The sequence below is a fragment of the Lagenorhynchus albirostris genome, chromosome 2 (genome assembly GCF_949774975.1).
Source record: "Lagenorhynchus albirostris chromosome 2, mLagAlb1.1, whole genome shotgun sequence".
NCBI classification, from domain to species: Eukaryota; Metazoa; Chordata; class Mammalia; order Artiodactyla; family Delphinidae; genus Lagenorhynchus; species Lagenorhynchus albirostris.
Window position 1 is genome coordinate 107,867,425 of NC_083096.1, and position 143,691 is coordinate 108,011,115.

The 143,691-nt window shown below is 38.6% G+C and overlaps 8 protein-coding genes and 1 long non-coding RNA gene across 12 annotated transcripts; all 9 read left to right on the forward strand.

Moving 5' to 3' along the window:
• Positions 1-5,163: 5,163 nt before the first annotated feature.
• On the forward strand, positions 5,164-31,570 carry GBP6 (guanylate binding protein family member 6). Its single transcript, XM_060139607.1, has 14 exons — positions 5,164-5,298; positions 16,982-17,198; positions 17,997-18,124; positions 20,377-20,486; positions 20,689-20,885; positions 22,240-22,485; positions 23,220-23,500; positions 24,229-24,441; positions 25,368-25,470; positions 25,807-26,000; positions 26,948-27,139; positions 28,585-28,687; positions 29,024-29,217; positions 30,167-31,570. The coding sequence occupies exons 2-14, from the start codon at positions 17,009-17,011 to the stop codon at positions 30,392-30,394; spliced, it is 2,379 nt and encodes a 792-aa protein (XP_059995590.1). The 5' UTR covers positions 5,164-5,298; positions 16,982-17,008; the 3' UTR covers positions 30,395-31,570.
• LOC132515510 (guanylate-binding protein 6-like) lies at positions 30,976-36,051 on the forward strand. The gene is made up of 7 exons (XM_060141914.1): positions 30,976-31,023; positions 31,804-31,906; positions 32,243-32,436; positions 33,385-33,576; positions 35,022-35,124; positions 35,461-35,654; positions 35,986-36,051. Exons 1-7 carry the CDS (start codon positions 30,976-30,978, stop codon positions 36,049-36,051), a joined length of 900 nt encoding a protein of 299 aa, XP_059997897.1.
• A 2,787-nt stretch (positions 36,052-38,838) lies between these two features.
• Positions 38,839-41,314, forward strand: LOC132514639 (guanylate-binding protein 6-like). Its single transcript, XM_060139606.1, has 2 exons — positions 38,839-38,871; positions 39,884-41,314. Exons 1-2 carry the CDS (start codon positions 38,848-38,850, stop codon positions 40,109-40,111), a joined length of 252 nt encoding a protein of 83 aa, XP_059995589.1. The 5' UTR covers positions 38,839-38,847; the 3' UTR covers positions 40,112-41,314.
• Positions 41,315-41,960: 646 nt separating this feature from the next.
• On the forward strand, positions 41,961-49,048 carry LOC132515511 (guanylate-binding protein 6-like). The gene is made up of 7 exons (XM_060141915.1): positions 41,961-42,152; positions 43,164-44,903; positions 45,240-45,433; positions 46,382-46,573; positions 48,019-48,121; positions 48,458-48,651; positions 48,983-49,048. Exons 3-7 carry the CDS (start codon positions 45,410-45,412, stop codon positions 49,046-49,048), a joined length of 579 nt encoding a protein of 192 aa, XP_059997898.1. The 5' UTR covers positions 41,961-42,152; positions 43,164-44,903; positions 45,240-45,409.
• Positions 49,049-51,835: 2,787 nt separating this feature from the next.
• Positions 51,836-54,311, forward strand: LOC132514641 (guanylate-binding protein 6-like). Its single transcript, XM_060139609.1, has 2 exons — positions 51,836-51,868; positions 52,881-54,311. The coding sequence occupies exons 1-2, from the start codon at positions 51,845-51,847 to the stop codon at positions 53,106-53,108; spliced, it is 252 nt and encodes an 83-aa protein (XP_059995592.1). The 5' UTR covers positions 51,836-51,844; the 3' UTR covers positions 53,109-54,311.
• Positions 53,690-58,184, forward strand: LOC132515512 (guanylate-binding protein 6-like). Its single transcript, XM_060141916.1, has 4 exons — positions 53,690-53,737; positions 54,518-54,620; positions 54,956-55,149; positions 56,161-58,184. The coding sequence occupies exons 1-4, from the start codon at positions 53,690-53,692 to the stop codon at positions 56,386-56,388; spliced, it is 573 nt and encodes a 190-aa protein (XP_059997899.1). The 3' UTR covers positions 56,389-58,184.
• Positions 58,185-58,390: 206 nt separating this feature from the next.
• Positions 58,391-64,152, forward strand: LOC132516087 (guanylate-binding protein 6-like). Of its 2 annotated transcripts, XR_009539251.1 has the most exons (4): positions 58,391-58,429; positions 59,442-61,181; positions 61,517-61,710; positions 62,723-64,152. XR_009539251.1 is itself a non-coding variant. In XM_060142487.1 (2 exons), exons 1-2 carry the CDS (start codon positions 58,406-58,408, stop codon positions 59,667-59,669), a joined length of 252 nt encoding a protein of 83 aa, XP_059998470.1. In that variant the 5' UTR covers positions 58,397-58,405; the 3' UTR covers positions 59,670-61,465. The 2 variants fall into 2 exon arrangements, 1 of the variants encoding a protein (XP_059998470.1); XM_060142487.1 differs by lacking the exons at positions 61,517-61,710; positions 62,723-64,152 and having other exon boundaries at positions 58,397-58,429; positions 59,442-61,465.
• Positions 64,153-64,229: 77 nt separating this feature from the next.
• Positions 64,230-72,654, forward strand: LOC132514642 (uncharacterized). Its single transcript, XR_009538885.1, has 5 exons — positions 64,230-64,462; positions 64,798-64,991; positions 66,003-67,742; positions 68,078-68,271; positions 69,284-72,654. It is a non-coding gene; the product is annotated as an uncharacterized LOC132514642 (long non-coding RNA).
• A 45,722-nt stretch (positions 72,655-118,376) lies between these two features.
• Positions 118,377-133,747, forward strand: LOC132514644 (guanylate-binding protein 5-like). Of its 3 annotated transcripts, none has more exons than XM_060139614.1 (10): positions 118,377-118,580; positions 122,200-122,327; positions 124,469-124,578; positions 125,942-126,138; positions 126,506-126,748; positions 127,792-128,072; positions 128,834-129,046; positions 129,803-129,905; positions 130,203-130,384; positions 131,805-133,747. In XM_060139614.1, exons 2-10 carry the CDS (start codon positions 122,247-122,249, stop codon positions 131,916-131,918), a joined length of 1,524 nt encoding a protein of 507 aa, XP_059995597.1. In that variant the 5' UTR covers positions 118,377-118,580; positions 122,200-122,246; the 3' UTR covers positions 131,919-133,747. The 3 variants fall into 3 exon arrangements, with proteins under 3 accessions (XP_059995597.1, XP_059995598.1, XP_059995596.1); XM_060139613.1 differs by lacking the exon at positions 118,377-118,580 and adding an exon at positions 121,488-121,699; XM_060139615.1 differs by lacking the exons at positions 118,377-118,580; positions 129,803-129,905; positions 131,805-133,747 and adding an exon at positions 121,486-121,699 and having other exon boundaries at positions 130,203-130,345.
• The last annotated feature ends 9,944 nt before the right edge of the window (positions 133,748-143,691 follow it).

Below are 143,691 nucleotides of genomic sequence, written 5' to 3' on the forward strand. Positions count from 1 at the left end.
AGAGCTAACCAATTCTTAGAGATAGAAAGGGACTGACTCCTTTGCAAGTATGCTTTTGACATACAAACCAACCAATCCATAGCCCATATTCCAACCATCTCCTCTATCAGCCCTTGCACTCTGGCCACTATATAACAGTCCTAATCACCTCAGGGTCAGATATCAGATAACTATAGATACCCCCGTAACCTAGAGCCCACTGATATTATTCCAACTAGCCAATCCTAACCCTGTTTGCCATACCTATTCCTTCTTGCAGAAATCACAATAAAGCTCTTGCCCATGTTTCATCTTGCTCCCTGTGTTCCTAACTGACCCTCATGCTTTACTGTGTGGGCATGCATGGCATGGCATATTCTCTCATTATGGGAACTATAAGCAACAAACTGTCTTTTCAATGGCAATCATCTCTGGATGTGTTGGCCTTACCATATTTGAATAATAAAATCTTCTTTTAAAAACAAACCCCAGGCTGCAAATATATGTGATAGCCAGTGATCTTTTTTTCTTTTCTTTTTTCTCTTTTCCATATGTAGCAAATCAACCTTGGACATAAGGCATTGAGAGTGAGGGATGGCAGATTTACTTTTAGTTCACACTTTCTTTGCAGGTTTACTCCAGGTGTTTGCATCCTTGACTGCAATTAGAATCACTTGGGGAAGAGGCCTTAAAAAACACTCATGCTCAGCTCAAAATCCAGACCTTTTAAATCAGAGACTGGTGATAGTCCAGAAGTGAAATATGAGCATTTTTAAGAGAGCATCCCATTGATGTTTATGTGCAGCAAATGTTAAGAATTACTGATTCAGCCTTTTAACATCTAAAAGAGGTCTTCTACGAGACTCTTTTTTGTCCTCCTAACACCCTATACTGACAAAACTTAACTTTGTGCCATTTTGCAAAGGAAAAATGTTTAAAGGGGTCAGCTCTATTTTTTTCAAAATGCAGAATGAAGGGTAGACCTGGAGTTGGGAAGCAATGAATTGATCAACAACACAATCACACTGAGGATCACATGAGGTATATAGTGACCATGCTTAATATGCTAACATTGAACAAGTTTAGCACAGTGCCTGGAATATGGTGAGTGATTAATATATACTAAACTCTTATTATGTTTTCTATGTAATATAATATATAGTATTATACATTATAAAACCCATTCTAATTTTATTATTAAATGAGACTGGGTTTCTAGTTAATGACTCTAAGAGATGTGAAATAATGGATAATGTTCAGAAGGATGAGGCAGTATCTATTCTCTATAAAGCTAAGAAAAAGACAATTATTCATTTGCCTCATATAGATTAAGGAGCATCCTTATCTGAGATTATCTTTTGAAGCAGAAGTGTAAGCATCTAAAGTCGCAGCAGGGATCTAGTATGGGAATTCCAAGCTTAGAATTTTTAATGTCCAAACAAAACATGTTTCCTCATTAATAAAGACACATTTTCGTTGAAGCTTCATCACCTTTTGTGTCGAATGGCACTGTGTTATCATCTCATTAATCTTCAGTGTTCTTGAGAGGCAAGAGTATAGAATTATCCATTCCATTATATTGGCTTTACTTATCATAATTGATTCAATATCATGTTATAAAGCATAAGTTCTTTACCTTTTATTCTTCTTATTGTTAGCCATAGACAGTTTTTGATTCTGAATTATAATATTTTGTCATTTTGGTGCATTTTCATGTTATTTTTAAAATTGAGATACAACTGATATATAATATTATATTACTTTCAGGTGTATAAAATAATAATCTGATATATGCATATATTTGTGAATTGATAATCACAATAAGTCTAGATAACATCCATTGCCACAAATGCTATAATATTTTTTCTTATAGTGAGAACTCTCTTTTTGGATGATAAAGAATTCAACATTTATTAAGTATATATTATGTATCATGGTAAACAACAGTGACTTCAATCTTTGAGGAAATAGTCTAGGAGAGGGGAGAGATAGAAAAAATTATCTATAATATTTCATCAGTGTTATAACATTACAGAAATATTAGATCATTAATGTGATAACCCCCAAGAGATAAATAAAAGAAGTAAGCTTCAAACCCATGTATATGCCCACACTAACAGTATTGGCTTTTTTTTACAATTACAACTACACACATATTGGCTGCTATAAAGTGTCTGTGGAAGTTTGGGCCTGTACTTTTTTTTTTTTTTTTTTTGTAGTGTCTTTGGTTTTAGTATCAGGGTGATGGTGGTTTCATAGAATGACTTTGGGAGTGTTCCCTCCTCTTCAATCTTTAGGAAGAGTTTGAGAAGGATAGGTATAAGTTCTTTGTATGTTTGGTAGAATTCCCCGGTGAAGCCATCTGGTTCTTGCTTTTTGTTTGCTGGGAGGTTTTAAAAATTACAGATTCTATTCACTTGATGAGAACGTTTAAGATCTACTCCCTTACCAACTTTCAAACATACAATACAGTGTTATTAACTATAGTCACCATGTTAACTGTAGTATATTACAGCCTCATATACTCTTTGGGCAAGCTTTGGCTTTTGATCTCTGGCCCCAATCTCATAATGCCTTCAAAACTGATGGTACATTCCCTTGTTTGGCAAACGTTATCAGGAAAAAGCAGCTTTAATGTTCCACCCAACTCTTTGAGTTCCCACTTTCCCATGAAATTTGACCTAATGATGTCATTCATTACTAGTTTGCCAAAAAATTTTATTGCTTTTAAAAAGATACTTTTTAAAATCCAGAATTGTAAATTGTTTCCAGTACAAGACTTTGTCTGAAAACATTATTCAGATTAGGTCACTGTATTTCCCAATTCCTTGGCTTCAGTATTTCCAGTGCTTATTATCTGCTCATTCTGTCTCTTGCCTCTATTCTCAAACCCACTGTAGCAGTGCACTCATGGTACCAGTCAGCATACTTCTATGTCCTACTCCAGTGTCTTTCATCTATTCTCTCTCAGGCTTTTCTTCACAGCTGTAAGTTTAGAGGGGTTAAAGACCTCTATGGTAACTCTCAATCAATGAGTTGTTGGGAAAATCCTCACATTTCCCTTCAAAGGGACACTTCTGAAATGCATTCCATGTAGTTCTTCAGAATATCCATGTTGGGATTGATCTCCAGTTTCCCACAAGGGTAACCAGCTCAATAATTCACCTTTTGACATTTCCATTTCCCTCTTTTACTCTCCCTTTCCCCGCTTCTCCCTTCCTCTGGCTTCTTGTCATCACTTCTCAAATAACGATGTGCATCCTAGTCTCTTTTCTGAGAGGGAAAAGCCAGGTAGAAACATTTTCTCCAAAGGAGCTTAAGACCATACTACTTCTCTCTTCATTTCAATTAACCTTTAGAGAACTTACATTATAGCCAATGTTTACATTAGGAAACATATAAAGGCAAAATTATCATTGCATGCATGTGATACATTTGTATATATGGATTTCTACTTTATTATAATTGAATTTCTATAGATTCTATATTGAATTTATATTGAATTCAGTGAAGTACTTTTCACAGGAACATTCATATGTGACTGGATAGATCATGATTTTGAGTTACCACATGATGGCAGTGTCTGCAAGCCTTTATATCTTAAGTTTGGCCTTGTGCCGCATCCTCGGGAACTGTGTTCTTTAATCTGTTCTTGGAATTGACAGTCTAGCAAATGCAGGCAGAAAAGTCTGTATAACCTTCACCAAGGCACAGCCCACTCAGGCTGAAGTCACCTTGACATGTACCCAGATGTTAGGCTTCCTCACTCATTCACAGAGGCCTGTAGACGTGGCCAGGTGTCCCACAACCAAACCAGCCTCTTAATCACTACCACTGACTGTATTCTATCACCACTTGTTTCTCTTTGGCTTGTTTAGGAGCTACTTGCAGTGATATGTTGTTGGGAGTTGGACAATTATGTAGACATGTGGATGCATGGCTCAGGCACCCAGGTAGGAACTCACCTGGATGATGCTCAGACATATGGACAGCAAACGCACTCCTTTTCCATCTCTCTGCTCCAAAACAATAAGGATAGTTAGATACTGTTTGACCCAAATGGCCGTAGAAGCAGATACTCAGCCTGAGACTTTGGACTTAGACCAAAGTTCACTTGGCCTGTAAAACAATGATACATGAGACAGTGACAACCCCTAGCATGTAGTAGCATCACACTTACCTAAACCAAGGGTGGACAAACTATAGCCCATAGGCCAAATCCGCCCTGTTGCTTACTTTTGTAAATAAAATCTTACTGGAACATAGCCACACCCATTTGTTTACCCATTGTCTATGGATACTTTTGCTGAATAGTTGTGACAGAGATCTGTGGCCTGCAAATCCTAAAGTGTTTACTATCTGGTCTTTTATGGAAAAGTTTCCATAGACAAGGAGAATGGTGAGGAAGGTGGAGAAGAGGAGGAAGGAGGAGGACTCCTTTGTTCTCACAGCCTGACTTCCTTGGGCATCTTCCTACTGCACCTGCATTTTTCTCTTATAAACTGTTCCATTTCCTTCCTCACTAACAAACAGGCACACCCAATCACTTTCTTATCTGACTGAATAAATCCCTTTGAAACTGGTCCAATTGGCTAAACTTCTGTAGAAAAGGAGCTGTACCTGTGTTAGGAGAGGGTCATGTTTTGGGGAAGTACAAGAATGCCAAGCCAGTAGTGAGCATCCCCGGATAATACCATGAAGGGTTATTCATTTTCATCTTTACTTATCTTTATTTTCTAATTATTATAAAAGGTACTTGTTTCATTAAATATTTATATATATTAGGGAACAGGTTAAAATGTTAAGAGCTCTTCACTAAACAAAGCACTCAGGAATCCTCGCTAAGAGAAAAATACTTGAAATATACTTAGTTTATACTGCTTTGCTTACATTTGTGCCATGGATTTTCTAATTTTCTTGTGTGTCAAGGAGACATAAGCCACCATAAGCAATCTTACACCCGGGAGAGAGGTGTATCAAGAAGAGAGGCCAGGGAAGTCTTCATGTGGGGAGGCCCAAAGAAAGCTGGTGGAATGTGTTAGGATGTGACTGTTGGGTGACTGGATTTTTCTAACTTCCTCTCACCTTGCACCCCATCCGCATATTTGTGCTGTAGTCACTAAATCTGGCATGACTCTGCTGTCTCAAAAACAGCGTGAATTACTTTCAATTTCAGTTTTATCCCGTTACTCTACTGGAAGGGGAGACTGGCTTGCTCAGTCTGTTTTAGCTTTGATAAAGGAGGGACAGAAAGGTGCAAGGAGCAAGTGAGCAAGGGGTGAGAGGCAACTGGAACTCTTCTTGGTGTGTGTGGAGCAGGTATGTCTATCTCTTTTATGTGCAGCCCCAAATTGATTTCTGATTCAAAGTGACAGTTGAGAGAGGGCAGGTTGCCTATTGTCTGGGGTGCAGAGGTCTATGGCTGGCTTCAGTTTGGAGGACGCTCAGCTTCTCTGGATCAGTAAGGTCTGCAAAGTGACGGGCACACTCTGTCTCCCTGGATGTGCTGCTCCTCGAAAGAGTCCTCATGGGAGTTTGCCTGTCTTGCTTTATCCAGCTCTGTGGCTGGCATTAGAATTCAGAGAATAAGACAGTCTCTGCGGGGCTTCCCTGGTGGCGCAGTGGTTGAGAGTCCGCCTGCCGATGCAGGGGAAACGGGTTTGTGCCCCGGTCCGAGAAGATCCCACATGCCGCGGAGGGGCTGGGCCCGGGAGCCTGCGCGTCCAGACCCTGTGCTCCGCAATGGGAGAGGCCACAACAGTGAGAGGCTCGCGTACAGCAAAAAAAAAAAAAAAAAAAAAGACAGTCTCTGCCAAGGAGGTTATAGGCAATTATCATCTGAAGAGATTGTTTCTTTTAATCTTTCTATCAGTCATACTTAAGAAAGCTTCGTGGCGAGAGCTCTGAAAATATCTATGTAGAGATAAATTTAGTCCCCACATAGCTGATTTTGTATTAGTTAAAAATTAAAAATCTCTTCAAAACTCTCTCTTTTTCCTTCTCTCTCTCTGGCTCCCCCTCCTCTCTCTCTTCCCTCTCTCTTCTCCCCCACGCCCTTGTGTTTGTTGGTTTGTTTTTCATAGTTACATTGGAGTCTTTTGTAGCATTTAAAAAATCTATACAATCTGGGTTTAACAACCCCTCTGGATGATTCTTCTGTAGATCAAATTTTGAAAACCACTCCTGAGTAGGACTGAACCGTTGTACTTTGTTAATTGAAGTTAAAAATTCTGTAGCCTATTCACAGCTAAGAAATCACAGATCTGTTTTTTTTTTTGTTTTTTTGGAGCAAAGAGAAAAAAGAAGCAGTTTATTGAGGCAAAGGCAAAAGGAAACACTCAGAGGAGAGTGTGGGGCACCCCTGCAGGGTTTTTTGATTCCCCCTTTTATCTTATTTTTAGCCCTTTGAACGGGTGGGGTCTTTTTTTTTTAACGTTTTTATTGGAGTATAATTGCTTTACAGTGGTGTGTTAGTTTCTGCTTTATAACAAAGTGAATCAGTTATACATACACATATATCCCCATATCTCTTCCCTTTTGCGTCTCCCTCCCTCCCATCCTCCCTATCCCACCCTTCTAGCTGGTCACAAAGCACCAAGCTGATTTCCCTGTGCTATGCGACTGCTTCCCACTAGCTAGCTATTTCACATTTGATAGTGTATATATGTCCATATATACACTACCACTCTCTCACTTTGTCCCAGCTTACCCTTCCCCCTCCCTGTGTCCTCAAGTCCATTCTCTAGTAGGTCTGCATCTTTATTCCCATCTTGCCCCTAGGTTCTTCATGACCACTTTTTTTTTTTAAGATTCCATATATAAAGTTGTTTGCAGTTATTCCTCTCACATCTTCCTACAGCTTCCTTTAGTCTTCACTCTAAAGAGGGGACTGGACAACTGCAGAAATTATAATGTAGCTGCTAGAGGCCCATGTTTTCCTTTGTATTCTTTACTCCCCACACTGAAGAATTAGACAAAAGGAGATCGTGCAGGAGCAGTGTTTGAATTTGCTTGCTGCTTTGCTCTGATAAAAAATTTCTCTTTGTAGGCCTTGTTTCTTAGTAACCTAGAGTTCACAGACTGTGTTCAAACGCACCCAATGGACCAACTTGTTCAGTGCAATTATTATGGATAAATCTCCATCTAATTCAACAAACATGTACTGAAATCCTATTTTGTGTCGCATGCTATGCTCAGATATAAGCTTATAGTATTTAATTTCATTATCAAAACATTCTCCAGGCGGGACCTATAATTTTTCTCACATTACCCCTATAATTATCTTTCTTTTTAAATTTAATTTTATTTATTTATTTTTATACAGCAGGTTCTTATTAGTTATCTATTCTATACATATTAGTGTATATATGTCAATCCCAGTCTCCCAGTTCATCCCACCACCACCACCCCCCCCAATCTTTAAAATTGTCTAGGTAAGACTAGGTGAGTCTAGGTGAGACTCCTTGTTTAAGGCCACATGAGTAGTAACAACAATAACTGATAGAGCTGTTTTCTCCGGTTTTTTTTTTTGATAATATTTTGATATTATTTGATAATATTTTGATAATATTAGATGTATCTTGAATACTTGACCTATAAATATAAAACTGAATATTTGAGATATTTGAATATTATATCATGTTTATATATTCTGATAATGAAACATGCATAGATATTATAGGAAACTTTTAATATAATAGCAATCAAAAATATGCTAGGAGACCCATGGTATAATTGTGCTTTTAATACTTAATTTTTCAAATCAAACTTTGCCTTGGAAAACAATGACAAGGAAATCCCATATCCTTTTCACCTAGCTTTACCCAGTGGTGATCTCTTGCTAGATTTGCTTTCTCTCTCTAAATATATGTATATCTCTCTCAATGTAATATAAAATGATATTTGCATTTTTATTCTTATTCTCCTTTCTGGGACTAAGTTGCAAAAAAACCTGACCCTTCTCAGCTAAGTACTTCAGCCTGAATCCCTTAAGATACAAGACATTCTCCTGTCTCCTGCCTTCTCTTTTTGAAAGGGAGGCTGCATCCTTTTTATTGACCTCATTCCCACACAGCTGCTGCTTCTTCTACTTAACACTCTTCTATACCTGCAGGTAAAAGATGAGCACGTAGGATCACACTAAAGTGTTAGCACATTTTGGTGTATGATGGTCACTTGAAAGCTACCACTGGTTATTGATAAAGGAACTTATAGGATAACCGATGTCTTTGCAGAAGATTATTCTGCCAATTAATTGGTTGCAGTAGCATGGCACATAAAAATAGATTGTCTGCTTTTTCTTAAACTTTTTATTGTGAAAAAATATATTTAACATAAAATTTACCATTTTAACCATTTTACTTAGTTCAGTGGTACTAAGTACATTCACATAGTTGTGCAACTATCCCCACTATCCATCTCCAGATATTTTCACCATACCAAATGGGAACTCAGTACCCTTTAAATAAACAATAACTCCTCATTCCCTCTCCCTGCAGCCCATGCTAGACACTATTCTACTTACTGTCTATTCATTTGACTATTTTAGGTAGCTCATATAAGAGGAATCATATTATATTTTTCCTTTTGTGTCTGGCTTATTTCAGTTAGAATAATGTCTCCAAGGTTCATCAATGTAACATATTAGAATTTCATTCTTTTTATAGCTGAATAATATTCCATTGTATGACTTGCCACATTTTGTTTATCCATTCATCCCTTGATGGACATTTGCGTTGTTTCACCTCTTGGCTAATTTAGATACTGCTGCTGTGAACATTAGTGTACAAATATCTGTTCAAGTCCCTGCTATTAATACGTTTGTGTATATACCCTGAAGTGGAATTGCTGGATCAAATAGTAGTTCTATGTTGAATTTTTTGGTGAACCACCATAGTGTTTTCCACAGTGGTTGCATCATTTTACATTCCCACCAGCAATGCACAAGGGTTCCAATTTTTCTACATCCTGGCCAGCACTTGTTTGCCTTTTTTTTTGGTAATAGCCACCGTAATTGGTGTGAGGTGGTATCTCATTGTGCTTTTGATTCATATTCCCCTAATGATTAGTGATGTTAGGCATCCTTTGATGTGTCTATTGGCCATTTGTATATCTTTGGAGAAATGTCTGTTCAGGTCCTTTGCCTATTTATGAATCACTTTTTTTTGCTGTTTTTTTTTTTAATTTATAAATTTTTATTCTGTAGGAGTTGTTCCACATGTAGATGTGGTGTATCTGTGGGGAGGAAGGTGATCTCCGCGTCTTACTCTTCCACCATCGTCCAAGAAGTATCCCACTTTGATATCTGTTTTTAGTAATATGACTTCTCTTTTTTTCTTAGTCAGTCTAGCTCAAGGTTTGTCAATTTTGCTGATCTTTTTTTTTTTTTTAAATTATTTATTTTATTTATTTTTTGGCTGTGTTGGGTCTTCGTTGCTGCGTGTGGGCTTTCTCTAGTTGCGGTGAGTGTGGGCTACTCTTCGTTGCGGTGCACGGGCTTCTCACTGTCGTGGCTTCTCTTGTTGCAGAGCATGGGCTGTAAGCATGCGGGCTTCAGTAGTTGCAGCACACGGGCTCAGTAGATGTGGCTTGCGGGCTCTAGAGCTCAGGCTCAGTAGTTGTGGCGCACGGGCTTAGTTGCTCCACGGCATGTGGGATCTTCCTGGTCCAGGGCTCGAACCCATGTCCCCTGCATTGGCAGGCGGGTTCTTAACCACTGTGCCACCAGGGAAGCCCTGCTGATCTTTTTGAAGAACCAATGCTTGCTTTTTAAAATTTTGTCTATTGCTTTTCTGTTGTTTATTTCTGCTTAATCTTTATTATTTCCTTCATTCTGCTAGCCCTGAACCTTGTTTCTTTCTCTAGTTACTTAAGTAGTAAACTTAGGTTGTTGACTTGAGGTTTTTTCTTTTTTATTGCAATCATTTACAGTTATAACTTTCCATCTTAGTATTGCTTTTGCTACGTATTATAAGTTTTGTTATGTTGTGCTTTCATTCTCATTTGTCTCTAAATATTAACTAATATTTCTTGGAATTTCTTCTTTGACCCGTTGGTTAAGAGTGTGTTGTTTATTTTCCACATGCTTGTGAGGTTTCCAGTTTTACTCTAGCTATTAGTTTCTAGTTTTATTCCACTGTGATCAGAAAAGATACTTTGTATGATTTCAGACTTTTTAAAATTTAAGGTTTGTTTTGTGGCCCAAAATATTGTCTATCCTTGGAAGTATTCCATGCACACCTGGGAAAATGTGTATTCTCCTGTTGTTGAATAGGAGTGTGCCATATATGTCTGTTAGGTCCAACTAATCTGTAGTGTTGTTCAAGTCCTCTATTTTGTTATTGATCTTCTGTCTGGTTTTTCTACCCATTATTGAAAGTAGGGTTTTAAAGTCTCCTGTTATTCTTGAGTGCTCTGTTGCTCAATTCTGTCAATGCTTGCTTCATGTATTTTGGAGCTCTGATGTTTGAGGCATATATATTTAGAATTGTTTTATATTCCAGTGACTTGACTCTTTTACCTATTCATAATGTCCTTCTCTGTCTCTTTTAATAATGTTTGAAGTACATTCATTCTCTCTTGCCTCATGTAGGTATAACCACCCCAGCTCTCTTTTCACTGCGATTTGCATAGAATATCTTCTTCCATTCTTTCACTTTTAACCTGTGTGTGTCCTTAGATCTAAAGCGAGTTAGACAACATGTAGTTGGAGCACTTTTAAAAAAACATCCATTCTGCCAATCTATGCCTTTTCATTGGAGAGTTAATCCATTTACATTTGTTAGGGGGAGTTTTATCTATCTGCATTTAAAGTAAGTACTGATATGGAAGAACTTATTTTTGCCATTTTCTTATTTATTTTCTATATGTCTTATTGCTTTTTGTTTCTCATTTTCTTCATTTCTGCCTTCTTTTATTTTTAGTTGATTTTTTTGTAGTGACATATTTTGATTCCCTTTGTATTTCTTTTTGTGTATATTCTATAGATATTTTCTTTGTGATGGCTGAGGTGATTACAGTAACACTCTTATAATATCTATTTTGAAAAGGTGCCAACTTAAGTTTAAATGCATACAAAAACTCTACTTTTTCATTGCTCTTCCTTCCTTCACTTTATGTTATTAATGACAAAATTACATCTTTATATATTGTCTATCCATTAACATAGATTTATAATTTTTATGTATTTGTTTCTTATACACTGTAGAAAATAGTGTAATTAAACCCCCAATTACAATAATACAGGTTTTTATATTTACTGATAAATTCCCTTTCCCAGAGATCTTTCTATATTCATATAGTTTTCTGGTTACTGTCTAGTGTCCTTTATTTCAACCCTTTAGCATTTCTACCAGGACAGGTCTAGTAGTAATGGCTATCTCAGCTTTTCTTTACCTGGAAATGTCTTAAGCTCTACCTCATTTTTGAGAGCAGTTTTTATGGAAAGAGTTCTTTTTTCTTTAAAAATTTTTTTTAAAAAAAATTGAAGTATAGTTAATTTACAATATTGTGTTAGTTTCAGGCATACAGCATAATGATTCAGTATTTTTGTAGATTATATTTTATTAATGGTTATTATAAGATAATGGGTGTGATTCCCTGTGCTATACAGTATATCCTTGTTGCTTATCTATTTTATACGTAGTACTTTTTATCTGTTAGTCCTATACCCCTAATTTGTTCCTCCCCTCTTTTCTCTCCCCTTTGGTAACCACAGGTTTGTTTTCTACATCTGTGACTTTGTTTCTGTATTTGTTTCTGAATATACATTCATTTGTATTATTTTTTACTTTCCACACATAACTGATATTATTTGTCTTTCTCTGTTTCACTTATTTCACTAAACACAATATTCTCTAGGTCCATCCATGTTGCTGCAAATGGCAGTATTTCATTCTTTTTACTGCCAAATAATATTCTATTGTCTATATACTACAACTTCTTAATCCAGTCATCTGTTGATGGGCACTTGGGTTGCTTCCATGCCTTAACTATTGTAAACAGTGCTGCTATAAACATTGGAGTGTATGTATCTTAGAGTTTTCATTTTTTCTGGATATATACCCAGGCATGGGATTGCTGGATCACATGGTAGTTCTATTTTTTGTTTCTTAAGAAATCTCTATGCTGTTTTCCTTAATGGCTGCATCAATTTACATTCCTACCAACAGTGTATGAGTGTTCCCTTTTCTCCACATCCTCTCCAATATTTGTCATTTGTGATCTTTTTGATGATAGCCATTCTGACTGGTGTAAGGTGATAGCTCATTGTGGTTTTGATTTGCAGTTCTCTAGTAATTAGTGATGTTGGGCATTTCTTCATGTCCCTATTAGCCATCTGTATATCTTCTTTGGAAAAACGTCTACTCAAGTCTTCTGTGCACTTTTTGATTGAATTGTTTGCTTTTTGAGGTTGAGTTTTATGAGTTGTTTGTATATTTTGGATATTAACCCCTTGTTGGTCACATCATTTGCAAATATTTTCTCCCATTCTGTAGGTCTTCTTTTCGTTTTGTTGATGGTTTCCTTTGCTATGCAAAAGCTTTTAAATTTAATTATGTCTTATTTGTTTATTTCTGCTTTGATTTCTTTTGCCTTAGGAGACTGATCTAAGTAAATATTGCTACAATTGATGTCAGAATGTTCCACCTATGTTCTCTTCTAGGAGTTTCAAGGTTTCACGTCTTACATTTAGGTCTTTAAACCATTCTGAATTTATTTAAGTATGTGGTGTGAGGGAATGTTTTAATTTCATTATTTTACATGTGGCTTTCCAGTTTTCGCCGCACCACTTGTTGAAAAGACTGTCTTTTCTGCATTGTATATTCTTTCCTCCTTTGTCACAGATTAATTGACCATATGAGTGTGGGCTTATTTCTGGGGTCTCTGTGCTGTTCCATTGAGCTACGTGTTGTTTTTTGGTGCCAGTACCATGCCGTTTTGATTACTGTAGCTTTATCATGTAGTCTGATGGCTGAGAGGGTTATACCTTCAACTCTGCTCTTTTTTCTCAGGATTGCTTTGGCAATTCAGGATCTTTCATGGTTCCATATAAATTTTCAGATTGTTTGCTCTAGTTCTGTGAAAAATGCTTTGATAGAGATTGCATTAAATTTGTAGATTGCTTTGGTAGTATGGCCATTTTAATAACATTAATTCTTCCAATCCAAGAGCACTGGATGTCTTTCCATTTCTTTGAATCATCTTCATTTCCTACATCAATATTTTATAGTTTTCGGAGTATAGTCTTCAACTCCTTTGTTGTTTATTCCTAGATATTTTATTTTATTTTTGATGTGATTTTAAATGAGATATCTTTATTTTCTCATACTAATATTTCTTTATTAGTGTATAGAAATGCAAGAGATTTCTGTATATTAATCTTGTATCCTGCAACCTTGCTGAATTCATTTATTAGTTCTAATAGTTTTTGGGTGGAGACTCTAGGGTTCTCTATACAGAGAGTATCATGTCATCTGCAAATAGTGACAATTTTACCTCTTCCTTTCCAATTTGGATACATTCTATTTCTTTTTCTTGTCTGAATGCTGTGGCTAGGACTCCCAATACTATGTTGAAGAGAAGTGATGAGAGTAGGCATCCTTGTCTTATTCCTGAATTTAGTGGAAGGCTCTCAAGTTTTCACCATTAAGTATTATGTTGGCTATGGGTTTCTCATAAATGGACTTTATTATGTTGAGATATGCTTCCTCTATACACACTTTGACAAGAGTTTTTATCATGAATGGATATTGAATTTTGTCAAATGCTTTTTCTGCATCTAGTGAATTGATCATGTGATTTTTGTCTTTCCTTTTGTTAATGTGGTGTAACACATTGATTTGCCTGTATTGAACCATACTTGTGACACTGGAATGAATCCAACTTGATCATGGTGTATGATTCTTTTTATGTATTGTTGATTTCAGTTTAAAAATATTTTGTTGAGGATTTTTACATATATATTCATCAAAGATATTGGCCTGTAATTTTCTTTATTTGTGGTGCCTTTGTCTGGTTTGGTATCAGGGAAATGGTGGCCTCATAGAATGAATTTGGGAGTGTTCCCTCTTCAATTTTTGGAATTGTTAGAGAAGGATAGGTATAAGTTCTTCTTTATATGTTTGGTAGCATTCCCCAGTGATGCCATCCAGTCCTGGATTTTTGTTTTATGGTAGATTTTTTGTTTGTTTGCTTGTTTTCACAGATTCTATTTCACTTCTAGTGATCGGTCTGTTCAAATTGTCTGTTTTTCCTTGATTCAGACTTGGCAGTCTCTATGTCTCTAGAAGTTTGTCAGTTTCTTCCAGGTTGTTCAATTTGTTGGCATATAACTATTCATAGTATCCATTTATGTTATTTTGTATTTCTTAGGTTGCAGTTGTTATTTCTGCTCTTTCATTTCTTTTTTGTTTATTTCGGTCCTCTGTTTTTTTCTTGGTGAGCCTGGCTAGAGGTTTGTCAATTTTGTTTATCCTTTCAAAAAGCCAGCTCTTGGTTTTGTTGATCTGTTCTATTGTTTTTTGATCTCTATTTTATTTATTTCCTCTCTGATCTTTATTATTTCCTTCCCTCTGCTGACTTTGGGCTTTGTTTGTTCTTCTCTTTCGAATTCTTTTGGGTGGTGGGTTGTGATGAGTTGCTTCTTTCTTGTTGCTTTCAAGATTCTCTCTTTGTCTTTTGACAGTTTTATTATAATACGTTTCAGCATGGGTCTCTAATTATTTATCCTATTTGAGTTGTTGAACTTCTTGTATTTGTAGATTCATGTTTTTTCATCACATTGGGAATTTTTAGTGATTATTTCCTCAAAGAACCTCTCTGCCCTGCCTCTCCACTTATGCTTCAGTGACTTCCGTAATGCATGTATCTGTCTACTTGACAATATCCCATAAATCTCTTAGGCTATATTACTTTAAAAAATTCTTTCTTCCTTCTGCTCCTGAGACTTTATAACTTCAGATATCTTAGCTTTGAGTTTGCTGATTCTTTCTTTTGACTGCATAAGTCTGATCCCATCTAGAAAATTTCTAAATTCAGTTATTGTATTTTCCAGTTTCAGAATTTCTACTGGGTTCCTTTTTATTATTTTTATCACTTTGTTGATTTTAAAATTTTGTTTACATATTGTTTTTCTTTTCTTTCTTTTTATTTTTAGAAATGTGTGGATGGGATGGAGTTACAGCTTATTTATTTATTTAATGTTTGGCTGTCTCAGGTCTTAGTTGCGGCATGTGGGATCTTTCATTGTGGCATGCAGGCTTCTCTCTAGTTGTAGTGCATGGGCTCCATAGCACATGGGCTCAGTAGTTGCACCACGCAGGCTCTCTAGTTGTGGTGTGCAGGCTCCAGAATGCGTGGGCTCTGTAGTTGAGGCATGAGGGCTCTTTAGTTGTGCCGCATGGGCTCAGTAGTTGAGGCACATGGGCTTAGTTGCCCTGCAGCATGTGAGATCTTAGTTCCACAACCAGGGATTGAACCTGTGTCCCCTACATTGGAAGGCAAATTCTTCACCACTGGGCCATTAGGGAAGTCCCCACATATTGTTTTTCTGGTATTCTTTAGTTCTTTGTGTTTTCATTTAGCTTTCTGAGCATACTTAAGAAAGTTATTTCAAAGTCGTTGCCTAGAACACTTAGTGCATGTATTTCTTCAGGGGTGTTTCATACTACTTTATTTTCTTCCTTTGAAAGGGCCACATTTTCTTTGTATGCCTTGAATGGGCATACATTTCTTTGTATGCCTTGTGATTTTTGTTTTGTTGTTGCTTTTGTTGAAAATTGGGCATTTATAAAAGCAGCTAACTTTCCCATTCTTTGCATACTGGCTTTGTGCCAAGGAATTCTTTCACTAAGCTGGCCCTTGGTTTTGAGGCTTGGGATTAAGGTAAAGAGAAACCATAAAGTCTTTTTAGGCTTTTCTGAGCATGCATCTTCCCTGAACCTGTGTGTGCCTTTTCAGTTTTCCCCTGTATATGCTGCTTTTAAATATCTTAATTTCCCAAAGTTTCTCTCCTTGGGTCTTTTGATCATCTATTGTTTGTCTCCACCCTGAAAAGGAAAAATTCAGTTTCTCCTCTCAACTTTCTATTCTCCATACTTCACTTCTGGTCACCACATATCTGGGCATTTTTTTCACACTAAGCACTTCTGACACTAATTTCCAAGAGTTAGTGCATACCCCACAGGTTAAGGGCTCAGTCCCACAAGACTGCCCCCCAGTTCAAATGCCAATTGCAAGTCTAGGTTGTCACCTGGACTTCTAACTGGCTATACATTGGAGGTTCCCACCATCTCCTCTTCAGTTTCAATAATTTGCTAGGATGGTTTACAGAAATCAGGAAAAACAGTTTACTTACTAGATTACTGGTTTATTAAAAAAGGATACAACCCAGGAACAGCAAGATAGGAGAAATGCATAGAGAAAGGTAAGAAAGGGTTGTGGAGCTTCCATGTCCCCTCTAGACATGCCATCCTTTGACCACCTCCATGGTCATCAAGTCAGAATCTCTCTGAACCCTTTTAATTAGGGTTTTTCAGTTTTTTAAATGAAGTCTTCATTAAATAGGGATGGTTGATTAAACAATTAGTCATTGATGATTACACAACTTTCAGCTCTTCTCTGATCCCCAGAGGTTGGGGGATGAAGCTGAATGTTCCATGTCTCTAATAGCATGGTTGGTTCTTTTAAGTATGCGTTTAGGTGGGTATGTACTTTATGTATCATAGGGCTTGGTATATTCTAGGCCTTCAGTGTGTAGTAACAATAACTTGAATTTTATTATTATTATTGAAGTAAAACTATAGAGAGTGATAATAGCCTGTGTTTCACTACAAACCTCATCAGAGATTTGAGGGAATGATGGAGGGAAGCCTCTGTAGTCTGCTAATTCTAGGTTAGCTTTCGTCTCATGGAAAGTACAGAATTCTTACCAAGTCCAACGTTGACAAGTGCTTGTATGACTCTGAGTTAGGGAATGACTTTATAATCTTATTTCTACTAGGAATCACTTCTAGGTTAGCAGGTTGCCATGGCATCTGGACCCAACATGATGGACCCCATTTGTCTGGTGGAAAATGACAATGAGCTGCTGTCAGTGAACCAGGAAGCTCTACAGATTCTTGAGAAGATTTCACAGCCATTGGTGGTGGTGGCCATTGTAGGACTGTATCGTACAGGCAAATCCTACTTGATGAACCGTCTTAAAGGACAGAACAATGGTGAGTGTTATACTTGGTCAGGATCCATTTGTTTGACTCTAGCTGATATCTCAGCCTCTTAATTTTCTTCCCTGGTCATGTGAAGGGAGAACCAAATTCCTCTCAATAAGCCACCGTTTCACTTCTAATTCTCACCACTAAATCACTACCTTATTGTGATCTGTTATCATATTTTTTGTTTTATTCCTATAAAGCAATATTTCTCCTATGTATGCAAAAAATCCTACCTTCTTCTACCTGCTTAAGTACTGGGCTCTTGCAATTGTGTCTTCTCTCTCTCGAAACACATTTTGCTTTTCTATGGGATATTCTCATCAACATATAAAGATGTTTCATTATGTATTATCTTAAAAACCCTTCCTGGACTTCATATCCTATTGTGGCTAATACCTCTTCCCCTTTTCAAAAATTATTTTGTCTGGCAAAAAATATAATCTCAATTTCTTTTTTCCACTTTTTTACCTGCCCATATTTTACTGCAATCCACTTCTCTCTGTCTCTGAACCTCACCATTCTTTCAAAATACTCTTCTTATGGTTACCTGAGACCTCTGTTTTGTCTGATTCATGGATACCTCTTTGTCTCCTTGTTGATCCCTTGCTTGGCGTCATTCTCACAATTAATATCCCCTCCTCCTTGAAATAGGTGACAGACAAAGTAGGACGTTCTTGAGGAAATAGAGAAAGCACCATGTTGTATGCTGGGGTACTTAAACTCCAGTAAGTCTGACTTTGTAGCCCCTGGGCTGCTTAGATTATCTGCTGTAACTGCATGTTGCTTTCTCCCCTCCCCTTGCAGGTTTCCCTCTGGGCTCTACAGTGCAGTCTAAAACAAAGGGCATCTGGATGTGGTGTGTGCCTCACCCTTCCAAGTCAGACCATACCCTGGTCCTTCTGGACACAGAGGACCTGGGCGATGTGGAAAAGGTAAGGCAGAAAATCACAGATAAATCCTTTTTATTCTGGATTTTCTCCTTATTGCTTGATGATCATAGACATTTAACTGCTGTTGTCTATTTGTAAAGTCTAGAAATCACCTATAGTAAAGGAGGCAGACTATGGTTTGTTTGAATCTCACTTCTAGGTAAGGTATCATGGTATGTTAGATAAAATCTTTTATTTCTTGGCACTGTGTGGATGACTTGATTACATTTAATAAATAATTGTTGAACAACTGAATTCTAGACCTTTGGACTTAGTACTGTAGATATCACTGACCAAAATAAAGGTCCTGTCCTCAAAGAGGCTTTAGTCCAGTTGACAAGGCCGCACATATGCAGTCGGGTTTAATAAAGTATGATTGGTAAAGAAGCAGGTTGGAGAGAGGAAGAAGTGCTGCATTGCAATCTCCAACTTCTGTCAATTCCATGTGAGCTCTAGATTGAAAGGTCCTTTTGAGTTATCCTGAGCTGGGACAAGGGTGCTGATAAATTATTGGAAGCCTGCTCTGGAAGCCTTTCTAATTAAGAGGCCTGACACCTGAAGACTGTCTTTCACCAGCACTCCCAACAGCTGGGGGACTAAGTCCTTCAGTCTTGAAACGTGATCCAGGGAGCACCTCACAGTTTCCATAATTGACAGTTAAGTGTAAGGATGCCTTGGTAAGAAAGTGGAGAAACATCAACCTGGGAGTGAGGAAAGTTTTCTGATTCACCTTCTTAGCTACCAGATGAAGAATGTATTTGAGGGTTAGAGTTAAGGGATGGGTTTATATTTTCTATGATGAAGTTCATCAACTACTCACAGAGCATTGTAGAATGCTGTAAGATACCTCTGAATGTGCTGTTTCTATAAAGGCATGTGTTTGTCCTACAAGAAACATTTTAAGATGGATTTTTGGTGTTTTAGCTTTCTACTAATGGATGAAATAAATTACTTTTTTTCCACTTACTTTGAGACTTATTTGGAAATAGTATCTAAATTTCTATAGCTTTCTATTTCTTCCCAAAGGAGAATTAGAAATTCTGTATTTATTTAAAATCATATATCAAGCAATGATATAGTCTTGTTGTTGAAATAATTTATTGTTTGTCATAAATACCACTTCTTCTTATCCTAATTGATTATTTTTAAAAATTGCATTTTGGGGAAATAAAGTGATGAATAGATTATTTTCCCCCCAAACTCCAATATAGACTGTTCTTGACATGAATCACAGTTTTTGCATTTGTTCTAGGGAATAGCTTCACAACCGTTATAGTAGAAATGATCTCTGGATTTATGCTATTACTTAGACAGTGCTATGATTTATACAAACAAATTAGCCTGGCCTTTAAGGTCCTTCATCAGGCTGCACTAGAGCTCAAATGTACTTCTCCACTCAACCTCTGCTCCAGTCAAATGAAATGACTCTATTTTCATTACAAGACCCCTGTATTCTCCCATGTCTAATTTTGCTTCTGTGAGTGTTTCTATCTATGGGACCACCTTCATTTCTTCAATTCCACATTCAACCAATCCTTTAATACTCAGTTCAAGACTTTGAGGAGGCTTTCATATCATAGATTCTTTCTCCAGCTTTCATAGCTCTATTCTTCCTTGACAAATTTTAATTTAATATTATAGCTATAAGGTCAACTGCTTATATACACTACTAAGATGTAAGCTTTTTATAGGTATTGTCATCTTTGTTACATTTATTGTTATGGATGTTTGTCACTGCTTTGAAATCGGCATCTTGAAAGGAATAATTGTCATTTTTAACATGGCTTTTTGAAATCTAAGAAACAGTAGGGAGCATTCAGTAACTACTTGCAGATATTTACTGATTGGATATAATTTAAATACCCAGTTATGCCAACTGTGGTATATTTTATATGGGCTATGATTAATAAATATTTGTAGAATAAATAAGTGCTAACAGTCATCATTGAATACATAATTACACACCAAGTACTGTACTCGATTTTATGTATATGTTATTTTACTTCATCCAATTGAGGGGAAAAAAAGCACTATGAAGATAAGAAGGATTTTATATATGAAAAAATTGGAAACATAAAAATGTCTTTGTAATTGTCAAAGCTGTTATCTGTATTTATGTTTCTCTTCAAACAATTTCTTTGCATGGTGAGTATGTCAGCTGAAATAATAAATGAAAATATGATAGAATAAGTGTATGAATGAATTTCTAATTTAGGAGTAAACTCCTAAGTCTTGTGTTCAAATTTGCTTTCTAGGGTGACCCTAAGAATGACTCGTGGATCTTTGCCCTGGCTGTGCTTCTATGTAGCAGCTTTGTCTACAACAGCGTGAACACCATCAACCACCAGGCCTTGGAACAACTGCAGTATCCTTCCAGGAACTGAACCACCAAGTTTCATTGAGTTTTTGGGAATGGAGATAGAGTCAGTTTCTCCTTCCCTGTTATTTAGCTGCCTTTAGTGGAGTGGAGGGGACTCACGGCAAAAGAGAGTGATTATAATACTTTTTAATTAGGGAAATGTGGGAATTGTGTGTAGGGGTTTTCTTTTCCTTGACCAAGTTCCTAGTTATGTGACAGAGCTCACAGAACTCATCAGGGCCAAGTCCTCTTCAAGATCTGGTGTACTAGAAGATTCCACAGAGTTTGTGAGTTTCTTTCCAGACTTTATCTGGACTGTACGGGATTTCACCCTAGAACTGATGTTAAACGGTCACCCTATCACAGAAGATGAATACCTGGAGAATGCCTTGAAGCTGATTCCAGGTATCAGAGCATGGTCTGGACAGTGGATGGTCCAATAGAGGGTGGGATCTACTACACACCGTCCACCATCTCTGGGGCTGCATTTGTATTTGAGACTCGATCAAAGTCTGTAGAAACTGTGGCTGGAAAGCGAATTGCAAAGCTCTAGGGACTAGAGTCTAAGTTCTCTTAAGAAAAGTAAAGTGTAAGGTAAAGTGAAATTATTCAAAACCAATTTGTTTTTCATACCATTTTTAACTTAGCATCCAGATTACAATGGGTGCTAATTCTTCTAAAGACCAGACACTTGAGTTCCCTATTTTGGCTTCTGCTTTTTTTGTTGAGGAAAAAAACTGACAAGATACTTGTTAGACATGAAATTAAAATGAAAAGTCAATCTAATGAAAAAAAAAGTGCATTTCACATAGCTAGGTATTATTTTTCTCAAAGAGGGAACTTTCTAATCCTGTATAGTATATCATCTACAAAATGACTTCATGTTCTAAGTAATCCTGAAGAAGTGTGTGTCTTTTCAATCTATGCCTTTTCAATATTTGCAATAATTTTTAGAACATTCATTTTACATTCCATATCACAGCTTTCTCCTAATTCCCATATATTTACCCATGCTTTAATTACAAATTAATAAATTATTTTAATGGGTTACATTTACCGTGGGTATATCTGACGAAATCTTGAAAGATATATCAATTCTGATTTATTCCTTTTTGTTTTCATTTTTCTATTTATGCTTTCTTTAAATATTTATTGAGAAATTGGCTAGGGGGGAGAAGACAACTGTCAGATCAAACATAATCCTTTATGTCAAAGAGGTTATTGATTAGTGGTGACATCTTAAAATTACATTTTAGGTACATTTACCCTTCAGTGTTTTTTACTAAAAATTAGCTAACTCTGTACCAATTATTTTTTAGCATCAAAATCATTTCCCCTAAATAATCTGGTGTCATTCCTAATATTCCTGATATTGTTCAGTATCCCTTTTTTGTGGCTCTTCTTTTTAGTCCCACAGCTCAATTCCTACATGAGATTAAGTAGAGCAAAAAGTTACACTTGACCTTTCATTCTTTTAGCCATTAGTTCAGTAAACATCTAATAGACAACTACTCTACCATGTGCAGGTCTGGGGATACCAGCCATAGGTTTCTTTTACTGGATCAGAAGTCTCCCCAAATTTCTCTCCAGAATTACATCATTGGTATAAGTTTGATATGCATAGAAGTACTGAATGTCTATGTTAAAGGAGTTATAAACATAGAAGACAGCAAAGATACACAAATCCCTGTCATAAAAACCATTAGCTCCCTTGTCCCAAGACTCTTCCCAGTCTAATCTCTGTTTTTCTGTCCCTCAGGCAAGAATCCCAAAGCCCAAACATCAAATCTACCCAGAGAGTGTATCAGGCATTTCTTTCCAACACGGAAATGTTTTGTCTTTGACCGGCCAACAAATGATAAAGAACTTCTAGCTGATATTGAGAATGTGTCTGAAGACCAACTGGATCCTAAATTCCTGGAACAAACAAACAATTTCTGTCCTTACATCTTCACCAATGCAAAAACCAAGACCCTCAGAGAGGGAATCACAGTCACTGGGAACCGTGAGACTCTTTTTCCCATTTCCGTGGGACCACTGAATATTTTATATATGTGTTTTTCAGTAGTTTTGTGTGATTCCGTATAGAATTTAGGTTTTACAGACATTCATACTCCATGAAGAAATGTGTATATTTTATACTTATCTTACTTTCGGAGATTTAAAAATCTTTCCCCCAAATTGCAAGTTTTGTCACTGAAATCTGTGGCTTCCACTGATCTGAAAAATTCCTACACTAAGAAAAAAATTCACTATCTGGGTATAAAAACAAAATTCCATTTTCTCAGGGGAAGTCTTGTATAGTAAGTGTTCTTCACAAGGAGAATACAAAAAATATTTTGGGAGTTTACAGTGGTCCAAAAATAAATATTAGCCCATAAATCACTGAAAAATCCATTCAAAGCCTCAGAATTGGGAATAAATATAATCTGATATAATCTGATATACCCTGTCTCATCTAATACCTCTGTAATCTATCTTGCTTTCAATATTTCAGATATCCCCTAGTATTTTACATACAGGTAAATTTTTAATTTTTTTCAGCCCTGTGGGCTGGAAAACCATAAAAATGAAGAGTCAGTAGGGAAATGAAGGTAGGGATAGTAGAAGGGGGAAGTGGTGTGTGTGTGTGTGTGTGTGTGTGTGTGTGTGTGAGACCTTAGAAATATAGCCTCAGAATCCTGGTGCCTATTGACTGATAACTTAATATTTATCCCTTAAATGTCCTGGCTTATTCAGGTCTGAGGACTCTGGTTGTGACCTATGTGGATACCATCAATACTGGAGCTGTACCTTGTTTGGAGAACGCAGTGACAACTCTGGCCCAGCTGGAGAACTCAGCGGCCGTGCAGAAGGCAGCCGACCACTACAGTGAGCAGATGGCCCAGCAACTGAGGCTCCCCACGGACACGCTCCAGGAGCTTCTGGAGGTGCACGCAGCCTGTGAGAGGGAAGCCATTGCGATCTTCATGGAGTGCTCCTTCAAGGATGAAAATCAGGAATTCCAGAAGAATCTTGTGGTAATTTCTCTTAGTATTTACTATTTGTCCCCTTCTCTTGAAGAAGGGGAGAATATGACAGAATGAAGAGGCATCTGTCAAAAGCCTAGCAGAGCCTTTATTGAACCCATGGCTCATCCCTCTCTCAAGGATAAAGTAGTCTGTGTTCCCATCAGGGATATAGGGCTTCAAAGGACTACATTTCCTTCTTTTTTCTGCCAAGCCTCAGGCAGTTTATCTGGAAATGTCTCTCAACTCTGATGTAAAATCAGTATAGATATCTTCATAAAGTAAATACTTCTGTGGATTCCAAGGCTGTCCAGAGCATCCAAAAGTCATTCTGAAGCTGGTTTCTTTTCCTGTGAACACATTCCCATGACCAGCACCCAAAATTTCTCTTATCAGCCCTTCATTCCAGGCCATTTTCAACTTAGGTTGCTCCTTGTATCATTGAATATAGAATCACTGAATGTTGCAGCTGCAAGGAACCACAGAGATTAGATAATGTGCCTCCAACATTTCAGATGAAGAGCATGAAGGGAGGCTTAGAATCTTTCCTGTGGTCTTACAGAGAGTTTTCAAGATTGTGAGTAGATCAGATCTTGTGATTGCTGTTTTATTCCCTGTACTCCAACAGAATGCTTTTCTCCTGAGGACCACAGTCACACCAGTCCTTCTACCAGATTCCTTGGAAACGTATCTCCTCTGTTCCTTGCTTATGGTGACATCTCTCTACATTTCCCTCGCAGGAAATCATAAAGGATAAGAAGGAGGGTTTCTTGCTGCAGAATGAACAGGCATCTGTCAAATACTGCCAGGCTAAACTTCAGGAGCTTTCCAAGGCCCTAATGGAAAATATTTCAGCAGGCACTTTTTCTGTTCCTGGAGGTCATGAACTCTACAGGAAAGCAAAGGAAATGGTTGAAAGCGAGTATTGCCAAGTGCCCAGGAAAGGAGTGAAGGTGAGGAATAAGGGGAGCATGGGGAGTCTACAGAATAGAGTCAAGAGGGGTTCCTGAAAATCTGAGAGCACAGCACCAGGTGTGGGTAATGAGAGAGCATGGGCATATCATGACAGTTTTAGCTCTTGAGGTCCATACAATGTTCTTTATTCCCGAGGAGAAATGTCCATTCCCCCAAAATGACTATGGATTTCTAAAGTTCACGAGACAGAACAGAAATTGTTCATTTCTTCATCCAACAACATGCTTTTTGATGTGCCAAGTGCAGACGATCTACAAATCAGAGTCTTTGTACTCAAGGCTGATCACAAGAGAGGAAGTCCAATACACAGACAATTGCATACAAAGTTATAGCTCTTGTGAACCTTGAAAATGGGCTACAAAGGTGATAGTAACAAATGTAATAATAAAAAAGTAATAATGATAGTAAGAATGCAGCTGACATATTTTGAACTGTTATTGCCTAGAGCCATAATGCTAAGCTCTTTCGCTAGACTCTTTAATCCTTCAAATAACATTAAGAAGCATCTACGCTTATTGTCAACATTTTAAAGATCTGAACAGAGAGGCTTAGCAAGTTAAACTAACTTGCCTAAAGTTACAGACAGCAAGTAGCAGAGGAAAACAGCAGCACATTTTAGAGGCAGTATTTCACATTGGGAAGAGCAATATAGGAAAGCACCAGACATCCTGGGTTTGTAGAACTGAACACAGTTCTGACTGGAAAGAATCTGGAGTGGGTAGAAGGAAGTAGCACGGGGCTAGATACTGGAGGAAGACAGGTCACTGTAAGGAGCTTAGGCTTGTTGTAGTGAACCACTGTAGAATTTTAAACATGAAGCAAAAATTACATGGACATACTTGTTTTCGCAGCACTAATCTCCTCAATGGAATTTTAAGTTCTGTGCTCCTTCTTGGTTCCTCAGGCAAACGAAGTCCTCCAGAACTTTCTGCTGTCACAGGTGGCAATAGAGAAATCCATCCTGCAGGCAGATAAAGCCCTCAGTGATTGGGAGAAGGCTGTAGTAGGTACGGAGTAGGGCTCTGGCAGTCCCGCAGTTCCCTCTGACAGGTGTGAGAGCAAAACCTTCCTGATAAGGAAGAAGGAGCGTCTTCTCCATCTGTGGGATAGCTCTGCTACATCCAAAAACAGCAAGGGGAGTTGTGGTTGGACATGGTTAGATGTCAGCCAGACAGAGCCTCTCCCATCACATTCTGAAATGTGCTCTTGGTGGTGTGGACACGGGGGGCGGATTTCAGAGATTTTCTGCCTCCCTTTCCAATTTTATTTGGTCTCTGAGGTCAGGAGGGTAGAGATCAGTCCTTACCTTATTTTCATCCCTCTCTAAAACCTTCTTGGGGCAGAGGAGCAGGCCAGGAGGGAGACAGCTGAGAGGGAACAGGAGCTGCTGAAACAGAAACTGCAGGAGCTGGAGCAGCAGACGGAAGCACGACAGAGGAGTCTCCAGGAAAACATAGCCCAGCTGACAGAGAAGCTGGCGAGGAGAAGAGAAAAGCTACTGAGAGAGCACAATATGATGTTGGAGCATAAGCTGAAGGTAGGTCAGGCTGTGGCCTTAGTAGTGCTTGACGGTCATTACCCTTGTACATCAGGAAGGGGTGGGCGAAGGTTACAGCAAGACTAGGGAGGGAAGCACCGCTGCCATTTACTGCTTGTGATATATTAAAACCCTGAAGCCTTTGAATCCTTCCAAAAAGCCTTTGAGTTCTACTGTATAAGTAGACTCTGGAGAGTTCAGCATGATTATGGCCCCTCCAGTCCCCTGGAGAATATAAATAGTGTTTGGATATCCATTTTGAGAATTTTAAAATGATCTCATGAGGCTTCATTAAACAGATATTCCAACCACATATATTTGATATGAGCAGCAACTGGCTTGCTTTACCAGGATCATTGCCGATTACCGGGAACTTGCTACCACCCAGAGACCCTGAGGTAGATCTATGCTGTCATAAAACTATTGGAAATGTCCAGACTTAAAAACATAGAGAGGCAACGGCTTCTAAACTTGCTGCCTTGTCTCCAGGTGTGGATAGATACCCAAGCTATCATGTGACATAGAGGGAATTTTCTCACTGTCCATCTGGATGTGTTTATAACAGATTTCTATGATTTGGGTGACTGCACCATCTTGAGTGGGACTGAGAATTAGTGCAATCAGACCAAGGTTACCTCTCACCTCTCATTTTTTGGCTGGAACATATATTTGTCCTCATGTCAGGCTTCGCTTTTTGGCAAAACCCAATGGTATGTGAATATTAGTAAGGCTGTAAACTATACTTTCTCTTAGTGTTTAGGTCCAAACCAGTAGATATTCCGTGTTACAAAATTCTCCTTTCATGACTGAGTAAGAAAGAACAATTTTAGCAGTGAAACAAAGATAATTTGCAAAGTTTTAAAGTTTGACAAAATGTAATCGTTGAAAAAAAATGGGGATTTAAAAAGTTTTACTTCCCTTCTCTCACTTTTTTTTTTTTTTTTTAGGTCCAGGAAGCTCTGCTTAAAGAAGGATTTAGAAAGAAATCTGAGGAGATGAATGCAGAGATAAATCGTTTGAAAAATATGATTGATAATACTAAAGATGATGATACTCCCTGGCTGGCAGTAGCCTTGGACGAATTTGGCAAAGAGATCTCTTCACTATTGTGCACTCCAGGCAAACTTCTTGGTCATATTGTGAGTGGTGTGAGCTCCCTATTTAAAACGAAGTAGCTCTTCTTTTAAAGAAATTATAGATACACAATATATGTACATGCTCTGGCCTATGTTTGGTGTGAATGCTTTTCACTTGCATTCAGCAAATCTTTAAATATAAAAAGTGGTTACTAGAAAATATCAATGCCTGGCCCACATTAGATAGAATAAATGCACTTTGATATAGCATGTTCACTTTTAGGAAATATATGTGTGCAAAATCATATATATGTATATATACATACATACATACAAGAGGCCCGTTGAGGCATCCCTTTTAATGGCAAAAGATTGGAAACTACTTAAATGTCCATCTATATAAACTGGTAATATACATTTTCCATGTACATATACTGGAATACTATGTAGCCAGTAAAAAAATTGATAGTGGAGGTTTATATGTATAAATATAGAACAACCTTGAAGATATATAGTAGAGTGAAAAAAATGAGGTACAAAACAGTTTGTATAATCTGTTCACCATAAAAAATGCAATTATTATGTGCACTCATATATATGTACACATAGAACGCCTCTGGAAGATTCATTAGAAAGTGGTATCATTGGTTCCTTCTGGGGAGAACAGCTTGGCATTCGTGATGGAAGGGACACACACTTTTCATTATATCCTCTATCTTCTCAATTCTGTAAAGAAAGCTTGTATTATCATTTCTCAAATGACAAAGAAAACATAAAGTATAATACTAAAAATGATAATAAATGGAATGTGAAATTGACTATTAGATGATGAAATTGCTCATTGCTTCTAGAAATGACATCAGTCTGTTCAATGAGTTGGATCAGAATACTAGAAAGCATAAAATTTGCATCCTAATCTTGTTTTCACTTTGGCTGTGTTTTTAATCCCTTATATTTCTTCAAAAAGAAGGTATAAACTTTCCTGTTACCCCTTGAAATCTCAGCTAGAGGAGAATGCAGCTGACATATTTTGAACTGTTATTGCCTATAGCCATAATGCTAAGCTCTTTCGCTAGACTCTTTAATCCTTCAAATAACATTAAGAAGCATCTACGCTTATTGTCAACATTTTAAAGATCTGAACGGAGAGGCTTAGCAAGTTAAACGAACTTGCCTAAAGTTACAGACAGCAAGTAGCAGAGGAAAACAGCAGCACATTTTAGAGGCAGTATTTCACATTGGGAAGAGCAATATAGGAAAGCACCAGACATCCTGGGTTTGTAGAACTGAACATAGTTCTGACTGGCTGGAATCTGGAGTGGGTAGAAGGAAGTAGCACGGGGCTAGATACTGGAGGAAGACAGGTCGCTGTAAGGAGCTTAGGCTTGTTGTAGTGAACCACTGTAGAATTTTAAACATGAAGCAAAAATTACATGGACATACTTGTTTTTGCAGCACTAATCTCCTCAATGGAATTTTAAGTTCTGTGCTCCTTCTTGGTTCCTCAGGCAAACGAAGTCCTCCAGAACTTTCTGCTGTCACAGGTGGCAATAGAGAAATCCATCCTGCAGGCAGATAAAGCCCTCAGTGATGGGGAGAAGGCTGTAGCAGGTACGGAGTAGGGCTCTGGCAGTCCCGCAGTTCCCTCTGACAGGTGTGAGAGCAAAACCTTCCTGATAGGGAAGAAGGAGCGTCTTCTCCATCTGTGGGATAGCTCTGCTACATCCAAAAACAGCAAGGGGAGTTGTGGTTGGACATGGTTAGATGTCAGCCAGACAGAGCCTCTCCCATCACATTCTGAAATGTGCTCTTGGTGGTGTGGACACGGGGGGCGGATTTCAGAGATTTTCTGCCTCCCTTTCCAATTTTATTTGGTCTCTGAGGTCAGGAGGGTAGAGATCAGTCCTTACCTTATTTTCATCCCTCTCTAAAACCTTCTTGGGGCAGAGGAGCAGGCCAGGAGGGAGACAGCTGAGAGGGAACAGGAGCTGCTGAAACAGAAACTGCAGGAGCTGGAGCAGCAGACGGAAGCACGACAGAGGAGTCTCCAGGAAAACATAGCCCAGCTGACAGAGAAGCTGGTGAGGAGAAGAGAAAAGCTACTGAGAGAGCACAATATGACGTTGGAGCATAAGCTGAAGGTAGGTCAGGCTGTAGCCTTAGTAGTGCTTGACGGTCATTACCCTTGTACATCAGGAAGGGGTGGGCGAAGGTTACAGCAGGACTAGGGAGGGAAGCACCGCTGCCATTTACTGCTTGTGATATATTAAAACCCTGAAGCCTTTGAATCCTTCCAAAAAGCCTTTGAGTTCTACTGTATAAGTAGACTCTGGAGAGTTCAGCATGATTATGGCCCCTCCAGTCCCCTGGAGAATATAAATAGTGTTTGGATATCCATTTTGAGAATTTTAAAATGATCTCATGAGGCTTCATTAAACAGATATTCCAACCACATATATTTGATATGAGCAGCAACTGGCTTGCTTTACCAGGATCATTGCCGATTACCGGGAACTTGCTACCACCCAGAGACCCTGAGGTAGATCTATGCTGTCATAAAACTATTGGAAATGTCCAGACTTAAAAACATAGAGAGGCAACGGCTTCTAAACTTGCTGCCTTGTCTCCAGGTGTGGATAGATACCCAAGCTATCATGTGACATAGAGGGAATTTTCTCACTGTCCATCTGGATGTGTTTATAACAGATTTCTATGATTTGGGTGACTGCATCATCTTGAGTGGGACTGAGAATTAGTGCAATCAGACCAAGGTTACCTCTCACCTCTCATTTTTTGGCTGGAACATATATTTGTCCTCATGTCAGGCTTCGCTTTTTGGCAAAACCCAATGGTATGTGAATATTAGTAAGGCTGTAAACTATACTTTCTCTTAGTGTTTAGGTCCAAACCAGTAGATATTCCGTGTTACAAAATTCTCCTTTCATGACTGAGTAAGAAAGAACAATTTTAGCAGTGAAACAAAGATAATTTGCAAAGTTTTAAAGTTTGACAAAATGTAATCGTTGAAAAAAAATGGGGATTTAAAAAGTTTTACTTCCCTTCTCTCACTTTTTTTTTTTTTTTTTTTAGGTCCAGGAAGCTCTGCTTAAAGAAGGATTTAGAAAGAAATCTGAGGAGATGAATGCAGAGATAAATCGTTTGAAAAATATGATTGATAATACTAAAGATGATGATACTCCCTGGCTGGCAGTAGCCTTGGACGAATTTGGCAAAGAGATCTCTTCACTATTGTGCACTCCAGGCAAACTTCTTGGTCATATTGTGAGTGGTGTGAGCTCCCTATTTAAAACGAAGTAGCTCTTCTTTTAAAGAAATTATAGATACACAATATATGTACATGCTCTGGCCTATGTTTGGTGTGAATGCTTTTCACTTGCATTCAGCAAATCTTTAAATATAAAAAGTGGTTACTAGAAAATATCAATGCCTGGCCCACATTAGATAGAATAAATGCACTTTGATATAGCATGTTCACTTTTAGGAAATATATGTGTGCAAAATCATATATATGTATATATACATACATACATACAAGAGGCCCGTTGAGGCATCCCTTTTAATGGCAAAAGATTGGAAACTACTTAAATGTCCATCTATATAAACTGGTAATATACATTTTCCATGTACATATACTGGAATACTATGTAGCCAGTAAAAAAATTGATAGTGGAGGTTTATATGTATAAATATAGAACAACCTTGAAGATATATAGTAGAGTGAAAAAAATGAGGTACAAAACAGTTTGTATAATCTGTTCACCATAAAAAATGCAATTATTATGTGCACTCATATATATGTACACATAGAACGCCTCTGGAAGATTCATTAGAAAGTGGTATCATTGGTTCCTTCTGGGGAGAACAGCTTGGCATTCGTGATGGAAGGGACACACACTTTTCATTATATCCTCTATCTTCTCAATTCTGTAAAGAAAGCTTGTATTATCATTTCTCAAATGACAAAGAAAACATAAAGTATAATACTAAAAATGATAATAAATGGAATGTGAAATTGACTATTAGATGATGAAATTGCTCATTGCTTCTAGAAATGACATCAGTCTGTTCAATGAGTTGGATCAGAATACTAGAAAGCATAAAATTTGCATCCTAATCTTGTTTTCACTTTGGCTGTGTTTTTAATCCCTTATATTTCTTCAAAAAGAAGGTATAAACTTTCCTGTTACCCCTTGAAATCTCAGCTAGAGGAGAATGCAGCTGACATATTTTGAACTGTTATTGCCTATAGCCATAATGCTAAGCTCTTTCGCTAGACTCTTTAATCCTTCAAATAACATTAAGAAGCATCTACGCTTATTGTCAACATTTTAAAGATCTGAACGGAGAGGCTTAGCAAGTTAAACGAACTTGCCTAAAGTTACAGACAGCAAGTAGCAGAGGAAAACAGCAGCACATTTTAGAGGCAGTATTTCACATTGGGAAGAGCAATATAGGAAAGCACCAGACATCCTGGGTTTGTAGAACCGAACATAGTTCTGACTGGCTGGAATCTGGAGTGGGTAGAAGGAAGTAGCACGGGGCTAGATACTGGAGGAAGACAGGTCGCTGTAAGGAGCTTAGGCTTGTTGTAGTGAACCACTGTAGAATTTTAAACATGAAGCAAAAATTACATGGACATACTTGTTTTTGCAGCACTAATCTCCTCAATGGAATTTTAAGTTCTGTGCTCCTTCTTGGTTCCTCAGGCAAACGAAGTCCTCCAGAACTTTCTGCTGTCACAGGTGGCAATAGAGAAATCCATCCTGCAGGCAGATAAAGCCCTCAGTGATGGGGAGAAGGCTGTAGTAGGTACGGAGTAGGGCTCTGGCAGTCCCGCAGTTCCCTCTGACAGGTGTGAGAGCAAAACCTTCCTGATAAGGAAGAAGGAGCGTCTTCTCCATCTGTGGGATAGCTCTGCTACATCCAAAAACAGCAAGGGGAGTTGTGGTTGGACATGGTTAGATGTCAGCCAGACAGAGCCTCTCCCATCACATTCTGAAATGTGCTCTTGGTGGTGTGGACACGGGGGGCGGATTTCAGAGATTTTCTGCCTCCCTTTCCAATTTTATTTGGTCTCTGAGCTCAGGAGGGTAGAGATCAGTCCTTACCTTATTTTCATCCCTCTCTAAAACCTTCTTGGGGCAGAGGAGCAGGCCAGGAGGGAGACAGCTGAGAGGGAACAGAAGCTGCTGAAACAGAAACTGCAGGAGCTGGAGCAGCAGACGGAAGCACGACAGAGGAGTCTCCAGGAAAACATAGCCCAGCTGACAGAGAAGCTGGCGAGGAGAAGAGAAAAGCTACTGAGAGAGCACAATATGACGTTGGAGCATAAGCTGAAGGTAGGTCAGGCTGTAGCCTTAGTAGTGCTTGACGGTCATTACCCTTGTACATCAGGAAGGGGTGGGCGAAGGTTACAGCAGGACTAGGGAGGGAAGCACCGCTGCCATTTACTGCTTGTGATATATTAAAACCCTGAAGCCTTTGAATCCTTCCAAAAAGCCTTTGAGTTCTACTGTATAAGTAGACTCTGGAGAGTTCAGCATGATTATGGCCCCTCCAGTCCCCTGGAGAATATAAATAGTGTTTGGATATCCATTTTGAGAATTTTAAAATGATCTCATGAGGCTTCATTAAACAGATATTCCAACCACATATATTTGATATGAGCAGCAACTGGCTTGCTTTACCAGGATCATTGCCGATTACCGGGAACTTGCTACCACCCAGAGACCCTGAGGTAGATCTATGCTGTCATAAAACTATTGGAAATGTCCAGACTTAAAAACATAGAGAGGCAACGGCTTCTAAACTTGCTGCCTTGTCTCCAGGTGTGGATAGATACCCAAGCTATCATGTGACATAGAGGGAATTTTCTCACTGTCCATCTGGATGTGTTTATAACAGATTTCTATGATTTGGGTGACTGCACCATCTTGAGTGGGACTGAGAATCAGTGCAATCAGACCAAGGTTACCTCTCACCTCTCATTTTTTGGCTGGAACATATATTTGTCCTCATGTCAGGCTTCGCTTTTTGGCAAAACCCAATGGTATGTGAATATTAGTAAGGCTGTAAACTATACTTTCTCTTAGTGTTTAGGTCCAAACCAGTAGATATTCCGTGTTACAAAATTCTCCTTTCATGACTGAGTAAGAAAGAACAATTTTAGCAGTGAAACAAAGATAATTTGCAAAGTTTTAAAGTTTGACAAAATGTAATCGTTGAAAAAAAATGGGGATTTAAAAAGTTTTACTTCCCTTCTCTCACTTTTTTTTTTTTTTTTTTAGGTCCAGGAAGCTCTGCTTAAGGAAGGATTTAGAAAGAAATCTGAGGAGATGAATGCAGAGATAAATCGTTTGAAAAATATGATTGATAATACTAAAGATGATGATACTCCCTGGCTGGCAGTAGCCTTGGACGAATTTGGCAAAGAGATCTCTTCACTATTGTGCACTCCAGGCAAACTTCTTGGTCATATTGTGAGTGGTGTGAGCTCCCTATTTAAAACGAAGTAGCTCTTCTTTTAAAGAAATTATAGATACACAATATATGTACATGCTCTGGCCTATGTTTGGTGTGAATGCTTTTCACTTGCATTCAGCAAATCTTTAAATATAAAAAGTGGTTACTAGAAAATATCAATGCCTGGCCCACATTAGATAGAATAAATGCACTTTGATATAGCATGTTCACTTTTAGGAAATATATGTGTGCAAAATCATATATATGTATATATACATACATACATACAAGAGGCCCGTTGAGGCATCCCTTTTAATGGCAAAAGATTGGAAACTACTTAAATGTCCATCTATATAAACTGGTAATATACATTTTCCATGTACATATACTGGAATACTATGTAGCCAGTAAAAAAATTGATAGTGGAGGTTTATATGTATAAATATAGAACAACCTTGAAGATATATAGTAGAGTGAAAAAAATGAGGTACAAAACAGTTTGTATAATCTGTTCACCATAAAAAATGCAATTATTATGTGCACTCATATATATGTACACATAGAACGCCTCTGGAAGATTCATTAGAAAGTGGTATCATTGGTTCCTTCTGGGGAGAACAGCTTGGCATTCGTGATGGAAGGGACACACACTTTTCATTATATCCTCTATCTTCTCAATTCTGTAAAGAAAGCTTGTATTATCATTTCTCAAATGACAAAGAAAACATAAAGTATAATACTAAAAATGATAATAAATGGAATGTGAAATTGACTATTAGATGATGAAATTGCTCATTGCTTCTAGAAATGACATCAGTCTGTTCAATGAGTTGGATCAGAATACTAGAAAGCATAAAATTTGCATCCTAATCTTGTTTTCACTTTGGCTGTGTTTTTAATCCCTTATATTTCTTCAAAAAGAAGGTATAAACTTTCCTGTTACCCCTTGAAATCTCAGCTAGAGGAGAATGCAGCTGACATATTTTGAACTGTTATTGCCTATAGCCATAATGCTAAGCTCTTTCGCTAGACTCTTTAATCCTTCAAATAACATTAAGAAGCATCTACGCTTATTGTCAACATTTTAAAGATCTGAACGGAGAGGCTTAGCAAGTTAAACGAACTTGCCTAAAGTTACAGACAGCAAGTAGCAGAGGAAAACAGCAGCACATTTTAGAGGCAGTATTTCACATTGGGAAGAGCAATATAGGAAAGCACCAGACATCCTGGGTTTGTAGAACTGAACATAGTTCTGACTGGCTGGAATCTGGAGTGGGTAGAAGGAAGTAGCACGGGGCTAGATACTGGAGGAAGACAGGTCGCTGTAAGGAGCTTAGGCTTGTTGTAGTGAACCACTGTAGAATTTTAAACATGAAGCAAAAATTACATGGACATACTTGTTTTTGCAGCACTAATCTCCTCAATGGAATTTTAAGTTCTGTGCTCCTTCTTGGTTCCTCAGGCAAACGAAGTCCTCCAGAACTTTCTGCTGTCACAGGTGGCAATAGAGAAATCCATCCTGCAGGCAGATAAAGCCCTCAGTGATGGGGAGAAGGCTGTAGCAGGTACGGAGTAGGGCTCTGGCAGTCCCGCAGTTCCCTCTGACAGGTGTGAGAGCAAAACCTTCCTGATAGGGAAGAAGGAGCGTCTTCTCCATCTGTGGGATAGCTCTGCTACATCCAAAAACAGCAAGGGGAGTTGTGGTTGGACATGGTTAGATGTCAGCCAGACAGAGCCTCTCCCATCACATTCTGAAATGTGCTCTTGGTGGTGTGGACACGGGGGGCGGATTTCAGAGATTTTCTGCCTCCCTTTCCAATTTTATTTGGTCTCTGAGGTCAGGAGGGTAGAGATCAGTCCTTACCTTATTTTCATCCCTCTCTAAAACCTTCTTGGGGCAGAGGAGCAGGCCAGGAGGGAGACAGCTGAGAGGGAACAGGAGCTGCTGAAACAGAAACTGCAGGAGCTGGAGCAGCAGACGGAAGCACGACAGAGGAGTCTCCAGGAAAACATAGCCCAGCTGACAGAGAAGCTGGTGAGGAGAAGAGAAAAGCTACTGAGAGAGCACAATATGACGTTGGAGCATAAGCTGAAGGTAGGTCAGGCTGTAGCCTTAGTAGTGCTTGACGGTCATTACCCTTGTACATCAGGAAGGGGTGGGCGAAGGTTACAGCAGGACTAGGGAGGGAAGCACCGCTGCCATTTACTGCTTGTGATATATTAAAACCCTGAAGCCTTTGAATCCTTCCAAAAAGCCTTTGAGTTCTACTGTATAAGTAGACTCTGGAGAGTTCAGCATGATTATGGCCCCTCCAGTCCCCTGGAGAATATAAATAGTGTTTGGATATCCATTTTGAGAATTTTAAAATGATCTCATGAGGCTTCATTAAACAGATATTCCAACCACATATATTTGATATGAGCAGCAACTGGCTTGCTTTACCAGGATCATTGCCGATTACCGGGAACTTGCTACCACCCAGAGACCCTGAGGTAGATCTATGCTGTCATAAAACTATTGGAAATGTCCAGACTTAAAAACATAGAGAGGCAACGGCTTCTAAACTTGCTGCCTTGTCTCCAGGTGTGGATAGATACCCAAGCTATCATGTGACATAGAGGGAATTTTCTCACTGTCCATCTGGATGTGTTTATAACAGATTTCTATGATTTGGGTGACTGCACCATCTTGAGTGGGACTGAGAATTAGCGCAATCAGACCAAGGTTACCTCTCACCTCTCATTTTTTGGCTGGAACATATATTTGTCCTCATGTCAGGCTTCGCTTTTTGGCAAAACCCAATGGTATGTGAATATTAGTAAGGCTGTAAACTATACTTTCTCTTAGTGTTTAGGTCCAAACCAGTAGATATTCCGTGTTACAAAATTCTCCTTTCATGACTGAGTAAGAAAGAACAATTTTAGCAGTGAAACAAAGATAATTTGCAAAGTTTTAAAGTTTGAGAAAATGTAACCCTTGAAAAAAAATGGGGATTTAAAAAGTTTTACTTCCCTTCTCTCACTTTTTTTTTTTTTTTTTTAGGTCCAGGAAGCTCTGCTTAAAGAAGGATTTAGAAAGAAATCTGAGGAGATGAATGCAGAGATAAATCGTTTGAAAAATATGATTGATAATACTAAAGATGATGATACTCCCTGGCTGGCAGTAGCCTTGGACGAATTTGGCAAAGAGATCTCTTCACTATTGTGCACTCCAGGCAAACTTCTTGGTCATATTGTGAGTGGTGTGAGCTCCCTATTTAAAACGAAGTAGCTCTTCTTTTAAAGAAATTATAGATACACAATATATGTACATGCTCTGGCCTATGTTTGGTGTGAATGCTTTTCACTTGCATTCAGCAAATCTTTAAATATAAAAAGTGGTTACTAGAAAATATCAATGCCTGGCCCACATTAGATAGAATAAATGCACTTTGATATAGCATGTTCACTTTTAGGAAATATATGTGTGCAAAATCATATATATGTATATATACATACATACATACAAGAGGCCCGTTGAGGCATCCCTTTTAATGGCAAAAGATTGGAAACTACTTAAATGTCCATCTATATAAACTGGTAATATACATTTTCCATGTACATATACTGGAATACTATGTAGCCAGTAAAAAAATTGATAGTGGAGGTTTATATGTATAAATATAGAACAACCTTGAAGATATATAGTAGAGTGAAAAAAATGAGGTACAAAACAGTTTGTATAATCTGTTCACCATAAAAAATGCAATTATTATGTGCACTCATATATATGTACACATAGAACGCCTCTGGAAGATTCATTAGAAAGTGGTATCATTGGTTCCTTCTGGGGAGAACAGCTTGGCATTCGTGATGGAAGGGACACACACTTTTCATTATATCCTCTATCTTCTCAATTCTGTAAAGAAAGCTTGTATTATCATTTCTCAAATGACAAAGAAAACATAAAGTATAATACTAAAAATGATAATAAATGGAATGTGAAATTGACTATTAGATGATGAAATTGCTCATTGCTTCTAGAAATGACATCAGTCTGTTCAATGAGTTGGATCAGAATACTAGAAAGCATAAAATTTGCATCCTAATCTTGTTTTCACTTTGGCTGTGTTTTTAATCCCTTATATTTCTTCAAAAAGAAGGTATAAACTTTCCTGTTACCCCTTGAAATCTCAGCTAGAGGAGAATGCAGCTGACATATTTTGAACTGTTATTGCCTATAGCCATAATGCTAAGCTCTTTCGCTAGACTCTTTAATCCTTCAAATAACATTAAGAAGCATCTACGCTTATTGTCAACATTTTAAAGATCTGAACGGAGAGGCTTAGCAAGTTAAACGAACTTGCCTAAAGTTACAGACAGCAAGTAGCAGAGGAAAACAGCAGCACATTTTAGAGGCAGTATTTCACATTGGGAAGAGCAATATAGGAAAGCACCAGACATCCTGGGTTTGTAGAACTGAACATAGTTCTGACTGGCTGGAATCTGGAGTGGGTAGAAGGAAGTAGCACGGGGCTAGATACTGGAGGAAGACAGGTCGCTGTAAGGAGCTTAGGCTTGTTGTAGTGAACCACTGTAGAATTTTAAACATGAAGCAAAAATTACATGGACATACTTGTTTTTGCAGCACTAATCTCCTCAATGGAATTTTAAGTTCTGTGCTCCTTCTTGGTTCCTCAGGCAAACGAAGTCCTCCAGAACTTTCTGCTGTCACAGGTGGCAATAGAGAAATCCATCCTGCAGGCAGATAAAGCCCTCAGTGATGGGGAGAAGGCTGTAGCAGGTACGGAGTAGGGCTCTGGCAGTCCCGCAGTTCCCTCTGACAGGTGTGAGAGCAAAACCTTCCTGATAAGGAAGAAGGAGCGTCTTCTCCATCTGTGGGATAGCTCTGCTACATCCAAAAACAGCAAGGGGAGTTGTGGTTGGACATGGTTAGATGTCAGCCAGACAGAGCCTCTCCCATCACATTCTGAAATGTGCTCTTGGTGGTGTGGACACGGGGGGCGGATTTCAGAGATTTTCTACCTCCCTTTCCAATTTTATTTGGTCTCTGAAGTCAGGAGGGTAGAGATCAGTCCTTACCTTATTTTCATCCCTCTCTAAAACCTTCTTGGGCAGAGGAGCAGGCCAGGAGGGAGACAGCTGAGAGGGAACAGGAGCTGCTGAAACACAAACTGCAGGAGCTGGAGCAGCAGACGGAAGCACGACAGAGGAGTCTCCAGGAAAACATAGCCCAGCTGACAGAGAAGCTGGTGAGGAGAAGAGAAAAGCTACTGAGAGAGCACAATATGACGTTGGAGCATAAGCTGAAGGTAGGTCAGGCTGTGGCCTTAGTAGTGCTTGGCGGTCATTACCCTTGTACATCAGGAAGGGGTGGGCGAAGGTTACAGCAAGACTAGGGAGGGAAGCACCGCTGCCATTTACTGTTTGTGATATATTAAAACCCGAAGGTTACAGCAAGACTAGGGAGGGAAGCACCGCTGCCATTTACTGCTTGTGATATATTAAAACCCTGAAGCCTTTGAATCCTTCCAAAAAGCCTTTGAGTTCTACTGTATAAGTAGACTCTGGAGAGTTCAGCATGATTATGGCCCCTCCAGTCCCCTGGAGAATATAAATAGTGTTTGGATATCCATTTTGAGAATTTTTAAATGATCTCATGAGGCTTCATTAAACAGATATTCCAACCACATATATTTGATATGAGCAGCAACTGGCTTGCTTTACCAGGATCATTGCCGATTACCAGGAACCTTGCTACCACCCAGAGACCCTGAGGTACATCTATGCTGTCATAAAACTATTGGAAATGTCCAGACTTAAAAACATAGAGAGGCAACGGCTTCTAAACTTGTTGCCTTGTCTCCAGGTGTGGATAGATACCCAAGCTATCATGTGACATAGAGGGAATTTTCTCACTGTCCATCTGGATGTGTTTATAACAGATTTCTATGATTTGGGTGACTGCACCATCTTGAGTGGGACTGAGAATCAGTGCAATCAGACCAAGGTTACCTCTCGCCTCTCATTTTTTGGCTGGAATGTATATTTGTCCTCATGTCAGGCTTAGCTTTTTGGTAAAACCCAATGGTATGTGAATATTAGTAAGTCTGTAGACTATACTTTCTCTTAGTGTTTAGGTCCAAACCAGTAGATATTCTGTGTTACAAAATTCTCCTTTCATGACTGAGTAAGAAAGAACAATTTTAGCAGTGAAACAAAGATAATTTGCAAAGTTTTAAAGTTTGACAAAATGTAATCCCTGAAAAAAAATGGGGATTTAAAAAGTTTTACTTCCCTTTTCTCACTTTTTCTTTTTTTTAGGTCCAGGAAGCTCTGCTTAAAGAAGGATTTAGAAAGAAATCTGAGGAGATGAATGCAGAGATAAATCGTTTGAAAAATATGATTGATAATACTAAAGATGATGATACTCCCTGGCTGGCAGTAGCCTTGGACAAATTTGGCAAAAAGATCTCTTCACTATTGTGCGCTCCAGTCAAACTTCTTGGTCATATTGTGAGTGGTGTGAGCTCCCTATTTAAAATGAAGTAGCTCTTCTTTTAAAGAAATTATAGATACACAATATATGTACATGCTCTGGCCTATGTTTGGTGTGAATGCTTTTCACTTGCATTCAGCAAATCTTTAAATATAAAAAGTGGTTACTAGAAAATATCAATGCCTGGCCCACATTAGATAGAATAAATGCACTTTGATATAGCATGTTCACTTTTAGGAAATATATGTGTGCAAAATCATATATATGTATATATACATACATACATACAAGAGGCCCGTTGAGGCATCCCTTTTAATGGCAAAAGATTGGAAACTACTTAAATGTCCATCTATATAAACTGGTAATATACATTTTCCATGTACATATACTGGAATACTATGTAGCCAGTAAAAAAATTGATAGTGGAGGTTTATATGTATAAATATAGAACAACCTTGAAGATATATAGTAGAGTGAAAAAAATGAGGTACAAAACAGTTTGTATAATCTGTTCACCATAAAAAATGCAATTATTATGTGCACTCATATATATGTACACATAGAACGCCTCTGGAAGATTCATTAGAAAGTGGTATCATTGGTTCCTTCTGGGGAGAACAGCTTGGCATTCGTGATGGAAGGGACACACACTTTTCATTATATCCTCTATCTTCTCAATTCTGTAAAGAAAGCTTGTATTATCATTTCTCAAATGACAAAGAAAACATAAAGTATAATACTAAAAATGATAATAAATGGAATGTGAAATTGACTATTAGATGATGAAATTGCTCATTGCTTCTAGAAATGACATCAGTCTGTTCAATGAGTTGGATCAGAATACTAGAAAGCATAAAATTTGCATCCTAATCTTGTTTTCACTTTGGCTGTGTTTTTAATCCCTTATATTTCTTCAAAAAGAAGGTATAAACTTTCCTGTTACCCCTTGAAATCTCAGCTAGAGGAGAATGCAGCTGACATATTTTGAACTGTTATTGCCTATAGCCATAATGCTAAGCTCTTTCGCTAGACTCTTTAATCCTTCAAATAACATTAAGAAGCATCTACGCTTATTGTCAACATTTTAAAGATCTGAACGGAGAGGCTTAGCAAGTTAAACGAACTTGCCTAAAGTTACAGACAGCAAGTAGCAGAGGAAAACAGCAGCACATTTTAGAGGCAGTATTTCACATTGGGAAGAGCAATATAGGAAAGCACCAGACATCCTGGGTTTGTAGAACTGAACATAGTTCTGACTGGCTGGAATCTGGAGTGGGTAGAAGGAAGTAGCACAGGGCTAGATACTGGAGGAAGACAGGTCACTGTAAGGAGCTTAGGCTTGTTGTAGTGAACCACTGTAGAATTTTAAACATGAAGCAAAAATTACATGGACATACTTGTTTTTGCAGCACTAATCTCCTCAATGGAATTTTAAGTTCTGTGCTCCTTCTTGGTTCCTCAGGCAAACGAAGTCCTCCAGAACTTTCTGCTGTCACAGGTGGCAATAGAGAAATCCATCCTGCAGGCAGATAAAGCCCTCAGTGATGGGGAGAAGGCTGTAGTAGGTACGGAGTAGGGCTCTGGCAGTCCCGCAGTTCCCTCTGACAGGTGTGAGAGCAAAACCTTCCTGATAAGGAAGAAGGAGCGTCTTCTCCATCTGTGGGATAGCTCTGCTACATCCAAAAACAGCAAGGGGAGTTGTGGTTGGACATGGTTAGATGTCAGCCAGACAGAGCCTCTCCCATCACATTCTGAAATGTGCTCTTGGTGGTGTGGACACGGGGGGCGGATTTCAGAGATTTTCTACCTCCCTTTCCAATTTTATTTGGTCTCTGAAGTCAGGAGGGTAGAGATCAGTCCTTACCTTATTTTCATCCCTCTCTAAAACCTTCTTGGGCAGAGGAGCAGGCCAGGAGGGAGACAGCTGAGAGGGAACAGGAGCTGCTGAAACACAAACTGCAGGAGCTGGAGCAGCAGACGGAAGCACGACAGAGGAGTCTCCAGGAAAACATAGCCCAGCTGACAGAGAAGCTGGCGAGGAGAAGAGAAAAGCTACTGAGAGAGCACAATATGACGTTGGAGCATAAGCTGAAGGTAGGTCAGGCTGTGGCCTTAGTAGTGCTTGACGGTCATTACCCTTGTACATCAGGAAGGGGTGGGCGAAGGTTACAGCAAGACTAGGGAGGGAAGCACCGCTGCCATTTACTGCTTGTGATATATTAAAACCCGAAGGTTACAGCAAGACTAGGGAGGGAAGCACCGCTGCCATTTACTGCTTGTGATATATTAAAACCCTGAAGCCTTTGAATCCTTCCAAAAAGCCTTTGAGTTCTACTGTATAAGTAGACTCTGGAGAGTTCAGCATGATTATGGCCCCTCCAGTCCCCTGGAGAATATAAATAGTGTTTGGATATCCATTTTGAGAATTTTTAAATGATCTCATGAGGCTTCATTAAACAGATATTCCAACCACATATATTTGATATGAGCAGCAACTGGCTTGCTTTACCAGGATCATTGCCGATTACCAGGAACCTTGCTACCACCCAGAGACCCTGAGGTACATCTATGCTGTCATAAAACTATTGGAAATGTCCAGACTTAAAAACATAGAGAGGCAACGGCTTCTAAACTTGTTGCCTTGTCTCCAGGTGTGGATAGATACCCAAGCTATCATGTGACATAGAGGGAATTTTCTCACTGTCCATCTGGATGTGTTTATAACAGATTTCTATGATTTGGGTGACTGCACCATCTTGAGTGGGACTGAGAATCAGTGCAATCAGACCAAGGTTACCTCTCGCCTCTCATTTTTTGGCTGGAACGTATATTTGTCCTCATGTCAGGCTTAGCTTTTTGGCAAAACCCAATGGTATGTGAATATTAGTAAGGCTGTAGACTATACTTCTCTTAGTGTTTAGGTCCAAACCAGTAGATATTCTGTGTTACAAAATTCTCCTTTCATGACTGAGTAAGAAAGAACAATTTTAGCAGTGAAACAAAGATAATTTGCAAAGTTTTAAAGTTTGACAAAATGTAATCCCTGAAAAAAAATGGGGATTTAAAAAGTTTTACTTCCCTTTTCTCACTTTTTCTTTTTTTTAGGTCCAGGAAGCTCTGCTTAAAGAAGGATTTAGAAAGAAATCTGAGGAGATGAATGCAGAGATAAATCGTTTGAAAAATATGATTGATAATACTAAAGATGATGATACTCCCTGGCTGGCAGTAGCCTTGGACAAATTTGGCAAAAAGATCTCTTCACTATTGTGCGCTCCAGTCAAACTTCTTGGTCATATTGTGAGTGGTGTGAGCTCCCTATTTAAAATGAAGTAGCTCTTCTTTTAAAGAAATTATAGATACACAATATATGTACATGCTCTGGCCTATGTTTGGTGTGAATGCTTTTCACTTGCATTCAGCAAATCTTTAAATATAAAAAGTGGTTACTAGAAAATATCAATGCCTGGCCCACATTAGATAGAATAAATGCACTTTGATATAGCATGTTCACTTTTAGGAAATATATGTGTGCAAAATCATATATATGTATATATACATACATACATACAAGAGGCCCGTTGAGGCATCCCTTTTAATGGCAAAAGATTGGAAACTACTTAAATGTCCATCTATATAAACTGGTAATATACATTTTCCATGTACATATACTGGAATACTATGTAGCCAGTAAAAAAATTGATAGTGGAGGTTTATATGTATAAATATAGAACAACCTTGAAGATATATAGTAGAGTGAAAAAAATGAGGTACAAAACAGTTTGTATAATCTGTTCACCATAAAAAATGCAATTATTATGTGCACTCATATATATGTACACATAGAACGCCTCTGGAAGATTCATTAGAAAGTGGTATCATTGGTTCCTTCTGGGGAGAACAGCTTGGCATTCGTGATGGAAGGGACACACACTTTTCATTATATCCTCTATCTTCTCAATTCTGTAAAGAAAGCTTGTATTATCATTTCTCAAATGACAAAGAAAACATAAAGTATAATACTAAAAATGATAATAAATGGAATGTGAAATTGACTATTAGATGATGAAATTGCTCATTGCTTCTAGAAATGACATCAGTCTGTTCAATGAGTTGGATCAGAATACTAGAAAGCATAAAATTTGCATCCTAATCTTGTTTTCACTTTGGCTGTGTTTTTAATCCCTTATATTTCTTCAAAAAGAAGGTATAAACTTTCCTGTTACCCCTTGAAATCTCAGCTAGAGGAGAATGCAGCTGACATATTTTGAACTGTTATTGCCTATAGCCATAATGCTAAGCTCTTTCGCTAGACTCTTTAATCCTTCAAATAACATTAAGAAGCATCTACGCTTATTGTCAACATTTTAAAGATCTGAACGGAGAGGCTTAGCAAGTTAAACGAACTTGCCTAAAGTTACAGACAGCAAGTAGCAGAGGAAAACAGCAGCACATTTTAGAGGCAGTATTTCACATTGGGAAGAGCAATATAGGAAAGCACCAGACATCCTGGGTTTGTAGAACTGAACATAGTTCTGACTGGCTGGAATCTGGAGTGGGTAGAAGGAAGTAGCACGGGGCTAGATACTGGAGGAAGACAGGTCGCTGTAAGGAGCTTAGGCTTGTTGTAGTGAACCACTGTAGAATTTTAAACATGAAGCAAAAATTACATGGACATACTTGTTTTTGCAGCACTAATCTCCTCAATGGAATTTTAAGTTCTGTGCTCCTTCTTGGTTCCTCAGGCAAACGAAGTCCTCCAGAACTTTCTGCTGTCACAGGTGGCAATAGAGAAATCCATCCTGCAGGCAGATAAAGCCCTCAGTGATGGGGAGAAGGCTGTAGCAGGTACGGAGTAGGGCTCTGGCAGTCCCGCAGTTCCCTCTGACAGGTGTGAGAGCAAAACCTTCCTGATAGGGAAGAAGGAGCGTCTTCTCCATCTGTGGGATAGCTCTGCTACATCCAAAAACAGCAAGGGGAGTTGTGGTTGGACATGGTTAGATGTCAGCCAGACAGAGCCTCTCCCATCACATTCTGAAATGTGCTCTTGGTGGTGTGGACACGGGGGGCGGATTTCAGAGATTTTCTGCCTCCCTTTCCAATTTTATTTGGTCTCTGAGCTCAGGAGGGTAGAGATCAGTCCTTACCTTATTTTCATCCCTCTCTAAAACCTTCTTGGGGCAGAGGAGCAGGCCAGGAGGGAGACAGCTGAGAGGGAACAGAAGCTGCTGAAACAGAAACTGCAGGAGCTGGAGCAGCAGACGGAAGCACGACAGAGGAGTCTCCAGGAAAACATAGCCCAGCTGACAGAGAAGCTGGCGAGGAGAAGAGAAAAGCTACTGAGAGAGCACAATATGACGTTGGAGCATAAGCTGAAGGTAGGTCAGGCTGTAGCCTTAGTAGTGCTTGACGGTCATTACCCTTGTACATCAGGAAGGGGTGGGCGAAGGTTACAGCAGGACTAGGGAGGGAAGCACCGCTGCCATTTACTGCTTGTGATATATTAAAACCCTGAAGCCTTTGAATCCTTCCAAAAAGCCTTTGAGTTCTACTGTATAAGTAGACTCTGGAGAGTTCAGCATGATTATGGCCCCTCCAGTCCCCTGGAGAATATAAATAGTGTTTGGATATCCATTTTGAGAATTTTAAAATGATCTCATGAGGCTTCATTAAACAGATATTCCAACCACATATATTTGATATGAGCAGCAACTGGCTTGCTTTACCAGGATCATTGCCGATTACCGGGAACTTGCTACCACCCAGAGACCCTGAGGTAGATCTATGCTGTCATAAAACTATTGGAAATGTCCAGACTTAAAAACATAGAGAGGCAACGGCTTCTAAACTTGCTGCCTTGTCTCCAGGTGTGGATAGATACCCAAGCTATCATGTGACATAGAGGGAATTTTCTCACTGTCCATCTGGATGTGTTTATAACAGATTTCTATGATTTGGGTGACTGCACCATCTTGAGTGGGACTGAGAATCAGTGCAATCAGACCAAGGTTACCTCTCACCTCTCATTTTTTGGCTGGAACATATATTTGTCCTCATGTCAGGCTTCGCTTTTTGGCAAAACCCAATGGTATGTGAATATTAGTAAGGCTGTAAACTATACTTTCTCTTAGTGTTTAGGTCCAAACCAGTAGATATTCCGTGTTACAAAATTCTCCTTTCATGACTGAGTAAGAAAGAACAATTTTAGCAGTGAAACAAAGATAATTTGCAAAGTTTTAAAGTTTGACAAAATGTAATCGTTGAAAAAAAATGGGGATTTAAAAAGTTTTACTTCCCTTCTCTCACTTTTTTTTTTTTTTTTTTAGGTCCAGGAAGCTCTGCTTAAGGAAGGATTTAGAAAGAAATCTGAGGAGATGAATGCAGAGATAAATCGTTTGAAAAATATGATTGATAATACTAAAGATGATGATACTCCCTGGCTGGCAGTAGCCTTGGACGAATTTGGCAAAGAGATCTCTTCACTATTGTGCACTCCAGGCAAACTTCTTGGTCATATTGTGAGTGGTGTGAGCTCCCTATTTAAAACGAAGTAGCTCTTCTTTTAAAGAAATTATAGATACACAATATATGTACATGCTCTGGCCTATGTTTGGTGTGAATGCTTTTCACTTGCATTCAGCAAATCTTTAAATATAAAAAGTGGTTACTAGAAAATATCAATGCCTGGCCCACATTAGATAGAATAAATGCACTTTGATATAGCATGTTCACTTTTAGGAAATATATGTGTGCAAAATCATATATATGTATATATACATACATACATACAAGAGGCCCGTTGAGGCATCCCTTTTAATGGCAAAAGATTGGAAACTACTTAAATGTCCATCTATATAAACTGGTAATATACATTTTCCATGTACATATACTGGAATACTATGTAGCCAGTAAAAAAATTGATAGTGGAGGTTTATATGTATAAATATAGAACAACCTTGAAGATATATAGTAGAGTGAAAAAAATGAGGTACAAAACAGTTTGTATAATCTGTTCACCATAAAAAATGCAATTATTATGTGCACTCATATATATGTACACATAGAACGCCTCTGGAAGATTCATTAGAAAGTGGTATCATTGGTTCCTTCTGGGGAGAACAGCTTGGCATTCGTGATGGAAGGGACACACACTTTTCATTATATCCTCTATCTTCTCAATTCTGTAAAGAAAGCTTGTATTATCATTTCTCAAATGACAAAGAAAACATAAAGTATAATACTAAAAATGATAATAAATGGAATGTGAAATTGACTATTAGATGATGAAATTGCTCATTGCTTCTAGAAATGACATCAGTCTGTTCAATGAGTTGGATCAGAATACTAGAAAGCATAAAATTTGCATCCTAATCTTGTTTTCACTTTGGCTGTGTTTTTAATCCCTTATATTTCTTCAAAAAGAAGGTATAAACTTTCCTGTTACCCCTTGAAATCTCAGCTAGAGGAGAATGCAGCTGACATATTTTGAACTGTTATTGCCTATAGCCATAATGCTAAGCTCTTTCGCTAGACTCTTTAATCCTTCAAATAACATTAAGAAGCATCTACGCTTATTGTCAACATTTTAAAGATCTGAACGGAGAGGCTTAGCAAGTTAAACGAACTTGCCTAAAGTTACAGACAGCAAGTAGCAGAGGAAAACAGCAGCACATTTTAGAGGCAGTATTTCACATTGGGAAGAGCAATATAGGAAAGCACCAGACATCCTGGGTTTGTAGAACTGAACATAGTTCTGACTGGCTGGAATCTGGAGTGGGTAGAAGGAAGTAGCACGGGGCTAGATACTGGAGGAAGACAGGTCGCTGTAAGGAGCTTAGGCTTGTTGTAGTGAACCACTGTAGAATTTTAAACATGAAGCAAAAATTACATGGACATACTTGTTTTTGCAGCACTAATCTCCTCAATGGAATTTTAAGTTCTGTGCTCCTTCTTGGTTCCTCAGGCAAACGAAGTCCTCCAGAACTTTCTGCTGTCACAGGTGGCAATAGAGAAATCCATCCTGCAGGCAGATAAAGCCCTCAGTGATGGGGAGAAGGCTGTAGCAGGTACGGAGTAGGGCTCTGGCAGTCCCGCAGTTCCCTCTGACAGGTGTGAGAGCAAAACCTTCCTGATAGGGAAGAAGGAGCGTCTTCTCCATCTGTGGGATAGCTCTGCTACATCCAAAAACAGCAAGGGGAGTTGTGGTTGGACATGGTTAGATGTCAGCCAGACAGAGCCTCTCCCATCACATTCTGAAATGTGCTCTTGGTGGTGTGGACACGGGGGGCGGATTTCAGAGATTTTCTGCCTCCCTTTCCAATTTTATTTGGTCTCTGAGGTCAGGAGGGTAGAGATCAGTCCTTACCTTATTTTCATCCCTCTCTAAAACCTTCTTGGGGCAGAGGAGCAGGCCAGGAGGGAGACAGCTGAGAGGGAACAGGAGCTGCTGAAACAGAAACTGCAGGAGCTGGAGCAGCAGACGGAAGCACGACAGAGGAGTCTCCAGGAAAACATAGCCCAGCTGACAGAGAAGCTGGTGAGGAGAAGAGAAAAGCTACTGAGAGAGCACAATATGACGTTGGAGCATAAGCTGAAGGTAGGTCAGGCTGTAGCCTTAGTAGTGCTTGACGGTCATTACCCTTGTACATCAGGAAGGGGTGGGCGAAGGTTACAGCAGGACTAGGGAGGGAAGCACCGCTGCCATTTACTGCTTGTGATATATTAAAACCCTGAAGCCTTTGAATCCTTCCAAAAAGCCTTTGAGTTCTACTGTATAAGTAGACTCTGGAGAGTTCAGCATGATTATGGCCCCTCCAGTCCCCTGGAGAATATAAATAGTGTTTGGATATCCATTTTGAGAATTTTAAAATGATCTCATGAGGCTTCATTAAACAGATATTCCAACCACATATATTTGATATGAGCAGCAACTGGCTTGCTTTACCAGGATCATTGCCGATTACCGGGAACTTGCTACCACCCAGAGACCCTGAGGTAGATCTATGCTGTCATAAAACTATTGGAAATGTCCAGACTTAAAAACATAGAGAGGCAACGGCTTCTAAACTTGCTGCCTTGTCTCCAGGTGTGGATAGATACCCAAGCTATCATGTGACATAGAGGGAATTTTCTCACTGTCCATCTGGATGTGTTTATAACAGATTTCTATGATTTGGGTGACTGCACCATCTTGAGTGGGACTGAGAATTAGCGCAATCAGACCAAGGTTACCTCTCACCTCTCATTTTTTGGCTGGAACATATATTTGTCCTCATGTCAGGCTTCGCTTTTTGGCAAAACCCAATGGTATGTGAATATTAGTAAGGCTGTAAACTATACTTTCTCTTAGTGTTTAGGTCCAAACCAGTAGATATTCCGTGTTACAAAATTCTCCTTTCATGACTGAGTAAGAAAGAACAATTTTAGCAGTGAAACAAAGATAATTTGCAAAGTTTTAAAGTTTGAGAAAATGTAACCCTTGAAAAAAAATGGGGATTTAAAAAGTTTTACTTCCCTTCTCTCACTTTTTTTTTTTTTTTTTTAGGTCCAGGAAGCTCTGCTTAAAGAAGGATTTAGAAAGAAATCTGAGGAGATGAATGCAGAGATAAATCGTTTGAAAAATATGATTGATAATACTAAAGATGATGATACTCCCTGGCTGGCAGTAGCCTTGGACGAATTTGGCAAAGAGATCTCTTCACTATTGTGCACTCCAGGCAAACTTCTTGGTCATATTGTGAGTGGTGTGAGCTCCCTATTTAAAACGAAGTAGCTCTTCTTTTAAAGAAATTATAGATACACAATATATGTACATGCTCTGGCCTATGTTTGGTGTGAATGCTTTTCACTTGCATTCAGCAAATCTTTAAATATAAAAAGTGGTTACTAGAAAATATCAATGCCTGGCCCACATTAGATAGAATAAATGCACTTTGATATAGCATGTTCACTTTTAGGAAATATATGTGTGCAAAATCATATATATGTATATATACATACATACATACAAGAGGCCCGTTGAGGCATCCCTTTTAATGGCAAAAGATTGGAAACTACTTAAATGTCCATCTATATAAACTGGTAATATACATTTTCCATGTACATATACTGGAATACTATGTAGCCAGTAAAAAAATTGATAGTGGAGGTTTATATGTATAAATATAGAACAACCTTGAAGATATATAGTAGAGTGAAAAAAATGAGGTACAAAACAGTTTGTATAATCTGTTCACCATAAAAAATGCAATTATTATGTGCACTCATATATATGTACACATAGAACGCCTCTGGAAGATTCATTAGAAAGTGGTATCATTGGTTCCTTCTGGGGAGAACAGCTTGGCATTCGTGATGGAAGGGACACACACTTTTCATTATATCCTCTATCTTCTCAATTCTGTAAAGAAAGCTTGTATTATCATTTCTCAAATGACAAAGAAAACATAAAGTATAATACTAAAAATGATAATAAATGGAATGTGAAATTGACTATTAGATGATGAAATTGCTCATTGCTTCTAGAAATGACATCAGTCTGTTCAATGAGTTGGATCAGAATACTAGAAAGCATAAAATTTGCATCCTAATCTTGTTTTCACTTTGGCTGTGTTTTTAATCCCTTATATTTCTTCAAAAAGAAGGTATAAACTTTCCTGTTACCCCTTGAAATCTCAGCTAGAGGAGAATGCAGCTGACATATTTTGAACTGTTATTGCCTATAGCCATAATGCTAAGCTCTTTCGCTAGACTCTTTAATCCTTCAAATAACATTAAGAAGCATCTACGCTTATTGTCAACATTTTAAAGATCTGAACGGAGAGGCTTAGCAAGTTAAACGAACTTGCCTAAAGTTACAGACAGCAAGTAGCAGAGGAAAACAGCAGCACATTTTAGAGGCAGTATTTCACATTGGGAAGAGCAATATAGGAAAGCACCAGACATCCTGGGTTTGTAGAACTGAACATAGTTCTGACTGGCTGGAATCTGGAGTGGGTAGAAGGAAGTAGCACGGGGCTAGATACTGGAGGAAGACAGGTCGCTGTAAGGAGCTTAGGCTTGTTGTAGTGAACCACTGTAGAATTTTAAACATGAAGCAAAAATTACATGGACATACTTGTTTTTGCAGCACTAATCTCCTCAATGGAATTTTAAGTTCTGTGCTCCTTCTTGGTTCCTCAGGCAAACGAAGTCCTCCAGAACTTTCTGCTGTCACAGGTGGCAATAGAGAAATCCATCCTGCAGGCAGATAAAGCCCTCAGTGATGGGGAGAAGGCTGTAGCAGGTACGGAGTAGGGCTCTGGCAGTCCCGCAGTTCCCTCTGACAGGTGTGAGAGCAAAACCTTCCTGATAAGGAAGAAGGAGCGTCTTCTCCATCTGTGGGATAGCTCTGCTACATCCAAAAACAGCAAGGGGAGTTGTGGTTGGACATGGTTAGATGTCAGCCAGACAGAGCCTCTCCCATCACATTCTGAAATGTGCTCTTGGTGGTGTGGACACGGGGGGCGGATTTCAGAGATTTTCTACCTCCCTTTCCAATTTTATTTGGTCTCTGAAGTCAGGAGGGTAGAGATCAGTCCTTACCTTATTTTCATCCCTCTCTAAAACCTTCTTGGGCAGAGGAGCAGGCCAGGAGGGAGACAGCTGAGAGGGAACAGGAGCTGCTGAAACACAAACTGCAGGAGCTGGAGCAGCAGACGGAAGCACGACAGAGGAGTCTCCAGGAAAACATAGCCCAGCTGACAGAGAAGCTGGTGAGGAGAAGAGAAAAGCTACTGAGAGAGCACAATATGACGTTGGAGCATAAGCTGAAGGTAGGTCAGGCTGTGGCCTTAGTAGTGCTTGGCGGTCATTACCCTTGTACATCAGGAAGGGGTGGGCGAAGGTTACAGCAAGACTAGGGAGGGAAGCACCGCTGCCATTTACTGTTTGTGATATATTAAAACCCGAAGGTTACAGCAAGACTAGGGAGGGAAGCACCGCTGCCATTTACTGCTTGTGATATATTAAAACCCTGAAGCCTTTGAATCCTTCCAAAAAGCCTTTGAGTTCTACTGTATAAGTAGACTCTGGAGAGTTCAGCATGATTATGGCCCCTCCAGTCCCCTGGAGAATATAAATAGTGTTTGGATATCCATTTTGAGAATTTTTAAATGATCTCATGAGGCTTCATTAAACAGATATTCCAACCACATATATTTGATATGAGCAGCAACTGGCTTGCTTTACCAGGATCATTGCCGATTACCAGGAACCTTGCTACCACCCAGAGACCCTGAGGTACATCTATGCTGTCATAAAACTATTGGAAATGTCCAGACTTAAAAACATAGAGAGGCAACGGCTTCTAAACTTGTTGCCTTGTCTCCAGGTGTGGATAGATACCCAAGCTATCATGTGACATAGAGGGAATTTTCTCACTGTCCATCTGGATGTGTTTATAACAGATTTCTATGATTTGGGTGACTGCACCATCTTGAGTGGGACTGAGAATCAGTGCAATCAGACCAAGGTTACCTCTCGCCTCTCATTTTTTGGCTGGAATGTATATTTGTCCTCATGTCAGGCTTAGCTTTTTGGTAAAACCCAATGGTATGTGAATATTAGTAAGTCTGTAGACTATACTTTCTCTTAGTGTTTAGGTCCAAACCAGTAGATATTCTGTGTTACAAAATTCTCCTTTCATGACTGAGTAAGAAAGAACAATTTTAGCAGTGAAACAAAGATAATTTGCAAAGTTTTAAAGTTTGACAAAATGTAATCCCTGAAAAAAAATGGGGATTTAAAAAGTTTTACTTCCCTTTTCTCACTTTTTCTTTTTTTTAGGTCCAGGAAGCTCTGCTTAAAGAAGGATTTAGAAAGAAATCTGAGGAGATGAATGCAGAGATAAATCGTTTGAAAAATATGATTGATAATACTAAAGATGATGATACTCCCTGGCTGGCAGTAGCCTTGGACAAATTTGGCAAAAAGATCTCTTCACTATTGTGCGCTCCAGTCAAACTTCTTGGTCATATTGTGAGTGGTGTGAGCTCCCTATTTAAAATGAAGTAGCTCTTCTTTTAAAGAAATTATAGATACACAATATATGTACATGCTCTGGCCTATGTTTGGTGTGAATGCTTTTCACTTGCATTCAGCAAATCTTTAAATATAAAAAGTGGTTACTAGAAAATATCAATGCCTGGCCCACATTAGATAGAATAAATGCACTTTGATATAGCATGTTCACTTTTAGGAAATATATGTGTGCAAAATCATATATATGTATATATACATACATACATACAAGAGGCCCGTTGAGGCATCCCTTTTAATGGCAAAAGATTGGAAACTACTTAAATGTCCATCTATATAAACTGGTAATATACATTTTCCATGTACATATACTGGAATACTATGTAGCCAGTAAAAAAATTGATAGTGGAGGTTTATATGTATAAATATAGAACAACCTTGAAGATATATAGTAGAGTGAAAAAAATGAGGTACAAAACAGTTTGTATAATCTGTTCACCATAAAAAATGCAATTATTATGTGCACTCATATATATGTACACATAGAACGCCTCTGGAAGATTCATTAGAAAGTGGTATCATTGGTTCCTTCTGGGGAGAACAGCTTGGCATTCGTGATGGAAGGGACACACACTTTTCATTATATCCTCTATCTTCTCAATTCTGTAAAGAAAGCTTGTATTATCATTTCTCAAATGACAAAGAAAACATAAAGTATAATACTAAAAATGATAATAAATGGAATGTGAAATTGACTATTAGATGATGAAATTGCTCATTGCTTCTAGAAATGACATCAGTCTGTTCAATGAGTTGGATCAGAATACTAGAAAGCATAAAATTTGCATCCTAATCTTGTTTTCACTTTGGCTGTGTTTTTAATCCCTTATATTTCTTCAAAAAGAAGGTATAAACTTTCCTGTTACCCCTTGAAATCTCAGCTAGAGGAGAATGCAGCTGACATATTTTGAACTGTTATTGCCTATAGCCATAATGCTAAGCTCTTTCGCTAGACTCTTTAATCCTTCAAATAACATTAAGAAGCATCTACGCTTATTGTCAACATTTTAAAGATCTGAACGGAGAGGCTTAGCAAGTTAAACGAACTTGCCTAAAGTTACAGACAGCAAGTAGCAGAGGAAAACAGCAGCACATTTTAGAGGCAGTATTTCACATTGGGAAGAGCAATATAGGAAAGCACCAGACATCCTGGGTTTGTAGAACTGAACATAGTTCTGACTGGCTGGAATCTGGAGTGGGTAGAAGGAAGTAGCACAGGGCTAGATACTGGAGGAAGACAGGTCACTGTAAGGAGCTTAGGCTTGTTGTAGTGAACCACTGTAGAATTTTAAACATGAAGCAAAAATTACATGGACATACTTGTTTTTGCAGCACTAATCTCCTCAATGGAATTTTAAGTTCTGTGCTCCTTCTTGGTTCCTCAGGCAAACGAAGTCCTCCAGAACTTTCTGCTGTCACAGGTGGCAATAGAGAAATCCATCCTGCAGGCAGATAAAGCCCTCAGTGATGGGGAGAAGGCTGTAGTAGGTACGGAGTAGGGCTCTGGCAGTCCCGCAGTTCCCTCTGACAGGTGTGAGAGCAAAACCTTCCTGATAAGGAAGAAGGAGCGTCTTCTCCATCTGTGGGATAGCTCTGCTACATCCAAAAACAGCAAGGGGAGTTGTGGTTGGACATGGTTAGATGTCAGCCAGACAGAGCCTCTCCCATCACATTCTGAAATGTGCTCTTGGTGGTGTGGACACGGGGGGCGGATTTCAGAGATTTTCTACCTCCCTTTCCAATTTTATTTGGTCTCTGAAGTCAGGAGGGTAGAGATCAGTCCTTACCTTATTTTCATCCCTCTCTAAAACCTTCTTGGGCAGAGGAGCAGGCCAGGAGGGAGACAGCTGAGAGGGAACAGGAGCTGCTGAAACACAAACTGCAGGAGCTGGAGCAGCAGACGGAAGCACGACAGAGGAGTCTCCAGGAAAACATAGCCCAGCTGACAGAGAAGCTGGCGAGGAGAAGAGAAAAGCTACTGAGAGAGCACAATATGACGTTGGAGCATAAGCTGAAGGTAGGTCAGGCTGTGGCCTTAGTAGTGCTTGACGGTCATTACCCTTGTACATCAGGAAGGGGTGGGCGAAGGTTACAGCAAGACTAGGGAGGGAAGCACCGCTGCCATTTACTGCTTGTGATATATTAAAACCCGAAGGTTACAGCAAGACTAGGGAGGGAAGCACCGCTGCCATTTACTGCTTGTGATATATTAAAACCCTGAAGCCTTTGAATCCTTCCAAAAAGCCTTTGAGTTCTACTGTATAAGTAGACTCTGGAGAGTTCAGCATGATTATGGCCCCTCCAGTCCCCTGGAGAATATAAATAGTGTTTGGATATCCATTTTGAGAATTTTTAAATGATCTCATGAGGCTTCATTAAACAGATATTCCAACCACATATATTTGATATGAGCAGCAACTGGCTTGCTTTACCAGGATCATTGCCGATTACCAGGAACCTTGCTACCACCCAGAGACCCTGAGGTACATCTATGCTGTCATAAAACTATTGGAAATGTCCAGACTTAAAAACATAGAGAGGCAACGGCTTCTAAACTTGTTGCCTTGTCTCCAGGTGTGGATAGATACCCAAGCTATCATGTGACATAGAGGGAATTTTCTCACTGTCCATCTGGATGTGTTTATAACAGATTTCTATGATTTGGGTGACTGCACCATCTTGAGTGGGACTGAGAATCAGTGCAATCAGACCAAGGTTACCTCTCGCCTCTCATTTTTTGGCTGGAACGTATATTTGTCCTCATGTCAGGCTTAGCTTTTTGGCAAAACCCAATGGTATGTGAATATTAGTAAGGCTGTAGACTATACTTCTCTTAGTGTTTAGGTCCAAACCAGTAGATATTCTGTGTTACAAAATTCTCCTTTCATGACTGAGTAAGAAAGAACAATTTTAGCAGTGAAACAAAGATAATTTGCAAAGTTTTAAAGTTTGACAAAATGTAATCCCTGAAAAAAAATGGGGATTTAAAAAGTTTTACTTCCCTTTTCTCACTTTTTCTTTTTTTTAGGTCCAGGAAGCTCTGCTTAAAGAAGGATTTAGAAAGAAATCTGAGGAGATGAATGCAGAGATAAATCGTTTGAAAAATATGATTGATAATACTAAAGATGATGATACTCCCTGGCTGGCAGTAGCCTTGGACAAATTTGGCAAAAAGATCTCTTCACTATTGTGCGCTCCAGTCAAACTTCTTGGTCATATTGTGAGTGGTGTGAGCTCCCTATTTAAAATGAAGTAGCTCTTCTTTTAAAGAAATTATAGATACACAATATATGTACATGCTCTGGCCTATGTTTGGTGTGAATGCTTTTCACTTGCATTCAGCAAATCTTTAAATATAAAAAGTGGTTACTAGAAAATATCAATGCCTGGCCCACATTAGATAGAATAAATGCACTTTGATATAGCATGTTCACTTTTAGGAAATATATGTGTGCAAAATCATATATATGTATATATACATACATACATACAAGAGGCCCGTTGAGGCATCCCTTTTAATGGCAAAAGATTGGAAACTACTTAAATGTCCATCTATATAAACTGGTAATATACATTTTCCATGTACATATACTGGAATACTATGTAGCCAGTAAAAAAATTGATAGTGGAGGTTTATATGTATAAATATAGAACAACCTTGAAGATATATAGTAGAGTGAAAAAAATGAGGTACAAAACAGTTTGTATAATCTGTTCACCATAAAAAATGCAATTATTATGTGCACTCATATATATGTACACATAGAACGCCTCTGGAAGATTCATTAGAAAGTGGTATCATTGGTTCCTTCTGGGGAGAACAGCTTGGCATTCGTGATGGAAGGGACACACACTTTTCATTATATCCTCTATCTTCTCAATTCTGTAAAGAAAGCTTGTATTATCATTTCTCAAATGACAAAGAAAACATAAAGTATAATACTAAAAATGATAATAAATGGAATGTGAAATTGACTATTAGATGATGAAATTGCTCATTGCTTCTAGAAATGACATCAGTCTGTTCAATGAGTTGGATCAGAATACTAGAAAGCATAAAATTTGCATCCTAATCTTGTTTTCACTTTGGCTGTGTTTTTAATCCCTTATATTTCTTCAAAAAGAAGGTATAAACTTTCCTGTTACCCCTTGAAATCTCAGCTAGAGGAGAATGCAGCTGACATATTTTGAACTGTTATTGCCTATAGCCATAATGCTAAGCTCTTTCGCTAGACTCTTTAATCCTTCAAATAACATTAAGAAGCATCTACGCTTATTGTCAACATTTTAAAGATCTGAACGGAGAGGCTTAGCAAGTTAAACGAACTTGCCTAAAGTTACAGACAGCAAGTAGCAGAGGAAAACAGCAGCACATTTTAGAGGCAGTATTTCACATTGGGAAGAGCAATATAGGAAAGCACCAGACATCCTGGGTTTGTAGAACTGAACATAGTTCTGACTGGCTGGAATCTGGAGTGGGTAGAAGGAAGTAGCACGGGGCTAGATACTGGAGGAAGACAGGTCGCTGTAAGGAGCTTAGGCTTGTTGTAGTGAACCACTGTAGAATTTTAAACATGAAGCAAAAATTACATGGACATACTTGTTTTTGCAGCACTAATCTCCTCAATGGAATTTTAAGTTCTGTGCTCCTTCTTGGTTCCTCAGGCAAACGAAGTCCTCCAGAACTTTCTGCTGTCACAGGTGGCAATAGAGAAATCCATCCTGCAGGCAGATAAAGCCCTCAGTGATGGGGAGAAGGCTGTAGCAGGTACGGAGTAGGGCTCTGGCAGTCCCGCAGTTCCCTCTGACAGGTGTGAGAGCAAAACCTTCCTGATAAGGAAGAAGGAGCGTCTTCTCCATCTGTGGGATAGCTCTGCTACATCCAAAAACAGCAAGGGGAGTTGTGGTTGGACATGGTTAGATGTCAGCCAGACAGAGCCTCTCCCATCACATTCTGAAATGTGCTCTTGGTGGTGTGGACACGGGGGGCGGATTTCAGAGATTTTCTACCTCCCTTTCCAATTTTATTTGGTCTCTGAAGTCAGGAGGGTAGAGATCAGTCCTTACCTTATTTTCATCCCTCTCTAAAACCTTCTTGGGCAGAGGAGCAGGCCAGGAGGGAGACAGCTGAGAGGGAACAGGAGCTGCTGAAACACAAACTGCAGGAGCTGGAGCAGCAGACGGAAGCACGACAGAGGAGTCTCCAGGAAAACATAGCCCAGCTGACAGAGAAGCTGGTGAGGAGAAGAGAAAAGCTACTGAGAGAGCACAATATGACGTTGGAGCATAAGCTGAAGGTAGGTCAGGCTGTGGCCTTAGTAGTGCTTGGCGGTCATTACCCTTGTACATCAGGAAGGGGTGGGCGAAGGTTACAGCAAGACTAGGGAGGGAAGCACCGCTGCCATTTACTGTTTGTGATATATTAAAACCCGAAGGTTACAGCAAGACTAGGGAGGGAAGCACCGCTGCCATTTACTGCTTGTGATATATTAAAACCCTGAAGCCTTTGAATCCTTCCAAAAAGCCTTTGAGTTCTACTGTATAAGTAGACTCTGGAGAGTTCAGCATGATTATGGCCCCTCCAGTCCCCTGGAGAATATAAATAGTGTTTGGATATCCATTTTGAGAATTTTTAAATGATCTCATGAGGCTTCATTAAACAGATATTCCAACCACATATATTTGATATGAGCAGCAACTGGCTTGCTTTACCAGGATCATTGCCGATTACCAGGAACCTTGCTACCACCCAGAGACCCTGAGGTACATCTATGCTGTCATAAAACTATTGGAAATGTCCAGACTTAAAAACATAGAGAGGCAACGGCTTCTAAACTTGTTGCCTTGTCTCCAGGTGTGGATAGATACCCAAGCTATCATGTGACATAGAGGGAATTTTCTCACTGTCCATCTGGATGTGTTTATAACAGATTTCTATGATTTGGGTGACTGCACCATCTTGAGTGGGACTGAGAATCAGTGCAATCAGACCAAGGTTACCTCTCGCCTCTCATTTTTTGGCTGGAATGTATATTTGTCCTCATGTCAGGCTTAGCTTTTTGGTAAAACCCAATGGTATGTGAATATTAGTAAGTCTGTAGACTATACTTTCTCTTAGTGTTTAGGTCCAAACCAGTAGATATTCTGTGTTACAAAATTCTCCTTTCATGACTGAGTAAGAAAGAACAATTTTAGCAGTGAAACAAAGATAATTTGCAAAGTTTTAAAGTTTGACAAAATGTAATCCCTGAAAAAAAATGGGGATTTAAAAAGTTTTACTTCCCTTTTCTCACTTTTTCTTTTTTTTAGGTCCAGGAAGCTCTGCTTAAAGAAGGATTTAGAAAGAAATCTGAGGAGATGAATGCAGAGATAAATCGTTTGAAAAATATGATTGATAATACTAAAGATGATGATACTCCCTGGCTGGCAGTAGCCTTGGACAAATTTGGCAAAAAGATCTCTTCACTATTGTGCGCTCCAGTCAAACTTCTTGGTCATATTGTGAGTGGTGTGAGCTCCCTATTTAAAATGAAGTAGCTCTTCTTTTAAAGAAATTATAGATACACAATATATGTACATGCTCTGGCCTATGTTTGGTGTGAATGCTTTTCACTTGCATTCAGCAAATCTTTAAATATAAAAAGTGGTTACTAGAAAATATCAATGCCTGGCCCACATTAGATAGAATAAATGCACTTTGATATAGCATGTTCACTTTTAGGAAATATATGTGTGCAAAATCATATATATGTATATATACATACATACATACAAGAGGCCCGTTGAGGCATCCCTTTTAATGGCAAAAGATTGGAAACTACTTAAATGTCCATCTATATAAACTGGTAATATACATTTTCCATGTACATATACTGGAATACTATGTAGCCAGTAAAAAAATTGATAGTGGAGGTTTATATGTATAAATATAGAACAACCTTGAAGATATATAGTAGAGTGAAAAAAATGAGGTACAAAACAGTTTGTATAATCTGTTCACCATAAAAAATGCAATTATTATGTGCACTCATATATATGTACACATAGAACGCCTCTGGAAGATTCATTAGAAAGTGGTATCATTGGTTCCTTCTGGGGAGAACAGCTTGGCATTCGTGATGGAAGGGACACACACTTTTCATTATATCCTCTATCTTCTCAATTCTGTAAAGAAAGCTTGTATTATCATTTCTCAAATGACAAAGAAAACATAAAGTATAATACTAAAAATGATAATAAATGGAATGTGAAATTGACTATTAGATGATGAAATTGCTCATTGCTTCTAGAAATGACATCAGTCTGTTCAATGAGTTGGATCAGAATACTAGAAAGCATAAAATTTGCATCCTAATCTTGTTTTCACTTTGGCTGTGTTTTTAATCCCTTATATTTCTTCAAAAAGAAGGTATAAACTTTCCTGTTACCCCTTGAAATCTCAGCTAGAGGAGAATGCAGCTGACATATTTTGAACTGTTATTGCCTATAGCCATAATGCTAAGCTCTTTCGCTAGACTCTTTAATCCTTCAAATAACATTAAGAAGCATCTACGCTTATTGTCAACATTTTAAAGATCTGAACGGAGAGGCTTAGCAAGTTAAACGAACTTGCCTAAAGTTACAGACAGCAAGTAGCAGAGGAAAACAGCAGCACATTTTAGAGGCAGTATTTCACATTGGGAAGAGCAATATAGGAAAGCACCAGACATCCTGGGTTTGTAGAACTGAACATAGTTCTGACTGGCTGGAATCTGGAGTGGGTAGAAGGAAGTAGCACGGGGCTAGATACTGGAGGAAGACAGGTCGCTGTAAGGAGCTTAGGCTTGTTGTAGTGAACCACTGTAGAATTTTAAACATGAAGCAAAAATTACATGGACATACTTGTTTTTGCAGCACTAATCTCCTCAATGGAATTTTAAGTTCTGTGCTCCTTCTTGGTTCCTCAGGCAAACGAAGTCCTCCAGAACTTTCTGCTGTCACAGGTGGCAATAGAGAAATCCATCCTGCAGGCAGATAAAGCCCTCAGTGATGGGGAGAAGGCTGTAGCAGGTACGGAGTAGGGCTCTGGCAGTCCCGCAGTTCCCTCTGACAGGTGTGAGAGCAAAACCTTCCTGATAAGGAAGAAGGAGCGTCTTCTCCATCTGTGGGATAGCTCTGCTACATCCAAAAACAGCAAGGGGAGTTGTGGTTGGACATGGTTAGATGTCAGCCAGACAGAGCCTCTCCCATCACATTCTGAAATGTGCTCTTGGTGGTGTGGACACGGGGGGCGGATTTCAGAGATTTTCTACCTCCCTTTCCAATTTTATTTGGTCTCTGAAGTCAGGAGGGTAGAGATCAGTCCTTACCTTATTTTCATCCCTCTCTAAAACCTTCTTGGGCAGAGGAGCAGGCCAGGAGGGAGACAGCTGAGAGGGAACAGGAGCTGCTGAAACACAAACTGCAGGAGCTGGAGCAGCAGACGGAAGCACGACAGAGGAGTCTCCAGGAAAACATAGCCCAGCTGACAGAGAAGCTGGCGAGGAGAAGAGAAAAGCTACTGAGAGAGCACAATATGACGTTGGAGCATAAGCTGAAGGTAGGTCAGGCTGTGGCCTTAGTAGTGCTTGGCGGTCATTACCCTTGTACATCAGGAAGGGGTGGGCGAAGGTTACAGCAAGACTAGGGAGGGAAGCACCGCTGCCATTTACTGTTTGTGATATATTAAAACCCGAAGGTTACAGCAAGACTAGGGAGGGAAGCACCGCTGCCATTTACTGCTTGTGATATATTAAAACCCTGAAGCCTTTGAATCCTTCCAAAAAGCCTTTGAGTTCTACTGTATAAGTAGACTCTGGAGAGTTCAGCATGATTATGGCCCCTCCAGTCCCCTGGAGAATATAAATAGTGTTTGGATATCCATTTTGAGAATTTTTAAATGATCTCATGAGGCTTCATTAAACAGATATTCCAACCACATATATTTGATATGAGCAGCAACTGGCTTGCTTTACCAGGATCATTGCCGATTACCAGGAACCTTGCTACCACCCAGAGACCCTGAGGTACATCTATGCTGTCATAAAACTATTGGAAATGTCCAGACTTAAAAACATAGAGAGGCAACGGCTTCTAAACTTGTTGCCTTGTCTCCAGGTGTGGATAGATACCCAAGCTATCATGTGACATAGAGGGAATTTTCTCACTGTCCATCTGGATGTGTTTATAACAGATTTCTATGATTTGGGTGACTGCACCATCTTGAGTGGGACTGAGAATCAGTGCAATCAGACCAAGGTTACCTCTCGCCTCTCATTTTTTGGCTGGAATGTATATTTGTCCTCATGTCAGGCTTAGCTTTTTGGTAAAACCCAATGGTATGTGAATATTAGTAAGTCTGTAGACTATACTTTCTCTTAGTGTTTAGGTCCAAACCAGTAGATATTCTGTGTTACAAAATTCTCCTTTCATGACTGAGTAAGAAAGAACAATTTTAGCAGTGAAACAAAGATAATTTGCAAAGTTTTAAAGTTTGACAAAATGTAATCCCTGAAAAAAAATGGGGATTTAAAAAGTTTTACTTCCCTTTTCTCACTTTTTCTTTTTTTTAGGTCCAGGAAGCTCTGCTTAAAGAAGGATTTAGAAAGAAATCTGAGGAGATGAATGCAGAGATAAATCGTTTGAAAAATATGATTGATAATACTAAAGATGATGATACTCCCTGGCTGGCAGTAGCCTTGGACAAATTTGGCAAAAAGATCTCTTCACTATTGTGCGCTCCAGTCAAACTTCTTGGTCATATTGTGAGTGGTGTGAGCTCCCTATTTAAAATGAAGTAGCTCTTCTTTTAAAGAAATTATAGATACACAATATATGTACATGCTCTGGCCTATGTTTGGTGTGAATGCTTTTCACTTGCATTCAGCAAATCTTTAAATATAAAAAGTGGTTACTAGAAAATATCAATGCCTGGCCCACATTAGATAGAATAAATGCACTTTGATATAGCATGTTCACTTTTAGGAAATATATGTGTGCAAAATCATATATATGTATATATACATACATACATACAAGAGGCCCGTTGAGGCATCCCTTTTAATGGCAAAAGATTGGAAACTACTTAAATGTCCATCTATATAAACTGGTAATATACATTTTCCATGTACATATACTGGAATACTATGTAGCCAGTAAAAAAATTGATAGTGGAGGTTTATATGTATAAATATAGAACAACCTTGAAGATATATAGTAGAGTGAAAAAAATGAGGTACAAAACAGTTTGTATAATCTGTTCACCATAAAAAATGCAATTATTATGTGCACTCATATATATGTACACATAGAACGCCTCTGGAAGATTCATTAGAAAGTGGTATCATTGGTTCCTTCTGGGGAGAACAGCTTGGCATTCGTGATGGAAGGGACACACACTTTTCATTATATCCTCTATCTTCTCAATTCTGTAAAGAAAGCTTGTATTATCATTTCTCAAATGACAAAGAAAACATAAAGTATAATACTAAAAATGATAATAAATGGAATGTGAAATTGACTATTAGATGATGAAATTGCTCATTGCTTCTAGAAATGACATCAGTCTGTTCAATGAGTTGGATCAGAATACTAGAAAGCATAAAATTTGCATCCTAATCTTGTTTTCACTTTGGCTGTGTTTTTAATCCCTTATATTTCTTCAAAAAGAAGGTATAAACTTTCCTGTTACCCCTTGAAATCTCAGCTAGAGGAGAATGCAGCTGACATATTTTGAACTGTTATTGCCTATAGCCATAATGCTAAGCTCTTTCGCTAGACTCTTTAATCCTTCAAATAACATTAAGAAGCATCTACGCTTATTGTCAACATTTTAAAGATCTGAACGGAGAGGCTTAGCAAGTTAAACGAACTTGCCTAAAGTTACAGACAGCAAGTAGCAGAGGAAAACAGCAGCACATTTTAGAGGCAGTATTTCACATTGGGAAGAGCAATATAGGAAAGCACCAGACATCCTGGGTTTGTAGAACTGAACATAGTTCTGACTGGCTGGAATCTGGAGTGGGTAGAAGGAAGTAGCACAGGGCTAGATACTGGAGGAAGACAGGTCACTGTAAGGAGCTTAGGCTTGTTGTAGTGAACCACTGTAGAATTTTAAACATGAAGCAAAAATTACATGGACATACTTGTTTTTGCAGCACTAATCTCCTCAATGGAATTTTAAGTTCTGTGCTCCTTCTTGGTTCCTCAGGCAAACGAAGTCCTCCAGAACTTTCTGCTGTCACAGGTGGCAATAGAGAAATCCATCCTGCAGGCAGATAAAGCCCTCAGTGATGGGGAGAAGGCTGTAGCAGGTACGGAGTAGGGCTCTGGCAGTCCCGCAGTTCCCTCTGACAGGTGTGAGAGCAAAACCTTCCTGATAAGGAAGAAGGAGCGTCTTCTCCATCTGTGGGATAGCTCTGCTACATCCAAAAACAGCAAGGGGAGTTGTGGTTGGACATGGTTAGATGTCAGCCAGACAGAGCCTCTCCCATCACATTCTGAAATGTGCTCTTGGTGGTGTGGACACGGGGGGCGGATTTCAGAGATTTTCTACCTCCCTTTCCAATTTTATTTGGTCTCTGAAGTCAGGAGGGTAGAGATCAGTCCTTACCTTATTTTCATCCCTCTCTAAAACCTTCTTGGGCAGAGGAGCAGGCCAGGAGGGAGACAGCTGAGAGGGAACAGGAGCTGCTGAAACACAAACTGCAGGAGCTGGAGCAGCAGACGGAAGCACGACAGAGGAGTCTCCAGGAAAACATAGCCCAGCTGACAGAGAAGCTGGCGAGGAGAAGAGAAAAGCTACTGAGAGAGCACAATATGACGTTGGAGCATAAGCTGAAGGTAGGTCAGGCTGTGGCCTTAGTAGTGCTTGACGGTCATTACCCTTGTACATCAGGAAGGGGTGGGCGAAGGTTACAGCAAGACTAGGGAGGGAAGCACCGCTGCCATTTACTGCTTGTGATATATTAAAACCCGAAGGTTACAGCAAGACTAGGGAGGGAAGCACCGCTGCCATTTACTGCTTGTGATATATTAAAACCCTGAAGCCTTTGAATCCTTCCAAAAAGCCTTTGAGTTCTACTGTATAAGTAGACTCTGGAGAGTTCAGCATGATTATGGCCCCTCCAGTCCCCTGGAGAATATAAATAGTGTTTGGATATCCATTTTGAGAATTTTTAAATGATCTCATGAGGCTTCATTAAACAGATATTCCAACCACATATATTTGATATGAGCAGCAACTGGCTTGCTTTACCAGGATCATTGCCGATTACCAGGAACCTTGCTACCACCCAGAGACCCTGAGGTACATCTATGCTGTCATAAAACTATTGGAAATGTCCAGACTTAAAAACATAGAGAGGCAACGGCTTCTAAACTTGTTGCCTTGTCTCCAGGTGTGGATAGATACCCAAGCTATCATGTGACATAGAGGGAATTTTCTCACTGTCCATCTGGATGTGTTTATAACAGATTTCTATGATGTGGGTGACTGCACCATCTTGAGTGGGACTGAGAATCAGTGCAATCAGACCAAGGTTACCTCTCGCCTCTCATTTTTTGGCTGGAACGTATATTTGTCCTCATGTCAGGCTTAGCTTTTTGGCAAAACCCAATGGTATGTGAATATTAGTAAGGCTGTAGACTATACTTCTCTTAGTGTTTAGGTCCAAACCAGTAGATATTCTGTGTTACAAAATTCTCCTTTCATGACTGAGTAAGAAAGAACAATTTTAGCAGTGAAACAAAGATAATTTGCAAAGTTTTAAAGTTTGACAAAATGTAATCCCTGAAAAAAAATGGGGATTTAAAAAGTTTTACTTCCCTTTTCTCACTTTTTCTTTTTTTTAGGTCCAGGAAGCTCTGCTTAAAGAAGGATTTAGAAAGAAATCTGAGGAGATGAATGCAGAGATAAATCGTTTGAAAAATATGATTGATAATACTAAAGATGATGATACTCCCTGGCTGGCAGTAGCCTTGGACAAATTTGGCAAAAAGATCTCTTCACTATTGTGCGCTCCAGTCAAACTTCTTGGTCATATTGTGAGTGGTGTGAGCTCCCTATTTAAAATGAAGTAGCTCTTCTTTTAAAGAAATTATAGATACACAATATATGTACATGCTCTGGCCTATGTTTGGTGTGAATGCTTTTCACTTGCATTCAGCAAATCTTTAAATATAAAAAGTGGTTACTAGAAAATATCAATGCCTGGCCCACATTAGATAGAATAAATGCACTTTGATATAGCATGTTCACTTTTAGGAAATATATGTGTGCAAAATCATATATATGTATATATACATACATACATACAAGAGGCCCGTTGAGGCATCCCTTTTAATGGCAAAAGATTGGAAACTACTTAAATGTCCATCTATATAAACTGGTAATATACATTTTCCATGTACATATACTGGAATACTATGTAGCCAGTAAAAAAATTGATAGTGGAGGTTTATATGTATAAATATAGAACAACCTTGAAGATATATAGTAGAGTGAAAAAAATGAGGTACAAAACAGTTTGTATAATCTGTTCACCATAAAAAATGCAATTATTATGTGCACTCATATATATGTACACATAGAACGCCTCTGGAAGATTCATTAGAAAGTGGTATCATTGGTTCCTTCTGGGGAGAACAGCTTGGCATTCGTGATGGAAGGGACACACACTTTTCATTATATCCTCTATCTTCTCAATTCTGTAAAGAAAGCTTGTATTATCATTTCTCAAATGACAAAGAAAACATAAAGTATAATACTAAAAATGATAATAAATGGAATGTGAAATTGACTATTAGATGATGAAATTGCTCATTGCTTCTAGAAATGACATCAGTCTGTTCAATGAGTTGGATCAGAATACTAGAAAGCATAAAATTTGCATCCTAATCTTGTTTTCACTTTGGCTGTGTTTTTAATCCCTTATATTTCTTCAAAAAGAAGGTATAAACTTTCCTGTTACCCCTTGAAATCTCAGCTAGAGGAGAATGCAGCTGACATATTTTGAACTGTTATTGCCTATAGCCATAATGCTAAGCTCTTTCGCTAGACTCTTTAATCCTTCAAATAACATTAAGAAGCATCTACGCTTATTGTCAACATTTTAAAGATCTGAACGGAGAGGCTTAGCAAGTTAAACGAACTTGCCTAAAGTTACAGACAGCAAGTAGCAGAGGAAAACAGCAGCACATTTTAGAGGCAGTATTTCACATTGGGAAGAGCAATATAGGAAAGCACCAGACATCCTGGGTTTGTAGAACTGAACATAGTTCTGACTGGCTGGAATCTGGAGTGGGTAGAAGGAAGTAGCACGGGGCTAGATACTGGAGGAAGACAGGTCGCTGTAAGGAGCTTAGGCTTGTTGTAGTGAACCACTGTAGAATTTTAAACATGAAGCAAAAATTACATGGACATACTTGTTTTTGCAGCACTAATCTCCTCAATGGAATTTTAAGTTCTGTGCTCCTTCTTGGTTCCTCAGGCAAACGAAGTCCTCCAGAACTTTCTGCTGTCACAGGTGGCAATAGAGAAATCCATCCTGCAGGCAGATAAAGCCCTCAGTGATGGGGAGAAGGCTGTAGCAGGTACGGAGTAGGGCTCTGGCAGTCCCGCAGTTCCCTCTGACAGGTGTGAGAGCAAAACCTTCCTGATAAGGAAGAAGGAGCGTCTTCTCCATCTGTGGGATAGCTCTGCTACATCCAAAAACAGCAAGGGGAGTTGTGGTTGGACATGGTTAGATGTCAGCCAGACAGAGCCTCTCCCATCACATTCTGAAATGTGCTCTTGGTGGTGTGGACACGGGGGGCGGATTTCAGAGATTTTCTACCTCCCTTTCCAATTTTATTTGGTCTCTGAAGTCAGGAGGGTAGAGATCAGTCCTTACCTTATTTTCATCCCTCTCTAAAACCTTCTTGGGCAGAGGAGCAGGCCAGGAGGGAGACAGCTGAGAGGGAACAGGAGCTGCTGAAACACAAACTGCAGGAGCTGGAGCAGCAGACGGAAGCACGACAGAGGAGTCTCCAGGAAAACATAGCCCAGCTGACAGAGAAGCTGGCGAGGAGAAGAGAAAAGCTACTGAGAGAGCACAATATGACGTTGGAGCATAAGCTGAAGGTAGGTCAGGCTGTGGCCTTAGTAGTGCTTGACGGTCATTACCCTTGTACATAAGGAAGGGGTGGGCGAAGGTTACAGCAAGACTAGGGAGGGAAGCACCGCTGCCATTTACTGTTTGTGATATATTAAAACCCGAAGGTTACAGCAAGACTAGGGAGGGAAGCACCGCTGCCATTTACTGCTTGTGATATATTAAAACCCTGAAGCCTTTGAATCCTTCCAAAAAGCCTTTGAGTTCTACTGTATAAGTAGACTCTGGAGAGTTCAGCATGATTATGGCCCCTCCAGTCCCCTGGAGAATATAAATAGTGTTTGGATATCCATTTTGAGAATTTTTAAATGATCTCATGAGGCTTCATTAAACAGATATTCCAACCACATATATTTGATATGAGCAGCAACTGGCTTGCTTTACCAGGATCATTGCCGATTACCAGGAACCTTGCTACCACCCAGAGACCCTGAGGTACATCTATGCTGTCATAAAACTATTGGAAATGTCCAGACTTAAAAACATAGAGAGGCAACGGCTTCTAAACTTGTTGCCTTGTCTCCAGGTGTGGATAGATACCCAAGCTATCATGTGACATAGAGGGAATTTTCTCACTGTCCATCTGGATGTGTTTATAACAGATTTCTATGATTTGGGTGACTGCACCATCTTGAGTGGGACTGAGAATCAGTGCAATCAGACCAAGGTTACCTCTCGCCTCTCATTTTTTGGCTGGAACATATATTTGTCCTCATGTCAGGCTTAGCTTTTTGGCAAAACCCAATGGTATGTGAATATTAGTAAGGCTGTAGACTATACTTCTCTTAGTGTTTAGGTCCAAACCAGTAGATATTCTGTGTTACAAAATTCTCCTTTCATGACTGAGTAAGAAAGAACAATTTTAGCAGTGAAACAAAGATAATTTGCAAAGTTTTAAAGTTTGACAAAATGTAATCCCTGAAAAAAAATGGGGATTTAAAAAGTTTTACTTCCCTTTTCTCACTTTTTTTTTTTTTTTAGGTCCAGGAAGCTCTGCTTAAAGAAGGATTTAGAAAGAAATCTGAGGAGATGAATGCAGAGATAAATCGTTTGAAAAATATGATTGATAATACTAAAGATGATGATACTCCCTGGCTGGCAGTAGCCTTGGACAAATTTGGCAAAAAGATCTCTTCACTATTGTGCGCTCCAGTCAAACTTCTTGGTCATATTGTGAGTGGTGTGAGCTCCCTATTTAAAATGAAGTAGCTCTTCTTTTAAAGAAATTATAGATACACAATATATGTACATGCTCTGGCCTATGTTTGGTGTGAATGCTTTTCACTTGCATTCAGCAAATCTTTAAATATAAAAAGTGGTTACTAGAAAATATCAATGCCTGGCCCACATTAGATAGAATAAATGCACTTTGATATAGCATGTTCACTTTTAGGAAATATATGTGTGCAAAATCATATATATGTATATATACATACATACATACAAGAGGCCCGTTGAGGCATCCCTTTTAATGGCAAAAGATTGGAAACTACTTAAATGTCCATCTATATAAACTGGTAATATACATTTTCCATGTACATATACTGGAATACTATGTAGCCAGTAAAAAAATTGATAGTGGAGGTTTATATGTATAAATATAGAACAACCTTGAAGATATATAGTAGAGTGAAAAAAATGAGGTACAAAACAGTTTGTATAATCTGTTCACCATAAAAAATGCAATTATTATGTGCACTCATATATATGTACACATAGAACGCCTCTGGAAGATTCATTAGAAAGTGGTATCATTGGTTCCTTCTGGGGAGAACAGCTTGGCATTCGTGATGGAAGGGACACACACTTTTCATTATATCCTCTATCTTCTCAATTCTGTAAAGAAAGCTTGTATTATCATTTCTCAAATGACAAAGAAAACATAAAGTATAATACTAAAAATGATAATAAATGGAATGTGAAATTGACTATTAGATGATGAAATTGCTCATTGCTTCTAGAAATGACATCAGTCTGTTCAATGAGTTGGATCAGAATACTAGAAAGCATAAAATTTGCATCCTAATCTTGTTTTCACTTTGGCTGTGTTTTTAATCCCTTATATTTCTTCAAAAAGAAGGTATAAACTTTCCTGTTACCCCTTGAAATCTCAGCTAGAGGAGACTTCACTTCCTCTCTTTGAGTTACACTTCTAAGGTATTGGAAGAAAATTACTAAACATTAAGAATATGCACTGGTGAGAGGAATCCCATCATTCTTGAATGTTCATTGATTGACTCTCTGCTGCAGGCAAGGGCCAAAGATGTGATGTATCATTGAAGAACTGGATGCCCTGATAGTACTGGGGATTATAGACCCTGACGCATGGAGGCCACCTGTTAGCATTTAAACATCAGAAGCCCAAGTACATACCATAGTGATGAGAATCATGGTTTGTCTTAGCTGAGGCTGCTATAACAAAATTACCGTAGACTGGGTGGCTAAGACAAGAACGATTATTTTTCCCCGTTTCTGGAAGCTGTAAGTCCAAAAGCACGTGCCAGCACTGTTGTGTTGTTGGTAAGGGTCCTCTGGCAGCTTTACAGATGGCAACTTTCTTACTGTGTCCTCACATTTTTGGAAAAGGGAGGAGGCGGGTAGAGAACCTAATGATTCTTTGTTATAAGGGCACTAATCAGATTCATGAAGTCCCCATACTCATTACCTAATTTCCTCCCCAAAGGCCCACTTCCAAGTACATTGGAACATTGGAAGTTAGGGTTTCCTCAAATGAGTTTTGGAGAACACAAGCACTCAGTCTATAATGTGGTTGGAGTGGCAGCCAGCCAGACCTGAGCAGAGAAACCTCTGAATATGGCAAATAGAACAGGGTGTCTGTAGAGTCAAAAGGGAGGGGAGGAAACAATCAAATGGAGACAAGGATGTTTACCAGGAGGCTGAGAGGTAGCCTCAATAAAAAAGACACAGTCCATAGCCTTGATCTAAACCAATTTCCGATCATGAACCTATCACCTGGAGGAGAGGGCAGGATCCCAAGAGAAAAGACTCTGCAACTCTAGAACAAGGTTAAATGATAATGATTTCCCCAGTCCCCCTCCTAGGGGACCTCTGGAAATTCACTTGTTACCTGTGTGCTGGGAAATGGGAATGGCCAAACGTTTCGGTGACTCTTGGAATCAGGATCCGAGTTTGCAGTGATACTCAGATCCTGAAAAGACTTCACAGTCTCCCTGTTAAAGCAGAGGCACACAGGATCCTGGTAATAAATGCAGGCTTGGCTCAGGTGCCATGCAACTAATTTGGTCTCGTATTTGTTTTCAAATAAAAGTAAAGTTCATCTGAGGACAGAAACCGTTACATATTTTTCTGTACATCTTCATAGAGTATGTTTAGGCACAGAGTGTACTACATAAGAATCTGCTGGAAAAACAAAAGACTGACACATGTGTGACTTATCATGCCAGATTTCTAGGAACACTCTAAGCGTCTTTGGTAATAGATAGTTCGGATTTTACACACTAGATTAAGGTCTCTAAGGTGACCCTTTAAACCTTTAAGGTCTTAAAGGCTAGCAGAGCAAAAGAAACTTTTCTGGTGTAGTCTTCTCAGTGACTTCGTGTATCACAGTCTCTGTGCCTCTGCAAGGATGTTAACACGTCTTCACTGGAGCTTTTCTTTTTTTTTTTTTGCGGTACACGGGCCTCTCACTGTTGTGGCCTCTCCCGTTACGGAGCACAGGCTCCAGACGCGCAGGCTCAGGGGCCATGGCTCACGGGCCCAGCCGCTCCGCGGCATGTGGGATCCTCCTGGACCGGGGCACAAACCCGTGTCCCCTGCATCGGCAGGCAGACTCTCAACCACTGCTCCACCAGGGAAGCCCCTTCACTGGAGCTTTAAATGACTCTATCCAGTTGTGGCTTCAAGTGTTCAGAAGGAAGAATGGCTTTGACTTTTAAGGAAGAAACCATATAGTAATGAATAGGTGGCCAATAAATGGTAGGCTTTAATGAAAAAGCAAACTGTTCTATAGAAATATTGTGTATCTGTTCTCATTGAGAGCTTGAATTAAGCAGATGTTCTAATCCCTTAGACTAGAGACACCCCGAATTGAAGAACAAAAGGAAGTCTTGACTTTTTTAGATTTGACATATAAGGGACATCATACAGTACTTGTCTTTCTCTGTCTGACTTATCTCACTTAGCATAATGGGCTCAAGGTCCATCCATGTTGTCGCAATGGCAGAACATCCTCCTTCCCTGTGGCTGAATAATTTTCCATTGTGTACATGTACCACTTCTTTTTTATCCATTCATCTGTTGATTAGTGTTTAGGTTGTTTTCATATCTCGGCTATTGTGAATAACAGTGCAATAAACATGAGAGTACAGATATCTCTTTGAAATACTGTTTTTATTTCCTTTCAATAAAAAATAATAAAAACAACTTGTATTGATCACTTAAAAAGAGAAAAAGGCTTTCAAAAGTAGTTAACAATTTATTCACACATCTAGTACTCATTAAGGAATACTTAGTTCCAATTATTTACACTGTTTACTAAATTCTCATGCCCTACCTGCCATTGTTCTGGTTTATGCGAAGAGAGCAAAGTAAAGATCTTGTTTTCATGCAGGTTACCCCCTATAGGGAAGTTACATAATATTATGGCAATATTCAGGCAGTAATAAATGTTGCAAATATATATATATCTTGCCTGGATAGTGATTAAGACTCAGAGTAGAAACCAAATAGTCCTTCCTTCTTTAAGTTTGGTTTCAATCTACTCCATCTTGCCTGGGAATATAATTGTGCATTATTGAATCCTAAGGACCAAATATGTTAACGTTAAAGCATAGTAAAACCCAGATGCATGGTGATTGAAAGAATAAATAAATAGATGAATGTTTGGATGAATAAGCAAGTGTAATATTTCTTTATCATTTCAGGGGGTAATAAATATCCCTACCATTACCCATAGTCAAAATAGTAAAGGTGTTTGCTGAGAATATTGTGTTTTTCCATCTGATGGAAACAAAATACAGAAAAGATCTCAAATCTAAGACCCTTGGATTGATGCCAGCATCTTGATAGCTGGACTGGAGGAAGCTGAAAACTGAGCAAACTCTCTCACAGAGCAGAGTTTGAGCTTTATAGCTCTGAACCCGAACTCCAGGGTCCCACAGTGAGGCTAGGACAAGAGGTTTCTGACCTTAGGCAAATACTCAATGTGATTTTCCATCTAAGGTCTGAGTGATGGAACATTTTAACTAGCTAAAATGAGTTTTTTCCAGCCCTTTTTATTTTATTTTATTTTTGCGGTACACGGGCCTCTCACTGTTGTGGCCTCTCCCATTGCGGAGCACAGGCTCTGGATGCGCAGGCTCAGTGGCCATGGCTCACGGGCCCAGCCGCTCTGCGGCATGTGGGATCCTTCCGGACCGGGGCATGAACCCGTGTCCCCTGCAACAGCAGGCGGACTCTCAACCACTGCGCCACCAGGGAAGCCCCTCCAGCCCTTTTTAAAATAGAAAGATCCCTTTGTCTCTCTAATAGTAGTGTCTGGAGTGCTTATCATTGCTGGTCTTTGTCTGTTTGCTCTGAGATCTGTTCTGCTCCTTTCCTGTTGCTCTCCATTGCTGTGGAAATTAAATCTCAGCACCACACATATTCCTCCTTACCCTTGCCTGCCTGCTGGGTTCAGCCAAGATATGAGGCCTTGGATGAAAACTGTGAGTGGGGAGGAAGGGACAATTTGGGGTCTCTGCTTCCTGTGTTCCTCAGGTAGTATCTGGGAGGAGGTACATCTCCTCTGCGGCTCCAACTGCCCCAGCAGAGGCCCTGTGACGCATCAGTTTCTGCTGTGAGGCCCAAGCCTCTGGGCTTCAGTATCAGCACCTTGTCCCTTGTCTCTCCAGCCTTAGACTGTTGCTTCTTCCTGCAGTTACTTAGCCCTGGGGTTACGTCACAGGCCCCTGTCTTTGATCTCTATTCCGCTATCACCTGTACAAATGTATTATGTGTAAACAAACTAAAGTGGCTTCTGTGCTGTACCATGACTGATGTATCAACTCTGGACTCTGTACCCCTTTCCATGGAAGTGTGGCTTCCTTACTCAGTATTGTTATTTGAATGGAAGTCTTTTACTTCATCAATATCATCTTATTCCCTGACCACTGTTTTTGTGCTCACTTGTCCCACGTTGCACTGAATATGGTGTCCACTCTTGGCCCAGTTGATTGGTCTAGGGAACAGGCCCAGATCAAACATGAATTAATGAATTCCTCCCCTGATATATTTGGAGTAGGAGAGGTCCCAATCTCTCTCTGTCCCTGTTGACTGTACATTAATATATAAAATGCAGAGACTATCAAGTTCTATTTTCCTTCCACCTAAAATATTAATTTTTTTTCATTGTGGTGAAATATACACAACATAACATTTACTCTTTTATCTGTTTTAAGCGTATAATTCAGTGGAATTGAATATCTTCACATAGTTGTTACAATCATCACCACTATCTGTCTGCAGCCCTTTTCATCATCCTAAACTGAAACTCCGTATCTAATAAACAATAAGTCCCCATTTCCCTCCCACCTATTTCCCAGGAATCATTAGTAAACTTTCTATTTCTATGAATTTAACTACTCTGGATACCTCATATGAATGGTATCATACGGTATTTGTCTTTGGGCTTACTTCACTTAGCATAATCTCCTCAGGTTTATTTATGTTGTAACATGTGTCAGAATTTCCTTCCTCTTTAAGGCTGAATATTATTCCATGGAAAATGGATACTGAATCTTATTTTTAATTTTTTAAAAAACTTTATTTTATACAACTTTTAATGTTACACTTCATTTACAGTTATTCCCTTTGTTGTACAGTACACCTTTGTAGCTTATCTTACACCCAATAGTTTGTACCTCCTCTGCCCCCACTCTTCTATTGCCCCTCCCGCCTCCCACTGGTAACCACTAGTTTGTTCTCTATATCTGTGAGTCTGCTTCTTTTTTGTTATATTCACTAGCTTGTTGTGTTCTTTTTAATTCCACATATAAGTGATATCATGCAGTATTTGTCTTTCTCTGTTTGACTTATTTAACTCAGCATAACGCCATCCAAGTCCATCCATATTGATGCAAATGGCCAGATATCATTCTTTTTTATGGCTGAAGAGTATTCCATAGTGTATATATACCACATCTTCTTTATCCATTCATCTGAATACTTAGGTTGCTTCCATACCTTGGCAATTGTAAATAACACTGCTATGAACGTTGGGGTGCATGTATCTTTTTGAAATAGTGTTTTTTTTTTTTTTTCGGATACATTCCCAAGAATGGAATTGCTGGGTCATATGGTAGTTCTATGTTTAGATTTTTGAGAAACCTCCATACTGTTTTCTCTGTGGTTGCACAGATTTACATTCCCACCAAGAGTGTACCAAGGGTTCCCTTTTCTCCACGTCATCTCCAACATTTGTTACTTGTGTCTTTTTTGATGATAGCCATTCTGACCAGTGTGAGGTGATAATATATTCCATTTTATTTACCCATTCATAGGTTGATAGATAACTGTGTTGTTTCCATTTTTTGGTTATTGTGAATAATGCTGTTATGAACATTGGTGTACAAATACATGTTTGAATTCCTGCTTTCAGTTCTTTTGAGATATATAACTAGAAGTGGAATTGCTGAATCAAATGGTAATTTTATGTTTAATTTTCTGAGGAACTGCCATAATGTTTTCCACAGCAGCTGTTTCATTTTACATTCCTACCAGCAATGTACAAGAATTCCAGTTTCTCTACAGCCTTACCAAAACTAGTTTTCTGAAAAACAAGCTTCTTGTATTCTAAAAAAATAGTAGACATCTTAATGTGTGTGACATGTATCTTCTTATTATGGCTTTGATTTGCATTTTTCGAATGACTAGTGATGTTGAGCACCAATTGTCTTCTTAGTTCTGGAGGCTGGGAAGTACGGGATCAAGTTGCTGGCAGATCCTGTGTCTGGTGGTTTGTAGTTAGCTGCTTTCTCATTGTATGGTCGTGTGGCAGAGAGCAGAAAGAGATCCTATGTTTAACTCTCTTTTTATTAAGGCATAATTCCATTCATGAAGGTTCTACCTTACGATCTAATTACTTTAAAAAAAACCCACTTCCAAGTACTATCACATTGGGAATTTAGGCTTTAACAGATGAATTTTGGGGGAACACAAACATGATGTCCATAGCATTCCATCACTGGCTCCACCAAATTCATGTCCTTTTCACATGCAAAATACATTCACTTTATCTCAACAGGCTCCAAGTTACAATTCTTAACACATTCCAGCATCAGCTCTAAAATCTAAAGTCCAAAGTCTCATGTAAGTATAATCTAAATCAGATACGGTGAGGCTTGCGGTAAGAATCATCCTGAGACAAAATTCTCTAGTTGTGAATTCGTGAACACAGACAAGTTATATGCTTCCAAAATACAATGGTGGGACATGGATAAATAGCATAAGGATAGACATTCCATCCCAAAAGGGAAAAGTAAGAAAGAAAGAAGGAAGTGTGCGTGTCCCAAGCAGGTCTAAATCCTAGCAAGGTAAGCTCTACTAGATCTTAAGGCACAAGAATAATCCACTTTTTCTCAGTGCTCTGCCTTCTATATTTATTGGGACAGAATCCTGCCCCAGGACCCACTGGGGCATCAGCCCTGCCTGCGCAATTCTGCCTGGTGGGGGTTGTATGGTTGAGTCTGTTCCTGGCAGGGGTCATGTGCCTGTGGCTCTGTGGGGTGGAGGTCATGCTGCTACAGATTCTCTGCTGGGCATTTTTCCCACCCTTTGAAATCAAAATAAAGGCAGACCTGTACCCCTACCCCCCAAGTCCATGCACTTTGTGCTTGTGGTGGAAGTGGCAGCCCTGATGATCTCTGAATTGTATCTGGGGGTTCCTCTTCCCTTATCTTAAACAATAGCACATATTAGCAGACAAATAGTACTATGGTCCAGTTCTCTTGGGTCTAAGAAGTCCAACAGTCTTTCTTCATTTTATCCTATTTTCTCTGTTGCCTGTAGTTCCAGCTGGCAGTGTTTCTGCTGTTACAGTCCCATCTCTATTCTTGCTTTTTGTTGAGATGGCTAATTAAATCCATGCTTCACACCACACTGATTTCCTTATCAAATGGTCCTGCCTCCACAACCTTACTGTGCTCTTCTGAATACATTTTCTTATTTTTTGTAATATGGTCAGCCTGAGAATTATCCAAATCTTTACCTTCTGGTTCCTCTTTCGTTAACAATTACTTCATCATTTTCTCTCTTCTCATATATATATTTTATTTTATTTTATTTTTTTAAATTTTTTTTGCGGTACGCGGACCTCTCACTGCTGTGGCCTCTCCCATTGCTGAGCACAGGCTCCGGACGCGCAGACCCAGTGGCCATGGCTCACGGGCCCAGCCGCTCCGCGGCATGTGGTATCCTCCCGGACCGGGGCACGAACCCGCGTCCCCCGCATTGGCAGGCAGACTCTCAACCACTGCGCCACCAGGGAAGCCCTCTCTTCTCATATTTTACTCTAAGCAGTTAGAAGGAATCAAGCCTCTCTCTCAACCTTTTCTTAGAATTTCTTCAGCTAAATATCCAGTTTCATCTATCTTCTACCAAATAGTAGAACATGAACAAATTTGGGCAGGTCCTTTGTCACTTTATAAAAAGAATCATCTTACTTTCAGTTTCAAAAAAGATGTTTCTCATTTCTGTCTGAGTTCTCACCAGTATCATCTTTTTAGTACTCTTCATGGCAATATTGGTTTTTTTTTTTTTTTGCATCTACTTCAAAACTCTTCCACCCTCTATCCATTACCTAATTCCAAAGCTGCTTCCACATTTTTAGGTATGTGTTAAACTTTAGCACCTCACTTTTTGATACCAAATTCTGTCTTGGAGGGAACAAGCATTCAGTCCACGGCATCAAGAGTAAGTGTTGAGGATTTTGATCTGATATCAAAGGTGGGGAAATTCAATAAACTAACTTAGCAGGATTCTTATTAAAGTTGGGCTAGACAAGTTAAGGACAGGGGTCAAGGTCAAGTCCTATTTGAGAAGAGTGCTCAGAGGAAACCTAACTAATATTTGGTGAAAGAGAACATCTTTGTCACTCGGGGAGGGGCTATATGTTTAAGAAGCAGATTAGACCCAAATGAAGAGAAACTGATTGAGGTAGAGAAACATCAGAAAAAGTGATGCATGTTGAAAATTAGGGTAGTAATGGAGGGAATAGAGCAAATTGTCTAGCCTATATGTAATCAGAAGTAGTAGCAGAGGAAAGAGAAAAGGGACAGAGGTCATATTTGAAGATACAGTGTCAGAGAATTTCCCAGAACTTTAAAAATCATCCATGTGCAAATGCAAGATTAAGTTCAAGTAGAAAAAAATTGTAAATATACACCTGAGGAATCAGAGCGAAATTATAGCATACAAATGAGAATGTCTGAAAAATATTTACAGAGGAAAAACATTTAGTTTACAGCAAGGCAAAAGAAAGCTGATTTCTCAGTAGCATCAATGGAAGTGGAATGATAGTGCAAGAGAAAAAGTTCAAGGTAAAGAAAAAGATAGTTGTCAACCTAGATGTATGCAGGGAAAAAAAAACTTTCAAAAATGGGTACAAAATTCATATCTGGAGGAGAGTTTACCATTAGCAGACCAACTCTAATGGAAGTTCTAAATATTTTACTTTAAGCAGAAGTAAAAACATCCAAGAGACAGGAAGTCTAAATAATATATACTGGGATTGAAAAATGAGAAGACAGAATTAACATAAAATAATTCAGAAAGAGTGGGATATAGATCAAGTGTTCTAAGGTCTTTGAATTATCCTGGAGGAGAGTAAAGGTGAATAATTTTGAGTTTGACGATTTAAGCATGAATTTTTTCACTTAAATTGTAATCAGATAAAGAACAGAGAAGGCTTTCAATTTCCATACTGTGAGGTATAAAAATGATTTTAACACATCTCAATAATTCATAAAATAAAAGACCAAAACGTCAGAGAAGTTAGAAAATATTTGAAAAACATGATGAACAAACTTGGCCTAATGTTCAGTTGTAGAGCCTGCACCCCCAAACAGAATACTCATTCTTTTAAAACAGACCTGGAACCTTCACATGAAGTTTACATATATTAAACCACAAGGCAGGATTTGTAATATCTTAGGTCGGTTTCCCTAGAAGCAGAGACTGAGAGATGTAGTTTTGTGCAAGTGACTTATTGAGGGAGGGTTTTCAACAGAAGGGGTCTGAGGTAAGCAGGAGAGGGCAAGAAAGTAAAAATTTGAAAAGGTTAGAGTCTCAGGTAGAAACTGGCTTCAGGCTCGTCCCGTGGGATCTCTGTAGCACAACCAGCACTAGAGTTGGTCCCTCCTTGAAGCAAAGGGTTGGATATCTATAGCCCACCACATCAGGCATTGACCGTGGGTCATCCCCTTTGGGCAGAGCAGTTCCCATTTACTCAAGGGAAATTCTCCAGAGAAGAGGGCTAACCAAGCCTATTATGACAACCAAATATGTCTTCAGACATTGTCAAATGTTACCTGGAGGCAAAATCAGCACCATTGGGAGCTACTGAGCTGGAATAATTAAAACCATCTGTATGCAAGCACATCTCCATCTCATAATTGGTGCTCCAGGGTTTGAACAGTCTCAAGGACTGAAGAAAAGCATGGAGGAAGGGGCCACTTAACAATGTCTACAGAAGATGTCTTGTTTGCCTTAAAATATATTTAAATTGCCTAACTCTCTGTGTAGAAGATAAAAGTAACAGGGTTCAATCCACTGACTCAGGCTGTACTTCCTCAGGTCTCTGTTTTTTGTTGCTTTGTTAATGGGGAAGGAAGTGTGCCCTACTTTACCAAATTTTTTCAATAACTTTTCATTTTTTATTCAGAATGATATTATGTAAACAACTGGACTCAGAATAAAATCCAAAACTCTCAGTATTAATTCAAAACAAGGCTAAGTAAAATCCCTAAATTTCCCTGCTTTGTATAATACATTTATCTTATAGAGAGAGTGCTTTCTTTTGAGACACAGAACCGTCAAAGGCAAACCCAATGTAAATGATGATGGTGATGATGATGATGATGACAAGAGCAACAAATACAATACTAGCAAGATTCACCTTCATCAATTCATGCTTTGATTATTATTGATGGATTTTCTATATTTTTTAAAAACAAAGTTACACTGCAGAGAGCAAAAGTCATACACAGTTCTGAATGACATCAATGTGGATACTTTTAAATATAACTGCATTTAGTCACTCAGAAAATATGTATTGACCACTGACCATGTGCTGGGTACTGTGGGAGGTATTTGGGAAGGCATCGAGCATTCTGTGGTTAGTATAACAACCGTGGTCCCTGCTCATGCTTTTTTTTTTAGCTCATAAATAAGACATTAAAACAAGTTATACAAACAAGTATGATGTTTGAATTTCTGGTAAGCAATGTAAAGGAATACAGCACGGGGTGCTATGAGTAAGTATAGAAAGGAGACCCAGTTTAGGTTAGTCAGTCAGCAAGCCTTCCCTGGCAGAATGAGAGTTCAGATGAATTTTAGTAAGAGCACAATAAGGAACAAAATGAGAGAAGTGAATTCTAGACAGAAGGAGAGCTTGTGTATAAATTCCTGATTGGAGGAGAGTAGGGTGTGTTTGGTACCTTAAGGCAGGGCCATATGCTGAAGCTGGGATAACACGTGAGGAGGGGAGGGGCGGGCAAGAGCCCCATGATGTAGGATCCTGTAACCTCCATATGGAGAATGCCTGCTCTTAAGACTTTTATGCAGAAAGGTGACGTGACTTACCTTGTATTCTAAAGATCTCACTGCGACTACTAGGTGAAAACGAATTGGACACTGATAAAAATGATGATACCTGGCCATGCCATCAGCCCTACAAACAAGCCAGTCTGCTCTTGAAAAATAACAATGAGAGGTGCTGTAACTCTTAGATGTAATTGTGGATGAAAAAGTAATCAGTTGATCTATGAAAGAAATGGGAAATTTTATTCAAGCCAAATTTGAGGACTATAACCTGGGAAGAGCATGGCAGAAAGCTCTGAGAACTCGTTTCACCCATTAGAAGTCAAGGCACAGTTTGTTTTTTTAAATTGGGATATATTTGTTTTACAATGTCGTGTTAGTTTCTACTGTAATGCAAAGTGAAGTAGAGTTCCATGTGCTATACAGCACGTTCTCATTAGTTACCTATTCTATACAAGGCACAGTTTTAAAAGATTTTTGAGACAGAGGGCTGTACATAAAATGACGTCTTATTGGTAGTTCACACAATCATGAGCTAAGCGTCATTGTGGCCCTTTACAAGATCAAGAAGGAATGTTATCTCTTAAAGAGTTGTCTTGGTGCTAGGAGAATGTTGCCCTTTATGGTTGAGCAGGTATTTCTGCCAATGCTGGAAGCCTGGTTGATGTATAATGCATATACACAATGCACAGAAGGAGGGAGACAGGCAGCCAAAGGGCAGAGAAAATGTTTATGCTTAAATTTTTCTTCTCTTGCCATAAAATATAAATTTTATTTCACATAATGTTTCTCCCCTTGTTCCCTCCAAATTGCACATGCTCCCAGTCATGACTTCTTTTTTGTTTCTTCTAGCTTTAGTGAGATATAATAGATATATAACATAGTTTGTGTCTTTTTGTTTTTTTGTGTTTTTTTTTTTTGCGGTACGCAGGCCTCTCACCGCTGTGGCCTCTCCCGTTGTGGAGCACAAGCTCCGGACACGCAGGCTCAGGGGCCATGGCTCACGGGCCCAGCCACTCCGTGGCATGTGGGATCCTCCCGGACCGGGGCACGAACCCGCGTCCCCTGCATCGGCAGGCGGACTCTCAACCACTGCACCACCAGGGAAGCCCATAGTTTATGTTTAAGGTGAAGAGTAATTAGTTTTCAAAATGATCTAGAATAACAGTTTTCCAGCCAGGCAAACAATCTCTTCAATCACTCAAGGCCACTTGAAATGGCATTTCTTGTAAACATAATTCAGACTGAAACTGAAAGCACCGAAGAGCTCCTTTTATAACAGGCTCATTTCTAGGAAATCAGCATGTTTTCTGTATGAGCAAAAGGAGAGCCTGATTTTGAAAATCTAACTCCGTAGCAGAATGTGAAAAGTGTTCAGACAATTACGTCAGTGTCCCTAAAGTGCTTCTGCAGATTATCTTTAGACACCACACTCTTCCTCTGGGGTACACTGTATTTCACTGGCCAGAAAAATCCCATGGATTGTTCAGCTTCTGCTTAGCTGGGAATGAAACACAGCAGGACCCTGTGGGGCTCCTGGGCACGGAAACCTTTCAAACAGTTGCCAACCGGGGAAGGGAGGGGATGCAGAGACAAGGGAGGAGCAGTCAAGAAACAATAGTGCAACCTTGGGGCAGGGTCCTGGTTCCACTTCAAGGGACACACATAACAATATCTTTGAGTTCTTCTGAAGAAACAAACGCCACAACAAATGGAAGATGAAGTACTTGATGAAGCATTCTTCATTCCAGAGAGAAAGTGATAGTTTGATAACCTTGAGAACCACAGCTCATCAGGAGATGACCTGAGGCCAGATTAAAAGAATGTAGGCCCTGCACACACCAAGATCCTTATTAGCAACCCCAACATTGAACCATTGCTATAAAACTTCCCAGCTAATCCCTCCAGTTTGGGACACACAGCTTTTAAGGGCAAGAGCCTACTGTGTCCCCTTTGCCTGGCAAAGCAATAAAGCTATTCTTTTCTACTTCACGCAAAACTCTGTCTCCAAGTTTCAATTTGGTACCCCGTGCACAGAGGTTGAGTTTTCGGCATCAGGAACTTCACCAACTCCCAGAGTGGTATAATTCAAAATGTGTAATTCAATTTAAGCTGCATGTCTCTGTCCCCCATGGTACATTTTGCCAAAGATTTCCAAAGCAAAGTTATCTGGCCACTATTTGAGCTCTTAGAATATAGCAGAATAGATATTGGGATAACATTATCAAAAGATAAAACAAAGGTTCATTATTTTAACATCTGACCCCCCCACCCCCAAAACTTGATAGAGAGGAAAATGCACATGTCTGTAAAATGTTTTGGCCTGCCTTCTGGAGCAGAGAGGGAGAAGACAAGGATGTGTCAGTGTTGTCCAAGTTACTGTGCCTGACACACAGTGAGGCCAAACAAACCAAAACGTCAGAGTTTGAAGCAGAGAAAGTTTATTGCAAAGGCCAAGCAAGGAAAACAGGAGGGTCCTTCTCAGAAGGCCTAAACTCTCTGATGGTTTTCCTGGAAGTGTTTTTAAATGTAAAATTTGCAGGATGTGTGTCTTCCTTTGGATACATTTGTTGTGAGGTAACAGGGTGATATCTCTGGAATCTCCACCTCTGTTTCCAACCAGTGTGAGGTCTATGAGCTTGTGGTCAACATATAGTCACCATCCTCCACCTGCCTGGGCATCTCAGTTTCTGTGTAAGAACTCAGAGATATGTATCCTTGTATTATCTCTATCCCTTCCAGAGGAACTAGGAGTCCTGTGACTCTATTGTCCTATTAACTGCTTAAGCCTGCTCTTTGGAACTCAGGGAAGGCTTAGGAGACTAAAACCTTTTTTTTTTCTCTTCAAACAAAGAACAGGAGACACAGATGGCCTTTTGTACCTGGGAGGGCCCCTTAGGGTCCTGCTAGGTTTCATCAGCAGAAATCTAAGCAATAAAAATGTTGCTAAATTGCTTTGTTAGAGAAATTTGAATTGCTCCCCAAAGAAGGGAGTGAGTAATGGAAAGAATAAGATAGGGAGAGGAGAAAGGATCCAGCAAGGTAGAAAGGGCTGGACTTTGATGGAATGAAGAGCTCATGGTTCCCTTCAAAGTTGTGTTGGGCAAATAAATCTTAGGAATAAAGTTGTTCTCCCCCATCTTCAGTAAAATCTATTACACTTACATGAGCTTTTTGGATGGTCTTGCATTTTTCAGTGGGTTTATAGGAGGTGCTATCTGCAGCTCTGACTCTTATTGAATTACCATCTAAAAGGTGAGAGGTCACTTTCCCCAAGACTGCAAAAGTCATGCTGCAAGTGATCAGACATTGAGACAGCATGATGTCAGCCAGCCCTAGAAATGGCCCAAATGCCACAGGAAAAAATAAAAGCACTCCTTGATCTGTTTTCCCCTTTGGGAAGACAGACTGCTTGAATTAGATAAATGAGTTTTTATTCCCATAAATCTTCTTAGCAGAGTGAAGAAGGCTGTCGTGTACTAATCAACAACAATAAAAAAAAAGAGCTCTGAAAGTGAATTCCTAGGGAAGGGAATAGAAGTCCATGACACATAATACTGGACTGTTCTAAACTCTTTACTGTGTCTCATGTGTCAAGACAGAGTGTCCTGGTGACTGGGTTCTCTGCATGAGATTGGCTCTGAGGTAAGTACTGCAGGATGAGCTACAGACTCACGTGCAGCCAAAAACTAGGGATGGTCTTAGAAGTATTGAAAAATGAAAGCAGCCTAAATGTGTTTCAGTGGGTAAATCCAAATGTTATATCCATATTTGTATAAACAGCTCTACAAGGATACATACATCCACACACAGATATCAAAACAAAACCAGAAAAAAGATCATGTGAAAAAAGAACTGTTAAAAACAGCTACATACTGTGGACAAAGAATGCCACCTGCCATGTCAGCAGACAGAGGATGTTGTGGCTATCAAGCCATCAGCCACCACAGTGGCCCCCAAATGTGAGCCCTGAGGGAACTAGGATGGATGAAATGGCACAGGACCAGGTGGGGCCCTCTCAGGTACAAATACTTTCTGTGCTCCTCCTTTCTTGTTTGTAGGAAACAGGCCTCATTTAGCCTCCTTGACCTTCCCTGAATTCCAAAGGGCATATTCAAACAGTGGCTTTTCAGGGAAGGGAGGAAATGAGGACACAAAGGAGGAGCAGCTAAGAAACAATAGCACAGCAACAGGTCAGGGTTCTGTTCCTCCTCAAGAGATATACATAACAATATCTTTGAGTTCTTCTGTAGGAACTAAGACCCCTCCCACCCAGGTGAAGGAAGGTAACTTCAGGCTGAGCACAAGATTCCTGGAACACCGCCCTGTTACCACATCACCAACCAATCAGAAGAAAGTCTCCACACAGTGGAAGATAAGGAAGACTCTGCCCTCCTCCACAAATGTTTCTCCCTGTAAAAAGTATCATGGTCCAGCAGGATCTCTGTAGTTGGTTTCTGGACACAAGTTGCCTTCTTCCCAGGTTGCTGGCCTCCTGAATAAAGCAACCTTTTCTTTCCAACCAACACTTGCCTCTCGAGTATTGGCTTTCAAGTGATGATCAGCTGAACCTGTGTTTGGTAACATGGAGATAAACAGGCTGTCAGCCACCAGCCCACCACCCACTGCAGCTGCCCCCAGCAGGGGATTCAGGGTGGAAAAGAACAGTATACTGGCCTTAGATAGTTACATTGCATATCTAAGGAATGATTTCAGTGAGCCCAGACACTTGCAACTTCCCATACTTAGAAAAGTGCTAAATTCATTAACTTGAGACATCTGGTTTTCTTTAATTAACAGTAATCTTTTGGTGTTCTGACTGCCTGGTTTTTGTGGCAAAAACTCATATATACTGCTCCTGAGCTGCTCTTCTGAGCAGCTCTTCCTGCTCTTCTGAGCAGTCTCTCAGAGCTATCTGAGAGGCTGCCTTCCAGGCTTAAGTCCTCAGAAAATCTGCTGAATAAAACATGATTCTCAACTTTTAGGTTGTGCATTTTTTTCAGTGGACAATACATAAATGATATCATTTTTATAATAAAATCACAAAAGCAGATGTCAAATGGCCAATAGACATGTGAAAAGATGCTCACTGTATGAGTCATTTAAATTACAATATGTTACCCTACACATCTGCCAATATTTAGGCTTGATGAGGTTGTGGATCTCCTGGAAATCTCTATATTGCTAATGCAAATATAAATTAGTACCACTATAAGGTTGTTTGACAGTGTCTTCTGACGTTGAACGTATGCTTTTACAGCTCATTTTCTATGTATATATAAAAGAATAATGTGCACATATGTGCATATTTGAACTGAAAGATATGTACAAGTATTTTGATAACAATTTTGTCATAATAATCCAAAAAACTGGACAATGCTTAAATGTCCATCAACACTTGTGTGGATAAATAAAATGTGGTGTACATTTAGAATGGAATACTATATAGCAATGAGAATAAATGATCTACATCTACATATAAAATATAGACTAAACTTACAAGCATAATATTGAAAAGTGTACTAAAAGGTGCATATTTTATTATTAAATTCATATAAAATGCTAAAGCAGGATAGTGGTTATGCTTGATGGGGAGAGATGGGAATTGGTAGAACCAAAATGGGAGCATGAGGAAAACTTTGGGGGGTCCAGTTATGATCTAATTTTTGTATTTAGGTGTGGCAATGTGGATGTGTTGTGTCTGAAAATACATAGAGTTCTACATTTATGAAATGTGCACTGTTCTGTATGTATATTTATGCCCTAAGAAGTTTGTGTAAAACATATGTAGGAATAAATCTAACAAACATATACAAAGGCTATATATGGAAAAGTACAGACTATTACTGATAGATTTTAAAAGACATAATAAATGGTGGAACATATAAAGATCAAAGAATGCAAGATTCATTTTTTTTAAAGTCATTTATTCCCAAATTTATCTATGGATTCAATGCAATTCCAAACCAAATTCCAAAGGGTATATATTTGTGAACAAAAAGATAAGGTTATTCTAAAGCTTACATGAAAATGCAGAAACCCAAGAACAGACAAGGCAATTGTGAAGAAGAACAAAATAAAAGAACTTATTCTATCAGATGTCAAATCTTATTATAAAGCTAGAATAATTAAGATATCAGGATATTGGTGCACACGTAAAGAAATGGATAGATGCAACCAACTAGAGAGCTCAGAAAGAGACTGACACATTTATGGAGGGGTGATTCATGGCAACTATAGGAAAACCATATTTTTTTGAATAAATGGTGCTGGGTCAATGTTATATCTATGGAGAAACAAACCCCAAAGCCTGATTTTTACATCACAGCATTCACAAAATAAATTGTACAGGGATTGTAAATCCAAATGTAAAAGGCAAAATAAGCAAGTTTTAAGAAAACATTAGAGAGATTATTTTCATGTCCTCCAGGCTTAGGAAAAGGACACTAAAGTACTGACCACAAATAAAGAATTGAAAAATGTAACTACTTAAAATTCAGATTCCCAGTACATCCAAAGACACCATAAAAGAATGAGAAGCAAATCAAGGATTTTAAATATATGTATATATATGTGGACAGGTATGTTTGCAGACATGTATTATCTATGTATATATGTATGCATACACATACACAGAAAGAAACTCAACTTAGAATATATAAAGGGACCATCAAGTGAAGAATAAAAGACAGAAAACACCTAAGACTAATAAGCAAGATCTTGAACAGGTAAGACCAAAATAAGATATCCAAGTAAGCAATAGATGTGAAAAGTTGCTGCACCTTCCTATTTATCAATAATAATTATCTAAGAAAATCAAACTATCTGCAACTTAAACTAGACACTCACAAAAATGACTACAGTTTTGAAGTCTGGCATTTCCACATGATGGTGACAATATGAAGCATTGGAAATTTTATACATTTTTGCTGAGAGTATAAATTGGGATATCCATATTGGAAAATTGTTGGATAATATCTACCACTAAAGGAACAAATGTATACGATAGGATCAACTAATTTTAGTCCTAGATATATAACCAATTGAAATATTACTTATGTGCTGAGTGCCATAAATGACATCCCAGGTTCTCATCAACAGTAGAACGGATAAAACAATTGTGGTATATTCATAAAAAGGGAAACTATGCGGCAATAAATATGAATAAATAAACCAATAACTTTAATGAATTAAAAGTTGTAGTGTTGAGTAAAAGAAGTCAACACAAAACAAGCATACTGTATAATTCAGTTTATACACAAAAAGACACAAAACAGACAATAATCTATGTATTAGGATCCAGAGGTTAGAATTTAGAAGTTAAAAGATAAGAGCAGAAATAAATGAAATAGAGACAAAGAAAACAGTAGCAAAGATCAATGAAACTAAAAGCTGATTCTTTGAGAAGATAAACAAAATTGATAAACCTTTAGCCAGACTCATCAAGAAAAAAAGGGAGAGGAATCAAATTAATAAAATTAGAAATGAAAAAGGAGAAGTTACAATGGACACCACAGAAACACAAAGGAGCGTAAGAGACTACTACAAGCAACTATATGTCAATAAAATGGACAACCTAGAAGAAATGGACAAATTCTTAGAAAGGTACAACCTTCACAACTGAACCACAAAGAAACAGAAAATATGAACAGATAGATCACAGGTAATGAAATTAAAAGAGTGATTAAAAAACTTCCAACCAACAAAAGTCCTGGACCAGATGGCTTCACAGGCAAATTCTCTCAAACATGTAAAGAAGGGTTATCACATACACTTCTGAAATTCATCAAAAAAAATGGCAGAGAAAGAACACTCCCAAGCTCATTCTATGAGACCACCATCACCCTGATACCAATCACCAAAAAAGAAAATTGCAGACCAATAGCACTTGTGAACATAGATGCAAATATCCTCAACAAAATATTATCAAACCAAATCCAACAAAACATTAAAAGGATCATCCACCATGCTCAGGTGGAGTTTATCCCAGGGATGCAAGGACTCTTCAATATACACAAATCAATCAATGTGATACACCACATTAACAAACTGAAGAATAAAAACCATATGATCTTCTCAATAGATGCATAAAAAGCTTTTGACAAAATTCAACATCCATTTATGAAAAAAAATCTCCAGAAAGTGGGCATAGAGGGAATCTACCTAAACATAATAAAGGCCATATATGACAAACCCACAGCAAATTTCATTCTCAATGGTGAAAAGCTGAAAGCATTTCCTCTAAGATCAGGAACAAGACAAGGATGTCCACTCTCGCCATTCTTATTTGACATAGCTTTGGAAGTCATAGCCATGGCAAACAGAGAAGAAAAAGAAATAAAAGGAATGCAAATTGGAAAAGAAGAAGTTATAGAGTACTGTTTGCAGATGACATGATACTATACCTAGGAAATCCTAAAGATGCTATCAGAAAACCACTAGAGCTCATCAATGAATTTGGTAAAGTTGCAGGATACAAAATTTATACACAGAAATTTCTTGCATTTCTATGCACTAACAACAAATGATCAGAAAAAGAAATTAAGGAAACAGTCCCACTTACCACCACATCCAAAAGAATAAAATACCTAGGAATAAACCTACCTAAAGAGGCAAAAGACTTGTACTCAGAAAACTATAAAACACTGGTGAAAGAAATCAAAGATGACACAAACAGATGGAAAGATATACCATGTTCTTGGATTGGAAGAATCAATATTGTAAAAATGACTATGCCACCCAAAGCAATCTACAGATTCAATGCAATCCCTATAAAACTACCAACGGCATTTCTCACAGAATTAGAACAAAAAAATTTTACAATTTGTATGGAAACACAAAAGACCCCGAGTAGCCAAAGCAACCTCAAGAAAGAAAAAAGGAGCTGGAAAAATCAGGCTCCATGACTTCAGACTATACTACAAAGCTACATTAATAAAAACAGTATGGTACTGGCACAAAAACAGAAATATAGATCAGGATAGAAAGGATAGAATGGAACAGGATATGGAACAGATAGAAAGTCCAGAGATAAACCCATGCACCTATGGTCACCTAATCTATGATAAAGGAGGCAAGAATATACAGTGAAGAAAAGACAGCCTCTTCAATAAGTGGTGCTGGGAAAACTGGACAGCTACATGTAAAAGAATGAAATGAGTACACTCACTAACACTATACCTAAAATAAACTCAAAATGGATTAAAGACCTAAATGTAAAGCCGGATACTCTAAAACTCTTACAAGAAAACATAGGCAGAACACTCTCTGACATAAATCGCAGCAAGAACTTTCCTGATCTGCCTTCTAGAGTAATGGAAATAAGAACAAAAATTTTAAAATGGGACTTGATTAAACTTAAAAGTGTCTGAAAACCAAAGGAAACCATAAGCAGAATGAAAAGACAGCCCTCAGATTGGGAGAAAATATTTGCAAATGAAGCAACTGACAAGGGATTAATCTCCAAAATATACAAACAGTTCATGCAGCTCAATATCAAAAAACAAACAAAACCCCCAAAACCCCACAAACAACCCAATCAAAAAATGGATGGAAGATCTAAATAGACATTTCTCCCAAGAAGACATACAGATGGCTAAAAAGCACATGAAAAGATGGTCAAGGTCACTAATTATTAGAGAAATGCAAATCCAAACTCCAATTAAGTGTCACCTTACACCAGTCAGAATGGCCATCATCAAAAAATCTACAAATAATAAATGCTGGAGATGGTGTGGAGAAAAGGCAACCCTTCTGCAATGTTAGTGGGCATGTAATTTGTTACAGCCACTATGGAGAACAGTATAGCGATTCCTTAAAAAACTAAAAATAGAGCCACGATATGATCCAGCAATCCCACTCCTGGGCATATATCTGGAGAAAACCATAATTCAAAAAGATACATGCACCCCAATATACACTGCAGCACTATTTACAATAGCCAGGACATGGACATGGAAGGAACTTAAATGTCCTTAGACAGATGAATGGATAAAGAATATGTGGAACACACACACACACACACACACACACACACACACACACACACACACACACAATGGAATATTACTCAGCCATAAAAAAGAACGAAATAATGCCATTTGCAGTGACATGAATGGACCTAGAAATTGTCACACTGAGTGAAGTCAGACAGAGAAAGACAAATACCATATGATATTGCTTATATGTGGAATCTAAAAAAATGGTACAAATGAACTTATTTACAAAACAGAAAGAGTCACAGATGTAGACAACAAACTTACAGTTACCGGGGGGAAAGCAAGGGAATGATAAATTGGGAGATTGGGATTGACATATACACACTACAATATATAGAATGAATAACTAATAAGGACCTACTGTATAGCACAGGGAACTCTACTCAATACTCTGTAATGTCCTATATAGGAAAAGTAATCCAAAAAAGATATATATATATATATATATATATATATATATATAACTTTTTTCAGTTTGCTGTATATCTGAAACTAACATAACATTGTAAGTCAACTATACTCAAATAAAAATTTTTAAAAATGTTTCTTTGTTAGTTTTCTATTACTGCACAACAAATTTCCCCCAAATCAGTGATTTGAAACACCAATTATAACTTCAGAGTTTCTATAGGCCAGGAATCTGAGTGTGGCTTAGCTGGGTCTTCTGCTTCAAGGAAAATTGGTTTTCCCCCAGAATATAGAAATGTTCCCAATCTTCCAGATACATTCACTTAAGTAGTTGTTCAAGGGGCCAAAATTATACCAAATTGTAAACTACTGATGGCAGGAGAACTACCTACTGACTCTAGAGTTATGGTGTTTTGGGTAAGTGTCTAATTCTATTTGCCTGTCTTTCAAGACCCTTCTTGTTTTGCCCTGAGTCTTGTTTCTAGTCTCATCTTCCTCTCCTGCACACCTACCTGCTACTTTGGTCAAGTGGAATAATTCTACAATACCCGTAGTGGACTTGCACTTTCTAACATTTCTGACTTGGCCTGTGTTGGTCTTTCCACTGGCATGATCCTTTCATCTTTACAAGTCCACATGTCATAAATTTTGTAAAGACCAGGTATTTTCAACCTACTGCTACTTTTCCCAGTCAGACTTATTCTCTTCTAGTTCTGATCTCAAAGAGTACTTGTACCCATTTATTGAACTGACCACATCTTCCTTTACATTATAGTTTTTGATTCTGCACCTAGCAGAGATTATCATCTTGGTTGCATTTTATTTAACATGTTTATTTCTTCTCTAGGAAGTCATCTTCTTGAGGGCAGGTGAACTATGATATTGAACGTTGCATTAACAAACAAAATACAGTGCTGTTATTTAGTAGATGCCCCCAAAATACTTGTTGGGTTTAATTTACAGCACTAGTGTCCCTAATATAGCCCATGATTGATAAAAATTTACTAAAAAAATTGCTCCTATATCACAGTGCACCTACTCTCTTCTTAGCACTCTATTAAATATTTTATACACATTGACACCAACATCAACCACTTTTTTCAATTTTTAATTGAAGTATAGTTGATTTACTACATTATGTTAGTTTCAGGTGTACAACATAGTGATTCGATATTTTTATAGATTATACTCCATTCAAAGTTATTACAAAATAATGGCTTTATTTCCCTGTGCTGTGAAATTTATCCTTGTTGCTTATTTATATTATACAGAATAATTTGTATCTCTTAATCCTCTAGCCCTAACTTGCCCCTTCTCTCTTTCCTCTCCCCTTTGATACCCACTAGTTTCTTCTCTATATATGTTAGTCAATGTCTGTTTTGTTATATTTACTACTTTTTTGATTCCACATATGTGATATCAGATAGTATTTGTCTTTCTCTGTCTGGCTTTTCCACTAAGCATAATACCCTCTAGGTCCATCCATGTTGTCACAAATGGCAAAACTTCACTCTTTTTCATGGCTGAGTAATATTCCATTGTATATTAAACCACTACCAGTTTAAAACAAGTATATATATAAGGCCAATATATAGGAAACTCATGCTAGACACAAATAAAAAAACTACAATTGATACACAAAACTAGAGAAAAAGGAACATAAGCATACACTAAAAAAAAAATCATCAAACCACACAAGGGATGAAACAAAAGGAAGAAGACAAGAGAAGTGATGAACTACAAAACAATCAGAAAACAAGTAACAAAATGGCATTAAGTGCATGCCTATCAAAAATGCCTTTATATGTCAATGGTCTAAATGCTCCAACCAAAAGACAGGGTGGATGATTGGATAAAAAAACAAGACCTATCTACAAGTTGCTTACAAGGGACTCACTTCAGAGCTAGACATACACAGACCTAAAGTGAGGGGATGGGTCTTTAATCCAGTTTGAGTTTATATTTGTATATGATGTTAGAGAATGTTCTAATCTCATTCTCTTACATGTAGCTTTCCAGTTTTCCAAGCACCACTTATTGATAAGATTTACATTTCTCCATTTATTCCAAGAGGGAAGTTTATAGCAGTAGAGACCTACATCAAGAAACAAGAAAAATCTCAAATAAACATCATAACCTAAAAGGAATTAGAAAAATAAGAATGTATAAAGCCCCAAGTCAGCAGAAGAAAGGAAATAATAAAGATATGATAAGAAATAAATAAAATAGAGACTAACCACCCCCACCAAAATAAAAAACAAAAACAATATGAAAAGGTCAATGAAAACATAAGCTGGTTTTTTGAAAAGATAAACAAAATTGATAAACCTTTAGCCAGGCTTATCAAGAAAAAAAGAGAGAGGACTCATGCAAAATAAGAAATGAAAAAGGAGAAATAACAACTGATATTACAGAGATACAAATAAATATGAGAAAATACTATGAACAGTTATATGCCAAAAAATTGGACAATCTAGAAGAAGTTCCCAAATTTCTAGAAACGTTCAACCTTTCAAGATCGAACCAGGAAGAAATAGACAATCTGGACAGACCAGTCACTAGTAGTGAAATTGAATTAATGATAAAAAAAAGCTCCCAGCAAATAAAATTTCAGGACTGGATGGCTTCCCAGGGGAATACTGCCAGACACATACAGAAGAGCTAGTACCTACCCTTCTCAAATTATTCCAAAGGACGTAAGATGAGGGAACACTCCCAAATTCATTCTAAGAGGGCACCGTTACCCTGGTACCAAAAACAAAGACACTACCAAACAAGAAAATACAGGTCAATATCTCTGATTAATACAGATGCAAAAAACCCTCGACATCATTCATTTCTTTTAACAGTTAAAGGATACCCTGAGAGTGGTTACTATAAACACCAAAGTTGAGGTTTGAACTTCAGATTGTCTTCAAAAGTTATGATTTTTGCCCTACTATTTAGTTTATATATACTTCAGCTGAAATAGTGAATGAGCAATTGAATGAAGAAGTGGATGCCTAAATCCCTCTCTGCAACATGTTTCTTAGGCTGACCGTAAAAATGACTCATGGATCTTTGCCTTGGCTGTGTTTCTGAGCAGCACCAATGCCCACTACAACATGAGAACCATCAAACACCACTGCTCTGAAGCAGCTACAGTATCCTTCCAGGAACTGAATGACCATGTTTTATTTAGCTAAAGGAAATGATAACTAAGACTATTTCTCTTTCCTGTGATTCAAAATCATGGTTGAAGATAAGAGGATGCCAAATGGAACTTTTATAAAATTTGTTTCTAAGTGACATCTGGAAATTGTCTCCTAGAGTGCTTCTCTTTCCTTAGATAATATCCCATCTGTATGGCTGGACTGAAAGAGCTAACCAAGGTAAATCCTCCCCTAAACCCCCAAAAGTAGATGATTCCAGTGAGTTTGTGTTTCTCTCTAGGTTTGTTTGGACTGTATGGGATTTCATAATGAAACTGAAGATAAACCAATACCCCAACATCAAAAATGAAAACCTGGGGGATGCCTTGAAACAGATTCCAGGTATCAGAGTGTGGCCTGGGTGGTAGATATTTCAGTAAGATGTGGGATTCAGCATTGACATCAAGTTTTATTTGAGACTGGATGGAGACCCATGCTAATAGTGATTACTGATTTTTGAAAAATGATTGGGAATACTTTTTTGAATTAATTTTTATTGAAGTATAGCTGCTTTACAATGTTGTGTTAGTTTCTACTGTACAACAAAATGAATCAGCTATACATATATCCCTTCTTTTTTCTATTTCTTTCTCATTTAGGTCACCACAGTGCACTAAGTAAAGTTCCCTGTGCTACACAGTATGTTTTCATTAGTTATCTATTTTATACATAGTAAAAGTAGTGTATATGTGTCAATCTCAGTCTCCCAATTCCTCCTATCCCCCATCCCCCTTGGTATCCATACATGTGTTCTCTACATCTGTGTCTCTATTTCTGCTTTGCAAATAGATCATCTATACCATTTTCCTAGATTCTACATATATGCATTAATATGCGATATTTGTTTTTCTCTTTCTGGCTTACTTCACTCTGTATGACAGTATCTAGGTCCACCCACGTCTCTACAAATGACCCAGTATCATTCCTTATAATGGCTGAGTAATATTCCATTGTATATATGACCACATCTTCTATATCTATTCCTCTGTTGATGGACATTTAGGTTGCTTCCATGTCCTAGCTATTGTAAATAGTGCTGCAATGAACATTGGGGTTCATGTATCTTTTTGAATTATGGTTTTCTCTGGGTGTATGCCCAGTAGTGGGATTCCTGGGACATATGGTAGTTCTATTTTTAGTTTTTAAAGGACCCTCCATACTGTTCTCCATAGTGGCTGTACCAATTTACATTCCCACCAACAGTGTAGGAGGGTTCCCTTTCCTCCACACCCTCTCCAGCATTTAATGTTTGTAGATATTTTGATGATGGTCATTATGACTGGTGATACCTCATTGTAGTTTTGATTTGTATGTCTATAATAATTAGTGATGTTGAGCATCTTTTCATGTGTTTGTTGGCCATCTGTATGTCTTCTTTGGAGAAAAGTCTGTTTAGGACTTCTGCCAATTTTTTTATTGGGTTGTTTGTTCTTTTTGATATGGAGCTGCATGAACGGTTTGTATTTATATTTTGGAGATTAACCCTTTGTCAGTCTCTTCATTTGCAAATATTTTCTCCCATTCTGAGGGTTGTCTTTTCATCTTATTTATGGTTTCCTTTGCTGTGCAAAAGCTTTTACGTGTAATTAGGTCTCATTTGTTTATTTTTGTTTTATTTTCATTACTCCAGGAGGTGGGTCAAAAAAGATCTTGCTCCAATTCATGTCAAAGAGTGTGCTGTCTATGATTTCCTCTAAGAGTTTTATAGTGTCTGGCCTTACATCTAGGTCTTTAATCCATTTTGAGTTTATTTTTGTGTATGGTGTTCGAGAGTGTTCTAATTTCATTCTTTAACTTGTATCTGTCTAGTTTTCCAAGCACCACTTATTGAAGAGGCTGCCTTTTCTTGCCTCCTTTGTCTTAGATTAGGTGACTATAGGTGCGTGGGTTTGTCTCTGGGCTTTCTATCCTGTTCCATTGATCTATATTTCTGTTTTTGTGCCAGTACCATACTGTGTTGACGAGTGTAGTTTTGTAGTATAGTCTGAAGTCTGGGAGCCTGATTCCTCCAGCTCCGTTTTTCGTTCTCAAGATTGCTTTCGCTATTCAGGGTCTTTTGTGTTGCCATACAAATTGTAAATTTTTTTTCTCTAGTTCTATGAAAAATGCCATTGGTAATTTGATAACGATTGCATTGAATCTGTAGATTGCTTTGGGTACTATAGTCATTTTCAAAATGTTGATTCTTCCAGTCCAAGAACATGGTATATCTCTCTAGCTTTGTGACGTCTTTGATTTCTTTCATCAGTATCTTATAGTTTTCTGCGTGCAGGTCTTTTGCCTCCTTAGGTAGGTTTATTCCTAGGTATTTTATTCACTCTGTTGCAATGGTAAATGGGATTGTTTCCTTAATTTTTCTTTCTGATCTTTCATTCTTAGTGTATAGGAATGCAAGAGATTTCTGTGTTAATTTTGTATCCTGTGACTTTACTATATTCCTTGATTAGCTCCAGTAGTTTTCTGGTGGTATCTTTAGGATTTTCTATGTATAGTATCATGTCATCTGCAAACAGTGACAGTTTTACTTCTTCTTTTTAAATTTAGATTCTTTTTATTTCTTTTCCTCCTGTGATTGCTGTGGCTAGGACTTCCAAAACTATGTTGAATAATAGTGGTGAGAGTGGACATCCTTTTCTTGTTCCTGATCTTAGAGGAAATTTTTTCAGTTTTTCACCATTGAGAATGATGTTTGCTGTGGCTTTGTCATATATGGTCTTTATTATATTGAGGTAGGTTCCATCTATGCCCACTTTCTGGAGAGTTTTTATCATAAATAGGTGTTGAATTTTGTTGAAAGCTTTTTTTGCCTCTATTGAGATGATCATATGGTGTTTATTCTTCAGTTTGTTAATATGATGTATCACAGTGATTGATTTTTGTATATTGAAGAATCTTTGCATCCCTGGGATAAATCCCACTTAATCATGCTGTATGGTCTCTCTAATGTGCTGTTGGAATTGGTTTGCTAGTATATTGTTGAGGATTTTTGTGTCTGTGTTCATCAATGATATTGGTCTGTAATTTTCTTTTTCTTTTATTTCAAACATTACATTTATTTTATTTTTTAACACCTTTATTGGAGTATGATTGCTTTACAGTGTTGTGTTAATTTCTGCTGCATAACAAAGTGAATCAGTTATATGTATACATATATCCCCATATCTCCTCCCTTTTGTGCCTCCCTCCCACCTTGCCTTGCATTCCTGGGTAAATCCCACTTGATCATGGTGTATGATACTTTTAGTGTGCTGTTGGATTCTGTTTGCCAGTATTTTGTTGAGGATTTTTGTATCTATGTTCAACAGTGATATTGGTCTGTAATTTTCTTTTTTTCTTTCTTTTTTTTTTGTGATGTCTTTGTCTGGTTTTGGTATTAGGGTGATGATGGCCTCGTAGAATGAGTTTGGGAGTGTTCCTCCCTCTGCAGTTTTTTGGAAGAGTTTGAGAAGGATAGGTGTCAGCTCTTCTCTAAATGTTTGATAGAATTCCCCTGTGAAGCCATCTGGCTCTGGACTTTTGTTTGCTGGAAGATTTTAACCACAGTTTCGATTTCATCACTTGTGATTGATCTGTTCATATTTTCTCTTTCTTCCTGGTTCAGTCTTGGAAGTTTGTACTTTTCTAAGAATTGGTCCAGTTCTTCTAGGTTGTCCATTTTATTGGTATATAGTTGCTTGTAGTAGTTTGTTATGATCCTTTGTATTTCTGTGGTGTCAGTCGCAACTTCTTCTCATTGTCTCTTCAGTTATTCCACTGGTATTGGTATTCAGTTATACCAAGCCTATCTTGGGGATTTAATCCACGGTTTGTGCAGCTACATGGAAAGATTTCCACTCCTGTTCCTTAGTCGCACTGCCCCTGGGTCTCAGCTTTGGTTTTGACTCTGCCTCTTTGTGTGCACCGCCCTCAGGCATCTGTTCCCTGCCCAGGCAAGAGGGAGCAAAAGTAATGGCTGATTGGGGCATACTTACTCACTCAGGCCAGGGAGGGGTATGGCTGTCACTATTAGGTTGTTCATGAGTTGCCAGCGGCAGGGACCAGCAGGCAGTTGCAACAGACTGTGGTGCGCTTGCTCTGGTGGGAGTCCCTCCCAGTGCCCACAGAGGCAGGAGCTGGTGTCTTGGGGTGGTGGTGGCCCCACCCTCCACATGCACTCAACAATGGCGCCTCACTTTTCAGGCAGACCTTGCTTCCTCTAGAGACATTCCTGGTCATGCATCCCCTCACTCCCATCCCTCTGCTGTATCCATGCAACCAACTGCTCTTTCCCCAGATCCTCTTCCAACCCCATGCTTTAGCACTCAGCTCCCACCAGCATTGGTGGACTCTCATCTCAGGCAGGGGCTTCCAGGGTTGATTCCCAAGGAGGCTTTGGGATGTTCGGCGCTCAGGCCCCCGGAGCCCACACGGGTGAAGGAGACCCCCACCAGAGGGGTGGGTGAGCTTGCTCGGATGGGAGTCCCTCCCAGTGCCCGAGGAGGATGAAGAAGCTGCCTGTTGGGGAAAGGGGTTGTAATGTGGCCCCGCCCCTTGAGCACCACTCAACAATGATGCCCTTCTTCTATGGCATCCTGGACTTTTTAAACTTTCCTGGTTGTGGAGCTCCTTACTCCTGTCCATTCAGGCTGTCTTTTCACAGCCAACAGCGGTCCCCTCCCTGGGTCCGCACTCCAAATCCCACTTTCCAGCACCCAGCACCCCTCCACAGCAGGCAACTCATGACTCAGGCTGGAATGCGCAGTGCTGCAGTGTAGACCACTCGATAAGTTCTTACTTTGTCCTGACTTTCACATACTGTCTGCTGCATTCTCCTTTGGTCCCCTGAAGGTCTTTTTTGGTCCCAGCTGATTTTCCCACTATAAGGAAGTTTTTCTGAGTGCAGGGACCTCCCCTCCCTCCCCTTCAGCTCCCTGCCAGGGTTGCTGGTTCCTTTTTTGATTCCTTTTTTCTTCCTTCTTTCATCTTACCCAGTTGTGAGGGGATGTTTCTTGTCCTTTTAAGTGTCTGAAGTCTTCTGCTAATGTTCAGCAGGTGCTCTATGAGAAGAGCTCCATCTGTAGATGTATTCTTGAGGTATTTGTGAAGAGCGACAAATTCCGCATCCTCCTATTCTGCCATCTTGACACAGGAATACTTTTTAACGGGCTACTATTACCTGAAAAACTTCAGCAACCAGAGTTTAAGCTCACTAAGGAAATTTAAACTCAATATTGGACCAAATGATCTTAGACAAATTTGTACCATATAAAGAGTTCCAGGTTACCATCAGTGCTATAACTTCCCAAGACTCACATGCTTGTCTTCCTTACCAAATGCTCCTTTAGTTCTATATAGAGAAAAGAAGCTAATCAGATTGGAAGTTGCCATGCAAAAAATCACATTGAAAGAAAAGGACTTAAAAATTAAAAACATACATCACAAAATATATTTTACTAGTGCCTGGGTAGTTACATATTTCAGAGAAGGATATTTATACTTTAAAAAGTCAAGAATAGGGAATTCCCTGTGGTTCAGTGGTTAGGGCTCTGCGCTCTCACTGCCAGGGGCTTGGGTTCAATCTCTGGTTGGGGAACTAAGATCCCACAAGCCTCATGGTGCAGCCAAAAAAAAAGTCAAGAATAAAACACTGACATACCCACCAGTCAGATGACAAAATCCTTCATTCTATCTTTCTCACAACGTCACCTTTTCCCTTCTTACAGCCTGTCCAATAAAGGCCAACTCCATAGATTTGGGGCTCCTTCAAATTCCAAAGAAATGTCTGGCCCTTGACAGGTTCTTGGAAGAAAACCTCTAAGTCCTTGAAATCCCTGCCTCATAAGAATATTTTGTATATCTATGTAGAGCTTAGAGCCATACCAGGTAGTTTATGCTGACAATGTGATGTATGGTGAGGGTCTTGGGGTAGACTGTATCATTTTGACATCTGAAGGGTCTGGAGTCTGAGTAATTAAGAGGATTCCCACATGACTGGCTCCAGTTATACTACTGGAGGCCAAGGCTTGGATCAGCTGACCTGGTTGGCAATATCCCATACATCTTGTCACACATTGTTTCTGGGAGACTTAGCTGTTGCCTGTGCAACTCCACTGGGAGAGGACAATTAGGAGTCTTGCCTTGTCTCTCCTGGAATCCATTCTATGCAACTTTTGCTTTTGCTGATTTTGACTTGTAGCCTTTCATTGTAATGAACTGTAACTTTGAGCATAGAACTTTTTTGAGATTTTTGTTTATTTCTATTGAATTATTGAACCCATAGGGTGGCTTTGGGGACTCTTGAGTCCAGCTGGCTCTCAAAATGGGATTTTCTAGAATGAGTCTGACTCACTGAAACAAGGCAAAATCATGGTTTTGGGAAAGGAAGTAGGAGAAGTGGTGATGAGGAAGGTCTTATTGTGCCCTAACTGAATAGGGCCTTAGTCTTCTCGATCCACAATCTTTAAATAGCCTTTTAACAGGGTTTTTGTTGCAACCATCAATGAGATCTTAAATAGAGCCTTTCAATTAGAAAGTATCAGATTTGACCTTATACTTAATATGGGATCCTGAACAATGTAAAATTTGCTTTGTTTGTTTCTAGATCTTCATGTGTCACCCTATAAAGTAGAGAAGAAAATTCTTTGACTCAGCATGGAGCTTGATGAACAATTTTTCACACAGGGTCAGTACTGAATTATTTTTTTAAATGTGGGTGGCCATGCTACCTCATTTGGAATTGAGAATTAATTAGCATCAAACCTACATTACCTCTCAAAAGGCATCATTTGGACTAGAACACATTATAGGGATAATTCTCAGGTCTGGCCTATCATTAACCTCTCCTTACTCCAGTGAGATGGTGCTGAGGGAGTCTTAGGAAGATTCAAATGATGGATACTCACAGTACCTAGGTCCAAAAGTCTGAAAATATTGGATGACCCCCTCACAGAATGCTCTAAGGTGGTAGAGAAGCAGACATGCATCCTTAGCTGCTGAAGTTGTTAAATGCAATATTTCACCTCTTGATAATTGGGAGTTTTCAAAAGTACACTGTCTCTTTTGCAAGTTCAAGAAGAACTGCTTAATGAAGGATTTAAAAAGAAATCTGAGGAATAAATGAAGAGATAAATCTACTGAAAAAAAGAGATCGAAACAGCTAAAAACAATGAAAACTCAGGATTTTCAGTTTCTTGATGAAGTTGGCAATGGGATCATTATGGGACTACATGGTGAAGTTAAGCTTTTTGAAAGAAGAAAAACTTATTTTAAACTAGTCATACACAAATTAAAGCAAGAATACCCCATGCAATTCTGAAATAACAATTATACATGAGGGGGATCCCTCTGTAATCATATGATAAAACAATCCAACAATTAGCACACTGGTACTGACACCTGACTATTTAAGCAGCAATCAAACAGAAGAGAAAGTTTAGAAATAGACTCAAATTCATATTGAAATTTCAATACTAGATGGATCTGGTGTTTGGCATTAATGAAAGAATATGGAGAATTCAGTAAAAGTAATACCATTTTTCTCTTTTTTGTTGAAGTACATTTGATTTACAATATTTTGTTAGTTTCAGGTGTACAGCATACACCAAAGTGATTCAGATATATATATATATTTCAGATCCTTTTTCATTGTAGGCTATTACATAATATCGAATTTATTCCCTGTGCTATATGGTAAATCTTTGTTATCTATTTTACATATAGTGGTGCGTATCTGTTAATCCCATACTCCTAATTAAGCCCTCCTGCCCCTCTTTCCCCTTTGTTTTCTGTTTTGTAAATAAGCTCACTTGTATTATTTCTTTTATTTCTTTGAATCATCTTCAGTTTCCTTTATCAATATTTTATTGTTCTCAGCTTATAGGTCTTTGACTCCGTTGGTTAGGTTTATAATTACATCTTTTTTTTTTGACCCAATTTTAAATGGGATTGTTCTTTTACTTCTCTTTTAGATATTTCATTGTTAGTTAAAGAAATTCAATAGATTTATGTATATTAATCTTGTATTCTGCTATGTTGCTAAATTTATTTATTAGTTCTAATAGTTTTTGTGTGGCATCTTTAGGGTTTTCTACATAGGGTATCATGTCACCTGCATATAGTGCCAATTTTACCTCTTCCCTTCCAGTTTGTTTTTCTTTCTCTTTTCTGATTGCTGTGCCTAGGACTTCTAATTCTATGTTGAATAAAAGTGGTGAGAGTGGGCATCCTTGTCTTGTTCCAGGATTCAGCAGGAAGGCTTTCAGCTTTTCACCATTCAGTGTTATATCGACTGTATGTTTGTCATAAATCGCTTTTATTATGTTGAGATATGTTCCCTTTATACCCTGTTTGGTGAGAGGTAGCCATATGAAAAAAATACAAAATTGGAGACTCCCTTATTCCTTTTACCAAAATAAGTTTCAGATGGATCAAGTTGAAACATGAAAAACCGAACTAAAAAGTTAGACAAAGGGCAAGATGAAGAAAACATTTGCAACTTATATCAGACAAGGAGGTAATTTCTTCATACCATTAGGAGCCTTGCATATATCAGTGAGAAAAAGAGCAATGGCTTCACAAAAAGAATCAGCAAAAATCGTAGAAGATAATACGGATGTTATTTACTGATAACAAGCAGATGTGCAAATCAAAACTATGAGTTACATGTTTCCACTTCTAAAATTATCAAGAAATAACACATTTGTTGTGACACTTGGTTGGCAAAGGGTTTGGGGAGAGGGGAATCTCTCGTATTTGCTAGTTACAGTACGGATGGTAAAATTATTTATCAAAATTCTGAATGCATGAAAACCTCTGACCCAGCAAGTCCACATTAGGAATCTATCTTACAGACATACTTGCTGTGGTGGAAAATGACTTATGTCCCAGGATATTTGTTGCAGCATTGTTGTGAGAGCAAAAGATTGAAACAACTCCAAAATCCACCTGTCAGGTACTAGAAATGTAAGTCATGGGACATATGCATAAAGGAATACAGTCACTAAAATAAAGAGGGAAATACTATTTTAAGTAATGTGAGAAAATCTGCAGGATTCAATGTAAAGTGAAAAAAAGATGCATAAACTGTATAATTTAAATCATCACATGGATAAAATAAGAATTTGTCCCACTCCTAATCTGCTGTCATCATGAAGCTTTGCCTTCTTATTTGCTCACCAGGATAAAATACCTTTTTTGGTCTACGCAACTACATCAAATGCCCAGGTTCTGTCCAAACCATGGGGACCAGGACAATATTTCAGTCCAAGCAGCATTTCCTATGACCTCTCTTAGTATAAACAACATAAATATGGCCAGTTGGGCTCTAATGTCTGATAGAGTTTTGGATGTAGTTAGTGCATTTTAAATACTTTAGCCAATAAATAACTAGTTGAATTGCAATACCTGCTACATAGAAAATACTCAGAAAATATTACTTGAAATAGTTTTCTTTTTCAAATTGGAAAATATCATCATATATGTGTACTTTTATAATGAAAAATATTGATAATTCACATTCATTGAAAATAAATTTGCAAAACACACAAAAATATAAAAATACCCTTCAGTCCTTGCAATGACCTAGAAATGCTGTTAATTTTGGTGTGCTTATTCTTCTAGGATTTTATCCTCGCCTTACTGATTTATGTTTCTTTTAATTAGATCCATATTGTACATACCACAAATTAAATGATTCTTATCAATATTTCCAAGTTTATCTGCATGCAATAAATCACTTTGGGTTATCTGGGAAGGGGTTAGATCGGTAGACAGGAAATTCAGATCACAAAGTTCACATAACCTTTCTATCGTCTCTGAAATGATTTTTTGTTCTCTGTCGCAAACGAAGACTTCATTGGTCAGAAGAAAAACATGTGACTTCCGAGCATTAGTCGGATTTCAATGTAGCCCTGCTCCACTTTCACTTTCATTCTCAGTTATATTAATCGAAAACGGAGTATCAAATTTTGTCCTGAAGTTGACTCAGAAATTTCACACCCACAGAAGGTGAGGATAAACTTTAAACCTTATCATTTGCAAAATATTAATTAGACAGAAGAAGTTAGAGAAGGCAAGAGGAGAGACAGGTAAATTGTTGAGTTCTTCCCCAATTTCTCTCAGATAAACACTGCATATAGCCACAAATCTGTTGACTTACTGGTCATTTCCTCATCTGAGCCTATATTCCTGATAGCTTGGATAAGAATCTGAATTTTAGATCAGGTTTTAAATTGTCCAGATTTTCCACAAAAAGGGTCCAAATTCTATTTACTAACTGTGACATAAAAGAAGCAAGAGTTTTATTTTCTGTGGGTTTTTGTTTTTGCTGCGGTTGTTATTTTTGTTGTTTCAACTTTGTTTTGCGGTACAGCATTTATAAGTAAATGTCCTAAGTGGCCCTTTCATTAGTAGAAGAACCTTTGCAGTAAGTTTTAAAGCTTTAAATGAAAGCATAACATAGAAACAGAAAAGTGCTCAGCTCAAAAGTGTTCAGTATGTGAAACACACAAAATGAACCCATTCCTGTAATTGTTACCTAGGCAAAAAAAAAATAAAAAAGGGAGCAGTCTCAATACCCCAGAAACTTTCTTATGCCCCTTTCACTCAATATGTTTTCCCATCCTGCTCAAAGATGCCTACTCTCCTTACTTTTCTCATCAGAAGCTAAGTTTGCCTCTTTGTGAGCTTTACGTAACTGGAATTCAACAACATGTATTCTATTGTGTCCAGTTTGTTTTCCTCAATATTATAACTGTGAGGTTAATCCGTGTTGTTGGGTTTAACTATAGTTTCACTATTTTCTTTACTATAAGACATTCCATTGTACAAATACATCACAGATTATTTAGCTATTTTACTGTGGATGGACATTTGGGTTACATTCACTTCAGAGCTTTTATATATACTGCTGCTTAGATCATTCTGTCCCTATTTTTTATGCACATGTAACTACATTTCTGTTGGATGTGTACTTAGGAGTGAAATGGCCAGGTCATAGGGTACTTAAGTTCAACTTAAGTCGATGATTCCAAACAGTTTTCCTGAGTCTACGTTGAGTCATCTTGAAATAAACACGTTTCCTAAAAGAAAAATAACCTTTCAGAAGCATTACTAGTCTGAAATAATGTGTGTATATTTAATGATTCTACCTCTTCATAGTGGCAGACAGTTTATATTTATTTGGATATGGTGTATCCATGGCAGCTAACAAAATAATGTGTGGAATGAACTTTGTTGTAAGTAGATATCTCTGATTCAACAGGCTGTGTATAATATTCCAGGAAGTGGGAGGAGCAAAATGGATGAAATGGAGAGAAGAGGAAGAGAACAAGACAGAAGAAGGAAAAGAGAAAGAAAAAAGGCATCAAGGATGCTGATTCTGTCAAACTTTGGTGAAATATACTGGGCATACAATCTTAGCAAAAGTTAGCTACAGCTTTCCTCAGTTATAAGGACTTGATCTCTTTCTTCAGGTTTGATCATTTCTCCTACACTTTGGGAAGAATATTTCCTGGGTAGCTCTGCCACTGTCACCTAATTCTGGTGGTCAGGTTTGGGGCGGAGCACCTCAAGATACACAGAATTAGCCCATCTGACAACCAGAACCCACTACGACCTGGGGCCCTGGACCCTTCAGAGAGCACTCATACACCTGAAACCAATACAACACTGTTGACCAACTATATTCCAATATAAAATAAAAATTAATAAAAAAAGAAAAAAATGTTGCCAGAATCAGAAGCATCTTGTAATTCTCCTTTTTATTTCTACTCAGAATAATATTAAGTAAAGAACTTATATCAGAATAAAATCCAACACCATCATGAAAATTATAAGACAAATCTAAGTAAAACCCCTAAGGTTACTGCCTCTTGTACAACATACGTATTTCACAGAGACAAGGGTTTCTTTTCGGTCATAGAACCATGAAGCTAAATCTAACATGAGAAGATGATAATGATGATGATGACAACAATGATGGTAACAAGTACAATAGTAAAGGAGGTCATATTCATGAAGTCATGTTTGAGCATCTTGAAGTAGATTTCCCACATTATGTCCTACCAGGTCAAACACCCAGGATGCTGTGAGCCAAACTCAGATGTAGACCTGACTGACATAGGGCATGTGCTTTTAAACATGATTGCATTTATTTAATCAATAAATAGTTATCAACCACTGACCATGTGCTGGACACTGTGGAAGGCATTGGGGAAAACAGGAGGAATACTGTGGTTAGTAAAACAGCCATGGTCCCCATGCTCATGCAGTTTTTTAGTTCACAAGTAAGACATCAACAAATTGTCACACCAATAAGTGTAATATTTCAGCTTCTGAAAAGCATTGTAAGGGACTAGTCCAGGATGCATGAAGAAGTGTAGAGGGGTAACCCAATGTAGATTTGCTGGTCAGAAATGCCTCCCTGAGAAAATGAGAGTTAAGATGAATTTTTTTATTGGAGTATAGTTGATTTACAATGTTGTGTTAGTTTCTGGTGTACAGCAAAGTGATTCAATTATATATATATTTTTTTTCTTTTTCAGATTCTTTTCCATTATATCAAGAGTTTATTACAAAATACTGAATATAGTTCCCTGTGCTATACAATAGGATCTTGTTGTTTATTTCATATACAGTTATTTATATCTGCTAATCCCAAACTCCTAATTTATCCTTCCTTCCCGCTTTCCCCTTTGATAACCATAAGTTTGTTTTCTATGTCTGTGAGTCTGTTTCTGTTTTGTGAATAAGTTAATTGTATCATTTTTTAGATTCCACATATAAGTGGTATCACATGATATTTGTCTTTGTCTGACTTTCTTCACTTAGTATGACAATCTCTAGGTCCATCTGTGTTGCTGCAAATGGCATTATTTCATTCTTTTTTTATGGCTGAGTAGTATTCCATGGAATATATATATACCACATCTTCTTTATGCATTCATCTGTGGATGGACATTTAGGTTGCTTCCATGTAAGATGAATTTTTACTAGGAGAAAATTGAGTCAGGAAAGGAAGGAGGGAGTGGAGTTCCAAGTAGAAGGAGACTTTGTTCAAAACTCTTCACTGAGGAACAGCTTGGTGTGTTTGGTCCTGAATGAAGGCCCATGTGGTAAAGTAGAGATAGCTTGGGTTTAGAGAGGGGGTAGGCAGGAGCCAGACTATGTCGATTCTTGCAAGTCACAGAGGAGACTGGATGTTATACGCACTGCAACTGGAAGCTTTTAACTTTTTAAAACTTTTGGGCATAAAAACAACAGAATTCATTGTGTGTATTTTTTTTTTTAAATCACTGCCTACTGAGTGGAGAATGAATTGAAAACAATCAAAAATAATGATTATAAGTCATGATATCAGCCCTATCAATTGTTCCCTCTGCAGCTTCCTGTATTGATCAGCCTGTTTGTAGAAAGATTTAAAAGATCTAAATGCCACACACTTGCTCCTGAAAAGCAACAATAAAAAGGGAAGTGCTGGAACTCCCTCCATAGCCCCCAAAAGTTACAGGCATTTCCAGATATTATGTTGTTAAATGACCTACTGTAAATGTTTTCCTACTCAATGTTTTCCAGCCAGGAAAATAATCCCTTAGGTCAATTCAAGGTTACTCAAAACAGCATGTTCTGGGATGGAATTCATATTGAAACTGAAAGCAATAAACAGTTACTTTTATAACAGGCTCAATTCTAGGAAATCAGCTGCTCTTCTGTTCTAGCAAAACAAGAACATGACTCTTAAAATATTTAAACTTGTACCAGACTGCATAAAAATTGTTCAAAGGACAATGAAGCCACTGTTCCTGAGGATGGCTTTGAAGGTGGTTACTAGATACCTCCTTTTTCCACTGTGGCCCCCTGTGTTTCCCTGGCTAGAAAAATTTCACATGCAGCTTCTGCTTGTCTGGAAACATCACCAAAGGCTCAGAGCTCGCAAAATGTATAATTCATTTTAAGCTGCATGCCTCTGGACTCCTGTAGGACATTTTTTCACATGGTTTCCAGAGCACAGGTGTCTGTGCACAATTTACAATGCCCCACATTTTTAATTCAGCCCCCTACTCTCTAGCAGTGGAAGAGCTACTGGGATAACATATTATAAAAAGGTAAAGCATATGTTTAGTAGTGAACATTTCACACCAAAATTCTTGCTGGAAGGGGAAATGTTCATGTCTGTAAAAATTTATTGACATGCCTGTTGGAGCAGAGGTAGGAAATACAAGGATGTAAGTCCCAGTAGAAACCTGTTTATTCCAAAAAGCAAGGTAGTGAGTAGAGGAAAGCAGACAGAGTAAGGAAGAGAGAATGGAGTCATCAAGGTAGAAAGAGAATGAGTTTTGGTGGAGCAGAAGGCTTGTATACCCATCAAAGCTGTGATGAGAAAAGAAGTCTTAGGAAAAGAGATGCCCCCTTCAGTACACCTTTAATGGAATCTACTACACTTAATGTATGATTTTTATATAGCCTGCATTTGAGAGTAGGGTTTATAAGACCTGCCGTTTCCAACTCTACCTCACATAAATTCCAATCCAAAAACTGAGAGTTCACCTTCACCATGACTGAAAATTCATGCTACAATAGATCAGACAATGACTCAGTATAGTCTCAGCCAGCCCTGGAGAACCACCTAAATGTCATATCACAGGAATAAAATGGAGTCATTCTTTGATCTGATTTTCCCTTTAGGAGATGTATTAGTTAGGATCTCTAGAGAAGCAGACCCAATAGGAGATGGATCTATCTATCTATCTATCTATCTATCTATCCATCTATCTATCTATCTACCTACCTACCTATCTAGAGGTAGGTGTGTGTGTGTGTGTGTGTGTGTGTGTGTGTAGATAGATAGATAGATATAAAAATAAAAAGATAATATGTCTATCTATCTATGTATCTATCTGTACACACACACACACACACACACACACACACATACATTAAGGATTTGGCTCTTGTAATTAATTGAGAAGTCCCATGACCTGCCATCTGCATGCTGGAGACCCAGGAAAGCTGGTCGTGAATTCAGTTTGAGTCCCAAGGCCTGAGAACCAGGGAAGCCATTAGTGTAAATTCCATTCCAAGGGCAGGAGAAGATGAAATGTTCTAGCTCAACAGTGAAGCAGCAGGGGAAAAAAAGGAATGAATTCCTCCTTCCAATACTTTTTGTTCTATTCCTGTCTTCAGTGGATTGGATTTTGCCCACCATGTTAGAGAGGACAATCTGCTGAGTCCACTGATTCAAATGCTAATCACATCTGGAAACACCCTCTTAGACACATTCAGAAATATTGTTTAATCTGGGCATTCCAAAGCCAGTCAAGTTGAAACATAAGATTAACCATCATAAGTTCACCTTTTGTCAATTTGGCACCCATACACAGTTCCTTAAATCATAGTTATTCTCCAAATAAAGACAATAACAAGGTCATAGTTCCATATAACATGATACAGCTATAGTACACACATTCAAAAGTGCACTAATCCCTTCCCCAGAAAAGGAGGTAAAGTTCTTGAGTAATGTTTACTCTTCTCCTTGATATCCCATAACTTAAATACTGTGATGTAAAGTTAACAGTGCTTAAAACTATGATGTAAAATCAGTAAGTCTTATGTTACTTGAAAGACTAAGAGAGGAAAGAAAACAAGAATTTGTATATATACACATACATGCAAACATATTATAGCTAAATAAGGAGGAAATACTCATGACAATTACAGTCTGTGTTTCTGTAACTAGTCATGTGGTATGTATAACTACCTTTTGCTACTACCCACTTCATATTCTCTTTGCCTTTAACAAGCATCTCAGCTGGTCATGGTTCTTTACATGATATGGGGTGACCCAAACCTTCATTTCTGAAGGGTCTGGACCATTAGTAGTCCTGCCTGGATTGGGTTGTTTTAGTGTTCTGTTGACCTTAATCATTATGAAATGGAGCAGGGCCTCTGGTCCTTCCCCCCCATGTCCTCTGCCTGCCTTTTGTCTGTAGGAAAACTTTATCCAAAGAATAAGTTTAATCAGAGAAGTGAGAAAATATAGAAGCAAAGAAAACAGTCAAACAAGACCAAATAATATTAGTTTAGACATTAAACAAAGACAAGGACCTTTAGTTCCCTCTTCAAGGGCTATAGATAATATTCTGAGCCATATCGTGTGAGCTGTCTTCTAGGTACTGAGACCCCCACCAGGAGAAAGAAGTTAACTACATGATGACCAGACTGTAGCCATGACATAAGCTGCCACAATTCTGAGAACCGGCCTCAGGGAAATGGGAACAAACCGATCCTGGAACTGGAGATTCACTACTTAAAACAATCGAGATGATGCTGAGCCCATTGCACAACCAATTTCAAGATGACTGTCAGAGTTTACTGTGCTACTTCTGCATGTAGCCCCCTCCTCCTGCCTATACATCCCTGAAATTTCCCTTTAAAAGCTCTTTCCCACTGACTATCAGTGGGGGGAGTTGGCCTTTGGACACAAGTCCACCTCTCTCCAGTTGCTGGCCTCCAAAATAAAGCAAACTGTCCTTTCCACCAACCTTGCCTCTTTATTGGCTTTCAAGTGGAGAGCAGCTGGACCCCACTTTTGCTAACAATTATGCATGGTAATATTAAGGGATGCCCTAAGGATCCTCTATATTCCAGACACACTCTTCCCCACCTCCATTATGGAGTAGTAGTCCAATTTCCTCTTGGTAATCAGGGTCAATCATTCCAGCCAACACTGTCACTCCCTTCTTTGCCTGTTGATTCAGAGGCACAAGGACACCAAAGTGGCCAGATGGCAGTCTTAACTTCTAGTTCATTGGAATCTTTATTGTGTCTCCTGGTGGAAGCATTCCTACCTCTGGAATTAAGACCTCTAAACTAGCAGAGCATAGAGTTGTGAAAAGAGGAGGCAAAACTTTTCCTAGGGGGCCCCTAGTGGTAATAGTGAGTGGTGCCACTCCTATTTCTATCCCTTGATTCCTGGACTCAAGAGTCTTGATTGTCAAAGAATCAGCAACATATATTGGACACTGATTCAGAGCATATACAGTATTTTGAAGAAACCTGCCCCAGCCTTGCAAGGTTTGTGGACACCTAGCTAGCACTGTAATTGAGGTTTTTTTTGTTTTTTTTTTTTCTGTACGCGGGCCTTGCACTGTTGTGGCCTCTCCCGTTGCGGAGCACAGGCTCCGGATGCGCAGGCCCAGTGGCCATGGCTCACGGGCCCAGCCGCTCTGCGGCATGTGGGATCTTCCCGGACCGGGGCATGAACCCGTGTCCCCTGCATCAGCAGGCGGACTCTCAACCACTGCGCCACCAGGGAAGCCCTGTAATTGAGTTTTAAAAGGGTTATTTCACAGTTCTATCAAGCCAGCTACTTCAAGATGGTGGGGAACAGTAAGATCAATGAATTCAATGAGCATGGGCCTATTGTCATAGTTCATTTGCTGTGAAGTGAGTTCCTTGATCAGAAGCAATGCTGTGTGGAATGCCAGGGTGGTGGATAAGGCATGCTGTAAGTCCACGGATAGTAATCTTGACAAAAGCATTACATGCAGAGAAGGCAGTATCATGGGCCATGTCAGTGGTTGGTGTTGATCTCTGCTGCTGGCTAGACACTCAGCAGTGGTGGTAGCCAGAGCAGCTTTGGTGAGCAGAAGTCCATGTTGCTGAGCCCACGTATGACCTCCATCCCTGCCACCTTCCCTCTTGATTACCAAAATCCTTCTCTGCTGAGGGTCACACTTAGGTGAGAATTCACACAGGATGCAAATATCTTCATGTTTTTTACCCATTCAGAGAGAACAGTAGACATACCTTTTCTCCAAATTCTTTCCCACCAATTTTCCAGTCATGTTCCTTTTAAGTCCCTGATCATCCAGCCAAACCATTGTCCATTAGGCCATGAATCAGTATATAACCTATGTCTGATCATTTCTCCCTTTAAGCCAGGTGAACATCCAGGAGGTGCACTGCTCAATACCAGCTGGCATTCAAAAAAAATCAATTCCAGGTGGACTGTAGATCAAAATATGAAAGAAAAAATAAATTTTTTTGAAAATAACAAAGACATTATTTTTATATTCTCTGGGTTGAGAAATAGGATGCAGAACATTAAACAGAAATAAAGAATTGATGAGTTTAGATCCATACACACATACACACAGCTCAGATTCAGAATATATAAAGCAATCTTTATATCAAGAAATAAAAAAGACAACCTACTAGAAAAATAAGCAAGAGTTTTGAATAGGTGTGACAAAAAGGACATCCAAATAAGCGATAGATATGAAAAGATCCTTAAACTCTCTGATTATCAAAGAAAAGCAAATTAAACCTGCATTTACTACACTCACCACACCCTCACCAAGATGATTACATTCTAAAAGTCTGACATATCTAACCGGTGGTTAGTATGTGGAACATTGGAAATTCTTATACATTGATGGTGAGAGTATAAATTGAGACAACCACATTGAAAACTATTCATTAATATATGAAGTAATATGTTTTTACTGAACTCAACAACCTGAATGACTATAAAAACATAATGTTAAGCAAAAGAAGTGAAATACAAAAACAAAACATCCTGTATAATTTAATTCAGATTAAGATGAAAGACAGTAGTAATTTATGGTGTTAGAAGTCAGATTAAAGTTTCGGAATTAGTTATCTGTTACTACAAAACAAATTTCCCCAAAATTTAGTGCTTGAAAAAACAACATTTATTATCTCACAGACTCTGAATGTCAAGAATCTAGGTGAGTCCTCTGTTTCAAGGTCTCTCCCTGCTGCAAAGTGCCATTTGGGACTGCAGTTATCTCAAGGCTTGACAGGGAAGGATTCACATCCCAACCTTACTCTTGTGGTTGTTGGCAGCATTAATCATTATGAATCTGGGGCTAAAGGCTTCAATTCCTCACTGGCTGTTGCCTAGAGTCCACTCTCAATGTCTTGCCATGTGAGTGTCTCTACCATGGCAACTGGCTGCACCAGTGTCACCAAACCAAGAATGGAAGGGAGGGAGGGAGAGAGAGAGAGATCAGTCTTTTATAGCCTAGTCATGGAAGTAAAACCTCACAACTTTCACCATATTTTTAGAAGAAATTCACTAGACTCAGCCCACTGTCAGAGGGAAGAGGATTGCACAGGGGTGTGAATACTAGGAAGTGGAATAGTGTAATGAAGCTAGGATCATTGGGAGCCATGTCAGAGGCTATCTACCAGTTTCCCTGTGGGAGGAGGGAGTTGAAATTGCAAGATTCTATGACTGAGCTTCTGGGAGTATTTGTAAATATCTATTCCTTTACTGACATGAAAGCACGAGAACATATCTACTTTTGGAAAAGTATCTAATATCGATACTAATTAGATACTTTTTATCTAATTAGATACTAATACTAAAAGTATCTAATGTAGATGTGTAATTTGGTCACTTCTCTTTATGTATATGGTTTTCCAATAAATATTTTTAAAGTGAACACTGTGGAGTGACATCAACATTAGGGCAAAGACAGATGCTTTCTTTGTCTCCCCCCTACAACGTACAACCATTAAACATCCACAATTCAGCATAGATACCTCTGACCAACACACCAGAATTCCATAAACCTGTACATCTAAAGGTGGGTGAACTGTAACACACAAAGGATGCAGAACTGGGGAAACAGTGGAGGCAGTGCCTGCAGTACTTGTCCCCCAGCTGCAGCAGTTGAGCTGGCAGCCACAGAGAACCCAGGAGCAGCAAGGGAGGTGGCACACACGACTCTGACCTCCTGGCCATAGCAATGCTTGTGGAGACAGATATCTAGGCAGCAGCAGCGGTGGGACCTGTGACACCATCCCTCCAGCTACAGAGGCACCCACAACTCCAGCCCCCTCATCCATCACCACCCACAGCAGCGTTGTCAGCGAACCTAGCAACCCTGGATATGGCAGAAGTGCCCATGATCCCAGCTCCCCCTCCCCCTTCTCCTCCCCCAGCAGAGGTGGAGCCTATGACTCAGGAGATCTTGGATGCGGTGGAAGGACCTGCCATTTTGGTGCCCCGGACTGCGACGCCAGGGACACGAGCAGTAGCAAGGCCCTAACAACCCTAGAGACACAAGCAAGGACAAGAAGGCACCAAAGTACACCTCTGACAGAGGCAGTGGAGGGTGGAAAGTGCCAACTTTCTAATATAACCAACCAGAGTCACGCAGGTAACAGAAATCAAAAACCTGTGCTATAGCGCCACCTACTGGAAAACAAGAGACAGGCTCTCATTTCTAATTTCTAACCTGTTGAATCATTAGAATCAAGTAAAACACATACATACAGACACACACAGACACACACACACAGCTTTATATAAAGGTGTTCGCTACTTCAAACGCACCACCAGAGGAACAAACAACTCATCACGACATGAAGAACAACAGTAACACTGTATCACAAAAAGAAAGTGACAATTCACTAGAACCTCAGAAAGGCAGTAAAATGAGCTCAGGAATAAATGAACAGAAGGAATACTTTGCTAAAGGGATTGAAACTCTAAGAAAAAGTCAAATAGAAATTCTGGAGCTGAAGGACTCAATAAACAAGATGAAGAATGCATTAAAAAGTGTTGGAAATAGAGCAGACCACATGGTAGAGAGGATTAGTCAGTGTGAAGATAGAAATCTAGAAATAATACAGGCAGAAGAGGAAAGATAATTACGATCTTTAAAAAATGAGGAAGTTCTATAAGAACTATCTGACTCTTTTAGGAAGGGCAACATTAGGATAATACGTTTCCCAGAAGAAGAGCAGATGAAGGGAGCAGAGAATTTATTTAAAGAAATGATAGCTGAGAATTTCCCAAGCTTGGGGAAGGAACTTGATATTCAAGTCCATGAAGATAAGAAAGAGAACACCTAGTTACTTCAGTGCAAAAAGACCTTCTCCAAAATATATTATATTAAAACTGTCAAAAGTCAATGGCAAAGAAAGAATTGTAAGGCAGCCAGAGAAAAAAAGATTTTAACATACAAAGGAATCCCCAATAGGCTATCAGCAGGTTGCTCAGAATAAACTGTATGGACCAGAAGAGAGTGGAATGACATTCTCAAAATACTGAAAGGTAAAAACTTTCAGCCAAGAATACTCTATCCAGCAAAGTTTTTTCATATAAATAGAATCCTAAAATTTGTATAGAATCTCAAAAAGCCCTGAATAGTCAAAGCAATCTTGTGAAAGAAGAACAAAACTGAAGCCGTCATGCTTCTAGCTTTTAAACTATATTACAAAGCTATAATAATCAAAATAGTATGGTACTGGCATAAAAACAGACTCATAGATCAACGGAACAGAATTGAGAGCCTACAGATAAACCCACACATATATGATCAATTATTTTACAACAAAGGAGCCAAGAAGATGCAACAGGGAAAGAATAGTCTCTTCAATAAGTAGTTTAGGGAACACCAGACAGCCACATGTAAAAGAAAGAAACTGGATCACTATCTTTCACCACACACAAAGATAAACTCAAAATGGATTAAAGACTTGAATGTTAAGACCTGAAACCAAAAAACTCCCAAAACAAAACATAGGGATAATCTCCTTGACATTGGTCTTGGCAAAGTGTTTTTAAAATTTAACACCATAAGCAAAGGCAACAAAAGCAAAAATAAACAAATGTAACTACATCAAATGAAAAATCTTCTGCCCAGCAAAGGAAACCATCAACAAAATGAAAAAGCAACCTACAGAATGGGAGAAAATATTTGTAGATCATCTACCTGATGAAGTTAATATCCAAAATATACAAGAACTCATACAACTCAGTAGGAAAAAAATATCTGATTAAATCTGGGCAGAGGACCTGAATAAACATTTTTCCAAAAAGGACATAAAAAGGGTCAACAAGTAACTGAAAAAAATGTTCAACATCACTAATTATTAAGGAAAGGAAAATCAAAACCACAATGAGATATCAACTCACACCTGTCAGAATGGCTATTATCCAAAAGACAATAAGTAACAAGTGTTGATAAGGATGTGGAGAAAGCAAACACTTATGCACTGTTGGTGGGAATATAGATTTTGCACAGCCACCATGGAAAACAGTATGGAGGTTCCTCAAAAATTAATAATAGAACTACCACATGACCCAGCAATTCCAGTTTTGGGTATATCTCTGAAGGATATGAAAACACTACCTTGAAGAGATATATTCACTTCCATGTTCATTGCAAGATTATTCACAATGGCCAAGATGTATAAACAACCTAACTATCCATCAATGGATGAGTAGATGAAGAAAATGTGGTATGTATATATGACAGAATATTACTCAACCATAAAAAGGAAGGAAATATTGCCATTTGTGACAACATGATGGACTTGGAAGGTATTATGCTAAGTGAAATAAGTCAGACAGAAAGACAAATACTGTATGATCTTACTTATACGTGGAATCTTAAAAAATAACAATAAGCTGAACTCATAGAACAGATGGGTGGTTGCCAGAGGTGAGGGGAGGGAAGGTGGAATGTGTTAGGTGGTCGAAAAGTACAAACTTCCAGTTATAAGTAAATCCTGGGATATAATGCACAGCATGGTGACTATAGCTAAGAGTACTTTCCTGTATATTTGAAAGCTGCTAAAAGAGTATATCGTAAAAGTTCTCATCATAAGAAAAAAAATGTAACTGTGTGGTCACAGATGTTAACTAAACTTTTTGTAGTAATCATTTTGCAATATATACATATTTCAAATCATTGTGTTTTATACCTAAAAGTAATACAATGTTATATGTCAGTTATATCTCAGTAATAATAATAATAAGACATAGAGAACTTTCTATTATTAATATCTTGGGTGTTGAAAGATTTAAGTTACAAAGCTCTGAAAAACAATGTGCCAACGCTACCAGACAGTAGTTGAAAATAAGGAAGACAACCAAATAAATATTTACATGTTTGGGAGGACTGGGTTTGAGGGAGGCAAAGGAGGCTGTAGGTTGCATTCATCTAGAGCAAAATCTCCTCATAGGGATTATGATGCTTCTTGATTGTTGGTTTCTTGCTTCTCTTTGAACACTGCAGTGTGTAGTAGGCATTCAAAGTGTTTGCTTTGAATGTTTGCCTGACTGATGAAAGATGCAGTTACAAAAATCTGTTGACCATTTAATGACTGATTTTTTTTAAGTTCTTTAAAATTGTTTAGCATCTAGTTTGTCTATTGAGGAAGTGAATTTTTCTTCATTGAAATTATACAGCAGTTTATTCTGTGTGTCAAACTCAAGTTTTCTCAGAAAAAAAATTCTATCAAAATTCCTAAGTGTTTAGCAGGAGATGACCTGAATTGCATAGGAAGGCTGGTTCCTTAAAATCAAACAAATGGGGACTTTCCTGGCGGTCCAGTGGTTAAGACTCTGCGTTTCCACTGTGGGGGGCAAAGGTTGGATCCCCATCGGGGAACTAAGATCCCACGTGTGGTGCAGGGCAGCCAAGCAAAAACAAAAACAAAAAACAAACACAAGTGGTAAACTCACATAATGTAAACACACCTTGGGGTTATATTCACTGTTACTGTAGACTTATTATGGTTTCTCACAGCCCCGAGGACAGTTTGGAGTAGAAAAAAATGCAAATGATTTTCAAGTTCTCTTCCATGTACAATCTGGCTTGTGGTTTCAGATTGGCTTGTGGTTTCAGTTTGGATGGGGATTCAGTTTCCTGCAGCGACATTTCAAAAACCCCTTCCACTTTCAGTTGTTTCATACTGTAATCCTCCGCCCTCTGGTAGAGTGGAGTGGAAAGAAAAGAAATCTCCAGGACTGGATAAGAAAAAAGTGTATCAGAAACCAACACAGCTAACCTGAGGGACAGATTTAGAACTCTTGCCAATTTCTCATTGAAGCACCTTTCTTACCAGCTCTAAAAGATCTCTGCTACTGATTTCACCGTTAAGGTAAGTCTGGGGCAAGGGTGGAAAGGGTCAGGATGTCTTAAAAAGTCTGTTCACGATACATTGCAGCTGAGCTCAACGTGGAGTATCAGCTCTTATTAAAGGTAAATTGTGTTGTTGTCAGACAGGCAGCAGAATTCATTGAGTGCCAGTTCCGCTGAATTAGACAAGAGCACGTGTGGGGACTGAGAGTTTGAAATGTCTTCATACTGTTTTTCTTCCTTTGCCACCCTATGATCTATGGGGATCATAATTGCCACTTAAGTTACCTTTGATAAAACCTGATAAAGATCCTTCAAACTGAAACCTTAACTTTTGAAGAACTATGACTGTACTGTTTTCATGAGAAAGAGCATTGAACGAAATGTAATGTAAATGGTTTGCTTACCTTGTTAAGGACAAAAAAGAAGAAAGAAAAAAGTTGAAACCCAGAATGAACAACGAAGAAGTTTTATGAAAATGGCTATATATTTTAGTCATAGTCCTGCACTTTTTTGAAGATGAATTTCTTCCTTTAGAAAGAACCCTGAATGAATTAGTCTTGATTTATTGACACCCACTCATTCCTTAAGGCCTTTTGTGTCGGACTTTGTTTCCACTCGTCTAATAATTCTACCATTATGAATCACTTTTTGTTTTTTATGTATTTTTCATTGTTGTTTTGTTTTGTTTTGGCTGCACCGCACGGCACTTGGGACCTTTAGTCCAGGGACTGAACCCCTGCCCTCTGCAGTGGAAGCGTGGAGCTTTAACCACTGGGCCTCCACGGAAGTCCCAACGAATCACTTAACACTGTCCGGAAATTTTGTTTACTCCTTGAAACTTTCTCCTCCTTTGAATTTCTTTTCACGGCACATACTTCGTGCATCTCCTTCTTGCTTGATTTCTATTTTTCTCATTAAGAAGAGCTTTTTCCTTTTCAAACCAAAAACAACACAAAGTAAAGGCAACCAACATAAAAGTAACACAAAACCCATCTAGAATTGTATGACTGAAAACAGAGATGTCTTCTTCTAGAAACTCCATCAGTAGTCCTTCCGAGCCTTTTCTCTTATATTTCTTAGCATTTTCCTTCTTTACACATTTTTTTCCTTTCCTACAGCTCTCTCTCTCTTTTTTAAGCTAGCAGTTATACTGATGTATATAAATAGTTATTTATTTACTTTCTTTTTCTGAAGATAGGCTTAGAGTGTTTAGTGAAATGCCAGTGTCACACAGAGAGCCAGGTGGAGGTCTGAGATTAGAAATCAGATCTGCCCTATTTCAAAGTCAAAATGTATATTTGTATTTCTGTGTGTTTTGATGCATTCTTGCATTGTTTTTATTTACAAAAGAGTATGGGGCTCTAACAGAGTTAGGGAGAAGAATGCAACTCAGAGCACACATCATTGGCTGAGTTATGATAGAGTAATAGTTATGTATGGGGCTCAAACACGTTGAATCTGCAGAGATGTTTTGGAGATTGGGCTGTCCTAAAAACATTAAAGATGTTACCCGGGTAACATCTGGGGACAATGTATAAAATACTTTCATTAATATAGATACACAGCACTAAATGTTATTCATTAGAAAGTCTGAAAATTCAGACAGGCTAGCTTCCTTTCCCATTAGTGACCTCATTCCAAAGCACAAGAGCTTGTAGGTTCCCAAAATCTGCAAATAGATGTAGATTGTGTATCTTCTGTCTTTCTAGCTAACTGTTATAGATCATCACTGCCAGGTCCCCATATCTTTCGAACCTAGAAATGATTATGACCCCTGCTATATACAAATCAGATAACAGAACTCAACAAGCATAAGGTGCCAATACTGCATTGGAAGTGGATTAGAGTAAAAAGAAACTTTGCATTTGGGAATGTAAAATTATGTGTGATCCCCTCTTTTTGGATGTGGCTTGGACTGAACATTTCCTGGCTCCCATGCCCTGACGCGATGATATTTGCAATGGATATATTATCTGTTGCCAAGCAGTTTCTGTTTTTATTTATCTGTCATCTGGATAATCTCTGGGGCATTGGCTATGAAGAAAGGGGGAGAATGGGTCTTTATAACTTTTTAAAAGCTATCAAGGGAATCCAGACATTTGCACTGTAAGATTTCAGTTTTTTAAAAGAGGCAAGCAGATGGTGGATTTTTAGCTTCTGTTGAAAAGAATCACTTCTAAAATGGAAGAAAATTGTTCTTTATGATGTAGCAAGGCAGAAAAGCAAGCATTTGTTTTAATCTCAGATAGCTTAAACGCGTTTTATTGGGGACTCTTTAGGTTACAGAAATTGATGCCCAGAAATTAGAAAATAAATGGTTAAGTATTATTTAAGAAAGTATTTTCACTCACTTTCTCATTCATAAAATGAACACTCATTAAAGTTTTGACTGAAGAACACACATTAATAGCTACATAAAAAATTCTTTAAAAGTAGAGCTTTAAGAAGTAAACAACTGTTATTTGTTAGATAATGCTACATAATGACCTGGCAGGATTTAGTATAATACACTTTGACTGGACATAGCCCTAAATTAGAGAAAAGCAAGTTGATAACAGTGTGAAAGCAAGAAGCATCATGTAACAAATAGTGGCCATAAAGATTCGATCTGGGGATTCAAAGAGGTAAAAACTAAGAAATAGAAGCCAGCCAAAACCAGTGGGGAAGCGTCAGACTCAAAATAGCAGTAAACTAGTCTCAGAAAATGGTTTTCCATAAGGCCACCCAATATTTAAGAACCAGTGGGGTAGCCTATAGTAGAACTCTGAAGGGACTAAGACATATGTTGCTATGACCCTCTTTGCTCTTTTGTCTTTTTTAAACTTCTTCAGAAACTTAGGCCATGCTGCGGAGTAGTATGCCTGCAGGTTGAGGAAGCAAAATGATTTTTCTCTGTTTAAAGTCTAGAAATTCCAGTCTATCCCATCACTTCCCTTGCAGGCCTGAACATGGCACCAGTGGTTCACATGCCACAACCCTTGTGCCTCATCGAGAACATTAATGGGCTACTGTTGGTTAATCCGAAAGCTCTGAAGACCCTGTCTGCCATTCAGCAGCCTGTTGTGGTGGTGGCTATCGTGGGCCTCTACCGCACCGGCAAATCCTACCTGATGAACAAGCTGGCTGGGAAGAACAAGGGTGAGTGGCACCAGCAAAGCCCAGCCGAGTCCCTTCTGCCAACCACACTCCCAGCGTGCAGGAAGGTGATGCGAGGACAGGAAGTTAGAGATGCGGAGGAATATTGAAAGCTAATGTTTGGGCCACAGATAGTTAATTATCTTCTGGGAGATAAAGGGTTGAGTTCTGTTTCTGACGTATCACCCCTTTTTTTCTTAGAAAAATCATACTATTTTCCAATTATAAGGGTAAGACATCATTAAAATACTTCTACATATGTAGTTACAAATGATTAAAATTTTAATAGTGTAATATTCTTGCAAAAAAATCCATCAAATTTCCAGCCTACAGTACTTGGTATTCTTATTATCTCATCCCTCTATTGTAATTCAGATCAATACTGGGTTATACTTTCTGCCATATCTTCATCTTGCTTTCCTTAAATGGTAACTCAGTTATCAAGAAAGTCTCCAATTTCCAGATCCCCTCCTCAATTACACCCTCTCCACTCCCCATTGCAGGTTTCTCTGTTGGATCCACGGTGCAGTCTCACACCAAGGGCATCTGGATGTGGTGTGTGCCTCACCCTGAGAAGCCAAACCACATCCTGGTTCTTCTTGACACGGAGGGACTTGGAGACATAGAGAAGGCAAGGAACAAGGATTCCTTTTTTTTTTTTTTTTGCGGTACGCGGGCCTCTCACTGTTGTGGCCCAGCCGCTCCGGCGGCATGTGGGATCCTCCCGGACTGGGGCACGAACCCGTGTCCCCTGCATCCGCAGGCGGACTCTCAACTACTGCGCCACCAGGGAAGCCCAGGATTCCTTTTTAATCAACCTCCTCATCCCTGAACATTCTTTACACAGGGAGATTTTTTTTTGTACTTCTGCTTGACCAGGGTATACCTTTTTTTCCCCTCTCTATTTTTAATAGTCAAAGTTTGGAAACCTGAAGTGAGAAAAATATATGTATAAGCCAGAATCATAATTGGGAGGCTGTGCTAACATGGAGATAGGCACTTAACCGAACTGCAGAAAGGTGGTACGAACAAAATCACTGTCACGAGTCTGACCCTGTAGAGGATAGAGATATGCAGTAAGCTTCAGGGCAGTGGGACTTGAGTCCAAATCAGGGTCCAGGCACTAGGAGCTCTCGGACTCTGACAAGCAAGAAAAAGTCTCCTCAAATCTTCTATTTCCCCTTTGGTCTCATCCATTTTATCATTTGCACAGGAGTAACGTGGGAATTTTCCACTTTTACGCTGGTAAGTGTCTAACAACCAGCCCACTGGGGAAGAAAAGCCTTGCTTTGTCGTACTTGCCAGTTTTCCAAGTACTCCCATAACAACTCACTCCAAGCTACCAAAGTCGTCACTAAACTCAGGGCTCAGGAAAGACGTACACAGCCAGCTCTCGTGAGCTGTCTCGAGCACAACACTGGATCTTTCCCTTGAGCTCTCATTTTTTATGTCTTCATTTTGCCTTTAATTTACCACAATTCAAAATAGTTAACTCCTTTTTTCTTTAGTTTCCTCACCTGTAACATGGAGACAGTAGTTAAAAACTTATCTCGACAGTACCAGGAATCAAAACATGTTTCTGCTCCAGTCCTGCTGACCTGTGCAGAATTATCTCTGATCCATTTTACATTTTAAACATTATCTGAAACCTCAACAAGGGGGGAAAGTATGACAGTAGTCTGTGGAGAAGAGGCTCTGGGGCTCAGGCTGATAAGGACTTTACCTTTCTCATCCCTACCAGATTAGACAATCACCTGGAGAACTGTCAGAAGTGGCCTCCATGTACAGGGACTGTATATCTTTGTATCTTACCATCTTTTTTGTTGTTGTTGCATCTTCTATGTACAGATCCCAACGCAAAGAAAGTGCCCTGGAGCCCAAGGTTGGGGGTATCCAGTTTAGATTACATGTTCTAAAAGAGGGAGAGAACCATTTAGAGGTTTGTATTGAATACACTGAAGGTTCTCCTTTGCAGGGCTCCTGATCCATTTGTGCAGCAGAGAAATACCAAGTCAGTTCAGAGAACTGCCTTATTACCTGTGCAGTTTATTCACATCCTTCACCCCCAGTAGGCTCCTGAATATGTATCCCTAATACATCCCCACTCTTTCAGCAATTCTGGTGCTGAAGCTTAGCTGTATGCTGTCACTTGTCCCATCCCTCTCTCTAAAACAAAAAAAAAAAGAAAAAGAAAAACGTATTGAACCATCTTGTATATAAAAGCTACTCAATAAAATAGATGCATGTATTATGTATACAGACCAACTTTGTTTTACACAATTGAAAATCTTGGTTTTAAGCACTCTGGTTACCTTCACGAACGTTGACTATCCATTTTTCAAATGCCTAACCAGTTATAAGAGGGACTGATAAGTTAACAAAATATGGTTTTGTATAAAATTATCAATGCTAATGGCAGAACTATTCAAAGCTCATATGTTTCTCACAACCATTTCTGTTCGTCTTGGCTAACATTTGTAAGTCAAGGGTCTTTTTTTTTTTTTTTTTTGCGGTACGCGGGCCTCTCACTGTTGTGGCCTCTCCCGTTGCGGAGCACAGGCTCTGGACGCGCAGGCGCAGCGGCCATGGCTCACGGGCCCAGCCGCTCCGCGGCATGTGGGATCTTCCCGGACCGGGCACGAACCCGTGTTCCCTGCATCGGCAGGCGGACTCTCAACCACTGCACCACCAGGGAAGCCCAAGGGTCTATTTTTAATAACTGTTCATATGGGAATGCCATGAGACATGACTGAAATTTGTTCTGACTTCTAGGGTGACAAGAAGAGTGACACCCAGATATTTGTACTGGCACTACTACTGAGTAGTACCTTTGTATATAATACTATGAACACAATTGACCAGAGGGCTATCGACCTCTTGCAGTATCCTTTTGTTGTCCAGGATGGCACCAAAGCCAGAGAGAACTGCTTTATTCACCAGCTATGTTCATGAGTCCTTGTGTATCAAACACAAGAATGAAAACATTGTAAACATTAAAAGGACAAGACAACCCTCAGAATGGGAGAAAATATTTACAAATGAAGCAACTGACAAAGGATTAATCTCCAAAATATACAAGCAGCTCATGCAGCTCAATATCAAAAAAACAAACAACCCAATCCAAAAATGGGCAGAAGACCTAAATAGACATTTCTACAAAGAAGAGATACAGATTGCCATCAAACATATGAAAGGATGCTCAACATCACTAATCATTAGAGAAATGCAAATCAAAACTGCAGTGAGGTATCACCTCACACCAGTCAGAATGGCCATCATCAAAATATCTACAAACAATAAATGCTGGAGAGGTTGTGGAGAAAAGGGAACCCTCTTGTACTGTTGGTGGGAATGTAACTTGATACAGCCACTATGGAGAACAGTATGGAAGTTCCTTAAAAAACTAACAATAGAACTACCATACGACCCAGCAATCCCACTACTGGGCATATACTCTGAGAAAACCATAATTCAAAGAGTCATGTACCACAGTGTTCATTGCAGCTCTATTTACAATAGCCAGGACATGGAAGCAACCTAAGTGTCCATTAACAGATGAATGGATAAAGAAGATGTGGCACATATGTACAATAGAATATTTTTCAGCCATAAAAAGAAATGAAATTGAATTATTTGTAGTGAGGTAGATGGACCTAGAGTCTGTCATACAGAGTGAAGTAAGTCAGAAAGAGAAAAACAAATACCGTATGCTAACACATATATATGGAACCTAAAAAAAAAAAAAAAAGGTTGTGAAGAACCTAGGGGCAGGACAGAAATAAAGACACAGACCTGGAGAGTAGACTTGAGGACATGGGGAGGGGGAAGGGTGGGCTGGGATGAGGTGAGAGAGTGGCATGGACATATATACACTACCAAGTGTAGAATGGATGGCTGGTGGGAAGCAGCTGCATAGCGCAGGGAGAGCAGCTCGGTGCTTTGTGACCACCTAGAGCGGTGGGATAGGGAGGGTAGGAGGGAGATGCAAGAGGGAGGGGATATGGGGACATATGTATACGTATGGCTGATTCACTTTGTTATACAGCAGAAACTAATGCACCATTGTAGAGCAATTATACTCCAATAAAGATGTTGGGGAAAAAAAGGGGCAAGAGTCCTTTTATTTACTGATGAAATGAGGATTGGTTATAACCCAAAGGCAATATAAAAGTATAGGAGGGCATGGAATTAAATATGGTTTAGACGCAGTTCTATTTCCAACAGTTTTCCTTAATTGCATCTCAGCTATGTGACAGAACTGTCAAATCTGCTCAGAACAGTTACCTCACCTGATCTTGATGGGGAAGACAATGCAGCTGACTTTATGAGCGTCTGTCCAGACTTAGTGTGGACTGTGAGAGATTTCTACCTTGACCTGGAAGCAAATGGGCGACTCATCACAGCAGATGAGTACCTGGACAATTCATTGAGGCCAAAGCAGGGTAACAGGGACTTCAGTTTTGGAAAGAGGGAGAAAAGTAGCACAAGAAATTATCTCTTGTGTGTTGCTGGTTAAAGTTATAGTTTCCTCTATTTACTCATCTGACTAAATCATCACATAAATAATTAATACTATTGATTTAAAGTGAAGTAATACATTCAATATTAAATTGTATTACTCCCTTGTTCTTGGAGCAAATTACTTTTCCATTTTCCTTTCCCTGATTGATCACGTTTTAAGTTTTTGCTTAGGGTTTGTGAAAATGTAGTGAAATAAATAACAGTAGGTAGAAAGCACATTTATTTGTGGGAAAGAGATTAAAATGAAAGTTAACCCTATACTAAATAATCCTATTTTTCCTTCCTCAGGCACCGATCAACATCTTCAAAATTTTAATTTGCCCCGTCTGTGTATACAGAAATTCTTTCCAATAAAGAAATGCTTTATTTTTGACTTGCCCACTCATCGGAAGAAGCTTGCCCAGCTTGAGACACTGCATAATGATGACCTGGATCCTGAATTTGTACAGCAAGTGGCAGATTTCTGTTCCTACATCTTCAGCCATTCCAAGACTAAAACTCTTTCAGGAGGCATCAAGGTCAATGGATCTCGTGAGTACCTCTTCAAGGATTTTCCTTCAATCCAAAATAGAGAATGGGAGCACTGTTGCAGTTTTCTCCTTCCACTGTTGAAAATACATAGTCAGCTACTACCAAGAAAACCATATGTATCATATTTATTAAACTCAGGTGAGTACCAAAAATATTTCTAGGCTTTTTTAGCAATGCCTGCAAAGTAAGATAAATTAGGAATATAACCAGATGAAAAGGTCAGGTTAAAAAAGTTCTACCTGTAAGTGGTCCACTGTTGAACTAGACTAACCCACATGGGTTGGCAGCATTTGTTCTACCGATATCATGGATACTTATTATGCCTTTGATAGGCAGAAGATGAGGAAAACACATACATTCTCTGTATAAATAAAATGTGCTTGATACAAACGTTAAACAAGCAGATGCCCAAGTTGTCTAGAACCCTTAAAGAAATCTGAGCAGACTTCTTGGTCCAGTTGTTCCTAAATACTCTATGTCTTGGAACTTTGTCAATTATTGCTACGCTCTAAAGGGAAGTTGAGTGCAAACAAAAATAGCTAAGGACAAGGAAGACAAACAGGAATGTTCCAACAAAGAGTAAGGTGAACTGGTCTAATTGGCCTACTTTGTGATCTTTCCAATGAGGGTAACACTCATACCAGCTTTACAGGTTGAAGTGGAGGAGAAAATGGAATTCTGAAGGAAACAGAAACCTGAGGAAGAGAGAAAGAATGGGAAGTATAAAGAGGCAAAAGGTCTATAGTATTCTAATCAAATCAATACACACAATTTTATATAACCATTTCCAGATTTCTCAATGAGAAAATGATGAAATGTGGATCATCACATAGATCTTGAACTTTCCTCTTTGAACACTTTCTTTTCTCAAAGAATTAAAGATCTGTCTTCTTGGTCACATAATTTCCCAAAGGAACTTATTTGGGCCACATGAACACTGTGCAGGAGGCTGAATACGCTAAATTAACATTCTCAGAATTACTCAGTTCAGAGCATGTCCCTTTTCTCTGCAAATAATTCAAGCATCTCTTCCTCCTGTGAAGATCTAGAGAGCCTGGTATGGACCTATGTCAATGCCATCAACAGTGGGGATCTGCCCTGCATAGAGAACGAAGTCCTGGCCTTGGCCCAGATTAAGAACTCAGCCGCAGTGCAAAAGGCCATTGCCCACTATGACCAGCAGATGGGCCAGAAGCTGCAGCTGCCCACAGAAACCCTCCAGGAGCTGCTGGACCTGCACAGGGTCAGTGAGAAAGGGGCTATGGAAGTCTTCATGAAGAACTCTTTCGAGGATATAGACCAAGGGTTCCAGGAAAAATTAGAGGTAATTAAGTTTTATTGCTGGAGTTCATGGGGCATAGGGGCAATATAGGCAAGGTATTGCTATGAGGCAAAATGAGGACTTAATTAAGAGAAACAATTCTTAGTAGACTGAGAGACAATGACTACCACTTATGTGACCAAGATATCACTATTATTCTGAAAACAAACAAACAAAACACCAAACAAATAAACATGTAACTACTCTGGACCCTATAGATTCTGAAACTTTCACATGCAGACAACTCAACTTACTATGTTACACCCATGGACTAATTTTTTTAAAAGTAATCTTATCCCTTAAAAAATGTATTCATAAAGTACTAATTAACTTTCCTTTTTTAGTAATCAAGCATACAGAATTGCCAAATGGATCTACTAAAATATTATGTCCCTAGGTTTAATAGCACACACTCATCCATTCTACCTCATTGGGAATCCCAGCCCAGTATAATACTGGGATGGTTGTAAAACAGTAGGTTGCATTTAAAATTAGGGCATGAGGCTAGAGATCTGCAGTTTGAAGATCCTATCTAAAGCAGAAAAAGCAAAAGAATGGGGTTCCAGGAGATTTCAAAAACAAAAGTAAAGTCATTTTTCTACAGTGTGTCATCCTTGGAACTTCTCTAGGTTTGGTAGGGAGGATATAGTATTGCTTGTAGTCCTTGAATTTACAGAAAAAATACAGAGATTCTTTTTGTAAGCCATTTCTAAAAGTACTGTAGTGTTGCTAACGCCTTTTCCATGGGCCTTTTTCCCTTTAAGACCCTGCTAGAAGCCAAGCAGAATGACTTTTGTAAAAGGAATTTGGAGGCATCACTGAATCGCTGTTCAGCTTTACTTCAGGATATTTTTTGTCCTCTAGAAGAAGATGTGAAGCAAGGGATTTATTCAAAGCCTGGGGGGCATCGTCTCTTCCTTCAGAAGAGAGAAGCGCTGAAGGCAAAGTACTATCAGGTGCCCAGGAAAGGAATACAGGTATCCCCAGTTTTATGTATTAATTATGGGGAATTGCTAGGGGTCTTCTTTTTTTGGACAGGAAGATTGAGCGCTGTGGTATTAAACTGAACTATCACCATAGTCACCAGACTTTTATCACAACCTTCAACACTAATTGCAACAAAGGGACTTTTTTGGTTACACAGTACAGAATCCCAATAATTGAACTAACTTAAGAAAATAATTCACTGGCTCACATAAACTAAAGGCAAAATGTTTAAATTTAGTTGTAAGTGTAGATATGTTCAAGAGTTTAACATAATCAGTTGATTACATGTAACAATGTAATCAATTTTCCCCATTCCTTTTTCTTTCCGATCTCAACTCCAGCTTTCTGTTCTGTTTTCCTCACCATCGGCGTCATTCTCAGGCAGGCTCACCCCACACGGCAGCAAAGATGACACCAACAGCTCGCAGCTTAACTAGTCCTTTGTGCCCTCAGTCTCACAGGAGAGAAAGCATCTTTCCCACCATCCATATCAGTCTTTAAAACACCCAAGCTGCAGTATTTTTCCGCCTGTACCCAAATATTTTGCATCAAGTGGCCTTAGGTACTCTAATAGGCCAGCCTGGAGCTTGTGCCCACCCCTTGACAGAAAAGGCTTGACATAGTTTCACCAAGTACAGACTGAGCACTTCCAGGGAGGAAAAGATGCTGGGAAGAAAAATAAATAAAGAGGTTTATAACATTTCTAATCATTTCCTAGCTCTAACTGCATTTTTTGGGGTTCATAGGCTGAGGAAGCTCTGCAGAAATATTTACAGTCCAAGGAGTCTGTGAGTGATACCATTTGGCAGACAGATCTGGTTCTCACAGCAAGGGAAAAGGAGATGGAAGGTGAGAAGAAAATGGAGGAAAAAAATGCAAGACAGAAATTCTATACATTTTAAATTAATTTGGCCTGGTTCACCTGGGATCATTAAACAAGAGCAAGAATGGCAAAGACGTGCCATTCTTAGCTCCTCAGTCTATATTTGAATAGGGCACATACCGTCAGCTACAATATGATTACCTGGAGGGGAAATATGACTCCAGGGAATCTTCTCTATGAAGTAGCAGCAATAACAAGTGAGTGGGAGGCAGAAGGAAGGGTACTTTAATCCTAGAGAAGTTTGCCACTTTCTTCCTTTTCAGAGGCACGTGTGAAAGCAGAGTTTATGAAGGCTGAAAAAGAAAGGTTGCGGGCAATTCTAATGCAGCACCAGCAAATGATGGAGCGGAGGGAGAGACTCCATTGGGAACAAGTGAGACAAATGGAGATAAAAAGATTGTACCAGCAGGCCCTGCAACAGAGGGACCAAGAACGTCGGCTCAAGGTACTCATCAGTTATTTCATTTCTGGATTTTAATCCTATACCCCTCTCTGTATTGATGAAAACATGAAGCAGTGGCAACGTGGGAGAGGCAGCATAATATTGTGGCTCAGGGCAAGGACTCTGGAATCAGACAGCCTGGGTAAAAAAGCCAGCTCCACTTCTTATAAATATATTACATATATTATAAATATATTGTTTGGAGATGGTTATAATACCTATTTTATAGGGCTGTTTTGATACTTAAATGAGTCAATATTTGTGTTTAGAATGATGCTTGGCACAGCATAAGCGCTATTAATTTGTTAAGCAAAATCCAAGGATATTTCTAACCCACGGTAATTAGTCTTTTTTGTTATCTTGTTAATTGCTCTAGCTAGTCATTTCCACTGGTCATAGATTACCTTGCTAAATTAATTTCATATTTCTATGTTTATGCCCCTTTCCCTTCCTTAATTGTCACTGGTTCTGAAAGCCTTTAACTTGTTTCATCCAGTCCTCTACTATTATTATCACTCAATTAACAGTAGTTCTTATTTACCAAGCACTGTACAAAGCACTTTACACACATTCTCTAATCTAATCTATTCACTGTGAATCACAACCATTATGTCCTTATTTTTCTGATTAGAAAAATTAGGTTCCAAAGAGATAACTAAATGCCAATATCATACATCCTAGCAAGTTATCAAAACAGCCTTCCCAGTGAGTGAGATCTACAATGCTTTCGTTTCTACAAACCTAGTCTGAAATTCTTATGTGAGCACGCTTATGAGACAAAGGACACCCTCCTCCTCCTCCAGGGTGGCTGATCTACCTGTAGGTCCTTGTTTTCTAGACACTGCTCCAAGACAATTTTGAAATTACAGACCTGCACTGAAGGACAATATTTTCAACCTGGTGTTTCTGATCTCCCCACACTGTCCTTCTACTTTTACCCCATAACTGTGGAGACATGAAACAAATTCCCTTATCTAAGGCTCAGACTCCTCACCTGATTGTGGATATCACCTAGACACCTAGTTCTTGTATCAATCTCTCCTTGTAATACCAGATCTGACATTCCTGTGTGTATACATGAGAATTGAAGTCAAGATGTGACTCAGATTCCCTAAGAACAAAGGGGGAAGGGGCCTTAGGATATAATTCTTGGAACACCAATAGTTCAGGGATTGAGAGATGAGGATGTTTCTGTAGCTAGATAAAGAAGCATGGAAGAAGAATTACACAAGTAGAAAACCAAGTGTGAGATGTAAAATGGACATGAACAGAAAGGAGGAATCAGGGTCTGTCTTTTGTTACTGATTGATTAAAATAACTAAGGGAAAGTCAATGATTTGGGCTCCTTCCCTCCCCCCTCCTCCTGCAGAGATTTGGACATTACGTTTTGCTAAGCTCTTTGGTTTTATGTATCACTCTTTAGGAGGAGGCTGAAAAGCTCAAGGAGAGCTTCCAAGCTGAGAGCAGAAAACTTCAGGATGAGATCCAGCATCTCCAGAGGAATGACTCACCAGATAATACATGTATCTTACTCTAAAGAACTAAACACTAGAACTTCATTTTCTTGTTCACTTTCACTGAAGACACAAAGGAACAAGAAACTATAGAACTTGAGACAATCACCATTTAAATAAACTTCATAATAATTATACTGAGCTTTTGTATTGAGTTATAAGGTTATGATGCTCATAATTGGTAAAACGTGCATTTCACTAATTTCAATAGTTTAAATGTTGTTTGCTTCCTTAAAGAGATTATGACTTGTATTATAAGGGACATATTATCATTGCCGCTATTGGCAGTGATATTGGGCAGGATCTATAAAGGGAAACTTTCTCTTGTACACCAATACCACCCCTCTAATTTTCCATATTTGTCTCAGTGGGGATTGGAAGAGACCTGGGAGGGTGTTTCTACAATAAACTAAGTCACATGGAATTTGCCCAGTGACTTGGACTCAGGTGGGCATCACTCCTGCCAAGTGGTTTTGTGCTGGATGCCATCAGGGAGAGGCACTGATGATAAAACACACGCAAAAAAAACTAACCAAGCTTCGTAGTGGAGACGTGTGTGGTTCTCAACTGGGTGGAGGCTGCTCAGTCTATGGGCAATTATATGACTCCTGGTCATGGTCAGTAGACAGTCTGCTTAGACTATTCTAAGCTGTAAGCAAATAACATCATAATGAAATAGAGGTGCTCTAGAAGATGGAAGGAACTACCAGCATGGAAATTGTGTCATAGGCTGAAGAGCTAAAGAAACCTAACCTTCCTGTTATCCTCACCAAGGGCATAACTTAAATAGGACACTATATATTATGAAGCAATTTATATTGGACTTGGTGATTGTGTATCACATTTTTATAATCCTTTAAGTCTGTAAATAAATGGTATAAGGCAGGGGTTCCCAATGCCTGGGCCATGGACAAGTACCAGTCCATGGCCTGTTAGAAACCAGGTCGCACAGCAGGAGGGGAGCAGCTAGCAAGCGAGCAAAGTTTCATCTGTATTTACAGCCACTCCCCACTGCTCGCATTACCACCTGAGCTCCGCCTCCTGTCAGATCAGCGGCGGCAGTAGATTCTCATAGGAGCGCGAACCCTCTTGTGAACTGTGCATGCGAGGGATCTAGGTTGCACGCTCCTTGTGAGAATCTAATGCCTGATGATCTGAGGGGAAGCTGAGGTGGTGATGCTAGTGCTGGGGAGCGGCTGCAAATACAGCTTATCATTAGCAGAGAGGTTTGACTGCACAGAGACCATAATAAATCAATTGCTTGCAGACTCATATCAAAACCCTATCAGTGAGTGACAAGCGAAAACAAGCTCAGGGCTCCCACTGATTCTGCTTCATGGTGAGTTGTATAATTATTTCATTATGTATTACAATGTAATAATAATAGAAATAAAGTGCACAATAAATGTAATGCGTTTGAATCATCCCGAAACCATCCCCCCTCCCCCAGTCCATGGAAAAATTGTCTTCCATGAAACCTGTCCCTGATGCCAAAAAGGTTGGGGACTGCTGGTATAAGGTATGCAAGATAATGTTCCACAAGATCTCATGGGACTTATTTAATTTTATGCTTGCTTATAGTACTAAAATTAAATGATTTTAATTCTTTGCAATCATATATGAAAGCCTACTGATTTTTATTAAAAACTATGGATTCTGTAAATATATCTGTGTATATATATTTTAACTGTAAATAACCATACAATTTTTTAAAATAACTATACTACTTTGTGTTTTTTTCCTCCCAATAGTTAAAAGTCTATAGGGACTTCTGAATTTCCCTAAAAATATTGAGAACTTTTTTTGAGAATTATTTTAATATTGGAAAAAAACCACATTTTCTTATACCTTTCTATTTGCTTTTTGTTTCTTTGTTTTATAAATCCCTAGTGAAATAGGTTTTAAAAGTTATAGAAACATTATACAAAACTCTATTTTGTTTTCCTTAAATTGCTTACTTATTTATATAAGGTGTTTCCCAATTGGATTACATTATAGGAGCTTGAAATTCTTTAGTTGCTCAAAATATGATTTACTGTTTAAAGAAGAAAAGCACATATTTTAACATCTGTCTTTTTTCCTGTTCTTTGCAGAGTTTTATTATGCTGAATTTCCCATAATCAGATAGGGCCTTGTGCTGTTCAGCTGTATTTCTGGACTTGAACTGAACATCCGAAGGTACCAAAGACCATAACATATTTGACTGAGCATTTACCTAATAATACTTTATAACTGCCTTTGCAAGCTGTACAATTAATAAAGGAAAAAAAATACATCTTAATACCCAAGGAATTGTCATGGTTGAAAAGAACAATGTCTTCAAAATAAATATTGATTTCATTCCTACCTCTCTTAGAAGAGATTTTTAAAAATTGCAACTAAGCAAAATTAAGTCACTTATCTAAGAGTCCAAGCTTGGTACTGGTAGCTTAGAGTATATTACAAAGTGTCTGATTTCTAGTATAATACTTTTAAATTATATTTTCAGGAAAAAAAAAAGGCTTCCTCCTTTCTCTTAGAACTTACAGAGGCACATGTTGCTTTCATCAGTCATCCACAAATATTCTTACCTACCACCTTTCATTGGATGTATAATTAGGAGTGAAATGCTCAAGCTATTGGCTACTTATGTTCAACTTTAGTAGTTGATTCCAAATACTTTTCCAAAATACTGAAAATATCCTTAAAATTATAATGGTTTCTAAAAGCTTTCCAGTAGTAGTATTTTTAGTCCAAAACAATGTATATGTGTTTAATGACTGAGAATTCATAGTAAATATTTATATCTATTTAGAAATGATATACTCATGCAAACTAGTAAAATAATGCGTAGAACGCACTTGGCTATAAATATATGTTTCTGATTCAACAGACTCTAGATAACACCCCCAAAAGAGGAGGAGCATGATGGAGGAGAGTGGAGGAGAAAAAGAAGAGAACAAGGCAGGAGAAGGAAAAGTGAGGTAAAAGGAGCAAAGGATGCTGATTCTGCCAAACTTGTCTGAAATATGCTGGGCATGTACTCTCAGCAAAAAGTGGGTACCACTGTAAAAATAACAGCTCTCCTGTTACAAGGAATTGATGTTTTCCTTCAGGCTGCATCATTCCTCCCACAGTTTTGGGAAGGATTTTTCCTGAGTAGTGGTCCAATCAGTGACCTAACTCTGATGTTGAGGTTGGGGATGGACCAGCTCAAGTAATATGAGGGAAGTCCATCTAACAACTAGAATCCAGGATGTCCTGGGACCTTGAATCCTTCAGAGGGCACTTGTGGGAACCCTAGATCAGGCAATTCAGAGGCACTTACTGGTCTTAGACTATGCTGTGTCTGTTAATTCTGTTTTATCAACACAAGTGCTGGTTTTGAAGGCATTGGAGCTATAATAATGACAAATAGGCAAAATGCAAATCAATTGCTTTTGATAGCATAGTTTGATTGACCGGATGCCAAAGTCACAAATTTGAAATTTTCTTAACCTAAAATGAACTAGCCTTGAAAAGTTTTGGAAATGTATAATGGATACTTTCAAGTTTATGATAATCTACTCACATACATATTCAACATTTGGAAATAGATGTCACAGGTAACAGAGGACGCCAAATTATCTAACTATTGTTTTAATTTCACAGATTGGATCTTAGGACCAAGGGTGTAGATGCTCTTTCCAATTGGCCTCACTTGAGAGGCACCAAATCTGTTTCTATGGAATGGAGTTAGGGCAAAATGAGAAACAATCAAGACTCCAGGGCTGTATCTGCAGTAGTGCTTATGATCACCATTGATGATGTGGCTTGAAGTGAATATGCTCAGTTAGTGGTAGAAGAGGAGAAAAGGTAGAGTCAGCTCAACCTGTGTTGAGGGACAAGGAACAGAAGGAAGATCAGTGCCTCTCAGAGAGGGACAGAGGACAGCCTTTTGTCTTTTTTCACATTCACAAATACATGATGCCATATCTAGAATACTTTCTTTTATCTATGTGTCTATCCTACAAATATGAAATCTTCGTAATCACCTTACTCCCCCCAACAACAGTTTAAATTTTCATTGGGATTACATTGAATCCATTAAAAAATATTTCTATCATCTCTGCTTTGAAATCTCTGTATTTACATCCATTTTGAAACTTTTTTACTGAGCAAAGAAATTTGAGTTGTTTTTTTATTCAGTACTTTAGAAATGTTTTTCCACTTTCCCTAACTTGCACAGTTTCCAGAAGGAAGTTGTTCACCTTCTTACTCTTGTTTTTCTGTAGGTAGTGTCTGTTTTTCTTGTAGCCTTCAAGATCTTTTATGTTTAGATTTCATTATTTTGCCTATGGTGTGTTTAGGTGTGTTTTTCTTTGTATTTATCCTACTTGGGTTTCTCTGAACTTCTGAATCTGTAGTGTGCTTTCAGTAATTTTAGAAAGTTCCCTTTCCTTTCCATTTTCTAATATTACAATTACATGTATATTGTTTTGATATTGTTTTGTGAGATGTGCTGAACTACTGGTTGCTCAGTTATTTCTTTCACTCCTTGAATATCTTCATGGTTCAGTTTGGTTAATTTCTATTGACCTATCTAAAGTTCTCTGATTCTTTCCTCCACTGGGTACTCATTCAGTCATCCGTTAAACCCATTAAAGGACTTCTTCATTTTCACTTACAGCATTTCCATCTGACTCTACTAATAGTTTCCACTTCTCCGCTGAAAACTCACATCTGTTCACTGTGTTCATCTTTCCACTAGATCCTTTAACATAATAATTATAGTCATTTTAAAAGCCCTGTCTGATGGTTCCAATACTTGGTCTATCTCTGTTTCTGCTGCTTGTTTTATTTCTTCACAATGGATACTTTTCACTTCATTTTTTTCTGTGTCTCATAATTTTTTATTGAATGCTGGCCATTGTGTAAAAAACAGTTGAGATTGAAATAATGTTTATGCTTAGAAATGGGTACATCTCCTTTCTGTTAAGATGTTTGTGGTGACCATTTATTTAATGTAGTTATAATTCAGTTGGATATGGGTTTTGTTTTTTCTACAGCTAACTTCAGTGTACCACAAGCCTCAAATTTCTCCAATGGAGTTCTATAATTACACTGTTCTTTATATAAAGCCTGGAGTGCCAGAAAGTTTGTCTCAGTATTGCTGTTCCACTCCCAGTTTTAGCAGACCCTGAACACTGGTGTCACATGGGTCTTTTATTTCTTTATGATCTTATTCCTATCACAATGATGGGCCGCTAGTACCTGTAACTCAGTTCAAGGTTCCTGGTGAAAGCATGGGTCATCTCTGTTCTCCAGGTACTGCTGTGCAACCTCAAACCATGAAATGCCCAACCTGCCTGTCCCACCAAGGGGGCTCCCTCATTTCTCCTCCCCTACATTTAATATTTTTCTGTGAGCACCTGATGGAGGCCAGCTTTTTAGTGTTTTACCAAACTTTGTGTAGCAGGATATTAAATAATGAGACTGTTCCTGTCTGAGTATTTTCACTAGGTTCAGTAGCTGAGTACTCTAGGTTTCAAATAAACCCCCACAATTTCTAAAACAAGATGCTAGACCATCTTTTCAGGAATTCAACTAACACAATATGAAAAACTTTATATCAACTAAATGGAGTCCCATTAAATTCTATCATTTTAATAACCCATTTTAACAAATTGTCCTTTACAATACTGTACTCTTATAACTGAACTCTGAATGTAATTTTAAAAGGTATTCTTCCTCAAAACATTTACAAACCATGGAATCTGGAAGAAATAATCCAAATTTACTTTTTCCTCCATTATTAATTAACAAAAAACCTTGTTTACAGTCAAAAAGAACTAACTAGACTTAGATTATTCTTCTCTAGAAACCCGTCTTTATAGCATCATAAACAATATTAAAAATAAAACCAAAAACACAAGAGATAAGGGGAGTTTCTTGGATCCAGGTAGGTGATAAAGGACTGTTGTTATTCAGGCTTGGGTCATGTGCCCATCCTCCTTCTACATTAGTCTCTGTGTCTCAGGAAGTACAGGGCCACTATACTTAGCCCACCTTGGGTTCATCTCTCAAAATGGCCAAGATTGTTTCAGGACTCATTAAAAAAAATCTGTCTTTGATATATTGTTGCATATATTTTTAGAGTTATAACAGAATTTTCACCTCTAAATATTGTATGATTATATTTTACAAGATGAGCTCATGCAACCCAACTAGAGACTATATTTTTCTAGCTACGCTTGCAGCTTGGTATGGCCATGTGATTAAGCTTCACATGAAATATAAACAACAGGGAGATCAGCTGGGTGCTTTGTGACCACCTAGAGGGGTGGGATAGGGAGGGTGGGAGGGAGATGCAAGAGGGAGGGGATATGGGGATATGTGTGTATGTATAGCTGATTCACTTTGTTATAAAGCAGAAAATAACACACCATTGTAAAGCAATTATACTCTAATAAAGATGTTAAAAAAGAAAAGTATATGTATGTCACTTCTGGATCTGGATGAGAGAACTTAGAACTTTCACTCTGTGAATCCCTTTTTCCTTCCTACTGCCTGGATCACTAACTTGGCAGCAGTCAAACTTTGATCTTGCAGATGAATACTATGACTTGATGGGTACAGAAGAGCAGTATGCAAGGAAGCTGCATCCCTGAATGATCTTGTGGAGCAAAGTTTCCACTCAAGCCAAGAGCAGAAGGACTATAACATGTCTTCTAAGCCAGTGGTCCTTTTTTTTGGCACCAGGGACCGGTTTCGTGGAAGACAATTTTTCCACAGGCACGGAGCAGGGAATGGTTCAGGCCGTAATGCGAGCGATGGGGAGTGATAGGGAGCAGCAGATGAAGCTTTGCTCGCTCGCCTGCCACTCACCTGCTGTGTGGCCCGGTTCCTAACAGGCCGTGGACTGGTACTGGTCCAGGGCCCGGGGGGTTGGAGACCCCTGTTCTAAGCTGTAGCAACCGCCTCCTAAATGAGCTCTTTCTCCAGTGAGCTCTTTTTTCTCCCTCTTTTCCTGCAATCAGAGTGATGCAACAAGCACAGCTCTGAGCATGCTTGATAATCTTCAAAGACTGCCTGCCTCTGGAATAAAGTCTATGACCTAGGCCACAATTGACCTTTCAACTTCATCTTCAATGAACCCATCAGCTACAGTGGACTTCAAGTGATGTGCAGCATTTACTCACTACCATTATATATCTGCTCATTCCCTTCCTTTAAAATACATTTCCTCTAATCTCTCTTTGATGAAATCTGAGTCATCCTTCAAGATACAGCAGAAATTACACCTCCTTATGAAGCCATCTATAACCTTTCCAAATATAATTGTTGCTTTGAAATAGACTCAAATATTTCATTTGTTACATTATGTTAGCACTGATATCTTCTCACTTTATTTTATACTATTTGCCCCCTTCAAGGTATAGTTTCACCAAGAGTGAGAAATTTGCTTTAAATACCCAGTAAATATGTGTCTCCAATTGGATTACATGTACCAGTAAAATGTAAGTTCAAGTGTTGCAGGTAAAGATAGCATTGCTCAATTTTAATAATCCCAAATAAAGACAATTGAAAACATTGATCAATGTGGCAGCCACACTGGCCATCTCATGGTTTTCTGAGCACACCAAGCTTGTTTTCACCTCCGCAACCTGCTGTTCTCCTGCCTGGAACACTATTCCACTTTATCTTCAAATGGCTTACCCACTCACTTCAGTTACAACTTTTAAAAATATTGCCTCCTCAGAGAACCCTTATCTGACTAACATAGCTAGAATATCCACCTCCTCTGTCCATTACCCATTGACTTGTTACCATTCTTTATCTTCACCTGAAATTTTATATGCATATACTCATCCATGTAAACACACACATATTCATATACTAATTTATTATTTGAATAAGTATATTTCCTTTGCATGTTTTTCTCATAAACCTCTCTCTCCTTTCATGATTGTAAACACTTCAATATCTGGGACCATGTCACAATCTGTACCTACTGCAGGGATTAGCATACAATAATTACTCAATATATGCCTGTCAAATTGAATTGAATCAATATAGTGCTCTTCACATTTATTATTCATTTACCTGTGTTGATTTTTTTAATTGACTAAAAGATTAAGCAGTCCATCTTTGCAGGTACATACTAAGTGCTAAAATAGTTTAAAAAAAGAAATACAGCTTTCAGTTTACTGCCATTGTTGCTTGGAAGATTCATTCTGGTAGCATACATATGTAGCAACCCTTTGAGGTAGATATTGAGTAAATATTTTTATTGCCAACTTTGAGTTAAGGAAATTGAAAATCTACATTGATTTTAATATCTTAAACTGTAAAAGCACAAATGAATACTAGAGATTAGCTAAATCCACTTAGAGATAAATAAACTGCAGCTAAGAAAAACTAACAGAATTCCCAAAGTCCTTACAGACTTTTAGTGGACTAATGCCAGAAAGACTAATGCCAAAAAGTTGAAGTATTGGCAATGCTGAAATAGAAAATTATGCTTACTTCATACATGTTTTGAAGTTTAAAAAAGAAAAAACACTGATCATCTAATTTCACCATGATATTATATTGGAAGAGTATATTTTAGCTTTTAATATTAAGAACAATAGTATATAATCACATCTTAAAGGTAAAGTTTCCTAATGAAGATGAGATTAATAGCATTACATCATATATCAAAGAAAAAAGAAGGATTTTAATACTTCAATATGAAGTTTGGGAGACCACACAAGATGGTGGAGTAGAAAGACACTCTCCTGAGCTCACCCCGTCTCATAGGCACACCAAAATCACAACTATTTGCAGAACAACCATTGAGGAAAAAGACTCGAACCTACTGGAAAAGATCTTCTACAACTAAGATCTACTATCTTTCTATCTATCTATATCTATATATATATATACCTCACGGTAATTACAAACCTAGAACTTATAACAGACACACACAAAAAAAGAAAAAGGAATCCAGATATAACAGTAAAGATAGTCATCAAATCACAAGAGAAGACAACAAAAGAAGAAGAGGGGAATAAAAAAGACCTATGAAAACAAGCCCCAAAACAATTAACAAAATGGCAATAAGTACATACTTATCAATAATTATTTAAATATAAATGGACTAAATGTTTCAATCAAAAGACACAGAGTGGCTGAATGGATACAACTATAAGAACCATTTATATACTGCCCATAAGAGAGTCACTTCAGATTGAAGACACACACAAACTGAAAGTGAGAGGATGGAAAAACGTATTCCATGCAAATGGAAATCAAAAACATCTGGGATAGCAATACTTATATAACACAAAAAAAGACTTTAAAACAAAGACTATAAAAAGAAACAAAGAAAGACAACACATAATGAAGGGATCAATCCAAGAAGACATACCAATTGTAAATATATATGAACCCAGTATAGAAGCACCTAAATACATGAAGCAAATATTAACATACATAAAGGGAGAAATAGACAGGAAGAATAATAGTAGGGGACTTTAACACCCCACTTACATCAGTGAATGGATCATCCAGACAGAAAATCGATAAGGAAACAGTGCCTTAAATGACACATTAGGTCAGATGACCTTAATAGATATATACAGAACATTCCATCCAAAAGCAGCAAAATACACATTCTCTTCAAGTGAACATGCAACTTTCTCCAGGATAGATCACATCACAGGCTAGGCCACAAAACAGGCTTTGGTAAATTTAAGAAAACTGAAATCATATCAAGTATATGTCCCGACCACAACTCTATGAGACTAGAAATCAACTACAAGAAAAAAAACTGCAACAAAACCAAACACATGGAGGCTAAACAATATGCAACCAATGGATCACTGAAAAATTCAAAGAGGAAAACAGAAAATACCTAGAGACAAATGCAAATGAAAACATGACAATCCAAGATCTATGGGACACCGCAAAAATAGTTCTAAGATGGAAATTTATAGCAATGCAAACTTACCTCAGGAAACAAGAAACATCTCAAATAAACAACCTAACCTTACACCTAAAGGAGCTAGAAAAAGAAGAACAAACAAAATTCAAATAGTAGAAGGAAAGAAATCATAAAGAACAGAGCAGAAGTAAATGAAATAAAGACTAAAAAAAAAATAGAAAAGATTAATGAAACTAACCCCTGATTCCTTGAAAAGATAAAGAAAATAGATAAACATTTAGCCAGATTGATCAAGAAAAAGAGAGAGAGGGCCCAAATCAATAAAATCAAAAATGAAAAAGGAGAAGTTACAACAAACACCACAGAAATACAAAGGGTTATAAGAGACTACTATGAACAACTATATGCCAATAAATTGGACAACCTAGAAGAAATGAACTAATTCTTAGAAATGTACAATCTCTGAAGACAGACCAGGAAGAAATAAAAAATATAGAGTCCAATTACCAATAATGAAATAGAATCAATTATTTAAAAAACAAAAAACTCCCAACAAACAGAAGTCCCAGACCAGATGTCTTTCTCAGGGGAATTCTACCAAACATTTAGAGAAGAGTTAATACCTACCTAACCTTCTCAAACTATTCCAAAAAATTGCATAGGAAGGAACACTTCTAAACTCATTCTATGAGGCCAACATCCCCCTGATTCCAAAACCAGACAAAAATATCACAAAAAAAGAAAATTACAAGCCAATATTACTGATGAATATGGATGCAAAAATCCTCAACAAAATATTAGCAAACCAAATCCTGCAACATATGAAAGGATCATACACCATGATCAAGTAGGGTTTATTCCAGGGATGTAAGGATTTTTCAGTACCTGCAAATCAATCAATGTGATAGACCACATTAATAAATTAAAGAATAAAAACCATATGATCATCTCAATAGGTACAGAAAAACCTTTTGACAAAATTCAACTTTGATTAATGATAAAAACTCTCTAGAAAGTGGGCATACCAGGAACTTACTTCAACATAATAAAGGTCATATATGACAAACCACAGTTAATATCATACTCAACAGTGAAAAGCTGAAGGCATTTCCTCTAAGATTAGGGAAAAGACAAGGATGCCCAACCTCACCACTTTTATTCAACATGGTTTTGGAAGTCTTAACTACAGCAATCATGCAAGAAAATAGAAATAATCCAAATTAGAAAGGAAGTAGTAAAACTGTCACTGTTTGCAGATGACATGATACTATGCATAGAAAATCCTAAAGACACCATTAGAAAACTACTAGAGCTCATCAATGAATTTGGTAAAGGATACAAAATTAATATTAAAAAGTCTGTTGCATTTCTATACACTAACAATTAAATATCAGAAAGATAAATTAAGGAAATAATCTCATTTAACATCATATCAAAAAGAACAAAATACCTAGGAATAAACCTAAGGAGGCAAAAGACCTGTACTCAGAAAACTAAAAGATGCTGATGAAAGAATTTGAAGATGACACAAACAGATGGAAAGATATACAGTGTTCATTGATTGGAAGAATCAATATTGTTAGACTGTCCATACTACCCAAGGCAATCTATAGACTCAATGCAATTTCTATCAAAATACCAAGGGCATTTTTCACAGAACTAGAACAAATAATTTTAAAATTTGTAGGAAACACAAAAGACCCCACATAGCCAAAACGATCTTGAGAAAGAACAGCTCTGGAAGAATCAGGCTCCCTGACTTCAGACTATATTACAAAGTTACAGTAATCAAAACAGTATGGTACTGGCACAAAAACAGACACATAGATCAATGGAACAGACTAGAAAGCCCAGAAATAAACCCACACACCTATGGTCAATTAATCTATGACAAAGGAAGCAAGACT

What these genes read in the sequence shown, in the direction of transcription:
- GBP6 (XM_060139607.1), top strand. Translation starts at nt 17,009, where the DNA reads ATGGCATCTGGACCCAACATGATGGACCCCATTTGTCTGGTGGAAAAT. An exon ending in ACCTGGGCGATGTGGAAAAG is followed by an intron (nt 18,125 to 20,376) that starts GTAAGGCAGAAA and finishes TTTGCTTTCTAG; the next exon opens with GGTGACCCTAAGAATGACTC. An exon ending in TGGGGAGAAGGCTGTAGCAG is followed by an intron (nt 28,688 to 29,023) that starts GTACGGAGTAGG and finishes TTCTTGGGGCAG; the next exon opens with AGGAGCAGGCCAGGAGGGAG.
- LOC132515510 (XM_060141914.1), top strand. Translation starts at nt 30,976, where the DNA reads ATGGAAGGGACACACACTTTTCATTATATCCTCTATCTTCTCAATTCT. An exon ending in GCAAACTTCTTGGTCATATT is followed by an intron (nt 33,577 to 35,021) that starts GTGAGTGGTGTG and finishes TTGGTTCCTCAG; the next exon opens with GCAAACGAAGTCCTCCAGAA. An exon ending in TGGGGAGAAGGCTGTAGCAG is followed by an intron (nt 35,125 to 35,460) that starts GTACGGAGTAGG and finishes TTCTTGGGGCAG; the next exon opens with AGGAGCAGGCCAGGAGGGAG.
- LOC132514639 (XM_060139606.1), top strand. Translation starts at nt 38,848, where the DNA reads ATGACGTTGGAGCATAAGCTGAAG. An exon ending in CGTTGGAGCATAAGCTGAAG is followed by an intron (nt 38,872 to 39,883) that starts GTAGGTCAGGCT and finishes TCTTTTTTTTAG; the next exon opens with GTCCAGGAAGCTCTGCTTAA.
- LOC132515511 (XM_060141915.1), top strand. Translation starts at nt 45,410, where the DNA reads ATGACGTTGGAGCATAAGCTGAAG. An exon ending in CGTTGGAGCATAAGCTGAAG is followed by an intron (nt 45,434 to 46,381) that starts GTAGGTCAGGCT and finishes TTTTTTTTTTAG; the next exon opens with GTCCAGGAAGCTCTGCTTAA. An exon ending in CGTTGGAGCATAAGCTGAAG is followed by an intron (nt 48,652 to 48,982) that starts GTAGGTCAGGCT and finishes TGATATGAGCAG; the next exon opens with CAACTGGCTTGCTTTACCAG.
- LOC132514641 (XM_060139609.1), top strand. Translation starts at nt 51,845, where the DNA reads ATGACGTTGGAGCATAAGCTGAAG. An exon ending in CGTTGGAGCATAAGCTGAAG is followed by an intron (nt 51,869 to 52,880) that starts GTAGGTCAGGCT and finishes TCTTTTTTTTAG; the next exon opens with GTCCAGGAAGCTCTGCTTAA.
- LOC132515512 (XM_060141916.1), top strand. Translation starts at nt 53,690, where the DNA reads ATGGAAGGGACACACACTTTTCATTATATCCTCTATCTTCTCAATTCT. An exon ending in TCCTCTATCTTCTCAATTCT is followed by an intron (nt 53,738 to 54,517) that starts GTAAAGAAAGCT and finishes TTGGTTCCTCAG; the next exon opens with GCAAACGAAGTCCTCCAGAA. An exon ending in CGTTGGAGCATAAGCTGAAG is followed by an intron (nt 55,150 to 56,160) that starts GTAGGTCAGGCT and finishes TCTTTTTTTTAG; the next exon opens with GTCCAGGAAGCTCTGCTTAA.
- LOC132516087 (XM_060142487.1), top strand. Translation starts at nt 58,406, where the DNA reads ATGACGTTGGAGCATAAGCTGAAG. An exon ending in CGTTGGAGCATAAGCTGAAG is followed by an intron (nt 58,430 to 59,441) that starts GTAGGTCAGGCT and finishes TCTTTTTTTTAG; the next exon opens with GTCCAGGAAGCTCTGCTTAA.
- LOC132514644 (XM_060139613.1), top strand. Translation starts at nt 121,510, where the DNA reads ATGGCACCAGTGGTTCACATGCCACAACCCTTGTGCCTCATCGAGAAC. An exon ending in CATCAAGGTCAATGGATCTC is followed by an intron (nt 126,749 to 127,791) that starts GTGAGTACCTCT and finishes CCTCCTGTGAAG; the next exon opens with ATCTAGAGAGCCTGGTATGG. An exon ending in TGCCCAGGAAAGGAATACAG is followed by an intron (nt 129,047 to 129,802) that starts GTATCCCCAGTT and finishes TGGGGTTCATAG; the next exon opens with GCTGAGGAAGCTCTGCAGAA.